Raw genomic sequence first — 144179 nt, forward strand, 5'->3', positions numbered from 1 at the left:
GCTGTGTGGGGCACATGCAGTATATAGGGGGCTGTGTGGGGCTCACGCTGTATATGGGAAGGTTGTGTGGGGTTCATGCAGTATATGGGAAGGCCGTGTGGGGCTCACGCTGTATATAGGGAGGCTGTGTGGGGCTCACGCTGTATATGGGGAGGCTGTGTGGGGCTTGTGCAGTATATAAGGGGAGGCTGTGTGGGGCTCACGCTGTATATGGGGAGGCTGTGTGGGGCTTATGCAGTATATATGGGGAGGCTGTGTGGGTCTCATGCAGTGTATATTTAGGGAGTCTATGTGTGGCTCATGCAGTATATAGTGAGGCTGTGTGGGGCTCATGCAGTGTGTATAGGGAGGCTGTGTGGGGCTCATGCAGTATATATTTAGGGAGGCTATGTGGGGCTCATGCAGTATATGTAGGGAGGCTGTGTGGGGCTCATGCAGTGTATATAGGGAGGCTGTGTGGGGCTCATGCGGTATATATGGAGGCTGTGTGGGGCTCATGCAGTATATATAGGGAGGCTGTGTGGGGCTCATGTAGTATATATAGGGAGGCTGTGTGGGGCTCATGCAGTATATATATAGGGAGGCTGTGTGGGACTCATGCAGTGTATATAGCGAGGCTGTGTGGGGCTCATGCAGTGTATATAGGGAGGCTGTGTGGGGCTCATGCAGTGTATATAGGGAGGCTGTGTGGGGCTCATGCAGTATATAGGGAGGCTGTGTGGGGCTCATGCAGCATATATAGGGAGGTTGTGTGGGGCTCATATAGTATATAAGGGGCTCATACGATATACAGGAGGGGCTGTTTTGCTCAATATTGCAAGTAATAATATAATTATCAATAATATAATTATATTATATTGATATTAATATTGAGTAGAATTAATTTTGGCCTGTTGGTTCGGCCCTCGACAACAGTTAGGCCGGTTTCACATTAGCGTTTTGAGGAGCTGCGGAGGGCTGCGGACTTCCTCCGTGAAGCCCCGCCCTCAGCCGCACCTCCGCCGCATGCTCCGTCTACTTCTGCATGCGGCCTGCGTACCTATTTTTAACATTAACATTTTGACGATGCAGCGACCAGCGTAGGACACAGCTGGTAGCAATTTCTTTTTTTCGCCGCATCGTCAAAACGACGCATGCGGAAGCATCTGCATACAGCCGCACGACCTGCGTACCTAATATTAAAGATAGGTGCGCAGGTCGCATGCAGAAGTAGGCGGAGCTAGCGGCGGAGATGCGGTCGAGGGCGGGGCTTCACGGAGGAAGTCCGCAGCCCTCCGCAGCTCCTCAAAACGCTAGTGTGAAACTAGCCGTACTGTCTCTCATGTGGCCCCTCAGGAAAATTAATTGCCCACCCCTGTTCTAGAGGGTTGTTTTGCCATTTAGAGAGCACACAGTACCACAAAGTAGGTGTAGTAATAGGGACACATACGGCAGCAGCGGCTCAATATTGCGGTATCAGCAAGTTAAGAAGTTTGTGCAGGTTGGGGATAGATGAGGATAGTGCTGAAAATATGAGAAGTGAAATGTGTCTTTGTTGTATTCTCTGCAGACAGGTCTTGGCTGGAGAAGTTGTCATGTCGGTCTGGGCCAGATGGAAAAGACATAAAAAATGAACGATTCCATCAGAAAGAACGTCAGCTGGAAGTCACCATCTATATCTGTACTGTAATCTCTTACATGTTCTGCATGACTGGTATCTAGCATTGTATGTCACTGTATGGCGATATTATCAGTCTTGGTCTTTGTATAGAGATTTTTGTTTAGTCTTATTTGTTTATTCTCTAGTTTGTTTAGTTTAGTTTGTTTTGCTCTGTCATCTTGTGAGCTTCCCCTACATGCACTATTAGGCTGTGTCACCATAGTTGTAATCAGGGTTACCTGGTTAGGGGATCATTCAGAAGTTACCCACCCCCGAAACCCCCCCCGATCCAAAATCCTGGCTACGCAAGTGGAAACCGTGACTTGGTTAAAAGAAGTGACATGCTCATTTTTCAGATGGCGAAACATTAGAGTGACTGCAGACTTGAATCCCAAGGCTCAACAACCCCTAAGATTTTGAAAGATACCTGTAGGGAAAAAAAGAAAGTGCATATTACTTCTTTGGAGCTAATAAATAATAATAATCTTTATTTTTATATGACACTAACATATTCCGCAGCGCTTTACAGTTTGCACACATTATCAATGCTGTCCCCGATGGGGTTCACAATCTAAATTAGCTACTCCTAATGTAATCCGATCTCAACCAGGCACTGTTCAATCAGAAAAAAATGCTCTTTCAAAATGCTTCAGGTAATGGAAAACTCTTCCAAAAACTTCTCATGGAAGAAGCATTTCCTGAAGTGGTTTGATTCCAAAATGTTTTGTCAGTGTATAGCAACTCACTTGGGAAAATAGGTAAAACACTAAAAACTCAAAGTTCAAAACACTGTTACCCTTTTGCTCCTCAGGTAAACCCTAGCTGATCTTTCACTGTCTGGCTTAAACTACAGCAAACTCAATGTTTTTTTACCACCTTTACAAAAATCATTGTGCACATACCCTTGGAGATTGTTCACGCAGAGCTTTTTTTATGAGTTTTCAGAGCAGAAACTCTCCAATCAAAACCTATGTTTTTTGAAGCGTTTCTGCTCCAAAAGCTCAGCAAAAGACATCAGTGTGAACAAGCAAAGAAAAAAACTAATCCTTGATCCCTGCTTCATCGGTGCACTTCTCCAATCTGAATAGCATGTGAATTAAGGCTCCATCATTCAATTCGACTATATATGCATCTTAGGGATGCAAATACTTTTGTAATACAGATATTGATAGCGGTACATCAATGGCTACACTTCTTCCCAATTGCCGATTGGAAAGCATTGAACACCTTGAGCCTTTTTTCAGTTGAGGATCAGAAGTGTCTTTTCTCGATCTGCTGTAAATGTGTTGTACAGGCCTATAGAAATGGTAAAAAGTATTTACTATCTGAATGGCCTCTATCCCGTTCCCTAAACACCACTGCATGTACATACATCAATTTCTTGAATACGAGCTCCCCCTTGTGTTCAATAAGAAAACTACACATTGTACCGAGTTGGATAGTTCGGTGTTACAAAAATGGCAGCAATCCAGGAAAGTTATAACTCTAACAAATGTCTAAGTTAGAGGTTTACGTGTAATAAAAAAGATTTTCCTATGATGGGATCCACGGTTTCCTGTGAGAAGTAGATGAACACACAGCCAGTATTCCTCTTGTTATAAAGATGGATTTCTTTTAAAATGTCACAATATATGTGTCTCAAAAGGTGAATGTATCAGCCTATCAGTTATTGGTGAGACAAAGATGCCACATGTTTGGGATAAACCAGCAGTATTTGTTGTTGGAATACTCCTTTGAATAACTGCATATACAGACAGGCTCGGACTGGCCCACGGGGAAACAGAGGAAACACCCGGTGGGCCCCTGTGCATGTAGCTAAAAGTGGGCCCCAGAGTTACTGGTCCCAGTCCAATACTGTATGCAAGGTAGCCAGAGACATAGGGTAAATATTCACTTTGCTTCTCTGGCATTGTATCTAAGTATTTTGATTAAAGCCGCCATAGGTCACCAGACCTAAACACAACAGCCAGATATGTGAAATCGGCCTAAAATACAAAGCCGAAGACCCTTTAATTCTTGGTTATACAGTCCACGAACAAGAGAACTAAAGGAAAAACTGCTTCACTATACCACTACTTATACAGAAAATATTTTTAAATTTATTTCAATAATTTCCATACCCTAAAAAAATTATTGATCCATAGCTATATTTGGTATTAATTGCCAAGCAAAGACCTTCCAAAAACAAAATATCATAACGTAACACTTAATTTATATTTTTATTTACGGTATATCACACCACATTGTGTCTCCCATAAGGTCATAAAAGATTTTGGGGGCATTTCAATATTTAACCACTTTATCCACCCCCTCCCCCCAAGCTTGTTTTCAACTTCATGACCAGCCCAATTTTTACAATTCTGACCAGTGTCACTTTATGAGGTTATAACTCTGGAACACTTCAACAGATCCCAGTGATTCTGAGATTGTTTTTTTTTCATGATATATTGTATTTCACGATAGTGTTAAAATGTCTTCAATATAACTTGTGTTTATTTGGGAAAAAAAATCAGAAATTTGGTGAAAATGTGGAAAATTTTGCAATTTTCAAACTTTGAATTTTTTATGCCCTTAAATCAGAGATATATCACACAAAATAGTTAATAAATAGTTTTCCACATGTCCCATACATGTCTATTTTCCATCACCATAAGTTTTTAAACATATTTTTTTTTGTTAGGAAGCTACCAGCGATTTCTCATTTTTCCAACAAAATGTATAAAACAAATTTTTTTAAGGACCACAACACATTTGAAGTGACTTTGAATGGCCTATATGACAGAAAATACACAAATGTGACACCATCCTAAAAACTGCACCCCTCCGGGTGCTCAAAACCACATTCAAGAAGTTTATTAACTCTTCAAGTGCTTCAAAGGAACTGAAGCATTGCGTAAGGAAAAATTAACAATGAACTTTTTTCCACAAAAATTTTACTATCGATTTTTTTTATTTTCAAAAGGGTAAAAAAACTTGTGCAATTTTTCCTGAGTACGCCGATGCACCATTTGATGCAAGTGGCATTTGGAGAGCCACTGATGTGCCTAAACCGTGGAAACCCCCCACAAGTGACACCATTTTGGAAACTAGACCCTCAAAAGAACTTACGGTACCTAGATGTGTGGTGGGCACCTTGAATCCCTAGAATCTTTTGTGCTGTTCCTCCTGAGTAGGCTTACACCCCATATGTGGAGGAAAACTACTGTGCGCACGGCAGGGCTGAAGGGAAGGAGTGCCGTTTTGGAATGCAGACTTTTATGGAACGGTCTGCGGGCGCATGTCACATTTGGAGATCCCCTGATGGGCCAAAACAATGGAAATCACCGACAAGTGACCGCAATTTGGAAACTAGACCCCCACAAGGAAGTTATCTAGATATGTGGTGATCATCTTGATCCCCCAAGTGCTTCACAAAAAATTATAACGTTGAGTTGTGATGATAAAAAAAAAATCATTTTTTTCCCCAAAAATGTTAATTTTAGCCCCATTTTTTTAATTTTCACAAGGGTAACAGGAGATAATGGACCCCAAAATTTGTTGTGCAATTTCTCTTGAGTACGCGGATACATCATATGTGGAAGAAAACTACTGTTTGGGTGCATGGCAGGGCTCAAAAGGGAGTGACGTTTTGAGATGCAGATTTCGATGGAATGGTCTGCGGGTGTCATGCCGCGATTGGAGAGCCCCTGATGTGTCTAAACAGTGGAAACCCCCCACAAGTGACCCTGTCATGGAATTGATCTAGTGTTTTCCTGGTATGTGAATTTTATAATGTAGCGGCATACGTATATTATGTAGTGTACATCAGGATGGCATATGTGAGTTGTGGCTGGGGCCTGCTCCTTCCTGACGGCCAAATATTAGGACCTTAATCACTACCTCCTGGAACTGAAGGTACGTAACAATCTGGCCTGCACATCGTTATGGCTCAAAAGCATTGTAAATTGCCATCTATACTGTTCTTGCACCACAGCTTGGCTTTTCTCATGGCACTGTATGGCTGGAGGACTTGAGCAGAGAGATCAACTCCTCCCATCTTTTGTTGTACCCCCATACACAGTTTGAGTTGTGGACTAGTGTAGCGGTATCTCGAACAGTGGTGGGGGTGCTGCCATCACTATGTTTGGTGGCCAAGAAAAGGATATCCCTCTGGTCTTTGTACTTGATCCCCAGCATGTTGTCGCTATGTTGGGCTCTGTTCTCACCCTTTCTGAGCAGCTTCCCAATTACCATCTTAGAGAGTCCTCTCTGATTTTTGTGGACAGCATCTCGCACAGAGAGGGACTTGAAGAGTGGGATGTTGGTATAAAAGTTATTTATGTAGATTTGATAACCTTCATCCAGCAGTCAGTGCACCACATCACACACAATTTTCCCATTCACTCCCAGGACAGGAGGGCGTTCAGCGAGTTGATGAAAAAGTTGAATCCGGGTGCCCTTCTCTTAATAAACCTGTCGGTGTACTCTGAAGTACTCTTGCTCAGCTTGTAGAGTTTAATTTAGTACCTGGCCTTCTTACCGGGCATTTATTGATGGAATTTGAGCCTCCCCTTGAAATGTATTAGGGAATCATCGACGCAGATGTCCACTTGGGGAACGTAGACCTTAGCTAACTTGTTGAGGAAGTGATCAATGACCGACCAAACTTTGAAAAGACGGGACTGCTCTCTTTATGCCTGGCAGCTGGAATGAGGTAGTGCAGAGCGGTCGCTAAGAGTTCAGATCATGTCTCTGCACTCTCATTGGTGTGAAGTCATCGTCATTCACACCAATCAGAGCTGGCCCTGGTGATGCAATTTTTGCTAGGCCTTAGACTATGATCAGTGCTCTTACTAATCATAGGCTGGACATCAGTGTTTCAAGCTAGTTCATTGCCTGAAATACTGTGATTGGCTGTTTAATTCTGAACAGCCAATCACAGTGATCTTAGTTGCGGTGGAGCCAGCGTCACCACCCCCGAGACAACGACTCCAGGTGCTGTGCTGTCAGAAACAGCAGGCACCTTAATGCGATTTCCACGACTGATGCACTTTAGCCATGACGTACCCAGTACGTACAAGGTCGCTAAGTACCTACCAACCATGACATACTGGGTACGTCCAAGTTCAGGAAGAGGTTGAATACCTTTCTGCATTGCTGATTTCTTCTGTAACTTTTGCTGTCTTCAGCCTCTAATAGCGGAAAGTGGTGCTCAGCCCACTGCTGTTAACTCTTTAAATGCAGCTGTCAATCACCGACAACTGCATTTTAAAGGGAAAATGTAAGCAGGTTTTTACTATGTAATCTGAAGACAGCAAGGAACATAGGCTGAAACACTGAATTTAACAATGTGCCAGTTTTTTGGCTGTGTGCTGTTTACTTATGAGGGTTTAATCACCTGCTTTGAATTATCACTGTCAGACTAGGTGCCCTGGTCCCACTCCACCCTCTCCTGTGATAAGCAGCTCAGTGTATATAGACAATGTACACCGAGACCCTGGTGGGGGCTGGGTTAGCTTTATGAGTTCCGCTACATACTACATCTAATAACTCTGTGTCAGAACTGCTGCACCCAGTAAACTAAGTGATACATCATTGGAATCAGGTTCACTTGCCCTATATTATGCTGCTCTCAGACTAAATTGCCAAAACCTGCTGACATATTCCTTTCACAGTATGAAGTCTGAGGGCCATGCCTTGGCATGTCTTCCCAAGTCACAGCTATGTCCTGATCACAGCAGCTATTCAGCATTAGATCATAAAGTTAGGGTGGACAGTAGGGCAGCCTCTTCTTAAATTCAGCACCCCTGCAATCTTCAATATTAGATGAGACGGACTGAGTAGACAACAGTGTTAGCAGCCTCTTACCTCAGGACCGCTGGTATCTGCAGTACTAGATTAGAAAGACAGGGGGACAGCAGTGTGAGCAGCCTCTTATCTCAGCACCCTATTATCTATAATATTACAAGTAGATCAGATACACAGGGGGACAGCAGTGTGAAAAAATACTATCAGATAATTGGGATTAGTATCAACACAAAAACTAACCAAAAAACTAATACCATAAAAATACAAAGTTTATTAATCAAATTATTGCCAAAAAACAACATAGACAAAAAAGGCTTTAAAAGCATACACAACACCCAACAACTTAAATAGAATGTGGGTCTATCAAACCTAGCCAGACATTTAAATGCAGGAGGGTGGGGGCATAAAGAGATACTATCACCCTACTTCTCCCTTCTTTTACCCTGCCTATCTGCAGAGGTTCGCACCATCTTGGATGCAAAATGGCGCCCCCGCTCCTCGACGGCTGGCCCTACCAACCCTAGGAGTCCCTTGCTACAGAGTCTTATCCTTAATACTAAGAATATAGTCCAAAACATCCAATGGCTATATACCAAGACCCTAAGGCTATGTGTACACGTTCAGGTTTTTTCGTGTTTTTTTCATGCTAAAAACGCTATAAAAGCTCATTAAAAACGCATACATTATGCATTCTATCATTTAGAATGCATTCTGCATGTTTTGTGCACATGGATGCGTTTTTTTCAGCGCAAAAAACACATCGCGGTAAAAAAATGAGCATGTACATTATTTTTGCGGATTTTTTGCATTTTTCCCGCAATTCTATGCATTTGGGAAAAAACGCACAAAAAACGCGTCAAAAACGCGTCAAAAAATGCAAGAAAAAACGCATGCGGATTTCTGGCAGAAATGTTGTGAATTCTGTGGTCAAGCTCCCTCCTGTGGTCATGAGTGGTACTTCGGCTGGTTCTGTCTATGAGCTTCCTCTGGTGGATGTGAGTGGGGCTGCGGCTTCTGAGTTTCCTTCCTCAGGTGACGAGGTTAAGTCGTTAGGTGCTGCTCTATTTAACTCCACCTAGTTCTTTGTTCCTGGCCTCCAGTCAATGTTCCAGTATTGGTCTTGCTTTCTCCTGGATCGTTCTTGTGGCCTGTCTGCCCTGCATAAGCTAAGTTTTGCTTGTGTTACTTTTGTTTGCTATATTTTCTGTCCAGCTTGCTATATTGGTTTTTCTTGCTTGCTGGAAGCTCTGAGACGCAGAGGGAGCACCTCCGTACCGTTAGTCGGTGCGGAGGGTCTTTTTGCCCCTCTGCGTGGTTGTTTGTAGGTTTTTGTGTTGACCGCAAAGCTATCTTTCCTATCCTCGGTCTATTCAGTAAGTCGAGCCTCACTTTGCTAAAATCTATTTCATCTCTGTGTTTGTATTTTCATCTTTACTCACAGTCATTATATGTGGGGGGCTGCCTTTTCCTTTGGGGAATTTCTCTGAGGCAAGGTAGGCTTATTTTTCTATCTTCAGGGCTAGCTAGTTTCTCAGGCTGTGCCGAGTTGCATAGGGAGCGTTAGGCGCAATCCACGGCTACCTCTAGTGTGGTATGATAGGATTAGGATTGCGGTCAGCAGAGTTCCCACGTCTCAGAGCTCGTCCTATGTTAGTAACTATCAGGTCACTTTGTGTGCTCTTAACCACTAGGTCCATTGTGGTTCTGAATCACCTGTTCATAACAGTACTGGAGGCCCAAAGTACTAATGCTTCTCAATAGAGGGAAAAGAGAAGTTCTGAGACCATTTTTTTCTCTGTACTGTGTTTTGCCTTTCTTTTCCCCTAGACATTTGGGTGGTTCAGGACACAGGTGTAGTGATGGACATTAAAGATCTGTCTTCTTGTGTGGATCATCTCACTGCAAGAGTACAAAATATTCAAGACTTTGTGGTTCAGAATTCTATGTTAGAGCCAAGAATTCCTATTCCTGATTTGTTTTCTGGAGATAGAGCTAAGTTTATGAGTTTTAAGAATAATTGTAAACTGTTTCTGGCTTTGAAACCCCGCTCCTCTGGTGACCCAGTTCAACAAGTTAAGATCATTATTTCTTTATTACGTGGTGACCCTCAAGACTGGGCATTTTCCCTTGCGCCAGGAGATCCTGCATTATGTAATATTGATGCGTTTTTTCTAGTGCTCGGATTGCTGTATGATGAACCTAATTCAGTGGATCAGGCAGAGAAAAATTTGCTGGCTCTGTCTCAGGGTCAGGATGAGGTAGAGATATATTGCCAGAAGTTTAGGAAGTGGTCTGTGCTCACTCAATGGAATGAATGTGCGCTGGCAGCAATTTTCAGAAAAGGTCTCTCTGAAGCCCTTAAGGATGTCATGGTGGGATTTCCTATGCCTGCTGGTCTGAATGAGTCTATGTCTTTGGCCATTCAGATTGGTCGACGCTTGCATGAGCGTAAAACTGTGCACCATTTGGCGGTATTATCTGAGCATGGACCTGAGCCTATGCAGTGCGATAGGATGTTGACCAGAGCTGAACGGCAAGAACACAGACGTCAAAATGGGCTGTGTTTTTACTGTGGTGATTCCACTCATGCTATCTCCGATTGTCCTAAGCGCACTAAGCGGTTCGCTAGGTCTGCCACCATTGCTACGGTACAGTCGAAATTTCTTTTGTCCGTTACTTTGATCTGCTCTTTGTCATCCTATTCTGTCATGGCATTTGTGGATTCAGGCGCTGCTCTGAATTTGATGGACTTGGAGTATGCTAGGCGCTGTGGGTTTTTCTTGGAGCCCTTGCAGTATCCTATTCCATTGAGAGGAATTGATGCTACGCCTTTGGAAAAGAATAAGCCTCAGTACTGGACCCAGCTGACCATGTGCATGGCTCCTGCGCATCAGGAGGATATTCGCTTTTTGGTGTTGCATAATCTGCATGATGTGGTCGTGTTGGGGTTGCCATGGCTACAAGTCCATAACCCAGTATTGGATTGGAAATCAATGTCTGTGTCCAGCTGGGGTTGTCAGGGGGTACATGGTGATGTTCCTTTTCTGTCTATTTCATCATCCACCCCTTCTGAGGTCCCAGAGTTCTTGTCGGATTACCGGGATGTATTTGATGAGCCCAAGTCCAGAGCCCTACCTCCGCATAGGGATTGTGATTGTGCTATCGATTTGATTCCTGGTAGTAAATTTCCTAAAGGTCGACTGTTTAATTTGTCTGTGCCTGAACACGCCGCTATGCGGAGTTACGTAAAGGAATCCTTGGAGAAGGGTCATATTCGCCCGTTATCGTCGCCATTGGGAGCAGGGTTCTTTTTTGTGGCCAAGAAGGATGGTTCGCTGAGACCTTGTATTGATTACCGCCTTCTAAATAAAATCACGGTCAAATTTCAGTACCCCTTGCCGCTGCTGTCTGATTTGTTTGCTCGGATTTAGGGGGCTAGTTGGTTCACCAAGATAGATCTTCGTGGTGCATATAATCTTGTGCGTATTAAACAGGGCGATGAATGGAAAACAGCATTTAATACGCCCGAGGGCCATTTTGAGTACCTGGTTATGCCATTCAGGCTTTCTAATGCTCCATCAGTGTTTCAGTCCTTTATGCATGACATCTTCCGAGAGTACCTGGATAAATTCCTGATTGTATACTTGGATGATATTTTGGTCTTCTCGGATGATTGGGAGTCTCACGTGAAGCAGGTCAGAATGGTGTTCCAGGTTCTGCGTGCGAATTCTTTGTTTGTGAAGGGGTCAAAGTGTCTCTTTGGTGTTCAGAAGGTTTCATTTTTGGGGTTCATTTTTTCCCCTTCTACTATCGAGATGGACCCTGTTAAAGTTCAGGCCATTTATGATTGACTCAGCCGACATCTCTGAAGAGTCTGCAAAAGTTCCTGGGCTTTGCTAATTTTTATCATCGCTTCATCAATAATTTTTCTAGTATTGCTAAACCGTTGACTGAGTTAACCAAGAAGGGTGCTGATGTGGTCAATTGGTCTTCTGCTGCTGTGGAAGCTTTTCAAGAGTTGAAGCGTCGTTTTTCTTCTGCCCCTGTGTTGTGCCAACCAGATGTTTCGCTCCCGTTCCAGGTCGAGGTTGATGCTTCTGAGATTGGAGCAGGGGCTGTTTTGTCGCAAAGAAGTTCTGATGGCTTGGTGATGAAACCATGCGCCTTCTTTTCCAGGAAGTTTTCGCCTGCTGAGCGTAATTATGATGTTGGCAATCGAGAGTTGCTGGCCATGAAGTGGGCATTCGAGGAGTGGCGTCATTGGCTTGAAGGAGCTAAGCATCACGTGGTGGTCTTGACTGATCACAAGAACTTGACTTATCTCGAGTCTGCCAAATGGTTGAATCCTGGACAGGCTCGTTGGTCGCTGTTTTTCTCCCGTTTTGACTTTGTGGTTTCGTACCTTCCGGGCTCTAAAAATGTGAAGGCAGATGCCCTGTCTAGGAGTTTTGTGCCTGACTCTCCGGGTTTGTCTGAGCCGGCGGGTATTCTCAAAGAGGGGGTAATTTTGTCTGCCATCTCCCCTGATTTGCGGCGGGTGCTGCAAAAATTTCAGGCTAATAGACCTGACCGTTGCCCAGCGGAGAAACTGTTTGTCCCTGATAAATGGACGAGTAGAGTTATCTCTGAGGTTCATTGTTCGGTGTTGGCTGGTCATCCTGGAATCTTTGGTACCAGAGATTTGGTGGCTAGATCCTTTTGGTGGCCGTCTCTGTCGCGGGATGTGCGTTCGTTTGTGCAGTCCTGTGGGATTTGTGCTCGGGCTAAGCCCTGCTGTTCTCGTGCCAGTGGGTTGCTTTTGCCCTTGCCAGTCCCGAAGAGGCCCTGGACACATATCTCTATGGATTTTATTTCGGATCTCCCCGTCTCTCAAAAAATGTCGGTCATTTGGGTTGTTTGTGATCGCTTCTCTCGGATGGTCCATTTGGTACCCTTCTCTAAATTGCCTTCCTCCTCTGATTTGGTGCCATTGTTCTTCCAGCATGTGGTCCGTTTACATGGCATTCCGGAGAACATCGTTTCTGACAGAGGTTCCCAGTTTGTCTCGAGGTTTTGGCGAGCCTTTTGTGCTAGGATGGGCATTGATTTGTCTTTTTCCTCGGCTTTCCATCCTCAGACAAATGGCCTGACTGAACGAACCAATCAGACCTTGGAAACATATCTGAGATGTTTTGTTTCTGCCGATCAGGATGATTGGGTGTCCTTTTTGCCTTTGGCTGAGTTCGCCCTTAATAATCGGGCCAGCTTGGCTACTTTGGTTTCGTCGTTTTTCTGCAATTCTGGTTTCCATCCTCGTTTCTCTTCAGGGCAGGTTGAGTCTTCTGACTGTCCTGGTGTGGATACTGTGGTGGATAGGTTGCAGCAGATTTGGACTCATGTGGTGGACAATTTGACATTGTCTCAGGAGAAGGCTCAACGTTTCGCTAACCGCTGGCGCTGTGTGGGTCCCCGACTTCGTGTTGGGGATTTGGTTTGGTTGTCATCTCGTTATATTCCTATGAAAGTTTCCTCTCCTAAGTTTAAGCCTTGTTTCATTGGTCCGTATAGGATTTCTGAGGTTCTTAATCCTGTGTCTTTTCGTTTGACCCTTCCAGCTTCTTTTTCCATCCATAACGTATTCCATAGGTCATTGTTGCGGAGATACGTGGCACCTGTGGTTCCATCCGTTGATCCTCCTGCCCCGGTTTTGGTTGAGGGGGAGTTGGAGTATATAGTGGAGAAGATTTTGGATTCTCGTATTTCGAGACGGAAACTCCAGTACCTGGTTAAATGGAAGGGTTATGGTCAGGAAGATAATTCCTGGGTCTTTGCCTCTGATGTTCATGCTGCCGATCTGGTTCGTGCCTTTTATTTGGCTCATCCTGGTCGGCCTGGGAGCTCTGGTGAGGGTTCGGTGACCCCTCCTCAAGGGGGGGGTACTGTTGTGAATTCTGTGGTCAAGCTCCCTCCTGTGGTCATGAGTGGTACTTCGGCTGGTTCTGTCTATGAGCTTCCTCTGGTGGATGTGAGTGGGGCTGCGGCTTCTGAGTTTCCTTCCTCAGGTGACGAGGTTAAGTCATTAGGTGCTGCTCTATTTAACTCCACCTAGTTCTTTGTTCCTGGCCTCCAGTCAATGTTCCAGTATTGGTCTTGCTTTCTCCTGGATCGTTCTTGTGGCCTGTCTGCCCTGCATAAGCTAAGTTTTGCTTGTGTTACTTTTGTTTGCTATATTTTCTGTCCAGCTTGCTATATTGGTTTTTCTTGCTTGCTGGAAGCTCTGAGACGCAGAGGGAGCACCTCCGTACCGTTAGTCGGTGCGGAGGGTCTTTTTGCCCCTCTGCGTGTTTGTTTGTAGGTTTTTGTGTTGACCGCAAAGCTATCTTTCCTATCCTCGGTCTATTCAGTAAGTCGGGCCTCACTTTGCTAAAATCTATTTCATCTCTGTGTTTGTATTTTCATCTTTACTCACAGTCATTATATGTGGGGGGCTGCCTTTTCCTTTGGGGAATTTCTCTGAGGCAAGGTAGGCTTATTTTTCTATCTTCAGGGCTAGCTAGTTTCTCAGGCTGTGCCGAGTTGCATAGGGAGCGTTAGGCGCAATCCACGGCTACCTCTAGTGTGGTATGATAGGATTAGGGATTGCGGTCAGCAGAGTTCCCACGTCTCAGAGCTCGTCCTATGTTAGTAACTATCAGGTCACTTTGTGTGCTCTTAACCACTAGGTCCGTTGTGGTTCTGAATCACCTGTTCATAACACAGAAATGACCGGTTTTTGTCAGGAAAATTTCTGCAAGAAATCCTGACGTGTGCACATACCCTTAGAAAACGTAAACGTACCAACACAGGTCAATGCTAGGTACAAATCACCAATGTATTAACAATCTTTTCTTTTATGGTCTGACAGTACTATCGTGTGATTCTACTCTAATGCTTGTTACACCCTAATTAGTCATTAGAGACATCCCTGCCTACCAGCGGAGGTTGGCACCCTCTTGAACGATATATGGCGCCCCTGCTCCTCGGCGGCTCACCCTGGTGGCCCTAATAAATACCTTAGGTACACAGGGACACTGCACGGGGAGGTGCCTATGGGACTACCACTAGTGAAAGGTTATTACGGGCCCCCAGTATCAGTCAGACTATAACAAAAAATAAAGAAAGAAAGAGAGGGTAGTGCAGTACGATCAAAAACACTTGATAGAAGTCCTGGGATCATCCAATAGAGGTTATTTCTCCGACCCCAAACAAGTACATGCCATATAGTTATTGCAACATACCCTTCATTCAGTGTATCTCAATATTACTTATTGCACTATGCCCAAACCAAAGTTACAAATCCACATATGGTGAAAAAATCAAATAGACACTGGTACACTTATCTGTGTTCATATCCTGATACCAGTAGTCTCGCCTCAACGCGTTTTCCTCCCATGATATAGTTCCTCAGGAGGCATATGGGAAATTCTGTGTGTGTGAATCACATCAGAGATGTATGCAGCGCCTGGTTGCAGGTGTAGGGATTACGCAGGCCAAAATGCCTTTAAATACCTGCAGTGTTCATCATACAATTCAAGGGCCAAAGTGGTACTTATGTTTACTCACTATTCGCTTGTCCTCATTCCCGGACAGCCTCTGAAAATCTGGGGGAAGGTGCCAATTCACCATTTAGTAGGAGCCTTTTGGCGTTTCGGAAGGGAAACGCGTCGAGGCGAGACTACTGGTATCAGGATATGAACACAGATAAGTGTACCAGTGTCTATTTGATTTTTTCACCATATGTGGATTTGTAACTTTGGTTTGGGCATAGTGCAATAAGAAATATTAAGATGCACTGAATGAAGGGTATGTTGCAATAACTATATATATGGCATGTACTTGTTTGGGGGTCGGAGAAAAAACCTCTATTGGATGATCCCAGGAATTCTATCAAGTGTTTTTTGATCGTACTGCACTGCCCTCTCTTTCTTTTTATTTTTTGTTATAGTCTGACTGATACTGGGGGTCCGTAATAACCTTTCACTAGTGGTAGTCCCATAGGCACCTCCCCGTGCAGTGTACCTGTGTACCTACGGGATTTATTAGGGCCACCAGGGTAAGCCGCCGAGGATCAGGGGCGCCATATTTAGTTCAAGAGGGTGCCAACCTCCGCTGGTAGGCAGGGATGTCTCTTAGGGACTAATTAGAGTGTAACAAGCATTAGAGTAGGATCGCACGATAGTACTGTCAGACCATAAAAGATTGTTAACACATTGGTGATTGGTACCTAGCATTGACCTGTGTTGGTACGTTTATGTTTTCTTAGGGTCTTGGTATATAGCCATTGCATGTTTTGGACTATGTTCTTAGTATTAAGGATAAGACTCTGTAGCAAGGGACTCCTAGGGTTGGCAGGGCCAGCCGTCAAGGAGCGGGGGCGCCATTTTGTGTCCAAGAGGGTGCCAACCTCCGCAGATAGGCAGAGTAAAAGAAGGGAGAAGTAGGGCGATAGTATCTCTTTATGCCCCCACCCTCCTACATTTAAATGTCTGGCTAGGTTTGATAGACCCACATTCTATTTAAGTTGTTGGGTGTTGTGTATGCTTTTAAAGCCTTTTTTGTCTATGTTGTTTTTTTGCAATAATTTGATTAAACTTTGTATTTTTATGGTATTAGTTTTTTGGTTAGTTTTTGTTTTGGACAGCAGTGTGAGCAGCCTCTTATCTCAGCACCCTATTATCTATAATATTACAAGTAGATCAGATATACAGGGGGACAGCAGTGTGAGCAGCCTCTTATCTCAGCACCTTATTATCTCCAGTATTAGATCAGATATACAGGTTGGATAGCTGTGTGAGCAGCCCCTTCTTACATCTTCTGTTATCTTCAATATTATAACAGAATATCAGAGATTGAGCTTCTACAGTACATGATCACAGGCACCTGTCCTATTAACATTCTAGGAAAGGTTTCTGTCAGTGTAAAAAGACAGCAAACATTTTAAATCTATGACTATTACCTCTCTAAAAAAAACTATTGTGATTTTTTAAGTGAAAGCATATAGGAATCTATTTATGGTGACATTTTCTCTTTCTCGGAGTACGCCTTTAAATTCAGCCCAATCCAGCACTCTTGTACAGATGCTTTTCACAAAATTAGACTATCATCAAAAAGTTAATTTATTACAGTTCTTCAATATAAAAAATGAAACTCATATATTCTATAGAGTCATTACAAGCAGAGTGATCTAATTCAAGTGTTTATTTCTGTTTATGTTGATGATTATGGCTGACAGCCAATGAAAACCAAAAGGCATTATCTCAGTAAATTAGAATAATTAACAAAAAACAACTGCAAAGGCTTCCTAAGCGCTTAAAAGCAAAACGTCCCTTAGTCTGTTTCAGTAGGCTCCACAATCATGGGGAAGACTGCTGATTTGACAGATGTCCAGAAGGCAGTCACTGACACACTCCACAAAAAGGGTAAGCCACAAAGAGTCAATGCTAAAGGGGCTGCCTGTTCACAGAGTGCTGTATCTAAGCAGTGTGGTAGAAAAAGGTGAACAAGCAACCAGTATAACTGCAGCCTTGAAAGGATTGTTAACAAAAGACTATTCAAAAATTTGGGGGAGATTCACAAGGAGTGGACTGCTGCTGGAGTCATTGCTTCAAGAACCACCACACACAGATGTATCCAGGACATGGGCTACAAGTGTCGCATTCCTTGTGTCAAACCACTCATGACCAATAGAAAATGCCAGAAGCGTCTTACCTGGGCCAAGGAGAAAAAGAACTGGACTGTTGCTCAGTGGTCAAATGTGTTGTTTTTAGATTAAAGTACATTTTGCATTTCATTTGGAAATCAAGGTCCCAGAGTCTGGAGGAAGAGTGGAGAGGCACACAGTCCAAGCTGCTTGAGGTCTAGTGTGAAGTTTCCACGATCAGTGACGGTTTGGGGATGCATGTCATCTGCTGGTGTAGGTCCACTGTTTTTTTATCGAGACCAAAGTCAGCGCAGCCATCTACCAGGAAATTTTAGAGCACTTAATGCTTCCTTCTGCTGACAAGTTTGTTGGAGATGGAAATTTCATTCTCCAGCAGGATTTGGCACCTGTCCCCACTACCAAAAGTACCAATACCTGGTTTAAAAACAACAGTATCACTGTGCTTGATTGGGCAGCAAACTCGTCTGACCTTAACCCGATAGAGTCAAGAGGAAGATGAGAGACACCAGACCCAACAATGAAGACGAGCTGAAGGCTGCTATCAAAGCAACCTGGGCTTCCACCTCAGCAGTGCCACAGGCTGACCGCCTCCATGCCACACCGCATTAATGCAGGAATTGATGCAAAAGGAGCCCCGAACAAGTATTTAGTGCATTTACTAACATACATTTCAGTAGGCCAACATTTCGGATGTTAAAATAATTTTTAAAGTTGGTGTTATAAAGTATTCTAATTTACTGAGATAATGACTTTTGGGTTTTCATTGGCTGCAAGTCATAATCATCAACATTAACAGAAATAAACACTTGAAGTAGATGACTCTGTTTGTAATGACTATATAATATACGAGTTCCACTTTTTGTATAGAAGAACTGAAATAAATTAACTTTTTGATGACATTCTAATTCTGCGAGAAGCATTTGTACGAGTGACAGCTGAGGTTGACAGTTATCTTGTCCCCATTGCTGTGTTAGTCCTCCTCTATGACATCTTTATGCCCATGCAGGAGAAACAGATATTCATTGTTCTGATGCAAATATCTTTTTTTTTTAATGGGCAGCACGGTGGCTCAGTGGTTAGCACTGTTGTTTTGCGCACTGGGGTATTGGGTTTAAATCCCAACAAGGACAACATCTACAAGGAGTTTGTATGTTCTCCCAGTTTGTGTGAGTTTCCTTCAGATTCTCCGGTTTCCACCCATACTCACATACTGATATGGAATCTAGGTTGTGTGAGTCCCAGTGATGATAATGTTTGTTAACCGCTGCTGAATAGGATAGCGCTATATAAGCAATGCATAATAAATGTTTTTTATTTTTGTTTGAGAGCTTGAGACAGAGGGATTTGAAGGCCACTGTAGAGCCAAACTGTACTGTCATTTTGAACTTGCACTGAGGGTTGGGAAATAAAGCAATTTATACAATTCCTGCAATACAAAAAGCATTGCTCCCCTTCCCTGAGTTACAGCAACAAGTCCTCTCCCTTTCGTTTCCTCAGTGAAGCCAACAGTGGGGTCTCTCCAGACCCCTCAAGGCCAATTACGGTATATGCTTATTCACATATGTGTGCACCCTCTGCTGGCCAGTAGTTACATGCAGCTGATAAAACCTACATTAATCTCTGCAGTCATGACTCATGATGCGAAAGCGTAGCCTCTCCTCTCAGCAAAAGTGGGTAGTAACAGGACCCAGCAGCGGGTGAAAACACAGATTCTCAGCTTCCTGTATTGACCTATAGTTTGGTCCATTATAAATTAGTCATAAATCAGGATATAGGAAACTTGGTAAGATGTATTATTTGGGGAAGTGGCATCTTCCTCACCTTCCAGATGCCTACAGGCTATGTGAAAATGGCTCTAAAACCATTCAGGTAAGAAGTGATCCAGAAATATTTAATGCCAAGGACATAGCCAAATACTGTTCTGAGAGATCAGGAAATCCTGTCCATGACACGAAATATATAGTGCTCTATTATGGCTGTTTGCATCAGCCTGAATTTTTAGAAACTTCTTTGGCCTCAAGCCTGTCAGATTCAGTGACGAGCAAGCGTGCTCGCCACTCCAGTGAGCATTGAGGTGCTCTGGTACACATAGAGTATTGCATGTGCTTGAGCGACATTCTCGAGCCCCCGACCCGCATGTTTCCAGGCGTTGCGGGAACTAGAGCATGGCACTTGAGCACCCGCAATAGTTGATGCGTACCCAAGCCCCGCGATGTTCACTGGAGTGGCGAGTATGCTTGCTCGTCACTAGTTAGTGCAAATTGAAGACGAGGAGGAGGGGGATGCAGCTGAAGTTTCCTCACTCTGTTCAGTGGAACAGCTTAGGGAAGCAGGTGTGAGACCGCTCACAGCACATAACAGGAAGAACCTGCCCAAGTGAATTCTTGACAATATACTCGTTTACAGAAGCCAAAGAGATAAAATATAGCCTAGCCTACAAATGTGGGGTCATTTCTTTTCTAACACAACTTTATTGTCTATGGTGGGATGGAAACATTTTTTTTTTGTATTTGTATAGCTAAGTTTTAAACTGGTGAGGACATTGAAATACATATTTTATTTTAACCCCTTTACAGATCTAGTAGGTGGAGTTAAAACACCAGATGTGGTAATATACCATAGTAAATGCCTAATATGAGAATCGTAGAGCTCCCATGGGGCCATTTATCAGCAGACTACATACGGATTTCAGGAAACATGTGTAGACTATCTCCTGCCTAACTGATGGGGAAATCTCTAGAGAGATGAGCTTCCATTTTATCATTTTATGGAGCAGTAACAATACTCTATGATCATTATGTCAACAAGATTATCATAAATCAATAGTATTTGCAAAAAAAGGAAGATATATATATATATATATAAAGCTGAATGTGTGTATGTATGTCCGGGATTGGCATCTGCACCGTCGCAGCTACAGCCACAAAATTTTGCACAGTCACACGTCTGGACCCCGAGAGCGTCATAGGCTATATTGTGAGGCGAAATTTTAACCCCGCACATTCCAATTCACCAAACAATTTTGCCCCTATCTACATAATGGGGAAAAAAGTGAAAGGAAAAGCGTTGGAAGCGTCACAGCTACAGCAACAAAATTTTGCAGTCACACGCCTGGACCCTGAGAGCGTCATAGGCTATGTTGTGAGGTGAAATTTTAACCCCGTGCTTTCCAATTCACCAAACAATTTTTCCCCTATCTACATAATGGGGAAAAGTGAAAGGAAAAGTGTTGGAGGCAAATTGACAGCTGCCAGATGTGAACAAGGGGACTTAAAGAATGAGAGCGATGGCACCAAAGAGTATATACCGTACAGTTGCTAAGGTGGGGCCCCGACATGGGATACTCACCACACATGGGGATATGAACACACACACAAAATGCGCCACACACTACCACGTGCTTGAACACATATACCACCCTCAGCACACATTTCACCACACATACACCAACCTCGCCACATAAAAGTCGAAACACAAAAGTCGCCACTCAAAACTCACCACGCGCAAAACTCGCCACATGCAAAAACTAGGCTCACGCAAAACTCGCCACAAGTGCAAAACTCACCTCATGGAAAACTCGCCACACGCAAAACTTGCACACGGGGAAAAATTGCCACATGCACAAAATTTGCAACACATGCAAAAGTTGCCTCACACAAAACTTGCACATACTCAAAAGGCACCAGACATAAAACTCACCACGCGCAAAACTCGCCATGCGCAAAACTTGCTGCACACAACTTGCTACACTAACCTGTCACATGCAACTCGACACAAAAAGTTGCTACACGCATGTTGCCACACAAAACTCATCTCACAAAAGTCGCTACATGCATGTCGCCACACACAACTCAACACACCCAACTTGACAGACGAAACTCGCCCTAAAACACACACAAGTCTGGTATTAGCCTTCAAAAATAAAAATCTGATTAATAAGCAGACAAAGTACAAGAGCAACAAATGTACCATATAGGAAATACAGCAGCTGTCAGTCACATGACCTGTCTATTATGTGTATGTGTGAGCTAATATATACTGCCAGGGGGAGGGCTTCCTGTTGGCTGGGGATTTATCAGGCTGCCAATTTATCTAACAAATACTGAGGTAAAAATACTGAGCAAATAACGTGTTAACGAGGTCTATACATACTATATACAGGAGGAGATGACATACAGGTATATACTATATACAGGAGGATATGACACACAGGTATATACTATATACAAAAGCAGATTACCTACAGGTATATACTATATACAGGAGGAGATGACATACAGGTATATGCTATATATAGAAGATGACATACAGGTATATACTATACTCCACACAGATATATACTATATACAGGGGAGATGACACACAGGCATATACTATATACAGGAGGAGATGACACACAGGTATATACTATATATAGGAGGAGATGACACACAGGTATATACTATATATAGGAGGAGATGACATACAGGTATATACTATATATAGGAGGAGATGACATACAGGTATATACTATATATAGGAGGAGCTGACATACAGGTATATATATATACAGGGGAGTTGACACACAGCAGGTATATACTATATACAGGGGAGATGACATACAGGTATATACTATATACAGGAGATGACATACAGGTGTATACTATATATAAGGGAGATGACAAACATGTATATACTGAGGTGAAAATGAGAGGTGTGAGGTGAAAATGAAAAGGTGTGAGTGCAAAATGAGAGGAGTGAGGGAAAATAGTGGAGTGATCGGAAAATGACAGATGTGAGGTCGAAATGACAAGTGTCAGGCGGGAATGAGAGGAGTGAGGGAGAAAATGAGTGGAGTGAGGGAGAAAATGAGAGATGTGAGGGGGGAAAATGAGAGATGTGATGGGGAAAATGAGAGATATGAGGGGGAAAATGAAAGATGTGATTGGGAAAATGAGAGGCGTGATGGGAAAATAAGAGATATGAGGTGCTATAACTAACCACAGATATTTACTATGCCCAGGCAACGCCGGGCTCTTCAGCTAGTATATATATATATATTTTATATAAAGCTGAATGTGTGTATGTATGTATGTATGTATGTCCGGGATTGGCATCTGCACCGTCGCAGCTACAGCCACAAAATTTTGCACAGTCACACGTCTGGACCCCGAGAGCGTCATAGGCTATGTTGTGAGGCAAAATTTTAACCCCGCGCGTTCCAATTCACCAAACAATTTTGCCCCTATCTACATAATGGGGAAAAAAGTGAAAGGAAAAGTGTTGGAGGCGTCGAAGCTACAGCCACAAAATTTTGCACAGTCACACGTCTGGACCCCGAGAGCGTCATAGGCTATGTTGTGAGGCGAAATTTTAACCCCACGCGTTCCAATTCACCAAACAATTTTGCCCCTATCTACATAATGGGGAAAAAAGTGAAAGGAAAAGTGTTGGAGGCGTCGAAGCTACAGCCACAAAATTTTGCACAGTCACACGTCTGGACCCCGAGAGCGTCATAGGCTATGTTGTGAGGCGAAATTTTAACCCCGCGCGTTCCAATTCACCAAACAATTTTGCCCCTATCTACATAATGGGAAAAAATGAAAGGAAAAGTGTAGGAGGCAAATTGACAGCTGCCAGATGTGAACAAGGGGGACGTAAAGAGTGAGAGCGATGGCGCCAAAGAGTATATACCATACAGTTGCTAAGGTGGGGCCCCGACATGGGATACTCACCACACACGGGGATATGAACACACACAAAATGCGCCGCACACTACCACGTGCTTGAACACATATCACCCTCAGCACACATTTCACCACACATACGCCAACCTCGCCACATAAAAGTCGAAACACAAAAGTCGCCGCTCAAAACTCGCCACGCGCAGAACTCGCCACATGCAAAAACTAGGCTCTTGCAAAACTCGCCACAAGTGCAAAACTCACCTCATGGAAAACTCGCCACACGCAAAACTTCCACACGCGGAAAAATTGCTGCACACAAGTTGCTACACTAACCTGTCACATGCAACTCGACACACAATAAGTTTTTACACGCATGTTGCCACACAAAACTCATCTCACAAAAGTCGCTACATGCATGTCAACACACACAACTTGACAAACGAAACTCGCCCTAAAACACACACAAGTCTGGTCTTATCCTTCAAAAATAAAAATCTGATTAATAAGCAGACAAACTACAACAAATGTCCCATATAGGAAATACGGCAGCTGTCAGTCACAGGACCTGTCTATTATGTGTATGTGTGAGCTAATATATACTGCCAGGGGGAGGGCTTCCTGTTGGCTGGGGATTTATCAGGCTGCCAATTGAGCTTACAAATACTGAGGTAAAAATACTGAGCAAATAACGTGTGAACGAGGTCTAATACAGGAGGAGATGACACACAGGTATATACTATATACAGAGGAGATGACACACAGATATATACTATATACAGGAGAGATGACACACAGGTATATACTATATAGAGGAGGAGATGACATACAGGAACATATATATACAGGAGGAGATGACATACAGGTATATACTATATACAGGAGGAGATGACACACAGGTATATACTATATACAGGAGCAGATGACCTACAGGTATATACTATATACAGGAGGAGATGACATACAGGTATATGCTATATATAGAAGATGACATGCAGGTATATACTATATACAGGAGGAGATGACACACAGATATATACTATATACAGGTGAGATGACACACATGTATATACTATATACAGGAGGAGATGACATACAGGTATATACTATATATAGAAGGAGATGACATTCAGGTATATACTATATACAGGAGATGACATACAGATGTATACTATATATAAGGGAGATGGCAAACATGTATATACTGAGGTGATGAGGTGAAAATGAGAGGTGTGAGGTGAAAATGAAAAGGTGTGAGTGCAAAATGAGAGGAGTGAGGAAAAATAGTGGAGTGATCAGAAAATGACAGATGTGAGGTTGAAATGTCAAGTGTTAGGGGGGAAAATGAGTGTGAAAGTGAGGGAGAAAATGAGAGATGTGAGGGAGAAAATGAAAGATGTGATTGGGAAAATGAGAGGCGTGATGGGAAAATAAGAGAAGTGAGGTGCTATAACTAACCACAGATATTTACTATGCCCAGGCAACGCCGGGATCTTCAGCTAGTATATATATATATATATATATATATATACACACACAGTATGTATGTATATATATATATATATATATATATATATATATATATATATATATATATATATATATATATATATATATACATATACACACACACACACAAAATGCTTCTTACTCCACTCAATCACCTCTCTCTCATGCAGAAGTGATCATTCACCTTTCTCCAATTATCAGCCACGTCTTAGCATCCCAACTCCTCACCTGCTCAGCTGGTGATTTACCTTAAAATATTACTAAAACATATTGAGTGTCAATTTAGCTTATTTAATGGATGGGCTATACGCTGCCTGTTTAAGTCTATGAAGGAGGGAGGTAGGACAGAATTTGGGGAGTTGGATGGAAACAGTCAAAATACAAAGATTATTGTACTGCAGAAGGCTCCAGTAAATGTTATATATCTCATCTAGTGCAGGGTTCACATCTACACCGCTTAGTATGATATACCACTAAAGAATGTCCTCCAAGCTGCTGCTTGTTTTGAAGGAGTAGAACAGAGACATGGAGAAGAGGAGATCCTGATGCCCTATTTGTTGTGTGTATGGTAAATGATAGCGGTTAGTCTCCACACTAAGATCAAGAAAAACTGAATTAAAGTTAAAGCCCTCAGGAAGGAAAATTGGTGAAAAGTGCCATATACAAGTCATATAAGGGCCATACATATCGCTAAACGTATCTGCACATGGCATCTTCATGTTAGAACCCACCTGAAAAAAAAAACCCCACGTCAGGCTTCGAAAGCTGGGAAGTGACTAAAAAGAGTAGTATCCAGTCCAGTCCATTTTTTAGGTGTCTTCCATTTGAAAGCCACTTTCTGATTTTAGATATACAATTAAACCTAATGTACACAGAAAGGGATAGACATCGAGAAAACAACCAAAGATGACATTTTCCTGGAGTGTCTTTCTGACAAAACTCAGCATGTATGTCAGAGTCTATAATACGCTATGTGCACATACCCCAACGCCTCATGTACATTCAGCAGCTTATTTGTAAAAGTCCCAGAAAAAAAAAAAAAAAGATTCGCTTTAATGGGATTTTCCAGGACTATTTTATTTTTTACTAAAAACTAACAGGCAGTGGCGTAACTAGAGTCTGATGGACCCCGATGCAATATTTGGAGTGGGCACCCTGCCACCCTGAATAAATTATATATATGCACCCTCCATCCTGGTATATATATTGCCCATTCTGCTATAGGACCCTTATCCGGAGCCCCATCCTGGTATATATTTTTTTCCCCGTTATGCCGCTGTTCTGTAATGTATAAAAGAAAACAAACCATTATACTCAACAGGGGTTTACATAGAAGTCATAAGGAACTATATAAGAAGAATAATGTACCCGCATAGTCCTCCATATAATATAATGCACCCCCTTAGTCCTCTGTATAATATACCGCACAGTTCATAGTCATCGATTGTAGTATAATGAAATGCACCTCCATAGACATCCATAAAGTATAATGCACAGCCCATAGTCCTCGATAAAGTATAATGCACCCCATAGTACTTCATAGTAGTATAGTCCTCCTAGAAAGTATTATGCACCCACATAGTCATCCTATAAAGTATAATGCACCCTGATAGTCCTCCATGGTTGTATAATGCCCCATCATGTGCACACTGACATCAGCTGCTGACCTTTGATTGGTTGGCAGCATGTATTGTGGCGTGCGCACCCGCGGACACACATACATTTGAAGCTTTTGCTGGTGTCGGCGTGCCTCTGCCCTGCCGAGCCCGGTCGCAGCTGCGACCACTACGACCGTGGTGGTTACGCTCCTGCTAACAGGCATGTAGTTGCTAACAAAGGCAACTACCTGCCTCTTCTACTCGACGTCAGCTCTGAGAAGTCAAAGACCATTCCTGTCGGTGATTCACCAACAGAACAGCTCTTCTTCTTCCAGGTTGCTCGGTCAATGGGGCGTGACTGCCAATGTCATACTGATTGAGAGCAGAGTCCTTGCAGTTAGGCAATGGAGAGCCGGATGTCAATCAGTAGGACGTTGACAGTCACGCCCCGTCAACAGAGCAGAGCGGAAGAGAAGTCACTGCTCTGTTGGCGTGACGTCAGCAGAGGCTGGTGAATTTCCAGCAGGACCGGTCTGTAACCACTCTGTGCAAGTAGAGATCGGTGCTGCACACAACAGGCAGGTACAGTAGGTAGAAACTACCTGCCTGTTAGTTCTTAGGCCTATAGTAAAAAAAAATAAAAAATTATATAGTCCTGGATAACTCCTTTATGAGCTGTAGATCACTTGAAAACATTACCCCCATGTTAATTGTTGCCATCTATATGTTTATATGACCCCTTCATAGGTTTGTGTGCCAGAGCTGGAGACATACTCACAAAGTGCAGCCTACCAGTACATTAATTTTAAATATAATATTTTATTGCTTAGATTGTTTCATAAAGAACAGCATTTTATTCCGAATTTGGATGTATTGTACAGCTGAATAATAAGGAGGAAAACAAGTACCAAAACAAAAAGGATTCTCTGTTCATGTGGCATAGACCAGTCTTGTACACAATGCATAGCAGCAGTTGAAGTTCCCTTTAGAAAAATACGAAATTTGACATTGTCACCATAGCTTCCCCTTACAATGGTATGTCATTGCTAATGTTGTTCATACAGTCAGAGGACAGGAAGAAAAATCATTGGGATACTGGAATTGTGACTGTTCTGTAGCCCCCCGCTATAACATGATCAATATCGACGTGATGGGGCTTCTATTGCATTCACAGTCAAGTGCTTATTGTAGTGATTTCATGACCTCGGCTTTAAATATGTGGCGCACTTAATCTGATAAGTGGAAATGGTGAAAATTAATAAAATAATTCATAGAAATCAATCTGCAAAGCCCTGAGAGAAAATAAAGAAAAAAAATAGCTGAACATGCAAACTAAATATCTACGATTCACCCAGAGTTCAATCATGGCATATACTTCACAGTTTAATATCCAAGACACAATAGTTTGGGAACAACTCATATTAAATTTATGATATATTTGTATTTAGAACAAAACATATGATAAAGACCTTATCTATCAGGGTATACATACATTAAATAAAGCTTTCATTCCGGTTTCATTATTGCTAACAGACGTCCCGCTGTTCTGATGGGCCGATCAGATTTTTGATACATCACTTTACAGTAAAACGTGTAACATCAATGGTCTGGAGACGTACAACTTAAAAGAAAATGACTAAAATATACACTTGTCCTTTAATTGATTCTGATTAATAAGAACACTTGGTAAAAAATAAGTAGGAATCATTGGTTGTGATTTACCATTCTCCAGAGATAGTCACGAGTGTCTATAGATCTGCTCATCTCATACAGAAATATATTAGTTTCCACAGAACATATATTGTTTTTTCGCTTTTAGAAAGGCATCGATTTAGCTGCTGCTCTGTAATATTGGTCATTTAGTTGATTGTCAGGCATTGCACAGATACTGTGACAGTGTATTACTGAACGATCCCTCTCGGACTTGACCTCCATTTAGACTCCCGATTTAGGAGGAGTTCGAATAAGACTCTTCTCCAACAGCCCCGCCACATTTTCAATAGCTGCAGGGTCTAGACTAAATGCTGAAAAATCAGAACTTGTGAAATGTTGAGGTTATAATCTCAAATACTGCTTTGTGGAAATGCAGAAGCAATACCCCCAGCAATCAACCGATGTGCTAGCGGCCAGAAGAGGACCTTCGTAATACCAGTCTCCATGACACAAAGAGCCTGGGCCACTGATAAATCAAAAAGTAACTGATATATGTGTATAATCGGTGTAAAGGGAGGCATATAGTCTTCAATAACAAAAACATTGTGAACATATTTTCACGTCCTAGAGGTCACGAAACCCGAGGGGGCAAATTGCACAGTTACAGTAGGGTGTATATATATAACAAACTGCTCATTCGTATTTGTATCTAAGTGTGTAGACATATATGCAACATATACACACACACATACCCAACAAGCACACTAGATATATATATATACGCACAGACATACACCATTCCTGAACAGGCTCATCTTCAAGCGCCATAGTACAAATTCTAATCTAGCTCCTCCTTTTCTCCAGTAGTACAATCCTGCCTAAAACAAATGATGAAAACCCGAAAGGTAAGGCCTCTTATATTGGAAGACAGAACTCTTTTTACTTCTTTTCACAGTCCACTTCTGTCCTCCTCCAACCTCAATGGCAGGACAAGAAAGTCTCCATTTGCCTTATTGTGCACAAACCTCTGTTTTCACTGAGAACAGGGTTGGAATGGTGCAATGCGAGAGAACTGTTGAAGGCTAGGATCCAAAATAATAAAAAAAAAGTTTATATTTTTACATATTTATTAATACCAGGACTCAAAAGTTACTTGGTAGTATTTGAAAAAAAAAAAAAAAAAAAAAGAGGCAAATATTGCCCATACGGTTCTGCAAAATGCAGAGACTAGTAAGCTGTTGAATTCAAGCAAACAGAATTGAGACATCGGTGGGCAGATAGTTCCATCGGTGGTGATGTTTCTGCTGAATCCTCTGTGTGTGTTTCTCTGAGGTAGAACAACTACTCAATAAGAACACCATACAGATATGTTATGTGCAGGATTGAATTGCGAAGTTCAGAACTGCCTTTTCTTTTTTTTTTCCTGGCTTATAACGACTGCCATACGCTTTGTAAAGAAATTCATCCAGCACTTGTACAATGCACAAAAGTCCACAGCAAATTAAAAGCTCAGAAATGTTGAAGATCAGGGGGTCTGGTAGAAAACCTTTCCTGCATGTCCACTGACTTTCTTCCAGTTATTGGCTGCAGTAACTTATTGTTTTCTCCACAACCTGAAAAGTCCACTTCTGGAAAGACAGTGATTGATGAACACACAAACAATAGTTAATGCATCAATGGGAAATGTCCTCTTTGAAAATCCATCAAAGTTATTTCCTCTTTTACGTACAAAACTGAATATTGAAAAAGTGTAATACCAAAACACATAATAAAGTAGTAAGGCACTCAATATCCATATAAAGTTTATCTAAACAAAGGTTATGGCACGTGGTATGGCCTGCCATAATCTGCTGTAGAAAATGCATCTGAAAAGGTCAAGTGTAAGTATGGTTCTTTCTTTGCAAAACAGGAAGGGCTCCTCCCAATATTGGCTCATTTAGGCCCTGCAATAGACTGAGATCCCTCTGAGGTTATAGGATTCATGGTAGCCTTTTCCGGCTTCTTATTACTACCCTCTACATTTTTCAGGTCTGGATCGTGTTGACCTTCTTTCAGGGCGTCTCTTACTGATGCAGCTTTATTGCTTTGAGATGATTCCTCAGCATCCACATTGGAAAACGCGCTTTTTTTGCTCCTAGTCGCAGCCTGGCTGTTAGGTGTTGGTGTATCGCATTCATTTTCAGATATGTGGTGAGTACTGCTCTGCATGGACTCAGCATCACTTTCATCATCACCTCTAAGCAGCCGTTCCTCCTTGTCGCTTTCTTTCTCCTGGCTTTTATTATCTCTTATTTTCTGGTGGATTCGCTGATGACGAACCAGACTGTGCTTCAGAGTAAATGTGCGCTCACATGTCTGGCATTTGTAAGGTCGCTCACCTACAAAATAAATAAATGAAAAGAATCTATTAGCACAGAGTTTGCAAATCAAGTATCTACTTTACCCTGACTGAATATATTGTATATAGGAAATGACAAGGATTTTCTAGTATACCCTGTACTCGTGAATGGATACCAAAAACAGAAAGCCACTAAAGCCCACCATACAATTGTATGGCAATTGGCCTAATGAAGCTTCAGCTGATCGTTCGGTTGCCCACCATCTCAGCCAATTCTCTCATGCACAGGAGCACTCGTTCAGCTGATCACTCCTGTTCTATGTATGAGAAAGCCATCCTCTGACACGTCGGCTGGTGGCTTATCTCCAGGAGAACAATGCAATTGGCAGTTCAAAATGAAACACGAGTGATAGACATCTTCCCCAACCACCAGTCGGCCGGAGCCCCCATTCACATTAGACTGTTGGCCGAACTGGAAGATTTCAAAGAGTTTGGCCAACATTAGTCTAATGTGTATGGGGGCCTTAAAAGGGTTTTCCCCACGAAGTTCATTTTAATGTATATATATATCTGGAATAAAAATAATTTCCACAATTGGATCTGTTAAAAACATGTTCTCAGCCATTACACATTAGGGACACATTTATAAGATTATCTCAGCATAGGAACGTGTTCTTAACACATCCAATTGTGAAACATATTTTTATTCGAAGATCTATTAATTAAAATGTACTTTGTTCATGTGAAAACCTCTTTAAGTCTTAACCTGGGTGTTTAGATACAGGGCTTGAACAGTAGACTGAATCTTTGTGAAGTTGAAGCCACACTTACCTGTGTGAGATCTCATATGTCTTGTGAGATCCTGAAGGGACCAGAAACGTTTACTACAGACTGTGCAGATCTTTTTCCGTTTGTCTGCCTTTGTCCCCTTTGTCTCTGGCTTGGTGTCCTTGTCTTCATCACTTTTATCCAATAACTTCTCCATTTTCTCCTCAAAGTTCTCCTCATTCTCCACTAGCTTCTGTCCCAAGGGTTCGGCTACCATAGTATATTTAGAGATTTTTAAGTCAACAGGGAGCTCTTCATCTGGACTTCCTTGATCATCAGCAGTAACATGAGTGGAATTGCAGACAGGGGTCAATACCTCATTGGATTCATTTTCAACATTTTTCTCTTGTCCCTTGCTTACACACGAGTGTGCCCTTTTATGTCTGCCAAGAGTAGCAGCAAATTTAAAGTTTTTGCCACAAACATCACAAGAGTTGTTGGTTGCGTGCTCGCCAGTTGACAGCTTGAACTCAATTAGCTTACTTGCAAAATTAAGGTCAAGGCTTTTGTTGCTCACAGCATCATCCTCTAACTGCTGCTCTCCATCCTCCTTGGACTCCTCTTGGTCTACAGTCATATTCTCAGTCTGCTGGTCCTTGGATACCTGTTCAGTGTCTGTTATTGGAGCCTGCTCCGCTTTATCTCTTTCCCCAGAAGTCAGGTCTAGAACATCAACTTCTGCTGCCGACAAATCCGCATCAGACTGACTGTCTATAAAGACACATTAACAATAGCTTAGTAAATTGCCCATCACCGACCACCTCTCAATAAGGCACTACACTGCTATTTTGGCTGCAACATGTGAACAAGATAAATCTATGTTGCTCAACGTAATGCAGGTGAATGGAGTCACATTACGATACTGCAACAAACAAAAAAAAAAGGAATAGCTCTGTCTCTTTGCTTGTCGCAGTTGCATTACCTTGTCGGTTGCAATGCAACCCCATTCATCGGCATCAGACTGCGATGTAGAAGCGACAGAGCGATTTTTAGAGGGTTGCGGTCAAAATTGCCATGTAGCCCCTGCCTAAAACAGAAATAATCTATGAAGCAAAGGATCTTACACCCCTAAATATTCCCTTTCCATCCATAAGTCATTGTATAGCCAAGAACAAATTAAAAACTATGTAACATGAGAAAATAATCTAAATAAAAAAAAAATTTTGTATTATACCTAACTTGGGCACTGCACACATTCAGTGACGCACTCAAAACTCTGCCTTCTGATGTTACTACTGCACACGTGGAACATGCAAGATTAATTCCTATATTATACTGTAGTCTTATGCTTGGCAGATAGAGGTTCTATACTTCACAATGGAGTAGTGTACAGTGTCGATCTCTCGCCATGCCAGGTTTTATACAAACACTGAGTTGGGCAAAGTCAGCACTAACATAGACATACAAATTAAAGTCATCACAACCCATCATTTTCAATGGGGCTGGGACCATCTAATGTGCATGGAGGTCCGTCGAATCTTCCCCAACAGATGACGTCGGGTTGATAAGGATCGGGTCGTTGGAAGTTAAATGCCAGCTTCTTCTGTTCTCTGAGAAGTTGCCAGCAGAGATGTCTGAACACTTTCTTACTACCCTCTCCACTCAAAGCACATGAACGCACGGCTGAGACGGGCATTCATATGTTCAGGGCTGTAGGGTTGGATAGCTATTGGCCCAGAGCTATCTAATGTGTATGGCCACCGTAGGTCTGCTAGTAATATACAGATGTGACACTGGCACGTATGTAGACAATGACCCATAGCTATTTAATTAGAAAAGGAAGAAGCTAAAATGTGCTACCTGTGCTATCATGAGATCCAACATCACTTTCTTTAGACTGGCCCAGGAGACCGTTTCTTCTTAAGGAGAGGTTGGCAACTCCATGTTTGCGTAAAAGATGGCGCTCACAGTTCGATTTAGTAGAAAAGAAGGCATCGCACTGTGCACATGGGTAGGGCTTCTGACCTGAAGCAGGAAAAAAAATTACATTTATCCCACTTGCTATAAAAGGTACACAAATGCTACATATTAGGGCATTGTAAAGAGAGAATGTATGGAAATAAGTGATGGAAATAGGGCAGCATGGGCTAATATTGGGTATAAGCACAGGGCACGGGAGTCAGAAGTGATGTGGGTTGAAGCAATAGAGGGGGGGAGGGCATAAATATCCTTTAGAACAAGAGAACCTCTCTAGGCCGGATACAAAAGCTGCATTATGAGCACCCACTCTGCTTTAATCTGCTTCAAGTTGTTTGTTTTGCTGCTAATTAACGGCTAAATCTGCATTAGGAGATTGCATGGACCAATCCTTACTACCAGGCCGTCATGTGACCACACTATGCCTAATTACATGAATATCCATGCCATTCCACGGTCATTTGCGAGGAAGGAAAGCTTTGTATCAAGTGACAATGACCGCAGTCAGCAGATTTCGGCCTCTTAAGCACAAACATACAAGACAATTAGGATGAGTTCACATTCGACAGATTTGTTGCAGAAATGTGTCATTCATCTGAATGGGGCCTGCAGAGATCCATGTGCCTGCCACCAACACAACCCTACGCAGAATGGAATGGATTTTCAGACATTTTTGCAACAAATCTGTGTGAATCGATCCGAATGCTGCATGGTATTATTTGGGGACACATCGTGCTGAACTAGACAGCAGATCCAACAAGCTGCTCCTAATTTCACAAGCACTTCATCGGGAGAAAAATATTATGGCCCTGAAGAAATAAATTCGAGGGTATTGCTAAATTCCTTGAATAGTCAGGCGTCTGCCCTACATGATAGCACAAGGGGATGGTCAAGGGTTGTGGAATGCGTTGCCCACCGCAATATGGAACCAGTTTTCCCGAGACGCAAGCTACGTGTAGGGTACACCCGATATTGCGTTTTTTAGTGGAAATCGTCTGTAACTAATCTGCTTGTATTACATGTGTATTTATAAGGAGATTTTCCATGGATTACACCCTATGCATTGCAGAGGGTTAAATCAGTGGATAAAGTTTTAATTTATGCTGCGGGTTTCCAATCGGTTTCACAGGTCAATTTATGCGAGTATGTCAGGCAGCGTATTTATGCAGGTCTTGGAGGAGATTTTATGAATACACCCCAAGAATCCATACGAGAAGCCGGTAGCATAAAATCTACCTGTGAATATACCCAGAAACGGCAACAAACATTTAGTATGTTGTGTAGCATCTTGTGATGTGATCCTCATTCCAAGGTAAACGGTTTATTGGATCCATCTAAATCTAACACATGCATACAGGATGAAGGTCATCTATACCTTTTAGGGTTCACTCACATGAGCCATGATTCTCATTGTTAGAGAACAGGGCTGATTATGCTAATGACACACCGTACAAACTGAGTTTGATCCAAGTGTCATTTTACTGCGTTCAGATTCTCTGTCACGAGAGAAATCGTATCACAGGTATGGAGAAGATGGAGAACTTAATTTCTCCATCGTCTGTATCCCAATGAAGCAGACTGCACTCGGATAACATACAAGCACAGTCAGAAGCTTTACACACACACACACACACACACACTTCAATGGGCATATGTGATCTGATTTGTGCAGCCACTCGCAGCATGCCGAATCGGCAATAGAAAGAAAAAAGAATGCAGATCTGCACTGCTCCGTAGTATAAGATTGGTCAGAGTGCTATCCGATAAAACATGAGATAGCACTGGGCCGAGTTATACGCTCATGTGAGTGAGCCCTTAAAGTGAGATACGTGTCAAAAGATAGCAGCAAGCTAAAAGTTAAAAAATTAAAAACTCGTACATAAAAGCTCTACGATCAGTCACCTTAGCAAAGGGTTATACAGCATATACTACATTTTAAATATTTTTTTAGGGGATTTCTTCTTGGATGACCTAGTTTTGTTGGAAGAGATTTCACAAATTGAGCAGATGAGGTGGTTCCCACACTGCTAGGATCCACAGTGATGATCATCTATAATCTCTAGCAAGAGTTCTAGTTCCCAATAGCGCCTCACAAGTCAAGCATTACATACAGTGGGGCAAAAAAGTATTTAGTCAGTCAGCAATAGTGCAAGTTTCACCACTTAAAAAGATGAGAGGCGTCTGTAATTTACATCATAGGTAGACCTCAACTATGGGAGACAAACTGAGAAAAAAAAATCCAGAAAATCACATTGTCTGTTTTTTTAACATTTTATTTGCATATTATGGTGGAAAATAAGTATTTGGTCAGAAACAAAATTTCATCTCAATACTTTGTAATATATCCTTTGTTGGCAATGACAGAGGTCAAACGTTTTCTGTAAGTCTTCACAAGGTTGCCACACACTGTTGTTGGTATGTTGGCCCATTCCTCCATGCAGATCTCCTCTAGAGCAGTGATGTTTTTGGCTTTTCGCTTGGCAACACGGACTTTCAACTCCCTCCAAAGGTTTTCTATAGGGTTGAGATCTGGAGACTGGCTAGGCCACTCCAGGACCTTGAAATGCTTCTTACGAAGCCACTCCTTCATTGCCCTGGTGGTGTGCTTTGGATCATTGTCATGTTGAAAGACCCAGCCACGTTTCATCTTCAATGCCCTTGCTGATGGAAGGAGGTTTGCACTCAAAATCTCACGATACATGGCCCCATTCATTCTTTCATGTACCCGGATCAGTCGTCCTGGCCCCTTTGCAGAGAATCAGCCCCAAAGCATGATGTTTCCACCACCATGCTTTACAGTAGGTATGGTGTTTGATGGATGCAACTCAGTATTCTTTTTCCTCCAAACACGACAAGTTGTGTTTCTACCAAACAGTTCCAGTTTGGTTTCATCAGACCATAGGACATTCTCCCAAAACTCCTCTGGATCATCCAAATGCTCTCTAGCAAACTTCAGACGGGCCCGGACATGTACTGGCTTAAGCAGTGGGACACGTCTGGCACTGCAGGATCTGAGTCCATGGTGGCGTAGTGTGTTACTTATGGTAGGCCTTGTTACATTGGTCCCAGCTCTCTGCAGTTCATTCACTAGGTCCCCCCGCGTGGTTCTGGGATTTTTGCTCACCGTTCTTGTGATCATTCTGACCCCACGGGGTGGGATTTTGCGTGGAGCCCCAGATCGAGGGAGATTATCAGTGGTCTTGTATGTCTTCCATTTTCTAATTATTGCTCCCACTGTTGATTTCTTCACTCCAAGCTGGTTGGCTATTGCAGATTCAGTCTTCCCAGCCTGGTGCAGGGCTACAATTTTGTTTCTGGTGTCCTTTGACAGCTCTTTGGTCTTCACCATAGTGGAGTTTGGAGTCAGACTGTTTGAGGGTGTGCACAGGTGTCTTTTTATACTGACAACAAGTTTAATCAGGTGCCATTACTACAGGTAATGAGTGGAGGAAAGAGGAGACTCTTAAAGAAGAAGTTACAGGTCTGTGAGAGCCAGAAATCTTGATTGTTTGTTTCTGACCAAATACTTATTTTCCACCATAATATGCAAAAAAAATTATAAAAAAACAGACAATGTGATTTTCTGGATTTTTTTTTCTCAGTTTGTCTCCCATAGTTGAGGTCTACCTACGATGTAAATTACAGACGCCTCTCATCTTTTTAAGTGGTGGAACTTGCACTATTGCTGACTGACTAAATACTTTTTTGCCCCACTGTAGCTCCCAAGAAAACAAATCAATGGTCTGTAAATGTAATGCATAGAAATAATAGGTGTTCCAGAGCAGGAGACATTTATTGTAGCTGCTTTCCAGAAAAATTAGGAACAAAGGACCATCCCCACACCACGAAAAAGGTCCTTTCGACCAACTGGGCGTATACCACAGAACGTCTTTGTAGAAGTTTACTTTTCCTCCTCTGATGCTGGCCAATCAAAACATGGCCATGCCCACAAAGAATTTCTGCGGTATATGCCCAGTTGGTTAGAGGGAAAATTTGCATGTTTATTATTACCGTTGTTATAACTTTGGAATGAAGAGGCACATAAAAAAAAGATCCAAAATCAATGGCACCAATGAAAAAAAAAAATCCAGTGAAAGGTGGTCTTTAAATTGTACAATGCAATTCTATATAAAGACCTGAGGCCATTTAGTGACCATCAAGCCAAAACATTACTATCTGAAGGGTTCGACTGGATGGGTAAACTTATTTCGACAGATGTGGGTCACTCATTTAGGACTCTATTCTAGATGGAGCAGATAGCAGCTGCAGTGTGTCATTGTGGAGGGCCCAGCACATCCAGACATTACAGAGTCAGACCATTGATTTCAATGTGCATTGTATAATGCATCATTTTTTCCCCATAGGTGTCAGGCCAGGGAATCGCAACACCTATGTTAGGTTCCCCCAAAAGATCATAGCAGCTGGACTATCTATGATCACCTTATTGTCAGGAGATCCTTCTAGCATAAAGGCATTGTTCAAAGTGTACATTTACATGGTTATACCTGCAGTTCTGTTTAAAAGATGGAAACTATATGTAAACTCCCTATTTACATGAATGCAGCTTTGAAAGCACAATGGAGGATATACAATCATATTTAGCTGAAAACTTTATAGAGGTTAACATCTCTTTTACCAACTGAAGTACTAGAAAAGCTTGAAAACAGATCTAGACTATCTTACCTGTGTGAGTCAACATGTGTCTCTGTAAGGAGCTAGCCCAGGGAAAAACACGGGGACAGTAAGGACAGGTAATCTTCTGCAAGGAATTGGAGTAAGAATTTCTTTTCGCCTTTTTATCTTCACCACTATCTCGCTCATCTTCACTAGTACCATTTTTGTCTATAGCATCTTTAAGGTGTTCGGTGGACTGCAGATAAGGACTGAACTTGTTAGTGTCCGTTGTGGCCAACATCTTCTCGACACTTGCAAATTCACCGCTTGATTCAAGGTCTACACCAATTGCTATCTTAGGTTTATTTTTAGTTCCCTTCTTTCTGCCCCTTTTCTTTGCTCCAGTAATTAAAGTAGTTGGACTGGAGAGGTCTGATGGACTTGTCGAGCTTGAAACATTCTTTGATGAATCACTGGGAAGAACAGGTTCCTTGTTTTGGATGGTCATCTTGGATTTGGAAGCGCCAGATTTTTCAGTGGTTGAAGGACTGTTGGCAGGAGCAACTTGAGAACTTATTGTTGTTATATCAGTTTTGAGCATGGAGGAAGCAGATGATACTGAAGAAATGATCTGTGCAATGGAAGCCAGAGGTGGCAATTCTTTAGTGACTGTAGGCTTTGGCAAAAGTGGAGGTGGCTTAGGCCTCAGAGGGCGAAGTATAGTTGCATTTCCAAGAACAGCAGGAGAAATGATTGGAACAGTCAAGTGTATGGGGTTTTTCACTTGTTTGGAATGTGTGATAGCTGCAGCTTTTTCTAGTAGCTCGTTGGCACTTAGGGGAAGTGGGTATGGCTGACAACTAAACAGTTGACCAACATGGCCACTTATTTGCTCTTGAGTGTTTGGTTGAATAAGTGGGTTTTCTTTGTCCTGCTTAACAGGTTTAGGTATAGAGAGATCAATGGGTTCCATGGAGGAATCATAAGAGGCAGGAGAGTTGTAGAGAGGTTCCTCCTTCACTGGAAACATACTTGGGTTTTTGTTCTTTTGGGAAAAGTCTAAGGGTTCATCAAGGTCCACAGGAAAGCTGGTAGCAGGTTCAAGTTTTAGAAAAGAAGAAACACTTGCGTGAAGAAAGCCATTTTGTGGTTCCAGGTAAGATGTGGTAGGCTTGCGCTCGAGATAAGAACTATCCTCCAAAGGTGGAGTGTCTGTTCTATTTTGCCCTGGGCTACAAGAACCACACAATATGTGGTTCTCTATTTCTTTTTCTTGAATATGCTGGTGTTGTTTGAGTATGTGGTGAATGCAGTTTCTTTTTGCAGAGAAAGCATTGCCACACTCTCTGCATTCAAAAAGTTTCTTTTTCTGAAAGTTGCTGTGACTCCTCATGTGTATATGAAGAGCACGATAACTCTTTAAGTCTTCCCCGCAGCATTTACAAACTGTATCAGGTGAACAGAGAGCATCAACCATTTCAGATGTATTTGTAGATACATAGTCAATGTTCTTTTCTATATCCTTCCTGGTGACCTTTAAGTGCTTCTTACGTAGGTGTCTCTCACAGTTAGCTTTAACAGTGAAAGGGTACTGGCATATTTTGCATATGTAAGGTCTTTCACCACTGTGTGTTCGCAGGTGACGTATTAGTGCCGCCTTGTCAGCCGCAATATAATCACATATGTTACACTGGTAAGGTGATATTCCCAAATGGGTGCGTATGTGGGCCCGTAATACACCGGAGAATGTAAACACCTGATCACAGAAGCGGCAAGGATAAAATACTTTTTTAGCTTGGGTTGTTTTTTTGCCGTTTGATCCAGAAATAATTGATTTCAAATCCCCTTCAGCTACCTCTTGTTTGATCTTTGCCTCCAGGTCTAGCGGCATGAAGGCTTCTATAATACTGTCCTGTTCTAGCTGTGTCTTCAGATCTCGTGGTTTCAGTAATTCTGAGTTTGGTAGATGAGAGTTTTGAGTAGAGGAGCTATAGTTGGCTCCAGGCCTGGATTGTAAATATATGGCGCTTGTGGCAGATTCCACGCTGTTCTTTATCATCCTCAAAGGTGGAGGAGGAAGGCTAGGGCTGATGCAGCCTGGAGATGCCTGCTGATTCGTAACAAGTGATGGAGGTGTAGAGGCAGCAACAACTGTACGAGGAGTCACTGGTGGCTTTGGCTTCAATAGCGGCATATGTTTAATCATGGCAGGAGACGTTTTAGACAATGGCGGAAGACTAATCTGAGATGGTGCTGAAGAAGCCATCTTTAATATCTGCTGAATATCAGCCAACTCTCCAGAGAAAGGTTTTACCACAATGCTGTTGTCTGGTTGAATAGTAAAGCCTTTTTGGAAAGGCTGCAATGAAAGCAATTTCATGTTTTCTTTTACGGAGGGTAGAACTGAGAATGGACCACCAACAGGGGGCGCTTCTAAAGGGGACAACTTCAGCATGGTTGTGCTGCAACCAAGCTCATGAGGTAGGTTGCTCTTCATAGCCTCTATGTGTAAGGCCTGGAGACCTTCTGATGAATTGTTCTCCTGACTGAGAGGCTTGATGTCTTTGGTGTACTGTAGACCCAAGGCTGCCATAAAAGCTTTCTGTTCTTGTTCCTCCTCAACCAATTCTGCAGTTTTGTACAGATTGTTAACCTGACCGTCCTTATGGGTTTCCATATGCAGTTTGAGTGCCGATGGCATTGGGAAGGCTTTGTTGCAGATTTCACATACAAAGCTATGCAATTCACTGATGCATCTTCTTAGGTTGATTTCACACCAAGCCTAATCGGGAGCAAGGAACAGAATATTGTATGTGTAAATCAGTACAGCATTATAGTATTAGACAAAACCTTTAAAATGTACTGACCAATCATTAATCTGCAGCTAAATGAAAAAAAAAATACATGAAATAAAATCCAATTCAAGCTCCTACCAATGTGGTTACGGTATGTATTAATTACTCTGATGTAAAAGTATCTAGTGAGAGGTCATGGCTTCTTAATATGCATAAAAATGACTATTCTGGATGTGGATGGGTTAACATCTATCTGGGTCTAAGGGCAGACCACTATTTTTTTTCCTCCACATGCCATTTAAAGCCTTGTGAACTGGGGATTAGAATGATAAGCCCTTTACTGCTATAGAAACCCAAAGAGCATTGCATGTCTCGCTGTGATACTCTACATCCAGCCTATTGCACAAAACAAACAGCTGACCATCTTCCTTTTGTACCTCTTTCTTAAATAGCAGCTTAGTGCAAGATGCCCTGAAAGACTGCCCCGCCATACCCCCGCCATCCAAGAGATTACGTTTTGTCATAATGTTCTAGCAATTAATTACCTCGGAATCTGGCTAGAACAATTATATCCAAAGAAAGCTGGATACAATGTAGCAACACCTTCAGAATGCCTACAATTTGTTGCTATACATTACGGTAGATATATCTATTGTATATAATCATTTGGATTACATTTATAATTAATACATTTATTTCTCATTAGATACATTTTATTGACTACAAATCTTGAATTATGAGTATCAAGAGACATCTGTGGAATGTAGAATTTCTCGCGTTAAAGAGAATCTGTAACCAGGTTCTTGCTATTTAATCTGAAAGGAGCATGATGTAGAGGCAGAGACCCTGATTCCAGTGATATGTCTTCTACTGAGCTGCTTGTTATCGTTTCAATAAAATCAGTGTTTTATCAGCAGGGTATTATCACTAGATGACTAGTAGTCTCCTGCTATGTAGTCCTCCTGCTCTGTGTAGTCCATTGATTAGCAGTTTTCTGCCTATGCACAGTGTATGCAGAAAGCTGTTAATCAGTGATGTGGGTGGGTTTACACAGAGCTCAATGCAGCAGAGAAAACAGTGATTTTATCAAACCCGCAGCACGTTGCCCAGTAAGTAACACATTGCTGCAATCACAGTCTCAGCCACCACATCATGCTGCTCTCAGAATACACAGCAAAAACCTGGTGACAGATTCCCTTTAATAAAGTGATTTCTAGTTTATTAATAGATGGCTGTTAGGTGTGGTGCCAAAAAGCCATCATGAATTGGCCACGGAAATTTAACACAACACTTGGCCATTTATTTCAATCTCTGCCCATGATAAATGAAGGTCTAACTAAACTAAAGGCCCCCATACACATGTAATAAAAGTCGGCCAAACTCTCAGATTTCAATGGAATCCTCCAACCATCTAATGTGTATGGTAGCCAACTGACTGTCCCTTGTAATATTACGTTGAGGGACATGAGGATCTGGAAAGTTGGAATTCAACAATTTTATTCGTGGGAAGATAAGCCGCCGCCAGAAGATTCTGGCAGAAGCTCTCTCATCAGGAACACCGCAATGCTCGGCCTAGCGAGCCAGAAGACAGCCACTGGCCCAAGATTACGGATACGCCTCATCCAGCCTACTGCACACACATTAGCCCATCAACTTGCTTTTGTATTTCTTTGTTAAAAAGCAGCGTTGTGCAAGATGCCCTGAAAAGACTGCTCTTCCATACCCCTGCCATCCAAGATGCTAGTTCGGCCGGCAGCTATCTAATATGTTTGGCCAGATTAAGAGCCCTCATATTTCGAGGGCATGTAATGGCACTTCCCTTAGCCTTTTTTAGGTCACAGATAATAAAATCTATAGTCTTTTAGGGTTTGTCCAATGAAAACAAGTTCTTGCCTATCCAACAGGTGATTGGTGGGTGTCCAACCACTGGAAACCGCACCATATCGGCAGACTGGGGAATTTTTATTCCAAATGGAGAACTTTTATCCCAGTTACAAAGGAGTGGCAGGTCAGACTCCCAACCAATGCTCTATTCATTCTCTATGGGGCTGCCGAAGAAAGCAGTCCCATAGGGAATGAATGGAGGAGAAGTCAAGCATGCACACTGCCGCCCCATTTAAATGGGGTTAAAAGCGGCCCGTTCTGCCAATCAGTGCAGGTCTCAGTAGACACACTGACTGATCTACCAGTTATCATCTACCATAGGGAAAGGTAATAACTTCATTTTCAGTGGACAACCCTATAAAGCTGTATTTTCTGTAGCTAGCACAACATGTGATTCTATAGTACTAATAGGCATTCCTTACCTGAGAAATGATAGGGAACTTCTTGCAAGAGAAGTCCGTAAAGCCCAAATCGTTAAATCCAGCCGGGATAGCAGGGTTGTTTTGAATGAATGGCTTTCCAGACTGGTCTAGGGGGAGCAGCTTGTGGATTACAGAATTGTGTCTTAGCAGACCACGGAGGGTACGAAATGAAATGCAGCAAGTGTCACACCTGGGGAAAAAAAAAAATAGAAAGCTTAGGAAAGATGAACGTTATTCAGACCGAAATCCGCACAAGATGAGATCACACTTGACCTGAAATCCACAGGCTATCGTTGCTGTGCAGTTGGAAAACAAATTTATTTGATTTTTTACTTTTATGACTAATTTGTCTTTTCTCTGACCCCAATATCTTCTATATAACTTCTTCAGCTACAGGCAAACAAGTGTATAACCTATGTGACATGTAATGTGTTTATGCAATGCCTGAAATCTGCTTACAATATACAGATAAATTGTAATGGGCGTAAATAGCATAGAAATAACTAAATGTATCTGTAAGGTTTAAAATATCTCAACTAGCCGAGAGGATGGAGGTGTCAAAAACAGAAAGGACTTGATCACCAAGCTTGGTACTTCTAATTTTGCATTACCTCTTTTCTGTCATCACTTGCCCCATCCCCCTTGACCAAGAGCAGCATAATTGTTGGCGTTCCCTTTCTCACAAGGGTGCCACAAAAGGAAAACAAATCCCTGCCATACCTAGATGGTTGTAATAAAACCCCCTTGGCCCAGCACTTAGCACCTGTTGATGGGTCTTCAAACTCTGAAAGGCAAACTGGAAGCCAGCATGAAAACTAGTTAAGAGTTGCCCCGACCATAGAGATGCTTAGCTGGAAGGAAGCCATTCACCACTGGCCTCCTGTATATTGCCTTTAAGCTGCTCCTCAAGGACAAGACAGGTCATTGCAAATCCATTTTGCGTCCTACAGACCATCAGGACTTCAGCATCTTAGACCTACCAGCCCTTCTAGTCCAAGATCACAAGTGAAGTTCAGCACATCGATATCATTTATACATTCTGACATTTTTTCCCTACAGTTTTGTCTTCTTGCTCCTTCAGTATAAATATATACCGTAATTTCATAGCTATAGTTTTGCTACATCCACAAATTAGGAAACAGTAGCCATTAGGACTCCAACATCTGAGCACCTAGGGTTTGTTTCTCTGCCTTTTAGCTTTGTAAATCTACAAACAGAAACTTAAAATATACTTTATACGCAATGAGCTTTTATAAAGTTATAAAAAATAAAAATAAATACGGTAGTAGGGCGCACCAAAAAAATGGTAAACCGTTCAAGTATATCAGTCTCAGATCTAACAGGTGCTAGACGCGAGGCCTACAATCGCATTTCTTGTGCCATACATCAATTAATCCAACTGCCTTGTACTCGAATAGTGATGAGTGAGCTAACTCCAATAAGGTGTTATTCGAGCATGCTCGGGTGTTATCTGAGTATATTGGGTGTGCTCCCACTATGAGTCCCCCTGGCTCCATGTTTTGTGGCTGTTAGACAGCAGAAACACCTGCAGGTATTCCCTAACAAACACTTGTTGCATCTGTCTAACAGCCGTGGATCATGCAGCCGCAGGGACTCGACAATATTATTTGAGCACGGCCAAGATACTCGGATGTTATCCAAGCACATATGCTCATCACTATTCTCTAATGATAGAAAAAAAAGGAATAATAAAAAATGCCAGGCTCCAGTTTGCCGTTCTAGCCTTGCGTCGCCCCTACATTGGCGGCATGCCAGGGCACAACACAGGTAAGCATAGGCAGGTGCTGTCATTGTTTAGCATTTAGGGTACAGCGCATGGTGGGCCCTGGTGTGTGTGTACTCGTATAATGTACCGCTTTATCCAGTGAGAAACATCTGCGTTCTGTTGTGGATGTACTAGTCAATTAATGATCTAATTAGCTTTATAGCACAGACATCTGGTCCCCAGGCTCCTCAGTTTAGCACCTATTTAGCTCTTTCGTGCGACAATGCCAATGCCCCTAAGACCAAGATGTTATTTCATTAGTAATATGTTCACCTCTAAACCTACAGGAAGGTAAATTCTCTAAAGTAATGGAGGATGCATCTTTAGTACCCAGCAATGCACAGAAGGCTGAGCCAGTTCCAGTCTCACCCGAGTATCCTATTTTTTTTTCTTCCCCCTCACAAGCTGAAATGGGAGACATCTCCCCTGTCTCTGTGAACTGACATCAAACAGCTGCACTGGCTTCAGCTGCTGGAAGCAACACTCTCACAACGGACACTGCCGGCTCGCTGAATGAGCAATGGAGGCTGAAAGGCTGGACACATCGCCCGAAATGCCCTCTTCACATCCCGACAAAGCGCTTCCTAAACACGCAAAAGAACAACCCTATGCATTTCTGGTACAAATCACTGTGTGTGCATATGTTAAAGCACCACGCCAGCGTTTTTTTATTTTCCTGCTGGAGTGGTGCTTCGAATCTAAAGTCCCCGCACTTAGTCTGATACTCACCTGCTGCTGTCTTCCCCTTCTACCGCTGCCACTCCAGTCTGTCTTCAGCAGTTTGTGACCTGCTGGATCCCTACTGGATGTCACATGCTGGAGGTCACAACTCAGTGTAAGTCTATGAGAACCCCGTTGGCTTTCACAGACTGGCACGGAGAGCTTGTGATGTAACTTCTGACCTGTGGTTAGGCAGAAGCTGTGGTCACAAGATGGGGTCGCAGGACCAGAGCAGCGGCAAAATAAAAAGGTGAAAACACAGGCGAGCGAGTATAAGACTATGGTCAAGGACTTTACATTATGAGCTTCACTCCCAGTGCTGAAAGAAGAAAAAAAAAACGCTGGAGTGGCGCTTTCAGTCTTAACTGATTAAGGGTTCCAAAGGTGCCAAGTGGTTAAAAGAAGTGAGCCGACCATTATTCAGACGTTTTCTGCTCTGAAGATGATTAATACTTTATAATAATAGTCAATAGGATGCCTGGATGAGTACCCGGGCGTCTTTTTGAGCGTTTCGGCAGAGTTTTTGTTTGAAGAACCAAAAAAAAAAAAAAAGTCTGGTAGACTCCAGTAAAAAAAAGATGCTCCCATAACACTGATGAAATGTTTTAAAAAAAGAAGAAAACCAGCTGAAAAACATCAAAAAAGACCCAAAAGAAACCCTACTAAAACAGACACATCAACAATTTGACTGAAAAAGACACTTGTGTGCACATACCCAAAGGCTGTGTGCACACGTTCAGGATTTTGTCAAGTTTGTTTTGCGTTTTTTCGCTATAAAAACTCTTAAAAAACGCATACATATGCATCCCATCATTTATAATGCATTCCGCAATTTTTGTGCATATGTTGCGCTTTTTTACGCGAAAAGAAATGCATCCCGGTAAAAAACGCAGCATGTTCATTCATTTTGAGGATTTCCCACTATATTACTGCATTGGGAACCTCCGGAAAAAACCCCACAAAAAACGCAGGTGGATTTCTTGCAGAAAATGTCTGGTTTTGTTCAGGAAATTTCTGCAAGGAATCCTGACGTGTGCACATAGCCTTAAAGTAGCTAGAATCACCCTAACCACCACCACCAACCACAGTAACTAAAAAAAAAGTGAAAAAAAAAAAGGAAAAAAAAACAAAAACAAACATAGTAGGTGCAAAACAGTTTCTAATCATCTTCTTCCATTGATCTATTAATTGCAAGACGCCCATCTTCATACAACATGAAATAGACCTGCTTTTCAGCATGGAAACAATGGACAGCAGGAGGTATGAGGAACTTCACGTGAAAGCCTCTTCTGTCATTTTCCAGTGTAAAATTACACATGCACGCAGCCGTCCGTCATCCAAACATGCATGCACACACACCTCCTACTCTAAGGTCTGAAACCATATCATTAGGGCTTCCTATTTTAAGGCTGCTGGTTATAGATTGGGCAGGTTGCCACTTACATTCCAGGCGCAGTGTAGCTGTTTTGGTCTGACCCTTACATAGGGATCTCACAAGGCCCCACTACACGCCACAGGATCTAAGCGTGCACACAGTAGGATAGAAACCAAGCTATACACCTAAATCTCCAAAAACAACATACTTATAGCATTCTAAAATAAGAAGACGGATGAGGAATTATTGGGCATCGTCAATTACTACTCTGTAAAAGAAATGACTAACGCTATCAGATGACATTAACCCATCATTACATTGTGTGACTGGCAGGAATGAGGATCTGCACTGCCCGCTATTATCACATTACAATTACAGACTATGTAGAACTGTAATAAAGATGCATAATAAATCAGAGCTCATGTAAAAGAGAAGTACGCACCCCGGAACATACAAGAGCAGACAAATCTATGTATCTAAACTAACTCATTTTCATGTTCCGTGGCACATCATTTACCAGTGAGAAAATCTTTATTCACTAGACGAAAATGTATTAATGACTATCCGCCAGGCTACTGGCAGAAAAAAAGAAAAAAAAAAAAAGTTATGGCACACACCAGATTTTCGCAAGAATTTGTGATTTTTTTCTGGTTTTCCACTGCTTTGGCCAGTTTTTTTTTTTTTTTCTTCAAAAACTGGACAGAGCTCCTGCTGCCCAACAACTTTACTACAGAAAATGGCAGAAAATGTAGAGCGAAAATACTCCCTATTATAGCAGCCGTAGATGTTACTTTCTGGTGCGCAATAATAAGTGAAGTTAGCTAGGAAAAAAAAGTGTGCAGAAAATGTAACTGGCATTTTATAAAAGTTATTATTACAGGTGCAGCAGCAGTGTGTTGCTGATCATCGAGGTCAGGGTCCCGAGACCCCCACCGATCAGTGAAAACACTGCCGGAAGTCCTTAGCTCCGGCATGAGCTGTGCGCAAGGTGCGATGTAAGGGCTCAATAGTAAGTAGTGATGCGCGAACATGCTTGGATAAGGAGTAAGGGCTCAACAGTAAGTAGTGATGCGCGAACATACTTGGATAAGGTGTAAGGGCTCAATAGTAAGTAGTGATGCGCGAACATGCTCGGATAAGGAGTAAGGCCTCAATAGTAAGTAGTGATGAGCGAACATACTTGGATAAGGAGTAAGGGCTCAATAGTAAGTAGTGATGAATGAACATGCTCGGATAAGGAGTAAGGGCTTAATAGTAAGTAGTGATGAGCGAACATGCTCGGATAAGGAGTAAGGGCTTAATAGTAAGTAGTGATGCGCGAACATGCTCGGATAAGGAGTAAGGCCTCAATAGTAAGTAGTGATGAGCGAACATACTTGGATAAGGAGTAAGGGCTCAATAGTAAGTAGTGATGAATGAACATGCTCGGATAAGGAGTAAGGGCTCAATAGTAAGTAGTGATGAGCGAACATGCTCGGATAAGGAGTAAGGGCTCAATAGTAAGTAGTGATGAGCGAACATGCTCGGATAAGGAGTAAGGGCTCAACAGTAAGTAGTGATGAGCGAACATACTTGGATAAGGAGTAAGGGCTCAATAGTAAGTAGTGATGAGCGAACATGCTCGGATAAGGTGTAAGGGCACAATAGTAAGTAGTGATGAGCGAACATGCTCGGATAAGGTGTAAGGGCACAATAGTAAATAGTGATGAGCGAACATGCTCGGATAAGGTGTAAGGGCTCAATAGTAAGTAGTGATGAGCGAACATGCTCGGATAAGGAGTAAGGGCTCAATAGTAAGAAGTGATGAGCGAACATGCTCGGATAAGGAGTAAGGGCTTAATAGTAAGTAGTGATGAGCGAACATGCTCAGATAAGGAGTAAGGGCTCAATAGTAAGTAGTGATGAGCGAACATGCTCGGATAAGGAGTAAGGACACAACAGTAAGTAGTGATGCGCGAACATGCTCGGATAAGGTGTAAGAGCTCAACAGTAAGTAGTGATGCGCGAACATGCTCGGATAAGGAGTAAGGGCTCAATAGTAAGTAGTGATGCGCGAACATGCTCGGATAAGGTGTAAGGGCTCAATAGTAAGTAGTGATGAGCGAGCATGCTCGGATAAGGAGTAAGGACACAACAGTAAGTAGTGATGCGCGAACATGCTCGGATAAGGAGTAAGGACACAACAGTAAGTAGTGATGCGCGAACATGCTCGGATAAGGAGTAAGGGCTCAATAGTAAGTAGTGATGCGCGAACATGCTCGGATAAGGTGTAAGGGCTCAATAGTAAGTAGTGATGCGCGAACATGCTCGGATAAGGTGTAAGGGCTCAATAGTAAGTAGTGATGCGCGAACATGCTCGGATAAGGAGTAAGGGCTCAATAGTAAGTAGTGATGAGCGAACATGCTCGGATAAGGTGTAAGGGCTCAATAGTAAAAGTGTACGGGTCTCTACATTCACTCTCGCAGAGCGGTGTACAGACCGGTAGGAGCACTTTCTGCATCAAAGTGGTGTTTTGAGCAATCGATGGGGGTTTCCCAATTAAAAGAACTATGCACTGCCTATAGTACATAAAAATTGTTATAAAATGATAGTTACCCATTAACACCACAAGGTCAGTGTAAGGCCAGGTTCACACTGCGTTTTAGCGGTCTGTTAGATGGACTGCGTTACACCGCGGCATAACGCAGTCCCTTAACGCCACCATTAAGCCATATGGTGGACGCATCACTAGCGCACGCCCACAATGGGCGTCCGCTAGCCATGTTCCGTCATTGCGTGACGGACCCTGAAACGAGGGCTGCAGCGTTTCCGGGTCTGTCACTGCTAGCGCAGATAGAGCATCTGCTATTAGCGCATGTGTTGAGCAGGCTGCTGTTAACGCAATGTGAACCTAGCCTTAATGGTATTGAACTTTTTTATTTTAACTCAAGTGTTCGTCCTGCTACCCCTGCTTTCCAGAAGGAATCCTCACCATTTTGATTTCCTTGCCCATAACAAGTTTTTTTTTATATATATTTGTTTTTTTTAATTTTTTTCTGAATTCCACTATAGATGCTTTCAACACTTGATGGCACGACAATCGGCAATAAACCCAAAGAAGAATCAGCTTCCTTACTTCAGAGAGGCTTCTGGATGAGACTCCATGTGAGTATACAGGCTAGACTTGCAAGTAAATTCTTTGAAGCACAGAGGGCAGGGAACGACATCCTCGGCCTTTTTCACTTGTTCCACTTGCTGAATTTCTTCAACCACCTTAAGAAATATAAGAGAGGTTATAAGAAGGGGGCTTACCAAGGAAGTAATGAAAATTTACACACTTTATCATTGAAGAGTATAGAGCACTTCGAGAAATGCACGCACAGTCCTCATGGAGCCCAAGTGTCTGAATACCAAGAGATCAACGTTATCCTTGCCCAGTCTGGGTGCACATGTGCCCACAAACAGAAAGGACAGTCATTGGCAAACCTGATATATGCCCAAAAAACGTTCATTATGTGCTTGTTGCCTTGGTGTCAGTAATTGACAGGATATTAATACGGGAGCAGAACCCTTCACTTGATTTTTTACATTTACACTGAGAACCGCCTCCAATTGCCACCTCTCCACCGATAGTGAAAGTTTCATTTTTATTTTTTTTTGTTCCGTGCTCCTCCGTTCCAACCCTCGGAAATAAAGATGCCAATTTAACCTTCCGCCAACGGGGCGTAAATCACAGAACTTTTCTTTGGACCTTTGCTTTTTCTCCTCTGTCACTGGTCAATCAAAACATGTCCACGCCCACGAGGAAGTTCTGTGGTATACGCCCAGTTGGTTGATGGGAACATTTTCTTCTTTATTACAGGGAAAATAACTACAATGGAGGGAGCACAGAAGAGAAAAGGCAACTGTTCCAGAATCAGTAGAACAGCAGCAATTGGTGGAGGTACTCTTAAAATAAAAAATTCCCATTAAAGGTTATTAAAATTAGTATCCGGCTAGAATTTATGATAAGGAGAGGGGGTTGTGAGACACCAGTACTGATAATCCCATGTGTTTAGGTGTTCAAAGTTAAGCAGAACAGGTAAGTCTCTGTTCACATCATGTCTTGGTCTTCAGTCAGATGTATACAGTAGGAGTATTGTGTAATGTGTATCTCATATGGAAGAATTAGGCATCTGCAAATATAAAAAGCTTTTCTCACCGGCTGTACTGATCACAAAGTAGGGCGACGTACAGCAGGATGCAGGTAAACCACCAGCTGGAGCACAGACAGCTGTACACAAAAACTTACCATTGCTTTCTTAGCTGGAGAGGTCTCTTCTTTCTCGATTTCCTCTTCAGGGTTCGATTTCCTTTTAGATGTCAACCTCCTACGTTTTTGAGGGGAAGGGGGGCTTGTAGAAAGCGCACTATTTGGGTCTTTCTCATGGATCTTCATGTGTCTAAAATATAATTGGAAAGTAAACTACAGTAAATCTGTCCACGTTCTTCATTAGTTGGAACCGATTAAAGAGGTCGTCCACTACCCATCAGATCAGTGGGGGCCTGATGACTGGACCCCCACCAATCAGACGCAGCTAGATGAAAAGCAATGTACGGAACAATAAAAGCAGAATAGAAGATATCAAGACAAATGAGGAACTTAAAGACAAATCTTTCTACTTGGCACCCCATTTATTGCATCACCGGACCTTTAACATCGAGTTGTAGTAAATGTAATGGCCTAGTGACAAGCAAACGTATCAGATCAATGTCACGTTTGTGGGGGTCTCACTGGTGCAGTGTGTCTATTCAGTTTCGTTCTGCAGAGTATGAGACAGCAACAGGCTCACCTAGCGGTCTAATGGCGGTCACAGCAGTCAGGCCCATTACCAACTCAACATTGGCGGTGTAAATATACAATAGCCATAGCTATTAAGATTGGTTGTGAGATTAGCCCAGAATATTAAAAAATGGCTGGCCTCTTTCAATAATTGTACAATAGGCTACAGGTTGTGTGTGGCATAGAGGTGAGTGGCGCAAGGGTGTAATTCCACACTCAACCTGCAAACAGTGGTGGCGCGGTTTTAGTTATAAAGCAGTCATATTCTTCTATTAATACACGACCCTTTAAGAAACCATTTCCAGATGTCAAGTATTGTATTCAATAAGCCTTGACAGAGGTTGTCCACTTTTCGGGGATTTTTCTCTTTTTTTCTTTACTTAAATACATGTACATAGAGGCTAAAAATCACTTTTGCTATTGGATATCGGTAACAATGTTGCAGTTAGTCTTCTGTAGCCTCTGTGTTGCACTGTCTATTGCTGGCTGCAGAATGAATTTACTGAGAGACCATCAGTAAGCCCTTTCTCGAGTTCCAATGGGAGGCATTGTAGGTCTTTTGTCTTTCTGAGCTCTTCTCATCTCATGTATAAGTCCACATATCACATTAATGTAGAATGTGCAAAGAAAAAAAGAACCTGTAAAAGCCAAATGATGCTACGTTTTTTAAATTTATTTTTTAACAAAACTGAACTGCAAATAAACATTTTTAGCCCCAAATGCATGCATTCTGTTACGCACGTGGTTGGTGGATCCTCTGTGCCACGGGGCCGGGCTTGCCTAGGAGGGGGTAGCTGAGTGGCTACATGGTGATGGTGGATTCAGGCTACGCAGACATGGACAGGACTGACTCCATTCAGACTACTAGGTTCTGGATCCACGGGCAGAATGTTTACAGAAACAGTCTCACAAAGGGCTGATTTGGAGACTGATAGGACAGTCTGGATATACAGGATACTCGGATAGGCATATGTTCAGACACACAGGTCCTGGATACGGATTTAGGTACTGGCCCCACACTGACCAGTGGATGAGGTTCAGGGACTGGCTACACAAGGACCAGAGACTATGGGCTCAGGACTGGCCACACAAGGACCAGAGACTACGGGCTCAGGATTGGCCACACAAGGACCAGAGATTATGGGCTCAGGACTGGCCACACAAGGACCAGAGACTACAGGCTCAGGACTGGCCACACAAGGACCAGAGACTACAGGCTCAGGACTGGCCACACAAGGACCAGAGACTACAGGCTCAGGACTGGCCACACAAGGACCAGACACTACGGGCTCAAGACTGGCCACACAAGACCAGAGACTACAGGCTGAGGACTAGCCACACAGAGACTACGGGCTCAGGACTGGCCACACAAGGACCAGACACTACGGGCTCAGGACTGGCCACAAAAGTACCAGAGACTACAGGCTCAGGACTGGCCACACAAGGACCAGAGACTATGGGCTCAGGACTGGCCACACAAGGACCAGAGACTACAGGCTCAGGACTGGCCACACAAGGACCAGACACTACGGGCTCAGGACTGGCCACACAAGGACCAGACACTACGGGCTCAGGACTGGCCACACAAGGACCAGACACTACGGGCTCAGGAATGGCCACACAAGGACCAGACACTACGGGCTCAGGACTGGACACACAAGGACCAGACACTACGGGCTCAGGACTGGCCACACAAGGACCAGACACTACGGGCTCAGGACTGGCCACACAAGGACCAGAGATTATGGGCTCAGGACACTAACCACACAAGGACAATGGGCCAAAGGTAGACGACCCCTTTACCTTATAGGATAACCCTATAAACCAATATTGAACAGTGCAAGTGATTGGATGAGGACGTCTTGTATCATGTATTGCATTATGGAAAGCAACTCTATTAATGATGAGACAAAACAGTTAAATCACAGACTAATTTCATCCCCAAAAAACCCGAACAAGTTTCCAGAGGAAGAAAAGGAAGTCTGCAGGCAGTGTGCCTGGTGAACAGAAAGCAGACATTGCAAGGCAGTTATCTCCCAAGTCAGTCTCCTTATTTGGCAGTCTCTGGTGCTCAGCTCTGCGCTCGCCAAATCCCAGGCGGCCTACACGCGACTCCGTCATGAGAATGAAGGCAACTAGGCCACAATGCTCAGGGGAAAAGTGTAGCCATGCTCATTGGGCAAGTCACTAGCCCGGCTCGTAGTCACACTTCACAATACACTGAAGAGAAGCCGGCAGCCGTGCAGTGTGATACTGGGGCCACGGAAGAGGATTCCACGTCTGTAGAACAAGCACGTACAATAAGGGGCAAATCAGGCGGCAGAGTATCAGGTCAGGATGATGCCAGAACAGACTGTACAATGGAGAAATCCAGCACCCAAAAAACAGATAAACAATCGTACCAGTCTAAAATGTTTAACAGGGTCCCCCACTACTGTCTTGAAAAGTTGTCCCAAAAAGTTCTTCAGTTGTTCATCTTTGGGGACTTTTTTCTTTTCAACTTAAATGTATGTATTTGGGGCCCAAAAAATTATTTTTGCAATTGGGTTTCATTAAAAATGTTGCCCCTACAATTTTGTTACTCTTTTGCTTCATCATTTTGTGTATGTGTTGATTAAAATGATGGTCTGTCTTATGTATGGTGGGATTACATTATATCCAGGGATGAAAAATGGGTTTTGGGGGGAGGGGGGTCTTGTGGTTGTATTTGTTGTATTGTTAAAAACAAAACCTTAATGAAAAGTTATCGGATTTAAAAAAAAAAAAGAAGAAATATTGCCCCATTTGGCCTTTATAGGCTCTTTAGTTTCCCCTGAACATTTAACTTGGATGTAGTTTTTCAGAAAATCTATCTAATGGGTACTTCCGTCTGTTTGTCTGTCTGTCTTTCTGTCTGTAACGGAAATCCCGCGTCGCAGGCAGGCGACCAATCAGCGACGGGCACAGTCTGGCCGTGAATTCGCCCCTTCCTACTCTCCGTCAGTGCCCCCTCCATACTCCCCTCCAGTCAGCGCTCACACAGGATTAATGGCTGCGTTACTCCGCGTTATGCCGCGGTGTAACGCAGTCCGTTAATGCTGCTATTAACCATGTGTGACTAACTTTTAACTATTGATGCTGCCCATGCAGCATCAATAGTAAAAAGATCTAATGCTAAAAAAAAATAAAATAAAATAAAAATCATTATATTCTTACCTTCTGGCGCCTTTCCCGCTCCTCGAGACGCTCCGCTCCATGCATTGCGGTCTCGCAAGATGATAACGTAGCGGTCTTGTGCGACCACTACGTCATCATCTCGCGAGACCGCAATGTATTCTTGGGACTGGAGCATCGCTAAACGCCTGGCCTGGATCCTGGGGCCACCGGAAGGTGAGTATATAACTATTTTTTTTTTTTTTTTAACAGGGATATGGTGCCCATATTGATATATACTACGTGGGCTGTGTTACATACTGCATGGGCTGTGTTATACACTGCGTGGGCTGTGTTATATACTACGGCTCTGTGGTATATACTACATGGGCTGTGCTATATATTACGTGGCTGGGCAATATACTACATGGCTGTGTTATATACTGCGTGAGCTGTGCTATATACTATGTGGGCTGTGCTATATACTACGTAGCTGTGCAATATACGTAGCTGGGCAATATACTACGTGGCTGTGCTATATACTACGCGGCTGTGCTATATACTATGTGGGCTGTGTTATATACTACGTGGGCTGTGTTGTACACTACGTGGGCTGTGTTATACACTACGTGGGCTGTGTTGTACACTACGTGGGCTGTGTTGTACACTACGTGGGCTGTGTTGTACACTACGTGGGCTGTGTTGTACACTACGTGGGCTGTGTTGTACACTACGTGGGCTGTGTTGTACACTACGTGGGCTGTGTTATACACTACGTGGGCTGTGTTATACACTACGTGACATGTGCTATATACTACGTGGCCTGTGCTATATGCTACGTGGGCTGTGTAATATGCTACGTGGGCTGTGTAATATGCTATGTGGGCTGTGTAATATGCTACGTGGGCTGTATTATATGCTACTTGGCTGTGCTATATTTCTCTGCTGTATCTGTGCATCATGAATCGTGGTATGTGTTAAAGAGGGGGGGCCCACTGAGACTTTCGCCCGGGCCCTCAAAAACCTGGAGCAGGCCATGGCTTCACTGATTGATTGTTCGTGGCCGGCAGGGTGTGACCAGTGACAGGCGCAGTTTGGCCGCGAATTGGCGCATAATTTGAACCATGCTTCACTAATTGGTCGCGCCCGGCCGGCCGAATCCTGTGTATAAATTGCATTATTCTGAAAACTTCATAAATAAACTACATACATATTCTAGAAAACCCGATGCGTTCGAATGGGGCCACCATCTAGTGACAGATAAAAATTAAACTCCTTATCAGTCAGAATGAGCTCACTGATAGATTCTCACTTAACTCATTCTGCATCCAGCAAGACAGTGCAACACAGAGGAAATGACAGACAAAATCTTATTAAAAAACAATTACAAAAATTATTTTAGCCCCAAAATCAATTACCGTAATTCAAGAAAGAAAAGAAAAAAAGGTGGTTGTACTGCTTTACAGGTGGAAGCGGTCCAGCCGATGGGCCCCTGTGAGGCTGCACAGGTTGCACCAATGGTATGTGGGCCCCTGGATGAATATTATTTCATTACAGGAAATATGACTTATCTGGCTAATAAAGGACACAAAAGTAACATTCACTAGAGCGGATCATGCAGAAAAGATGTGATGGGGGCTATGAGTGTTTTCTGGCCTGTGTGGAGGATTTATCACAAAGGAATGGGGATGATTACAACACTGAGTGCCCGCTCGCTCAGTGCCAGAGTCATGGACAGCTGCTTGTACCAAGAGCTGCGTTCTCCAAACAGCTGCTGATGTAAGGAGAAGGTGAGGGGGTAAAGAGTGAGCCGTCAGCCATGCTTAGCACCCTAGCGTGCGGATGTGTCTGACTGCTAACTCTAGGCAATCTCCATACATTTAATTAAATTGTGTGTGAGCAGAACGAACGGTGGCGGGAACAGTGTGTGATTCTAGGAATCTGAAAATGGGCGAAGAATTGCGAGTTCTGTCATGATCCTCCCCTGGGCTAACACAGTATTACAAAACTCTGGTGAGTGATCCACCTCTGACAGGCCCATAGTGTCAGGCATCTGAGAGATTTCACTCCGCAAGCAGAAACAGTGTGGGGTACAAGGAGAGGCAGCCGAACAGCAGGGCATGAGAGTGCAGGCACCAACACCAACGTGGCCAGACAACCCGTGGTCTCCTGCTCATCATCTCCATCGTCGTGCCACCGACATTGGCAGATCTGGTACAATCTGCTACTTGGTGCGCTGATTTCTTCCACAAACAGCGCCACGCCTGGCAGTAGGTTGTGTCAGGTATCGCATGTTAGCTTTATTAAAGTGAAAGGAGCTGTGCCGCAATACAGCTCACGTGTGGCACCATTTTTGGAAGTAAGCGGCCATGTTTTTCTAATCACATAGGATGATGCTCACATCCATAGAGCAAAGAACATTTTTGTTGGAGAGACAGTGAGGGGGAGTGAAATAAGATACGGCTCTGTTTGCTAGTCCCGGCCTGCTCTGTAGAACAAGTCAGGCAAGTTTTCACTCACTTTTTTCCTGTTTGTTGTGTGAGCTGAGGTGAAGTCCCAGGCAATACCTTGCCATTGTGAAGAGATGCATGACAACCTGGATGATGAGAACATTAATTCTGATCCCATCTAAGCCTCAGGTTCACTTTCTATTCTGTTAACACGTCGGCTGCTGGCTACCAATCACTACATCAGGGTGAAGCTTGTCCTCTACTACAGCCTCTACTGATCTAAAGCAGGGGCACACACGGCTAGCCCTGTAATGGAGGCCCAAAGCACATTCCTTCCAAGATTTCCCCTTGGGTACACTGTATTCTACACCAAAGCTGTGGTCATGCCCCAGTGACGCACAGTGGTCTGAACTTGTCCTAAAGGACAGGATAGGCCATCAATATTAGACCCAGCTGTTTTAAGGGACCTCACGATAAGCCATCAACAATAAGTCAGTGGTGGCCCAACCTCATGCATCCCGGACGATTGGCAATTTGCCCTTTACACCGCTCGGTGCTACACAATTCCAAACATTTACTAGCAGCTGTGTTTGGAAATCCATCTGCAATGCCAGGTATAGCCATTAGTAGGCATATAGCATTGTGCATGGTAAACAATACCGGGGATGTGGCACTGCGGTGTGCTACGTGGCCCCCTTAAACAGCTACTTGGTAGGCAGTCGGGCTCCAAATGGTCTAATATTAGCATCTGCCAATATATATTTATTTTTTTGCCTTTCTCTGGAGCAACATGTTAGGTTATAGGTTGAATTTGATGAACATTTGTCTACTTAAAAACTATATAAATACTAAGAAATGCTGTCAATTAAAACAACAAGGAAACCCCTTTAAGGTCTCACTCTATTAAAAATTAAGCCTCCAAAAGCATGAATAATGACAGAATAATGACATTTCCTGCAATTCTATACATATGAGCGCTTGGCTTCCTACAGATGGCATATATCAGATAGAATATTGATCATGTAACTATAGTACAAAAATCACAAGCCAAAAATATTATGCACCCACACTGTCCTGTCTGTATCCTCTCTTTTGCTTCCTCCTCTGCCCAGGAGATGTGGTATGATCAGACCATGTTCCTGCATGGTCAGACACAGCCATTACACAGTACACAGCAGGGACACATTTATAAGATTATCTCAGGAACATTTTATTTAACACATCTAATTGTGGAATTATTTCTATTCCAAGATCCGTTGATAAAAATTGTACTTTACTCATGGGACAACATCCTTAAACTGGCCAAACACATACAAATTTACGGCTGGTCACTTATTTGGACATTTGCGATCTCTTACTGTAACTCCTTCATACAAATGAACATTCGGCTCAGCCAAGCATTTGTGTGTTTTTCATAGAAAAGAGCGGAAAAAGCCTTTACCAAACAGTTCCGATTACAGTTTACCTATTGAAGAACAGAAGGGTTGAACATCACGAGTCGATAGTCTGTGTAAGGTGGAGGTGGTCTTCTGACTCCTTTTGGCTAGTATATCTGACTTTAATCTAATGTGTATGGGGGAATTAAGAGTTACATTGATGGACCGTGGAACATTATGTCACATTACTGATACAGCCTATAAGTAGCCTCTGATTGGCTGAAGCCTTCAACATTTTGTCAGAGGGCATGTTTGCTCTGGCAGAAGATTGATGGGCTGCAGTCAATCAGCAACCACTGATTGGCTGCAGTGGTCAACGTGACCCAATGTCATATGGCCCACCAGGAATAGCAGTGCTGAGATCCCTGGAACAGCACCACTGTGAGAGGCAGGTATAGATTGTTTTTATGTTCTGTGGGGCCCCTAAGTGAATGAGCAGGGCTTGTCTAGAAGTGGACAACTCCTTTATGGCAGGTAAAGTTTAAGGATTCTAAAAACTTGTCTGGATTGAATTCTCCTAAACCTCCGCCTCTTGCCTCATTTGCAGCGGTGCAGCTAGGCCTCTGTTCAAAGGATTTTGTACTTTTTGGCACCTAGATAATAGGAATGCTAGCACACCTTCCTGATCCTTGCTCATTTTCACCGCTGTACAGCCAATTACAAAGCAGTCAATGATACTTGTGATCTTGGCCAGATCAGAGGATTACACGCCAGAACAGCACCAGAATTTCCCAGGAGCTATTTCAAGGCGGAAATAAATACACATCTCATATGTCCAAAGCCTGCCGCTCTATCACTGCACATCTCACTCACCTGTGCATGTTCCCATTGGTGGTGAAGGACTGCCCGCACATGGAGCACTTGTAAGGCCTCTCTCCAGAGTGGACAAGCATGTGGCGGTCTAGAGAGCTGGCAGAGCTCAGAGACTTCCCACAGATGCTACAACTGTGGTCTGTCCCCCCGGTGTCAATATTGTGCTGTGGGGGCAAAAAAAAAAAATGAAAAAGGTTAGATGAAATCTTAATTATTTTACATTACATGATAAATTTTTTGGTCTGATAGTCAGACTGGTCCTCAAATCTTACCTTCTTGTAGAGGGTTAGGAAGCCGCCATATTCTAACATAGATCACTCTCCATTTACTCACTAATAACCTATATAGTGTACTGAAAAGCTGATATATTTCAGAATGCCCGGCACTTTATGACAGCTTCAGTGCCCATACAGGTCAGCCCCATCGTAATCTATCAATGGGTTCGACAGTTTAATGTGTTTGGGTACACTGGCTAATTGATTGCTGAGGGAGATGTCGATTGGTCATGTCCAATTTCGGACTGTCATTTGCTTTATTCTCCGAGAAATAAGCCGCCAGCAAAGATGCCTTCTCGAAGAAAATAAAGGAATCCCCTATAAGCACTAATACTGTGGATGGGTGAGACAGCAGAGATGTCTTCTAGTAGAGAACATAAGAGCACTTCAAGCACTACTGTGGATGGGTGAGACAGCAGAGATGTCTTCTCGTAGAGAACATAGGAGCACTAGGAGCACTACAAGCACTACTGTGGATGGGTGAGACAGCAGAGATGTCTTCTCGTAGAGAACATAGGAGCACTACAAGCACTACTGTGGATGGGTGAGACAGCAGAGAAGTCTTCTCGTAGAGAACATAGGAGCACTACAAGCACTACTGTGGATGGGTGAGACAGCAGAGATGTCTTCTCGTAGAGAACATAGGAGCACTACAAGCACTACTGTGGATGGGTGAGACAGCAGAGATGTCTTCTCGTAGAGAAAATAGGAGCACTAGGAGCACTACAAGCACTACTGTGGATGGGTGAAACAGCAGAGATGTCTTCTCGTAGAGAACATAGGAGCACTTCAAGCACTACTGTGGATGGGTAAGACAGCAGAGATGTCTTCTCGTAGAGAACATAGGAGCACTACAAGCACTACTGTGGATGGGTGAGACAGCAGAGATGTCTTCTCGTAGAGAACATAGGAGCACTTCAAGCACTACTGTGGATGGGTGAGACAGCTTAGATGTCTTCTAGTAGAGAACGTAGGAGCACTACCGTGGATGGGTGAGACAGCAGAGATATCTTCTCACAGAACACAGGAGCACTACAAGCACTACCATGGATGGTTGAGACAGCAGAGATATCTTCTCATAGAGAACATAGGAGCACTACAAGCACTACTGTGGATGGGTGAGACAGCAGGGATGTCTTCTCGTAGAGAACATAGGAGCACTAGGAGCACTACAAGCACTACTGTGGATGGGTGAGACAGCAGAGATGTCTTCTCGTAGAGAACATAGGAGCACTTCAAGCACTACTGTGGATGGGTGAGACAGCTTAGATGTCTTCTAGTAGAGAACGTAGGAGCACTACCGTGGATGGGTGAGACAGCAGAGATATCTTCTCACAGAACACAGGAGCACTACAAGCACTACCATGGATGGTTGAGACAGCAGAGATATCTTCTCATAGAGAACATAGGAGCACTACAAGCACTACTGTGGATGGGTGAGACAGCAGGGATGTCTTCTCGTAGAGAACATAGGAGCACTAGGAGCACTACAAGCACTACTGTGGATGGGTGAGACAGCAGAGATGTCTTCTCGTAGAGAACATAGGAGCACTACAAGCACTACTGTGGATGGGTGAGGCAGCAGAGAAGTCTTCTCGTAGAGAACATAGGAGCACTACAAGCACTACTGTGGATGGGTGAGACAGCAGAGAGGTCTTCTCGTAGAGAACATAGGAGCACTACAAGCACTACTGTGGATGGGTGAGACAGCAGAGATGTCTTCTCGTAGAGAAAATAGGAGCACTAGGAGCACTACAAGCACTACTGTGGATGGGTGAGACAGCAGAGATGTCTTCTCGTAGAGAACATAGGAGCACTTCAAGCACTACTGTGGATGGGTAAGACAGCAGAGATGTCTTCTCATAAAGAACATAGGAGCACTACAAGCACTACTGTGGATGGGTGAGACAGCAGAGGTGTCTTCTCGTAGAGAACATAGGAGCACTTCAAGCACTACTGTGGATGTTTGAGACAGCAGAGATGTCTTCTCGTAGAGAACATAGGAGCACTACAAGCACTACTGTGGATGGGTGAGACAGCAGGGATGTCTTCTCGTAGAGAACATAGGAGCACTTCAAGCACTACTGTGGATGTTTGAGACAGCAGAGATGTCTTCTCGTAGAGAACGTAGGAGCACTACCGTGGATGGGTGAGACAGCAGAGAGGTCATCTCGTAGAGAACATAGGAGCACTACAAGCACTACTGTGGATGGGTGAGACAGCAGAGAGGTCATCTCGTAGAGAACATAGGAGCACTACAAGCACTACTGTGGATGGGTGAGACAGCAGAGAGGTCTTCTCGTAGAGAACATAGGAGCACTACAAGCACTACCGTGGATGGGTGGGACAGCAGAGAGGTCTTCTCGTAGAGAACATAGGAGCACTACAAGCACTACCATGGATGGGTGAGACAGCAGAGATATCTTCTCGTAGAGAACATAGGAGCACTACAAGCACTACTGTGGATGGGTGAGACAGCAGAGAGGTCTTCTCGTAGAGACCATAGGAGCACTACAAGCACTACTGTGGATGTGTGAGACAGCAGAGAGGTCTTCTCGTAGAGACCATAGGAGCACTACAAACACTACTGTGGATGGGTGAGACAGCAGAGATGACTGTCCACGACAAGAGATGAACAAACATAGTCGGCTCCCTCCTTATCCGAATAGCTGGATCGGTAACCCGGATACTTGGAGTCCCCAGATAATCAGCTTTTCGGCGCCGCAGCTGCATATGTCGCGGCTGTGTGACAGGCACAACACATGCATGTAGAGCCTGTTTGTTGGGCTGCAGTGATACCCAGGGGGAAATACGAATATTTTCCCATCAAGGTTCTGAAAAAACCTGGTGGTCCTTATAAACAAAGTTTATGGGGCAACAACAAAAAATGGCATATCTTCCATTGGGATGGCAAATGATGATGTTTTACACCACCAAGTAGAATCAGGAGTAATAAAAGTTTCCCCCGATAACAAGAATTGGAAATGCTAAGCTACATCATGATAATTCCAGCTATTCTATTAAAAATACAAAATCAGCCTAGAATTTATATACGGTATATTTATTTTAGATAACATTAGCTTTTTTTTCATATGGTAAGCCAAATGTATATTACCTGACGGATGTGCATAGTAAGCTGGTGCTGGGAATTGCAGACCTTTTCACATAAGGGGCATATATAGGAGGACTTTTCCTCTTTTGATTCCTGTTAAATAAAATAGTTAACATTTTATCCATAAATGTCTTGAACAGAAAAAAAATGTAAAAAAATGTTTCCCTTAGTTAACGACAGCAAATAAAAGCAGAACAAGTAAGTTTCAATAAAGGAAATGTGTCATCAGGCATTAAACTGCATTTTATGGTTAAATGTATTTTTTTTAAAATGTTGGTAATGTATAGTGATGAGCGAATATACTCGTTACTCGAGATTTTCCGAGCACGCTCGGGGGTCCTCCGAGTATTTTTTTAGTGCTTGGAGATTTAGTTTTTATTGCCGCAGCTGAATGATTTACATCATTAGCCAGCATAAGTACATGTGGGGGCTGCCTGGTTGCTAGGGAATCCCCACATGTACTTATGCTGGCTAAGAGATTTAAATCATTCAGCTGCAGCAATAAAAACTAAATCTCCGAGCACTAAAAAAATACTCGGAGGACCCCTGAGCATGCTCGGGAAATCTCGAGTAACGAGTATATTCGCTCATCATCACTAGTAATGTATTAAAAAAAAAAATCTAACTGTTGCATTTTTCACACTGGCCACTGGGGCTATTCTAGACTCATAGTATCAAATTAATCAATGTCTAGGAACCTTTCTTGTAGAGTAAAAGTGTTTTAATGCGGATTTATTTATTTGCGCATTATTTGTTATTTAATTTGCGCTATTTTAAACTTTACTTGGTTTTGTCTATTTTTAACAAACGGACGTGGTTTCCCTTTTCCAAATGTTTTAGCCTAATTACATAACTTGTACTATTTCAAAATGTTGCTAAATTTTATGCCATTTTACTCCAGTACCATACAATATCTGTCTAATTTTATTTCTGCACAGTCGGAGACCAAAGTGCAGCATTTTAGAGGATCATGCAATGTTTTGCTCTAAACAAATGATGAGAGCATCTTTCATTTTGAATTCATCAACACGCGTGTGCAATTTTAAAGAATCTGGCACAAAATGAATGGCAATGAAGACAAAAATAAAAAAAGTCATGTAAAATGAGGAATTGGGGCCATATTTCTTGTTCTTTCAGGAAATTTACATGAACATTAGCAGCAACGGACTGACTTTGGTTTTGAAGCATCTAATGAGCATGTGCAAAGGTCATTGTGAATGGAGGGGGAGGATCAACTACAGTGTAATCAGCTGTATAGAGGTGTTACTTATTATTGTAATCCTGCCTGTGATAGGAAACTGCTGCAAATTCTTTAATAAAAATAAAATAAATCAAGAAGTCTAGAAGAGTCTACAATAGCCCCACTGGACAGTGTGAAAACTGCAAAATTACATTTTTTTTTACATACATATTGTGACATGAAGAAAACAAAAATACAATTGCTATTTTTTTTTAACAATATTGTCTGATTACAGCTCCCATTCAGCGCTTATACATTGTCAATATGGAAGTGGGGGGTTCTCCGTCACCATAGCACAATGTGAATGTGTGATGACATTTTTAATTGTGCCCACAAAGCGGACACGGGATGGAGCACACTTTCTGAACTTTCAAAGACCGCTACGAAAGTGAAATAAACTATAAAATTGAAAAAAAAAAATCTGTCTCTACACGATTGTTTTATGCGCTGGACTCAAAGGAAAAAAAAAACAGTTTTATATCAATTTTCTGAATTTATTTCTGTTACTTTATATATTTTATGGAGTTTTTTTCCCTTCACATCAGCAGATCAACAAACTTGAGAGTAATTGCTGGTTCACCTTGAAGTGAAGAATGACACATAATCCAGGCGGCCACAGCAAATGTCTGTTTGCTCAAGAGTTTATCATTAACGGAGGTCCAAACTTTCCTAATACCGCCACAGCGAAACGTGATGGAAGATGCTGAACGGATTGCAACAGTTTCCGCCATGTTAAAGCAGGCAGACAGGTACAATAATAGTCAGCTCTTATTAGAGGGGGAGTGAGAGAGGCACGATGCGGATCGCCATCACTAACCTGAGGTCTTCCCAAAGCGTTATCAAAGGAGGAGCTAGAGCAGAAGACCACACACTGCACTAAGGCAAGGAGGTGTATGGCGCCCTGGAAATTTCATTTATCTCAAATGATACCACAAATTACCACATACAGCTAGAACACCCAAAAAAGGTCTTCTGGAAGTGGAGATATGGGGAGCTGGTTAGAGGTTCTACCTCAAGAGAGCAGCTCTAGATGTCCAAGTGCTCATCTGTGGAGTAACTGTTGTCGTCATCAGTCATTATGACACTAGTCTGTCTGGGAAAGACGATCCCTGATGACAAGTTTTTCCTCCAGGTTAAAGGCTTTGTATGAAGAACCTTATCATGGCCCTTGTAGAAGGGACATGAAAATCTCTTCTCATCCTTACCTGGTTTCTCCTTCCGATCCGGTTTGGAGGTGGACATTTTCCTGGTGATTTAGTGTTCTGCAGGTTCACACCGTTTTCAGCAATATTTGTTGTGCTCATCACGGCTGACATCATTGCATTGACAGAAGACAAGTCGTTCGCCTCTGAACCATTGAAAAGGTTGCCTGGTTTCATCTGATCATTTGCGCTGGTTGTTTCCTTTGCTATAAAAACAGACCAGCACGTAGATATTAACAGCTGCTACAAGGCACCAAAAATAATGAGCATTTACTGGGGTCCCATGCCTTCAAGGCCAATTAACTATTTTACTGAGAAATGAATGCTTCATCTATTCTACCAATAAATGCAAATGTAACAAATTTCATAAAATTCATTGATTTTCCATTGGCTAAGCTTTACGTAAAACTTCTGTGAAGATGCAGTACAAATGACAATAAGGCCCATGAAAACTTGTCTTACCTCCATTTTCCTTGGCCATGTGCTCAGTAGTGGTTTGAATGTTTGGCCTAATACTTTTATCCGTCATAATGGTGGCAGAGACGCTGAACGCTGATTCCGCAGCAACTCTCTCTAGAACTGCAAATTAAAGAGCATGTCTGAATTAAAGGGAATTGGTCGGAGCAGATGTAGTCTGGTCTGTCAGCAGGATGTTACAAAGCAGTTTAATATATAGTTTTGTGGGAAATGATTCCGTAATCCATTTAAAAACCCTTAGGAGTCCGGTAGGCGGTCCTAATCAGTCACCTACCGCCATCTTATCATGCACTGTCAGAGGAAATGTAGTTAGATATCGATAACGTGGTTGTCCCTTCTGCTACCCAGCCTCCCTGCTTGCGATGCGCTCCTGCCCAAGAGGCAGTTCTGAATGGCACAGATTTTTGTCTTTGCAACATAGGAAGCACAGAATCAGCTGGTATCGGGAGTCCATAGTGAACCGGACATGGCAGAGCAGCGCTAACAAGCTCTATTTGACAGTTTAGAAGCACTGCTCTCCTTACCTAAGAGTCGGACCACTGAGGATAAGACAACGACCAGTAAACAATAAAATAAAAAAAAATAAAAAAGAAAAATTGCAACATTCTTGAGAAATGAGAGAATTTTTGATAACCAGGCAATTAGAAAGTTGCTTGTTTTTATCCTACCTATTAAACATGAGACAACCCCTTCAGAAATATGGCAATCTGTTCTGCGCCTCCTTCACATCAAGAACTGGCTTCCTTTAAGGGAGACAGTGCAGGATCGGCACACATCATTTGAATGGCTAAGGCTGCTTTCACATTTGCGTCTGTGTACCTGCATACGTCCTGTGTACATATCTTTTACATGGTGTACGCAGAGACATGTGTTTGCACGCGTTCGCCTGCGGATGTGTACGCATGCGTCGTTTTGCGGTGTGCAGCTGTTTGCGGCGAATGCAACGTGCTGCAATTTTGGAAGCCTCAAAAATTTCTCAAATATGCGCAGGCATGTGGATGAGTGCGTAAAAAACCAACATTACTGTCTATGGGAACGCATGTCCTTGCGTACGCATGCGTTCGATACACTTGCGTACTTCGGACTGCGCATGTACAGGAACTGATTCAGACACGCCCTCCTGGAAATATCGAAGGCATGCGCATAAAAAGCGCAAACGCAGGCAAAAAAAGCATACAAACGCAGCGTTTTTTTGCAGTCTTGAGTAAGCTGATGTGGATAAAAAATGCTGCGTAAGCATGCGTTTGCATATGCGGATGATACCCTGCGGACTCAAACGCTAATGTAAACCTAGCCTTATATAAACATTCGGTTGCATGAAGCCGAGGGAAAAAAATAACAGTGTACGAAATCACCTAAAGAAATGAAATCGGACATAAAGCAGGTAAAAGTGGGATGATTTTACAGAACCGCGTACAGATACATTTACTTATATAAAATAACAATGCATCCGAGCAACCCATACAGCTACTATTGAAGTTACAGACACTGCAGCTCCAATACAGGTTTCTTCCCATTCAGCAAAGACAGGAAGACATTTGCTTGATGTATTTCCTTAACGAGAACAGAATGTGACTGTAGGCTGCATCCACATAATGGTCCGCAGCCGGTCTTCACACTACCCCCTCGTTGGGCTAGATTTAGCTTTTTATTGATCCTCGGCACTACAGCTTAAATAACTTTTACAATGCAGAAGTAGTCAGGTAGGAGTTGGGTCTGGTGTCACAATGTGGCTAGCCGAAACTCTAGTCTAAAGGTCCAGTAATGGAGAAGTCGTTTATATCATTACTTCTGACAGTATGGTGTGTTGGCAAATGTCTAATTAGTTCTTGAAAGCCCAGATATATATATAAGTATACATATCAAGGGCGGTGGGGTACAGCCACACTCCGACATGATCATCCATCTGTTACTGCAGCTTCAGAAACACAAGATCAGGAGAGCAGAGGATGCAGGGAGGGTCACAAATGTTGGGAGGAGTGCGAAGGGAAGCAGCGCCTGACTAACTGCAGCCATGACTCTGAGTCATGTCGATGAAACCATAGCATGAACGCTAAATTATATAGAGCCTATGGAGTAACAAACACCCCCCCATACTGATGTGTGCAACTTCTGAGCCATCCCACAAGAACAGATGGGAAAAAGGTCCCAAGCTGGAGAAGGACAGGAAGGGGGGGGGAATCAGGAAGTGCAGCGCCAGGAATGTGAATGTAAGCCAGAGTAAACCCTTTACTGCCAATGCTGCCTGATGCTCCAGCCAACAATGTGTTAACGTTCTGGGCAAATTGTGACATGTAAGTCAAGCAAGTCAGTGAAGCAGTACAAGGATTAAACATCCTGGTTTTCCATGCATAAGGGTGCCAATTAAGCCAGCAGTGATGACACCGGCCCTTTTGTTTCCCTACTCGGAGTCATTTCTTTAACAGCTGACAAAGGTGCCTTTCTACTTAAATCCATAGTCTAGTTCAGATCTGTTACCCCACGGTTAACTATCCACGTGCTGCAGAGTTCATGGAAGGTGGAGCGTCAAGATCTGGACATGATGGTCAAAAGGATGCGCTGACATGTGCAGCCTGCGTCATGCTAGCCGATACTAACTACATCTATTATTGATAGATTTTACTCACTGGTTACAGCTATTGTGAAATGGGCAGAAAAAAAAAAAACCTGGAACACGCGGTTCTCATCTTTATACTGTAACACACAATGGCAGAAGGACAGAAAGTCACCCATACACTACAGATTAAAAGAAAGCCATCATCAGAAAATCACCTATTGTTTAAATGTGGTTTTTATGTTAAAATGTTTTTTTTTTTTTTTCTCATATCACAATCTGTATTAAAAATAAAACAGAAATTTTGCCATTTTCCTACTGGCCACATGGGCTTTTCCTAGGCCTCAATGAACAGGCTGTGACCCTATTTTTTTATTAAAGCATCCACAGACATGTGCAAAAGCCATTTTAAAGGGAGAAGGGGCAGAATCCAGCGTGAAATCACTTATTGTAAAGATGTATCTGTGTCATCAGCTGTGTAGAGATGTCAAGGCAATCCTGACATTTCTGATAAGGAGTCTGCTGAAAATTCTTCCTGAAAGTACAGAAAGTACAAGTCTAAAAAAGCCTGTGTGGCCAGAGTGAAAATGGCAAGATTACTAATTTGGATTTTAAATAAACATTGTGGTATGTAAACAACAACAACAACAAAAAAACAACAATGTTTTTAATACATGTAACACAAAACCCTAATTTAAACAATGGGTCATTTCTTGAGGATAGCTTAGGCTACTTTCACACTAGCGTTAAATGCAATCCATCACAATGCGTCGTTTTGCAGAAAAAAAACACATCCTGCAAAAGTGCAGGATGCGTTTTTTTCCCCATAGACTTGTATTGACGACGCATTGCGACGGATTGCCACATGTCGCATCCGTTGTGCGACGGATGCGTTGTGTTTTGGCGGACCGTCGGCACAAAAAAACACTACATGTAACGTTTTTTGCTGCCGACGGACCGCTTTTTCCGACCGCACATGCGCGGCCGGAACTCCTCCCCCACCTCCCCACACCTCACAATGGGGCAGCAGATGCGATGAAAATCTGCATCCGCTGCACCCGTTGTGCGGCGCTTACAACGCTAGCGTCGGTAACCTCGGCCCGACGCACTGCGACGGGCCGAGCCCGACCCTAGTGTGAAAGAAGCCTTACCTTTAATGTCAGCCAAACTCACCAATTTCCATGACAATCATCTGTTAGGGGCAGGGTTGCCAACTTGATTTTTCTGAACAGTTTACCAAAAAATTACAGACAAGTAATATTTTTATGGACACATTAGAAAACCATAATAAGTCATTATGATTATAAGTGATCCATGTCTACAGCCCATAATTCAGATAGGAAGACATTGGCTGCATTCATTGTAAACTGTAAAAAAATGAATTACAGTCAAAATTATCTGTATTGTTTTTTCAGCTGGGAAAATTAAAAAAAATCACGGACGCCTTAAAAGACAGGCTAAAAAGTACCGTATTTTTACAGACTGTCCTGGAATTTCTGGACAGTTGGCCATCCTGGTATGGAATTATTTGAACTTTCTTTCCCAACAGATAATTTCAGGGGTCGAAAGAAATAGCTGCCGCCTGAGGTGTGGGAAACAACTTTCTTACTCTCTCCCCATTGAAAACAAATACACGCTTGACTATGAAAAGCATACATGTAAGGTCAGCAAAGATAGCGTTCGGCAGAATGGGCACCTTATCATTGGCTAGAAAGAAGCCCAAGTAAGCTAGCCCAATTTTTTTACTAATAGTATAGCAACACTGCTTACTATGGATAGAGTAAAGACTAAAGCTTAGGAGAATAAAAAGGTTCATTCTGTAACACTACTTTGTCGCAGTCACCCACTTACATCCACTACTCACATCCTCTCCATAGCTGATGCTACAATCAGGTAAGACACACACATGTATGCTAGTATAGGCAATACTTCGGAGAACTAATCACTTTCCAAGAGGTTATCACCAGCCATGACAAAATAATTGTAACAAATCAAATTTCATTTTTTCATCTCTATGGCTAGTTTCACACTAGCGTTCCCCTGATGTGCGGCGGGCTGCGGACTTCCTCCGTGAAGCCCCGCCCTCGGCCGCACCTCCGCTGCTAGCTCCGCCTACATCTGCATGCGGCCTGCGTACCTATATTTAACATTAGGTACGCAGGTCGTGCGGCTGTATGCGGATGGTGCCGCATGCGTCGTTTTGACGATGCGGCGACCAGCGGAGACGCAGCCATGTAGCATTTTTTTTTCCGCATCGTCGAAACGACGCATGCGGCACCATCCGCATACAACCACGCGACCTGTGTAGCTAATGTTAAATATAGGTACGCAGGCCGCATGCAGATGTAGGCGGAGCTAGCAGTGGAGGTGCGGCTGAGGGCGGGGCTTCACGGAGGAAGTCCGCAGCCTGCCGCACATCAGGGGAACGCTAGTGTGAAACTAGCCTAACAGAAGAGATTAGGTTATTACTGTGCTCCTCTCATTGCATGACACTAGTGATGATATTGGACATACAATACATAAGGCTCAGCAAATTGTCACCAATTATTCTCGTCAGCAGAGGCCATCACTACGTGTGTCATTGACCAAGTATGCAGAGGTGCTCCAACCAGTTGCATCAAATAATAGATCCCATTCTTTCCAGGTGACAGGTTATAGAATGCGAGAGGAGAGATTTTGCCGAATGACAGAAGTACAGTAGTTATAAATGAGAAGATGACATAATGGATCAAGGAAGCTCTACAAGACGTATATTTTCAACTGACCTTCAACAACCAGGCTGCTCCCTGGCTGCTGGAAAGGCTGGAACTGGCAGGGCCCAGTTGAAAAACTAGCTGGCAACATCCCTTCAATCCCTCCTCCAGCTGGGCACCAATACACTGTAGCCTGCGGAAGACAAAACATTTATTTAGCATGTGTGTTTTGTGGCAAGGCAAAATAATCACATCATACAAGAAAGTTGGAACATTGGTGTAGAATGTTGTTCTAGTAGAGAATAGTGATGGGTGAACATGCTCGTGTGCTAACCGAGTGACTTCGGCATGCTCAAACAATATGTTCGAGACCCCGCAGCTGCATCTCTCGCGGTTGTTCGACAGCCGCAAAACATTTAGGGACTGCTTGTTTGTTAGGCAATCCCTTCATGTGTTGCGTCTGTCGAATAACCATGAGATATAAAGCTGCGGGGTCTCGAACATATTATCCGAGCATGCCGGAGACACTTGGTTAGCACGCAAGCATGCGCGATCACACCTTAGCCGAGCACGTTTGCTCATCGCTAGTAGAGAACAATAATGGCTACTGTCATGATGGTCTTCATTTATTACCAATGTTCTTCAAAATGGTGATGAACTGGAAATGTACACTGTGCTGCAATAATATTCTTACATATCTTGTCTTACAGCATAAATGTGGCATGGAAGAATTGATACCCCTCTATACAGGGCCCTTAAAAGGGGATGTATTTATCTTCTGCAGGAATACACTGTTTCCCACGACTCCTGCTTCCTGGTCAGTGGTGTGCTCCTGCTCAATTGATATTCTTGACCAGGGGCATCATCGTGACACGGACCCATACAATGCGATCTCCATGCATTGGAGGATCGAACTGGCACAGACGCTGGCTGGATCAGGATCTAACAGATCTGGACAATGCTTACAAGTTCTATAAGAAAGAGTTTGTAAGTGCTGCACATGTTCGATCACTGATGGTAGACTAGCAGTGGCCAGTTCCCTAGGTAATGAGTACATGATAAAATGAATAGTGGAGACCATTTGAAACAGTTTAAATCAAGCATAAGATTGATCAAAGGGTCTTCAGATAATGTCCATAGGATGTAGCCTACTTAGCACAGCCGATCAACAGAAGTGTAGTTTAGATGATGTAGAATTCCCCAATTTTAAGGCCCTGATGGCCTTATGGCACAAATAACCCACATTTTATACAGATGCCACTTTCCCACAAGAACATTGCTTGTTGTTGGTGTCACTGGGTTACCGCGACAGTGTGGAACCAGAAAACCGCAGTGTCTCATTGCTTCTACTCCGGAGCTGAGAAGAAGCACTTCTCCTTGATTTTAAATGTATTTTTTCCTTTTGCAGAACAGGTTAATTGGCCATGTTGGGTTTGAAATCCCTGTGCTCACAGCTGTGCTCGGTTAGCCACTCCTTTTCCCTTTATAATCTGGGCGCTGATACTAATCCTTGTCAGAGCTAGCATTTGCTGCATGGCTAAGGGAGAAGAAGAGTTTGTGTGAGAAGGAGAGTTGAAGGAGTTATCTGTGCCTGTTGCTTGGTTTATATGTGTGGCAATTCCTTATAATACTCTATTTTTGTTTATTCCCCTACCTTCACACCCCAGTGCATTCCTCTGTTATACGCGAGTGATTATTTTGTATGCCTGGAGTTTTCGGTTAACCCTTGTCTGCGTTGTCTTGTTTGTCTGGTAGCTGTACTATGGTGCACAGTAGCGCCCCATCTTCCCTGGGTGATGGAGAACAGACGGAGGGCTAACTCAGGAGATAAGGCAAGGGCGACGGCCCGGGCATCTTCGCCATCTGAAGTATCCCGGGGAGCAGGGCGAGCTAGGGCGCCCCCTAGTGTTAGGGACAGGGAAGGAGCCCCTGGTCCCAGGTCACCAGACAGCTGTCTCGTGACAGTACGTGTGCACAAGCACAACACTTCTACAAGACTGTACACGGATGTATTTTGCACATAATTTATTTTCTCCACACCAGAATTGTGACAGAGACAGATAAATGCTGCACTTCTGGTTTGTCATGTGAGCGCCTGAGGATGCTAGAACACATTCCTTGTCAAAGTTCACAATATAAAGAGGAAGCCAGAATAGATGATGACCAAAAAAAAAAAACACTCTTCATTATTTTTACTCAGATTAGTTGCTAGTATCAAATTAAATGCAGTCAATCCCATACATGTCATTTAACCTGTAGCAATGCTTTTCATGAAAATGTGTAACGAGAAAATGACCCATTGTTTGAACAGGCCCTTTCACTGAAATTACTTTACACAGACTATCTCATCCAATTGCTGCTGCTGCTCCAATGGTTCTGGACCAATTTCCGCTTTTTTTTTTTTTTTTTTTTGACCCACTCTAATCTAAAGTTACCTCCCCTCCCAGGAATAAATATGCAAATTATACCGCACAACTTCTATCTAGGCGCTTGCTTTTTCTCTTATGACACTGACCAATCAAAACATGGGCGAGTCAGAGGGGAAAAGGAAACACCGGCATAGAAGGTCATAGCTTAAGCCTGGTTCAGAATGTTCTCTTTGTAGTCACCACCTTCCTTCTTGTTACTGTGCACAGGGCTGGAGAGTCGGCGCACAGATGAGTAGCAAGCAGGGCTCGAGAGGCAGTGAGCAGGAGGACAGCAGAGCTGGAAAGCTGGCATGCAGGAGAGCAGCAGGGCTGGACAGCCGGCATGCATTAGAGTAACAGGGCTGGAGAGGCGGTGCTCAGGAGAGCAGCAGAACTGGAGAGCAGGCACGCAAGAGAGCAGCAGATCTGGAGAGGCGGTGAGCAAGAGAGATGCCGGGCTATTAAGCTGGGATATAGAAGAGCAGCAGCGCTGGATAGCCAACATGCAGAAGAGCAGCAGGGTTGGAGAGGCAGTCAGCAAGAGAGCAGCAGGGTTGGAGAGCCGGTGCGCAGAAGAGCTTGCGCGCAGGTTAGCAGTAGTGCTGGAGAACTAGTATACAGGAGAGCAGCAGGGCTGGAGAACAATAGCAGGAAGATATGTGGCAACTGCGGAGTGCACAGTAGACAAATCTCCTATCCGAAAAGCACAGTGAGCCAGGCTGCAGCCGTGATCTCTGTGGGCGTTTCATTCTTTCCCTCTCTATGACGTGGCTGTGTTTTGATTGGTCAAAGTGACATAGGATAAAAAGCAAATGCCCACAGAGAAGTTCTGTGGTATATGTGCAGTTGATTGAAGGTAAAATGTGCATCTTTATTACCTGGTAGACTTAAATCTAGATGTAAAAAAAAAAAAAAGAAATCATGACATTTTGCAGTTTTCACACAGTGCATAGAAGCTGACATTTCTGACCTTTCGATAGTCATCTCATTATTATCACATGCAGGGTTACAATGAAAATTGACACACAGTGCAGGAAAACAATATATATGATTCACCATTGGCCATAATCATGCAAGTTAAAAAAAAAAAAAATAATAATTTGCTAACCATGGGAAATTTAGTGATCACTCAAAATATGAGCGCTGGGAGCCCCAGTGATCCAGAGAATGGGGCTCAGTAACATTGAGACAGAGGCTCCACAGCCCTGTCCTGAACACAGCAGAGGTGCACATGCGCAGTCTCAAATCCATTCATTACCAGTGGGACTACTGAGGACAGTGCTTGGCCATGTCATGCAGTCTCCCAGATAATGTACAGAGCAGAACGAGTGTGCGCACATCTGCTCCATTCAGGATGGGGCTGCAATTCCATTCTCAGGAATTTGAGGTTCCAGCTCTTGGACCCCCAGCGATCAGTAAGTTATCCCCTACACTACTATAGGGGATAACTAGATTTGGGAATAACCCTTTAAGCAACAGTTTGTAATCCAGATGTGTAAAAGCAAAATGACATGCATTCTGATCAAGGAACCTCCAGGGCGAAAGGCAACATGCGATACAACCTGCATGGTCTTGAATGCTCATGTGAAAATACACACCTTGAATTACTACCTTAATGTGCATAGAATCGTTACCATAATGGCATTATTCAACGGCTGTAATACAGAACCATCCAACTATATGTAATATATATTTGATTTCATGTTACTTTACTAAAAAGTCAAAAAGGTGGCCATGGCAAAAAATTGGAGTAAGACATAGGAGTCCTGAGTATTTTTTTTTTCAATGATACAGATATTTACAAATACTTGATGAGAAATGACTTCACACAAAGTTAGGATGGAGCACAGGGCTGGATGCACTTTGCCTTGTATTCTCCGCAGTAAGGGCTAATGATTATACGCGGATGAAGCAATAGCCGGTGGAAACCTAGCGCAGATCTGCCTCTGCTGATGCTTTCTTTTCGTTGCCTTGTAAACCAGAACCCAACCCTTCTCTTCTCACTAGAGATAAGAGCCCATCCTAGTGCGGGAGGTGCATTCTTGTGACAAGGGTAGAGCATTACCCACTATTGATTATTATATAGCACCAAAGCTGCAATCATTTCTAGAAAACAAAACCTCAGTGGTACCGCTTATGGATTTCACCTCCCTTCCCAGCTCCGAAAATCAATTAATTCTGCCTATTAAATCGGTGTAAAAGGGCAAAAAAAGCTGAAGGTACAAAAGTAAACAAAAAGAGAAAGAACAAGCAATGAAGGAAGAACTCCGGCATGAGAACAGTCCCTATGCTACACTTCAATGGACTGTGTTCCTAGAACTAGGTTCCTTGATAGAAGTGCCTTCCTCAGAGCTGTTCTCTTATGGAATGTGTGAAAACCAGTGCACTCTGGGGAGATTAACACCCTGCTCACCAGCCAATCCCAAACCTCCATTCATTTACAAAGATCTCTTTGGCCTATAATCTGACAGAATGTAGCACATAATTACAGTCACGCTAATAGGAATAAGAAATAAACTTCAACGTTGCTCCATCCGAACAATAAAAGTAGTAATTATGGCCAGTCTACCGCAAACAGATAACTGGATGTTCTACAACAATGGACCTTGACTACAAAGTAATATTTAGATTTACAATACATGACATTTATTTTATACGTTTTCCAAAACGCAGAACCCTACTAATCATCACACCACCCCGTAAACATGTATATACCAAGGGGACGTCATGACATTTTATACTGTGCTTTATAGGTTTTAGTAAATCCATGTATTCCCCATGAAAGAACTTTTTTGGGGACATCTCAAAACCTTACGATGTACAACTACTCCATCCCCTCACCCTAGAAATTTTACATTTATGTACATAAATCACTGGGTGTTTCCTGACAAACAAGAGAAAGAGAGAGCAAAAGAAATAAAAAGAGAGAAAGAGAGATGAGAGAAAGAGAGAGAGAAAGAGATAGAGAGAAAGACGAGAGAGAGAGAGAAAGAGATAGAGAGAAAGATGAGAGAGAGAGAGAGAGAGAGAAAGAGATAGAGAGAAAGAGAGAGAGATAGAGAGAGAGAAAGAGAGAAAGAGAGAAAGATGAGAGAAAGAGAAAGATGAGAGAAAGAGAGAGAAAGATGCGAGAAAGAGAAAGAGATGCGAGAAAGAGAGAGATAGAGATGAGAGAAAGAGATGAGAGAAAGAGATGAGAGAAAGAGATGAGAGAAAGAGATGAGAGAAAGAGATGAGAGAAAGAGATGAGAGAAAGAGATGAGAGAAAGAGATGAGAGAAAGATGAGAGAGAAAGATGCGAGAAAGAGAAAGAGATGCGAGAAAGAGAGAGAAAGAGATGAGAGAAAGAGATGAGAGAAAGAGATGAGAGAAAGAGATGAGAGAAAGAGATGAGAGAAAGAGATGAGAGAAAGAGATGAGAGAAAGAGATGAGAGAAAGAGATGAGAGAAAGAGATGAGAGAAAGAGATGAGAGAAAGATGAGAGAGAAAGATGCGAGAAAGAGAAAGAGATGCGAGAAAGAGAGAGAAAGAGATGAGAGAAAGAGATGAGAGAAAGAGATGAGAGAAAGATGAGAGAAAGAGATGAGAGAAAGAGATGAGAGAAAGAGATGAGAGAAAGATGAGAGAAAGAGATGAGAGAAAGATGAGAGAGAAAGATGAGAGAGAAAGAGAGAAAGAGAGAGAGAAAGAAAGAGAGAGAAAGAAAGAAAGAGAGAAAAAAAAAGAAAAAAGTGAGCGAAAAAGAGAAAAAGTGAAAAAGAGAAAAAGAAGAAAAAGAGTAAACCTCCAAATCGCGTTAGCAAATCCCAATCACCCCAAGTTAATCACTGTAGTAAATTCCGCTGACAGAAGCTGGTCCTGGACTGTTATTATGACCGGTGAGCATGTGCAGTAGGTGGCTCTGCTGCTGTGACCTATAGATAACCTTCGCTATGTACTCTTGCCACCTCCAGGTCACAGCGGCAGAGCCACCTACTGCACATGCTCACAAAGCACCTGCCGTAAAAACATCCTAGGACCAATTTCGCTAATCACAGGGTAATTATGCAGTGCGGCCTAAGGACACACCCCTAGAGATTACCATAAGCCACACCTCCTTGTAAAAGTTTACTAATATTATCAATATATAAAAAGCCATATCTCTGGAACCGTATGGAGGGTTTATATGAAACAAAAATCGGAAAACTCATGAGAGCTGCAGGAATGAAAAGCAAAAAAAAAAAAAAAAAACTGCTCAATTTTGACCTGGCGACAGTTTTTTTTTAACCCTCTAGGTGGGGTTTAGAAAAAGATGGGGCTGAATGATATTGAAAAGAGCGTCCCAAAAATTCAGTTTTGTACATTGATGGATATAAAATGAAGTGACGGTAAGATGTCCGTAAGATTGTCGTCTTATGCTGAGGAGGAGCAGGACAGCCCTCTGCTGCCTGGCTGTTTAGGAGATGGATTTCCTGCTGCTGCTGTGAACCATGCTGCTGCTCTTGGCTGGAGAGCCCTGTTCAGCTGCTTTATATATCACTCCGCAGAGCTTTGGATCACTGCCCAAGGGAAGAAGATCTTCCCAGAAGCCTTTTCAGCAGCCTGATGCTTATGGACACAACTATCCAGAAATGGGGGCTACACGTATTGGAAAGAAGCACAGTTCACAAGCCAATAAACCCACTGTATCAACACAGCGCCAAAGCTGCGGCCTGCAGAGCGCTGGCTGTTATGGAAGAACCTGGTTAATAAACTGAAAATCCCTTCTACTGGGAGAGGACAGGTAACAAAGGCATTGCTGCATTGTGTTGTACAGCAGAGGCAACAATGGATCCTTGTGTAACACTATACCCATAAACAAACCTTGCAGCAGCATCAGGAAGCATCAAGACAACAGCTTCCTGGACAGCACAAAGTGCCTGAAACTGTACCATTCACACCTACCACTGATAAACTGTCTGCATCCTTCCCTCCCCCAATGCAAAGCACTTTGCTGTGTGCACACAGAGGTGACTGCAGCTGTTTAGTATCAGACATTGGATCCTTCTCCTCCATCCTCTGTAACCTGCCCGGATCTGATATTCAGAAGCTTTTTTTAAATGATCACCAAAAAAGCAAAAACAGCTGAGCATGCATGATCATGGGGGTCGTGGCAGATAACCGACTTGTCAACAAGCACACCCTTAAGGGCCCCCAAAAAACAAATATACAGCTGTGAGCCTTAGGTCTCCTGACTCCTCTATACACAAGAGGAGCCGAGACTCCTCGGCCAGAACCAATGAATCTGAAGTCTTAAAATTGGACATGCCCGTTCGGCCAATGTTGGTCTATGTGTATGGGTGTGTTTAGTGTATGTTCACACAGTTGTTTTGTTTTGGGGTTTTTTCACATGGATTTTTCTGGCTGAAGATTCATAAGAGCAAATTTTTTTGGTGCAGATTTCAATCTGAATTTTGTATATAGGACATTTTCCGACTTCCTATCGTTCAATGATCACAACTGGAGCAACTCAAGAATGGACTTTTACACACACAAAAGTGGAAGACAGCACCATTTGATCCACAGGCACCCTTTCCCTGTGATATTAATAGGAAACAAACTATTTGAAGTGTTTTTAAGTGGATTTTGTGTAAGACATAAAAGGTCAATGGGCTGAACTAAAAAAAAGTGCATGATTTGCGTTTGCAGAGTTCACATGCATCGGTTCAATTTTTTTTCTCCCACTGCATGTAAATTAAATTAGCTAGAAACTGAACAAATACAGATTAAATAAAAACAGACAACTCCATAACTAAAGCCAATACAATACAGAAAAACTAATGTGGGAACATGGAGAAAAAAAACAAACGTATTGTGCATCCATACCCACTTTTATAAGAGATGATGCTTGAACCCCAAAACAAAAATGTTCATTTTATATGTAACTTTTTTTGCAAACTCTAGAAACATCATAAATACAAAAATTTACAAACCAAGACAGATTCAACCACCTCCTGTACCAGTTGTGACTTGAATTGTTCAAGATTATTGTACCTGTTTTTATTATGTATACCCCTCTTCACATGTAAAGCGCCATGGAATAAATGGCGCTATAATAATAAATAATAATAATAACACTACATGGACCAATGGAACTTTAGGGTTAATACAACATCACAGATGCTTATCGTGTATAGTAGGACCATGGAATGTAGACAATTCCTCCTCGATGAGGCATCCCTGTCATGTACAGACACATTCCCTCTACATTAGCGATCACCTAAAAGTTATATTCTGGATTTTTTGCTCTGTAATTATGAAGAGACTTAAATGAAGGATGGCACCAGAAACATGTAGAATTGGTTTAGGTCAAGTAAAAGATACCCAGTACATACTAGATCCTACTCTCAATATGATTACTGGTCCTGACCCAAGTGATGGTTTTACTGCATTTTGGAAAACAATACTCAACACCTTGTCATACTCATCTATTGTCTGCCATTCACTACCTTTACCCATTTGCTGCCTCTTATATGTATATGAACACTTGGTACTGCATTGTATGGAAGGCTTGTGCAACAATTGAACAGGAGTTGATCATTTGCAAAGTAATGGCATGTTCACATGGGGTGGATACACTGCAGATTTTCCCAGCAGTGTTACTGTATAGGCAAACTGGATGAGGTTTGTTGTAGCAAACAGGCAATCCCTGCATGTGTTGTGGCTGTCGATCAGTCGTGAGACATGCAGGCGCGGGGACATGGACAGATTATTCGACATTCAGTTAGCACCCGAACATGCGCGGAAAATTATGATTAAGGGTGCATAGTCACCTGAAACGCGCTGATGTCGCATATCATGTAACGGTCTACGCTGATGTTGTTTTATCCTCTGCTGAGCACCTCTTGGTGAATAAGGCCTCTTTCACACTTCACTCTTTTGGCGTCAGTCTGAAACCGCCATTTTCCTCAAATAGCGGATCCGCCATTTTTTGGGGGCGGATCCGCTATTTTCCCATAGACATACATTAGTGACGGATTGTGGCGGATGGTCGTCCGTTCCATCCGCCATGTGACGGATCCGTCGAGATTTGGCGGACGTCATCTAGACATTGACGGACATTATAACGTTTTTTGTCTATGCCGAAATGGCAGTTCGCGACGGATCCGTCACGTCCGCCATTCCATAGAATGGCCGCCTATGGACGACGGATCCGTCGCGACCGTCATTTCGGCGGATCCGTCGCCCCAATCTGCTTTTCCAATTGCGCATGCTCCAAAAAGTAGATACTTTTCCCCGACAACCCCCAAGTAACGGATCCGTCAAAAAAAGGGATCAGTTAGAACCGTTTTCTCAACAATTGTGACGGATCCGTCACTATGTCGGAGCAGACTGACGCCAAACAGCTGAAGTGTGAAAGAAGCAGTTTGTTCAAAAGTCCGTTGAGCTGGATTTCTCTTATTTTGATGCATGGATAACACCTTATCCCAGCACGTTCGCTCATTACTTATGTACACTGCATGATAACAATATTCCCAGGAACGCTCGTTTCACAATAATCGTGCAGTGTAAACAGGCTGGCGATCAACTGACAAACGAGCAAAACGCTCATTCATTGGTGAAATGACCTTTTGTGTTGCCCAAAAGATCATCGTTCTTGACAGCACATAATCCTGGGAAACATCACCTGCACTGTTGAGAACAATGGCAGCGCATGAACACCGAGCGATCTTTTACCGATTGTTCATCGCGAGGTCTGACAGTGTAAACAGGTTGCAGGTCGGCGGTTGCTCAATGTTGCACACCGTATAGTGTAAATCTAACTGCATTGTAACATTTCTGAAAATAGTGTCAGGAAAGTCGTAAGCGAAGAAGACTTTCCAATGTGTCAAGGAAACTTGCATGTCTCTATAAATAAGAAAACAAGCACTCATTTACTGTACGGCTACATATGGAGACAATCAGAAGGGTCGAGAATTGTCCGAGGACTGAGTCTTTGGAAGAATACAAGAAGTCAATATTTACAAATAAGAGACATCATCTAACTTTTCACTGTAGGGTTTTCGGGTGGGGGTTGCAGGTTCACGTTACATATTGTGTATTTCATGGCCAGTAGGCAATGCCATCTAGTCTATGACGCTGGATATTCAGCTCAGTATGTGCATAGTACAAAGAGTGCACAGTGTGCAGGCCGACTGCAGTGTTTTACAGTACAGGGTCCCAAGACAAGGATAGCATTTGTCTGCCTGAGAGCGCCATTCTGCTAGTAATGACTTACAGCTGGAGCACGCTGTCCGCTCGCATCATCTGCCTCTCAAAGCCTTTATTAAATCTGGGCTGTTTTCACTATCCTTAAATTCCCTCAGTTGCTTGGCTGGACCAGGAGTGCTAGAAGTCATGGGAATATCTGTGGCAATGGGCTTTGTGTCCATCTCATTAGGGATTTCCATACACTAAAATACACACGGCTTAAACATCTTATCGATCATACGAGTAGCTCCAAGGATTTTAGAGCCTGAGGGCATGCTAATTTTTTTTCTTACACATTTCAACCATGTGAAAACAGCTTTCGAAAACTCCCTTTAATGAGAAATTCACACATATGGCAGACAAGTCATCTATTGTGGAGATAGCCACGTGCAGTTATTATGGTGGCCACTAAATGGGTCTCATCCGCATGTGAAATCATAGTAGTTTAAAGGGGTATTGCATTTCCAAGATTCTATCCTAATATGTAGTAGGTGTAAGCGGGGGGTAGGTAACATATCGAATCAGAAGAACTATACTAAATTTCTAATTGGAGGCAATTGGTAATAAATTATTATTATTACTACACCTACTACATTTTGGGAAACTCTCACACCTTTTTTTCCCCTACTGATTAATTTAAAGCTTTAGGCTTTTTTCATAGCATTTTTAGTGTGTGGAGTTTTTGTCACATTTAAATCATGCATTTACCTGGCAATTCTATAGAAAAACGTATTGGAAAGATGTTTAAAAAAAAAACAACACCATACTCAACATGAGGCATATTGGGGGAAAAACAAAAAGCACACCAATGACTCTAAATGCCACTAAAACACACACCACAAATCAAATACATTTTAACAGACTTTCAAAGTATTTAAAAAGAAAAAAAAAAAGACACCGTTAGGTTCACAACAATGCAAAACGTTTGTCACTCTATGCTGTGCAGACATTTTATGGTCAAGTGGCTTTTTTTGTCTAAATAAAGTGAACTACGGTAATTAAGAAAGTCTGTAAAAAAAAGTTAATAACTGTAGCGTTGATTGATATCTATTGATATATGGTTTTCCCCAACTATCCCATTATCTTGAAGAGCAGATAACACAACTAGACTAAAATAGAAATGAAAAAAAGTCAAGCGAAAAAACAAAGCAGGCTCCAAAAGCATCATTCATCTGCATAAAAGTAGGACACAGTACCAGCATCATGTGCTTTTCCAAGATTTGGAAGTCACATGAGATTTGTAACAGGAGAATGGCAGAGAAGGAGAACAAGCTCAGATGCAATGTTGGCCGTCTCATTTTTAGAGAAGTGCAGGGGTAGACTTCAGAGTCACATCGCTGGCCATGTGCTTGGGCAGGTGGGGCCATGCAGCATGGAGATGGCTGGATGTCACACACAAACTGGTCAGCCAAGGAATGCTTCTGTCACAGGATAGGACCGCTCTCAGCAGCACATTCTCGCCAGCAGCAGATGCACTATATATGGCATGTTTACGGCAATAGCAAAATGACACATTAGCCCTCCTGTTCATATTATATGGGAACTTGGAGAAGTTCTAAGGCAGCAGCGGTGCAGAACACAGTCCGAACGGCACTGCCCCAATATCCATGCACTAAGGCTCAAGATTTACAATGCATTCTATAAATTGAAAAAAAATATTTACAACATTTTTTTCACAAAACCAAGAGATTATGAATAATTTTTATTTTTGTAGCATCAACATATTCCGCAGCACTTTACAATTTTAGGCTGCCATCACACTAGCAGTATTTGGTCAGTATTTTACATCAGTATTTGTAAGCCAAAACCAGGAGTGGAACAAATAGAGGAAAAGTATAATAGAAACATATGCACCACTTCTGGATTTATCACCCACTCCTGGTTTTGGCTTACAAATACTGATGTAAAATACTGACCAAATACTGATAGTGTGACGGCAGCCTTAGATTGTATTTATCTGCCCACTACATCAGTTGCTACTTATACCATAGGGCGGGCTGATAAAAAAAAAGTATGTTTATATAGGGTTGTACACTAACTTTTAGAAATAGGTATAAGAAAAGCAGACAAAAAAAAACTATCTATATCATAAATCTGCTAGGACTTTAGACCGGGGAGCTGCCTAGCAATAAAGGGTTAAGGGTACCGCCTTTCTGTTTCTTCCGTGCTGCAGAATGATGGGCATAGACATGTGCACGTTCTGTGTCTTAAGACCTAAACAGCAGAGTCTTTCTTTGCCAGCTGCTGATCCTGATGAAGAACCTTGCCGTTTATTCTCCCGCCTCTACCCCTTTAAATCATCTAAACATCATTTAAATAAAGAAAAGAAAAAAAAAACTGTACCTCTTTTTTCATTGCAAGGCTGGATTATGGAGAGGTTGTAAAGAAATAGAAAAGAAAAATAATCAGATGATACAGAGCAGCAAACAGATTCAGAAAATCTTGCTAGACCTGTTAGGCGGCATTGTGTGCCCGCTTATACCGCAGTGCTGCGTGTTGCTATGGCCCTTTCTTCTAGCACACCTGTATGCTACTACTAAGCACAGGGCGGCTGCAAGATTATGATGGGAGACAGCACCGCACAGTTTTTTCCATTTAGGTATCGGAATGTTAAAATCTGGCCAAAAATGATCGACCATTAATTGGACTTTTGCGGATTGTATGTAACTTTCACGCTTACAAGCTCATGCAGCCACAGTCGTCTGGCAATAGTCCGTTTCCCTTGCCTTAAAAATAGCAACTGTTGGCCATCTAAGTGTACAGTTTGTTACTGCAGCTGAAACAATAGCACAATGCTCGCCTCGCTTCCTGACACCCCTTAACTGGATCAGGCACAGCACGGAAAAAAAAAAAAAAAAGTGTTAAACTGTGCAGCATTTCACTACTGACCAATCGCGATATTAGGGCTCCCTAATAGTCTTATTTACACCGACAGGCGGCAATAAATGACCACCAGACTGTGCTGATTAGTTGTCGTTCAGCAGCCTGTTTAAGCTTCAGATGCACAGTGAGTGATCAGGAATAGATCACTCAGTATGCATAGGCTGCCATTGTTCTCGGCAGCACAAGTCCTGTTTACACAGGATGTGCTGCCGAGAAAGATCACTTCACCAAACAAAAACATTTTGCTTGTTCTTCGGGTGATAGGCAGCCTGTTTAGACTGCAAGATTATCAGGAAACAAAACCTTATTCACTACAACACATTCACACAATTCCAGGCTCGGGCTAAACTGCCCGATTATTGGGAAAAATCATTCTAAGATATGTGTGTTTTTTGATTATTGGCCAGCAAAGGTTGCTGATCACCCAAGGATGGAGCATAATGTTCGCTTGCCAGGTGAAATGATCTTTTGGTTGGCCTAAAGGATCATGGTTCTCAGCAGCATATTGTCCATTGTAAACAAGTGCTGCCGAGAACAATCGCTGCCTATGTCAGTATTAGATGGTACAGTGTGCATACTAAATGCAATGTTGCGGCTATTAAAACACAGCCAATTGGCAAAGATGTACAAATCGGCGGGTAGCATGATTTAAACTGACCTTAAGGCCATTAACAATTTAAAAAATGTTGGCATGAAAAAATAAAACTTCCAATGTGAATATCGGGATCCATTATTAATGGATGCCATACTGATTGCATCTCTGGTATCTGGTTTTGTTTTAGGCGAGTCCGATCCCCAAAGTGGATCATCGTGCAGATTTTGAATTTCTACAAGAAGAACATCGGTCCACACGCAGAAACGTTTATTTGAACCACCCCATTTACTAGCATTGGTACGTGCGATGTACATGTGCACACAGACCGCAAAATATGGACTGAAAATATGGTTGTCTAAACAAGCCCTCCAATAAACAGAAAAAAAAAATTAAATTGACAAAGTAATGGGTGGGAATAAAGATTTAAGGTTTCCTTTATGATTATTTTACAAAATGTTGTGGCTTTTGTGCATTGTTTCCTATATAGAAAAGGACAAAACAACCTATGCCTGAAACTACTCTTAGGCCACGTTCACACACTGAGTATTTGGTCAGTATTTTACCTCAGTATTTGTAAGCCAAAACCAGGAGTGGAACAATCAGATGAAAGTATAATAGAAACATGTGCACCACTTCAGTATTTATCGCCCACTTCTGGTTTTGGCTTACAGATACTGAGGTAACATACTGAGCAAATACTGAGTGTGTGACCGTGGCCTTATAGTGATGGCGTTACTTTGGTGTCATGTCATCTGGACTCCCAGAGCCGTCAGTGCCCCTAGCACGTGAGAACCTACCCCAGACACTTCTAGGGTCTCCAGAACAGGGCAATCTGCACAATTCATTTATGCTGCTGGTTTTATTTTACATCAGTGGAAACAGCAGCCCTTTACAAGATCAAAATAATCAGATAGTAATCTTGCTTGTACCTCATCCGCGGAAGGGGTATAACACTTTGCAAGGCACTGTGCCATGACTTTTTCGTGTAGTATTTCGGAGAGTCCAGAAGCAATTCGCCCCTAGAAGGTAGCACTGGAAAGCCAGCATTCCACAGCTAAGGTATTTGCAAGGAGGCCACAAATGAGTGGAGATGGCCTGCAGACCTGAAATGCAAGTGCCTAGCAACAGAAGAACCTACTGAAACATGCACAGCGCTCGCAGGATGCTGGCGAGAGAGACCCCGATGGGTCGACGTTCCTCAGTCTCCAAATCATTCAACTTTATAACACATTCAGCTTTTAGCTTTTATTAGACCAGATGAAGGAGGAGAAAGGGAAAAATAAGACGCAAGACCATGATTTCAAGGTAAAGCAGTAAAATATAAAACACAGATGCTGGGTAGTTTGTCATCATCATTGATAGATGTCAGTAGGCCAGCTAGAGAAAGAATGACAGAATATAGTGTGGGATGTTGGGCAGGCTACATGTAACAGTTGTGCACTCACTAACAAATGCTCCATTCATGAAGCAAAGAACTCTGGAGGATTCTAATTCTACAGTAAAATGGAGGGTTACCGTCTCCTCTCCCTCCCACACAGCTGGGCGAGATATGGTACGGAGGGCCACATGCTCATCCCCATCATTAGTGGTCAATAGCTGCAACCTGGATAAATCAGTTTTTAGATTGCAAGCTACTGATATAGTAGAGCGCCAGTAGATAACCCAAACGCCTCAAAATACCTGCTACTGCATAAAGTCATAAGTGGCTCTTTAGTCACCTCATCCCTAGAGCTTATACTCCAAAATTACTCGTCAAGGACAAAATTCGAATGTTAGAGTTGAATTTTTTAATTTTTCACAAAAACACTGCGATATTCCTTTTAGGGCTGGTGCAGATCGCCATCATCTGAGAGAATCGGACACTCTAAATCTAACTCTGATCAGAGTGTCAGCATAGTGTGATCTGATTTTCTCGGATGAGGAGAAGAAAAAAAAAAATCTCCATCTCCTCCATCCTGTGATTACGCGGAAATTGGACTGCACTCAGATGTCATCAGAGTGCAGTCCGATGTTTTCCACGCACTCATCGACTTGAACGGCTGAAAGCAATCCGAATATGGAGTCGGGCATGGAGCATTTTTTTTCCTTGGACCGGCTCTGTCCGAGGAAATAATTGGAAATGAGCATGGCCCCATAGACTAACATTGGTCTGGGTGTGACCTGATGCTTTGTCAGACAGCATACACACTTGTCTGCACCAGCCCTTGTACTGTAACATATTAATCCCACTATCTATGGCCACAACACATGGGCCCATTTTTTTTTCTTAATTCCCAGTTGTTTTTTTTGCCTTTTTCCTGAAAACCTAAAACTACTTGAAAACAAATAAATTAATTCTTCTGAAACATTTCACAAATCTAACTTTCATATAATGTCCCTATAAAAAACCGTAACATCTACAGTCCCATACTTGCCACATGTGGACAGCTCTCACTACTACTAAATGTAATTACACATAATCTAGGCGAATTGTCCTTTGGTAACATCAACGACGCATACACGAAAGATAAAGTTATCTTCACCCTCTAATTGTAGACTAGTCCCTGATACGCTAGTTAGTCTGGTTAAATATTTGCCCGATTATCAAGAGCGGTATATATACACCTATACTTCTCCGAGCTGGCGTGGATCTATTCATCTATTGCGGAAATACAGAATGTAAAGCATCTAGTTTGTTCGGTTCTTCAAAGATAACTTGGGGTGAAAAAGAACTTTTAGGAGGCTGTGTGCATCTATGTAGACTAGCTATTGCAAAATGTCTCTGCTAATCTCCCTCTCCCTTCTGTGCTACAAATCTCCAGGCAAGAGGATGCAGGCCAAAGTACAAGGCAAGAACATTGGCCAACTGTTGCTGCAGCGCCTCTCCTCCTCCCATCAGTGTGTGGCTCCTTCCCTCCAATGCTCACCCCGCCAGCAGGTTCCCCGCCTGCTCATTCCCCATGACTGACAGTGGTGCTCTGGTAAGCAGAAGGTGAAATCCATCAGAGAAGAGAGAAAACTGCCTGGAGTGTCACCATGTACCAGTAACCCTGCACAATTCACAAGTGGCTTTATCTCCACCATCTTGTAATGTAAAACTGATACAACTAAAAACTAACCACAGTAAAAAACAAAACAAACAAAAGCAAACAAACAAATACTGAAGACCGAACGCCTCCTGAAAGGATAATATATTTCGCTACAAGACAATCTAACATCTTTGGTGAAATGTTCCTCCTCCAAATCAGAGGCAGACAAAATGCAGCAGACCGCACGATTGGGGAGAATAAATTGAAGAAAAAGAGCTCTCATCCTTTTGACCTTGGACTCATTTGCTTCATCTGAGTCTTTGGGTACATTCTCTTTGCTAACCACTCAGCACACTGCGAGCTCTGATAATAATGGTTAATGTTTACTGAAACCTGCGCATGAACTGTACTAAACCTGATAGCAGAACTTTGCCTTCTCAGCCCTCCAAGCATCCATGCTGCACCACTTTTTATATTCAACTTTTTATTAAGTTTTTAACGTTTAACAGGGTACAAAGTAAAAAAAAAAAAAAAAAAGTACAAAATTACAAAAAAAGTGGTGAAGTAGCAGTTCAAGAAAAAAAAAAAAGAAAAAAAATGAATAAAAGCAGAAACTTGTAAAAAAAAAAAAAAAAATTACCATATGTCATGGAACATAAACTTTGGGTATTATGAGTTACGCTATGTTCACATGTCCAGCAATCTGTTGGCAAAAAAAAAATTGTGCAGACAGCTTTTTAGTCTGTTTTTCAAAAACTGATCTCTGCTGGATCCATTTTTTTTTTTTTTTTTAACAATGAAGTCTATGAATGTGTTAATTAGCCATCCGTTGTTCTCTTATTTCTAAACGGATCCATTTTTGTGCTTGCTGGATCCGCTAGAAATGGAAGACAACGGATGGTTAATTAACAGATCCATTGTCCATAGACTTCAGGAGATCCGTTTTTGAAAAACAGACGTTTGGAAAAACACCATCTATTTGCAAAAGTTGTAAAAGATGATGTAGGACTTTTTTTTTTGCATAGGATTTTTTATTTTATTTATTTTATGAATGTTAGATGTGCCAACAGCGCCTGGCTCCTTACATACAACTGGGTGGGCCAGTTTTAGCAATTCATGTACATATTCGCCCTACCCCAAGGCAAAGATATTAATGCCCTGGTTGTTACGTCTCGAGACAGTTTATGCTAACACTATGAAGGTGATAAAAAAAAATACCCTGTCCCACCATGAAGATGGACACCATGTGTATCAGGAGTACATTCAAATTAGAGATGCTTTATTTTTGCATCCATTGACTTTGTGAACAAAGCACCCATTTTGGCATACAAGCAAATTTATTTTGCCAAAACGCAGTTTGTAACACAAAAAGCTAGTTCAAACGTTGTCAGTAAACTTTTGGTAGGTCTGAACAAGCCCTTGTTCGCCCTCTTGACATTTTTTATCCCCAGCAAGAAAGGAGAACAACTTTAAAAAAAAAAAAAAAGTGTTCCATTTAGTTGTACCTTCCCCCAGCAGAAGGATGCTCTCAGGTGTACAAAGGTAACTTACATTGTGTACTGTCACAGCAGCGATAGAACCGCAATCTCCCTGGAAACATGCTGCACCCTATGTTTGATGAACAAACAATGGTACCTTTTAAGCCAGGACCAAACTGGCCGAGCAAGGGGCGGCCAAACAGTCAAAGAACGTTCAGAGCCAAAGTGATAACATGCATGAATTCATTTCCGGAACACATTTGGTAATACCGCCACATACATGTGTAGCATTAGCTCCATGCACATGATCTTACCAGGGTCTCCACCAAACTATCTTATTACGATGACTGTCGGCACAGTGCCTAGCCAGCTCTACAATGGGCACCCCGCCTCATCAATTCTGCATTAACGCTGTCATACACTCCTAACCAGCTCCAGCAAGCAGTAAAATAAGGTGCGTCTCTGTATCCCTTCATCCAGGAAGAAGTGCAGGCAATCATCCACACACCACCACAAAGTTACCTGGCCCTGGGGAGTGGCAGGACCTATTGTGACTTGAAGGAATCTCGGCAGTGGTTACATGCTCAAACATGGCCTAGCGAGAGAAACACCGAGACGGTGCAACAGAACAGGATCTTTACTTTAGAGGTACCTTGCTGCTACCCTTTCCTGGTCCACACTAAACAAATTTCTATATTTCGCCAACGTAAAGCAGAAGAAACATTCCAGTTACCACAATAAATCGTGGTCTAGCCGCCAGTAAACCAAGAAGAGGATGGCAGCTGCAGTAAGGGTAGCACCTCTTCAGAAAGCACCACCAAGTCTCACTAGTCAAGTCATGTTTGACAGCTATGCCGGATACAGTTACATTGGACCTGCTGTCCAAAAACAAACGCAGATGAAAAATTAAGCAGCTATCGATGGCCACTACTGTGGACATCTGCACCCGTTCTTTTACAGGAGACCCTTTCAAAAGCCTCGGAAAAACAGAAAGTGAAATATCAGGGTTTCCAAAATGCAGTAAAATGTCTACTAAATGATGGAAGGGTTAAAACGAGGAGAAAAAGACAAGAAAAACAAACATAATATGGAAAGGTGTCTCAGGCACAAGGCTTGAAAGGAGCAACAGTTGGTGCCCAGAGCATTTATCCCCCTCCCCCTGCTCTCCATCTCCTCCACACCCTTCCTACAACTATCACAAATCCTCAGGCCTCACGACTGCCAGCTGACAGAACTGTTTAGTCAGCAGTGAGAGGTGTAGATACACAGAGGAGTCCAGCACCGCTGTCCGCAAAGTGCTCCCCGCTTCAACGTAGGAACTGGAGTTTACACCAAATACATCTTCGGTATCACACGTGTGAACAGTATAGGAATATGCGCACAAAGGGGGGTCTAAAGAAAACCATAGGGTACAAATATGTTGGTACACACATGGACAACAAACTGATGGTAAAAAAAGGACACACAGATGACACACTGATGGTAAAATAAGGACTCACGGATGACACACTGATGGTAAAAAAAAAAAAAAGGACAGACGGATGACACGCTGATGGTAAAAAAAGGACATGTGGAAGACACGCTGATGGTAAAATAAGGACATGCGGAAGACACACGCTGATGGTAAAATAAGGACACATGGATGACAAACTGATGGTAAAAAAATAAAAAAAGGACACATGGATGAAACGCTGATGGTAAAAAAGACACACAGATGATACACTGATGGTAAAAAAAAAAAAAGGACAGACGGATGATACACTGATGGTAAAAAAAGGACAGAGAGATGACACGCTGATGGTAAAAAAAGACAGATGACACACTGGTATAAACAGACACATGGACGACAGGCTGATGATAAAAAAATGACACACGGATGACACGTTGATGGTAAAAAGAGGACACGGATGACACGCTGATGGTAAAAAAAAGGACACGGATGACACGCGGATGGTAAAAAAAAGGACAGAGATGACACGCTGATGGTAAAAAAAGACAGATGACACACTGGTAAAAACAGACACGGATGACACGCTGATGGTAAAAAAAGGACTCATGGATGACACGTTGATGGTAAAAAGAGGACACGGATGACACATTGATGGTAAAAAGAGGACACGGATGACACGCTGATGGTAAAAAAAAGGACGCGGATGACACGCGGATGGTAAAAAAAGGACAGAGATGACACGCTGATGGTAAAAAAAAAGGACTCACGGATGACACGCTGATGGTAAAAAAAAAAAAAAGACAGATGACACACTGGTAAAACAGACACACGGCTGACACACAGATGGTAAAAAGGACACACTGGTGACACACTGATGGTAAAAAAAGGACACACGGATGACAGGCTGATGGTAAAAAAAAAGGACACACGGATGACACACTGATGGTAAACAAAAGGACACGCGGGTAAAACTAGTACCATTTTTTCACGTACATGTTTAAACACGGGTTTCTGAATAAGCCCTTAACCAGTAAAACACTGGGAGCCCTCGGAAGACGCACATATGAGATGATTGTGCTGTACTTTATTTTTTCATCATGGACCCATTAATTTAAATAGTTGAGTTTCATCTGTGACTAGGATGAAAAAGGACAAGTCTCCAATGATATAATTTTGTGGACACGTGAACAGCCCCCAAAGCTATAATGAGTATGTGAAAAAAGGATGGCTCAATGAGGCACAAGGGTTTCAACACAATATCTTTTTTTAAACAGTTCTGCTCTGAAATGCACCAGCAAAAACAGCAAACTAAATGCTAAAAACAATGAACACGTGTATTTCTATATAGAAACAAATTGCTGTTCATATATTCAGGCTTTTGAGTTTTTTAAGGTCTCCAATGATGCCAAGCGGTTGAATAAAGTCACCCGATGTTCAAAACCAACCAAAAAAACACCCAGGAAACAAAGCCTGAGGGTGTTCGCCAGCCTGGAAAGACGTTATGAGCACACATACCCTAACAGTCTAGTATTTTTTTTTTCTTTTTAGGAAATGTAGAAATTTAGGGGCAATATATCAAAAAGTGATGCAAAAGTGGAATAGACCATGACCATCAATCAGAGGTCACCTCATTTTTCAGTGACTGAATCACGCACCTTTTGGTAGCTATGGGCAACTACTCCAATTTTCCCTTTCACTTGTTTTAATACACCTCCCCACTGTGTATCCAACATCTAAATGCTGTTTGCAAGATGTATCAAAAATTGACCCCAAAAAAAGTGTAGATGTCCATTGCAAGCAACTAGATTGCAGCTTTCAATCTTGAAATGGCCTTTTATAAAGTAAGCATACTGGTTGCTAAGGGCAACTGTGCCAGCTTTCCTTTGCCCTAGCTTTAATAACTCTCTCCCAAGTAACATAACATTTGCTTGAATTGTTTCTAGAAACCCTTGGAATACTTCCCATGTCCCCATATATCGGGATCAATTGGTCCATTGTTGTAATTATCTGCAGTGAAGTTTCTACGATAGTGATGTAGTGGCTGCCGCCTGTATACAGCTTGGGTTAGACGCCACACCCAAAGCCACCACTGCACCCGAGATACCCCACCCCCAACCACTGTGGTATCAGGAAACGCTATGCACCAGTTATGGGGGGTTTCTCAGGGTGTCCAGATGTCATCTGTAAGTGTCCTTTGAAAGAAAAGGGGAATGTAATGTGACTAGGGATGAGCAGACCTGTGAAAGGTTCAAGTTCTGGTACCTGAACTGAACTTTGGGCAGAACTTTAGTCTAAACTTCGGTTCGGGTACCAGAACCCCATAGTAAATCAATGGTGACCCAAACTTTGGAGCTGGAAAATCTCTCTCTCCTCCACGAACTGTAAAACGGACTACCAGGAGAAGTCCTGTACGGAGGTCAGCGATGGACACCTAGGTACGAATCCCAAACTTTACAATACCTTCTTCAGTTTGTTGGATGATTATGTTAGCTCTAATCGACGACCATGACACTGGTGCATTTTAGTATCCTTTTAAAAGGCGTCAATCTCGGCCTTCTTTCAGTGCAAAAAAATGGTGGAAAAACCACTAACAATCGTCTTATATGGGTCAATGGGAAGGCAAATTAAAAAAATAAGTAAAATAATAAGATGCCCCCCAAAAAACACTAAAAAGCAAAAAAACATTCAATAACCACTCAGGAAACAACAACAACAACAACAAACTAAGGACACCTCAGATTTACAAAACGCCAGAGAGTATCAGCTTTTTCGGTTTAAAGAATGGACATCTTTGATCACTGTAAAAAGTCATAGAGTGAACACTTCCTAATAAATCCTATGTCACGTCGGGTTTGCCAGAAAATAATGGACGGAAAGACGCAGTGATGATTGACCAAGTCTAAATTGCGTAGGCTGAAAATAATAAGCTGAAATAGATACAGCCTGTTAATAAGTAGCAAAAACACACAAGATTCTTTTCACACCCATTTCCAACTGTCTTTAGGATGCAAAGCCGCGCATGTTCAATTAACTCCTGAGAGACTGAAGAATCCCACGCGGTGTCCTAGCAGCAAACATTTTAATGGAAATCATATTGCCATGGCCCATGTTGTTTGCCCCCTCCCTCCGGCTCTGTGATGAGCTCCACTGAAGCAACTTCCCCCATCTTGTGATGAGCGGCCTGCATGTCTCACTTCCCCAGGCACTGATGCCTGTCTAGGTGCTCAGCCTCCTGCTAACCCCTTCAGGATCAGGGGCACCATGCACCCATTAGTGCTGGATTATCATTGGCTCATCACATTTCTTTATTTCTGACTTGGGCCGGTATTAATAGAGTGTGAAGACTAATGCACAACTTCAGAGAGGAGTTTGTGCAGCTTTACAAGCTGGTCGTGTTTTGGTCTTTTGTGCACGTTTGCATCTAAACTGGGGCTGCCGGACACCCCTAGTGCCATGCTTCTGGTGTCTGTGGGGGAATAATACAAGTGTGCCTGACGGAGGCGGACAACTGTGCCCATGTAAATAATCATCTGGTTTCTCTGTAATATTCGGGTTCACTGTATCCATCTCACCTTACTACAATAAAGAACATAACAAAGGATGTTGACGTCTCCAAGTACTATCCCTATCCTTCGGGGTAACCTTTGTTCTTGCTTTCACAGGTTACTGCACCCTGCCCTTGAAATCTACCATAAAAGAACCCAACATAAAATTCTCAACTCCTATGCCTTCCACTATATTACTGCCATGTGATCAAGCAAGTCTCACTGCGGAGATGATTCCTGGTGCCCTCTACCCCACAGATTTCCCTCCCTTGCATTCTTCACATTACACTAAATGGCCTAGTTTCCATCTAAAGGAGGCTGAGGCATACAATCCACATCCTATACAAAACACATCAATAACCTAGATGAGAAAGGATGCTTGGCAATGGCATCCCGCAACACAAACCCCACGTTAGATAGCTCACCAAGTTGCCACATACTACCACGATATGCCACCCTATGGGTAGTACCACACGAGGAACAGTCGTACATATAGGAATGCTACTTTCTAAATGACATTTCTGAACCTTGAATAACATTGGTATTGACAATTAGAAGAAATTAGATATTTCAAGGTTATTTAGCAGGGATGAAAAAAACGTGGTCAGATAAGGCGTTGTCCGAGCATGCTCGTGCGCTAACCGAGTGACTTTGGTGTGCTCGAAAAATATATTTAAGCCCAGCACTGTTATTTAGTATCAGAAGGCTTTGGAAGGGGCACAGAGTAGGTCAGCAGTGCTATCGCTGTGACGGAATATTAAGAGGTCCTTTGCTCCAAGCTACGCCCCGGAGGCAGTAAATACTTGTATGTTGTAACACTGGAAAGTATAGAAAAATCAGCAAATACACAACACAGCAGAGCGCAGGGAAGCGCAGCACAGTCCTACTCCCATCCCACTGAGTGTGAAGCAGCTAACTATTGATGGGAAAACAGAACTAAATGGGGGCTGTGTTTTAGGTGAAAACAAGTGGTCTGCTTACAATAAATAATCAAAAAAATAAAGCGTGCATGCAATCAGTGCTGCCAAACAAATGGAGGCCCCATATATGCAAATGCAGATCTAGCAACATTTAATAAAGGATGCCTCATCCTAAACAGCACACAGGTACCCAATAAATACTGCACAGGCCAGCACAAATATACATCGCATGAGATCTACAAATAGGTTACAGCACATAATACATTAAAGGTGCGTGAAAGTGAATAACAACATTGGGCAATTAAGAAAAATACATTGAATTGCAAGTCTAAGGTGTTAAAGGGGTTTTAAAGTACAAATCTGCAGTTTATCTAGACTAAAGGCCCCGTCACACATAGCGAGATAGCTAGCGAGATCGCTGCTGAGTCACAAGTTTTGTGACGCAACAGCGATCTCAGTAGCGATCTCGCTATGTGTGACACGTAGCAGCGATCAGGCCCCTGCTGTGAGATCGCTGCTCGTGTCGGAATGGCCTGGGCCATTTTTTGATCGTTGAGGTCCCGCTGACATCGCTGAATCGGCGTGTGTGACGCCAATTCAGCGATGTCTTCGCTGGTAACCAGGGTAAACATCGGGTTACTAAGCGCAGGGCCGCGCTTAGTAACCCGATGTTTACCCTGGTTACCATCGTTAAAGTAAAAAAAACAAACGCTACATACTTACCTACCGCTGTCTGTCCCCGGCGCTCTGCTTCTCTGGTCTGGCTGTGAGCGGCGGGCAGCCGGAAAGCAGAGCGGTGACGTCACCGCTCTGCTTTCCGGCCGCTGTGCTCACAGCCAGAGCAGAGAAGCCCAGCGCCGGGGACAGATAGCGGTAGGTAAGTATGTAGCGTTTGTTTTTTTTTACTTTAACGATGGTAACCAGGGTAAACATCGGGTTACTAAGCGCGGCCCTGCGCTTAGTAACCCGATGTTTATCCTGGTTACCGGGGACCTCGGGATCGTTGGTCGCTGGAGAGCTGTCTGTGTGACAGCTCTCCAGCGACGCTGCAGCGATCCGGATCGTTGTCGGTATCGCTGCAGCGTCGCTAAAGTGTGACGGTACCTTTAGGCTGCCGTCACACTAGCAGTATTTGGTCAGTATTTTACATCAGTATCTGTAAGCCAAAACCAGGAGTGGGTGATAAATGCAGAAGTGGTGCATATGTTTCTATTATACTTTTCCTCTAATTGTTCCATTCCTGGTTTTGGTTTACAAATACTGATGTAAAATACTGACCAAATACTGATAGTGTGACGGCAGCCTTAGACTTAAAGGCCCCTTCACATTAAGCGACGCTGCAGCGATACCGACAACGATCCGGATCGCTGCAGCGTCGCTGTTTGGTCGCTGGAGAGCTGTCACACAGACCGCTCTCCAGCGACCAACGATGCCGGTAACCAGGGTAAACATCGGGTAACTAAGCGCAGGGCCGCGCTTAGTAACCCGATGTTTACCCTGGTTACCATCCTAAAAGTAAAAAAAAACAAACACTACATACTTACCTACAGCCGTCTGTCCTCCAGCGCTGTGCTCTGCTCTCCTCCTGTACTGTCTGTGAGCACAGCGGCCGGAAAGCAGAGCGGTGACGTCACCGCTCTGCTTTCCGGCTGACCGACGCTCACACAGACAGTACAGGAGGAGAGCAGAGCACAGCGCTGGAGGACAGACGGCTGTAGGTAAGTATGTAGTGTTTGTTTTTTTTTACTTTTAGGATGGTAACCAGGGTAAACATCGGGTTACTAAGCGCGGCCCTGCGCTTAGTTACCCGATGTTTACCCTGGTTACCAGTGAAGACATCGCTGGATCGGTGTCACACACGCCGATCCAGCGATGTCTCCAGGGAGTCCAGCGACGAAATAAAGTTCTGGACTTTGTTCAGCGACCAACGATCTCCCAGCAGGGGCCTGATCGTTGGTCGCTGTCACACATAACGATTTCATTAACGATATCGTTGCTACGTCACAAAAAGCAACGATATCGTTAACAATATTGTTATGTGTGAAGGTACCTTTATGATTCCTCACATTGCGCACTCTGCGCGCTGGTGCCGGCAGCGAGCGGTCATGTGACTAAGTATGCAGTTTGCATTCTCACAGCCACATTCCGACTAAACTGTATCCGACCTTGCTCAATACACTTGCATACAGCCTAATTGGCACATGACTGCATATATGCAAATCACCCCCCCCCCCCGCCTTTCCCGGCGTCAGAAAATCCTCACAGCTTGCAGTGTGCGGATTGTGAGGATTCACTAGTCTGCAGTTACACAGTAACTGCAGACTTGCAGTTTAAGACCGGACAACTCCTTTAAAGGGGCTGTATCAAGTTTGGAAGTTACCTCCTATGATAAATTCCGGATCCTTTGGTGCCGGACTGCTGGGACCCCCATCAATCCCAAGAATAAGGGCTCTGAAGGTGCAGGGTGTCAACATAGTTAATCACATAATTCCAATGCTACCTTAACCATCACATTTCAGTGCACCCTTACACTAGAGTAGGGCAAATCCCAAGAGCTAGACCGCTCCTGAAGATTTAAGGCTCATTCAGACGTCACTTTCTAATGTTTTTCACATATAGCACTCGTATTTGTGATAGTTCACGTTTGATTTTTTTTTCTGCACAAAAACATGGAGAATTGTTCATTAGTGATCAGCTTCTCTGACCATAATTGCCAATGAAAATCTATGGGTGAAAAAAAAAAAAAAAAAAAAAAATCAAACAGCACTCGGATGCCATCAGTGTAGTCTGATTTTCACAGAAGATTTAGAAAAAAAAAAAATGTAAAATTCAGATATAGTTTTTTCTCATACAAGAAAAATCGCTGATGTCTGAATAAAGCCCATACTGTTGAAGCGCAACTTTGGGTCATTTCCTAAGGAAGTCTTTATGGTCTTGGTAGCAAAAGATCTAAACTGGCTTCGTAGGCTACTTTCACACTAGCGTTGTTTGCTGTACGTCGCAATGCGTCGTTTTGGAGAAAAAAACGCATCCTGCAAATGTGCTTGCAGGATGCGTTTTTTTCTCCATAGACTTGCATTAGCGACGCAATGCGACGTATGGCCACACGTCGCATCCGTTCTGCAATGGATGCATCGTGTTTTGGCGGACCGTCGGCGCAAAAAACGTTGCATGTAACTTTTTTTGTGCGTCGTGTCCGCCATTTCCGACAGCGCATACACGGCAGGAACTCCGCCCCCTCCTCCCCAGACTATACAATGGGGCAGCGGATGCGTTGTAAAACTGCATCCGCTGCCCCCGTTGTTCATTTTTTTTTAAGTTTGCGTCGGTACGTCGGGCCGACGCTAGTATGAAAGTAAACTTAAAGCGGTTGTACCAAGTCTGGTAGTTATCCTCTCTCTATAGTGTACAACTCTGATCCATGAGAAAGTCATCGTCTGACAGGTCGGCCATTAGCTTATCTCCTGGAGAAACATGTTATCAGCAGTCCAAAATCAACCAGCACCCTAATACACATTAAGGCCGGCGTCACACTACCGTGTTTTACGGACGTAAGAGAGGTGCTGAAAATACGGATTGCATACGGTACAATGCTTATCTATGCCCCAGCTCCTATCAGCCGTATTTTACTGATCCGTATTATACGGTCTTCTACGGCCGTAGAAAATCGCAGCGTGCTGCGTTTGTCACCGTATTGCGCAAAAAATACGCCAATGAAAGTCTATGGGGGCCAGAAAAATACGGATTACACACGGACCAGCAGTGTGACTTGCGAGAAATACGCAGTGGTGTTAGAGAGAAAAGCCGGCAATTCAGTGCGGTGTACAGTAAAATCACACTGACAGCTTACAATAGAATAGGTAGAATAAATGTGTACACATAGAATAGGTATATATATATATATATATATATATATATATATATATATCTCATTGAGACACATATGTATATATATATTAATATTTCATCCAGCTAGATAGCTTAAAAGCCGGTAATTCAATTGCCGTGATGCGCCCTCTGCTGGTTGTCCTCATATGAACTCGAGCCTGGGAACTTTTCAGATTCTTTTCCTACGCTCGAGGGCCATCCAGCAGAGGGCGCATCACCGCGAATGAAGGTAACTACAGGTCATTGACCTACTTTACATTCATTAGCTGGGGTTTTACAGGCAGGAGCACAGCTGCATTATAGCAGAGCTCCTGCCTGTAAAAAAAAATTAACCCCTTCAGATGGATTTACATCGTGGGACGTGACAGATCATCGAAAGGTATGAGATATTGTTGTTTTTTTATTTTTCCTTTGTTACAGAGCGAGGGTCTTCAGGTGGATTACCAGGATAATAAAATATTCCAACAACCTGTGTTTTTATTTCATTAAAAGACTTTGTAATAATGTGTTTGTGTTTTTTTTAACCATATCAGACTATTGGATTAATAATGGATAGGTGTCATAATTGACGCTTCTCCATTATTAATCTGGCTTAATGTCACCTTACAATAGCAAGGCGACATTAACCCTTCATTACCCCATATCCCACTGCTACAAGGGAATGGGAAGAGAGTGGCCAAGTGCCAGAATAGGTGCATCTTCCAGATGTGCCTTTTCTGGGGTGGCTGGGGGCAGATGTTTTTAGCCAGGGGGGGGCCAATAACCATGGACCCTCTCCAGGCTATTAATATCTGCCCTCAGTCACTGGCTTTACTACTCTGGTGGCCATTTAACCCTTTAATTTAATTTAATAGCTAGAGCGCCCAAATTTTGCACATACACACTACTAACATTAGTAGTGTGGAATATGCAAAAAAAATGGGGATATGACATGGTTTACTGTATGTAAACCATGTCTCATATCATGTCGGGGTTTAGGAAGGAGATAGCAAAAGCCGGCAATTGAATTACCGGCTTTTAAGCTATCTAGCGCTGGATGAAATATTAATATATATACATATATGTGTCTCACTGACTATTATATATATATATTGTTATGATTTTTGGAGAACATGGATCCATTGTATGTGCGTATGTCGGTTTTGCAAGCCTGCGAGGAAATCACGCAGTACGGATGCCATACGGATTACATATGGAGGATGCCATACGCAAAATACGCTGACACACCCTGCCTACGGAGGAGATACGGACCACTATTTTGGGGACTTTTCTGCGTATTACGGCCGTAAATTACGGACCGTATTTTTATACGCTGAGTGTGACGCCGGCCTAAGACAGTCAACTAAACCTATTGATATTGGTGGGTTTAGCCGACAGTAGTCTAATGTGTGTGGAGGACATTAGACAATATGTATTGAGGACCTCAACTCTCCTCCGACACATCAGGTGAGATATAAACCAAACAAGAAAAGATATGCACACAATAGGGATCAACCTCAAAAAAATATACAAAGTTTATTATTTTCAATACAAAAACACTATATTAAGGTTTGCTCCCTCACCGAGTACTCTGTACTATTGTAGTCGCCGCATTTCTATGGGTGAGTTCTATTGATAATGTTGAATAGGTATAAGGAGAGACTGTGTGCACTTTCCCGCAGTCTCAGTGCTTTAGTAGACCTCTACGCATGCGCATATCCTCATCTTTATAGAGTGGTAATTGTAACACTAAAAACTATTGGGCTGATATTATATGTTCCTCTGTGTTTTTTTTATTTTTATTTACTTATTTATTTTTATTTTTTTTAGGGACCCTCTCTATGTGATGGCTTGTTCCCTTGCCACCACACTTCTATAGGTGATTTTCATTACCAAGAGTAATAGGAAGAGGCTGTATACATTGTTATGCGGTCCCAGTGCCTCAGTAAATATTTGCGCATGCGCATATCATCATACTGCATTGTTTCTCCATTCTCAATATGTCCACACTTACAGCCGCCGCATCTGCGCAAATTATTGTCACAGCGCAGGTGCGAGCCTGTGAACTCGCTGATCCGGAAGTAGTCCACTGTGTCACATACACCAGGGGTGTCAAACTGCATTCCTCGAGGGCTGCAAACAGGTCATGTTTTCAGGATTTCCTTGCATTGCAAAGGTGATAATTTAATCACCCTGCAGAGAATGATTCCAGCACCTTGTGCAATGCTAAGGAGATCTTGAAAACACGCATGGTTTGAGGCCCTCGAGGAATGCAGTTTGACACCCCTGACATACACCATGGAAGCTGGGTGCTGCTGCATGCCTGCAGGTGAGGATTGCTTGATTTGATTGTGTATGTGTATATAAAGCAGGGCGGGATGGTGCTGTTTGTATTTCCCCATATGAAGACGCTCTGAGAGCGTCGATACGCATAGGGCTTTGTTTTCTTTTCCCCCCCATGGTCAGCACTCTATTTTTGGTCGTTGTATCTTCATCTGACCATCTACGTGTATTAGGTGTCCGGACTATCAGGTTTGATAAGTGACCTCAGGTTTTCTTGGGATGTCTTTTTCCATTTTATGGACCTGACTCCTGTGCAGCATGTCTGGTAAATATGTTTATGTTAATGCCCCTATATTTAGGATATGAGTATTTCATCAGAGGGTTATTTTATATAACTGGCAGCAGACAGGCAGGGGGTTTGAGCGTTCCTTCTTATATACCTTAGTCTGGGCAGATTGTCTATTGTAAAGTGCTTTGTCAGTACACTCTTTACTTACCTGGGGGGGGAATGTGTGATTTTAAATGTTTTTAACAAGTATGTCTTGCCTTGCTGTGTTTTTGTATTGAAAATAATAAACTCTGTATATTTTTTGAGGTTGACCCCAATTGTGAGCATATCTTTTATATATATACACACATACTTGGTTGATCCCTAAATACTGTGTGGTGCCCGCTACCCTTTCTTTTTGAGATACGGTATGTCAGGTGAGATAACATATCTGATCTTGGACTGCCGACTCTTTTCCTCTAGTAGATATCCATCCTCTTTTATAGAACACAGGATCGCTCGTCCGGCTGAGCTCTCGTGTATAGGGCAGTCGGTAGGGAGGGGGATAGCTACTGGCTGAATGGTTGGCAGAACAATTGTTTGTCTGACAGTCACTTAAAGCTTAGGGTACCGTCACACAGTGGCACTTTTGTACAACGGTACGATTCGTGACGTTCCAGCGATAGCCATACGATATCGCGGTGTCTGACACGCAGCAGCGATCAGGGATCCTGCTGAGAATCGTACGTCGTAGCAGATCGTTTGGAACTTTCTTTCGTCGCTGGATCTCCCGCTGTCATCGCTAGATCGGTGTGTGTGACACCGATCTAGCAATGCGTTCGCTTGTAACCAGGGTAAACATTGGGTTACTAAGCGCAGGACTGCGCTTAGTAACCCGATGTTTACCCTGGATACCAGCGTAAAAAAAACCAAACAGTACATACTTACATTCCGTCAGGTCCCTTGCCGTCTGCTTCCCGCACTCACTGACTGCCGGCCGTAAAGTGAAAGCAGAGCACAGCGGTGACGTCACCGCTGTGCTTTCACTTTACGGCCGGCAGTCAGTGAGTGCGGGAAGCAGACGGCAAGAGACAGACACCGGAATGTAAGTATGTACTGTTTGTTTGTTTTTTTACGCTGGTAACCAGGGTAAACATCGGGTTACTAAGCGCGGTCCTGCGCTTAGTAACCCGATGTTTACCCTGGTTACCCGGGGACCTCGGCATCGTTGGTCGCTGGAGAGCTGTCTGTGTGACAGCTCTCCAGCGACCACACTACGACTTACCAACGATCACGGCCAGGTCGTATCGCTGGTCGTGATCGTAGGTAAATCGTATAGTGTGACGGTGCCCTTAGGTGGTACCTAACACCATCACCAGGTGACTTATTTTTTGTAAGCTTTTAGAATTTGCACTTTTATCACAAGTCTTTCTCAAAGTTGGCTACAATTGAAGATCAGTAGTGCCAAAGGTGGCATTGCCTATTGTTCATTCAGTTATGTTGGCCAAGTCTTGTTAATCAGTCTCTGAGTTGTCTGACTTGGATTACTAGCATCACCACAGCACACTGGTTCCATCAGTTTACCACAATAAAGATGCTAATCAACCAAGATCTATTGTTTGGATGTCTTTGAAATGCTGATTATCCGCATGAACATTATCTTATCACTGTTTTTTTCATGTTTGGAGAGAGCAGAAATTGAAGGTAGAGAGGGAGGGTAAAGAAGAAAACTATAGCCCTTGTAATACCTGGTTTTCCATCGGTGAATGCCAGTTCTCTGTCCCAGCCACCACAGGGGTCACTCTAGGTTTCTGCAATTCATTAGTATCTATTAGCTGCATCAAACTACTTGATGTTGTCCACATCATTTATACAATATATATTGCCATATAATCTCAGTCCCACTTATATTCCCATCTCTAGAGTAAATACACATCCAGATAATGTAGGGATAGAATAAGATATTCCACCCATCACATAACAAAAATAAAAATTAAAAATAAATAATATGTTCTGGGTCAGAATAATTTATAATTAAGATTCTCCTTGCAGATGTTAGAAAGTGTCTATTTCTAATACATCAGAAAACACCAAAATATCTCAGCTTTTCCCACAAATATCCTAAAGAAATACTTTCCACGCTGACCAACAATTACAGGCAGATCTCACTCAGACACACACTACTTGGAACACACAACATCCTCCCTTCCCAGGATCAGATGATGAAATGATGAACCAACACCCATCAGAATCCTTGTTTTTAAGTTCTCGAACAAAACCTGGGCGCATTACAGAGTTGGACGGCATGCCACCTGGTTGAGTTTCAGGAGCCGCACATGAGAAAGTGTGTGTTCTGGCGATGATTCAGTTTTGAAATCTGGCACTGATGTATAAGTTACCTTTCCAGCATCTTGTTACCATCCTGTGAAGGGATTTATCTGATTTGCTCCTGGAGGGGCCTGGACTAGGCTGCAAAGAGTAGGAGTGAAAGCGCTAACAAAAATAACACCCCCTACACCTTTTACTGGCAGTACCTTAACCCCCTCTAAGCCAGAAGCCAAAGAAAGGTACCACAACCTTTTAATCAAGTATCCCAAGACTGATTGACGTCTTTTGAAACTGACCAAAAAAAACGTCAATTTCAACAGACGCCACTAAAGAAAGATAATAGATTAGTGATGAGTGAACATGCTTGGATAAAGTATTATCGGAGCATACTCGGGCACAAACCGAGTGTCTTCGAATAAGTCCCCGCGGGTGTTCATCAGCCTCAACACATGCCGGGATTGTAGAACAAACAAGCTAAAAACTAAGTCATATCATAAACTATTATGAATATTATAAACAAAGACATGTAAAGATGGACTGGTTATAAAAAGTAAAAGAACCATATGCAAAAGACATAAACAGAGGGATCGAGTTATCAAACGTTCTGAAGGAAAAGTCCTCCTAGAGGGAAATGAGTTCCCAAACAGGAAGCAAGACATGCGGTCCAGGCCATTAGCTACTAGCCAACATCCTCTTCAAGAAAATGTAACTTGTGTGGAAGCAAGATGGGACTGCTCAAAAGAAAAATAAAAGAAGGTCTCAAAGGTTAATGTTCTAGTTAAATATTTGAGAAGAGAAATTAGCAGTATCATCCTTACGGTGAATCAGGAGCGGAGAACACAAAAGTACAGGCACCTGGACCAGGAGAACAACAGGACTACAGATGCTCAGCCAGCCACAGGCTAATAACCAGCTAAGCAGATAAGGCTCCAGATAAGAGACTAGCACTAGTGGGAGGGTGATTTTTGTTTCTTATTCCAGGCCAAGCCCTAAACAAGCAGAGTCAGGGAAAGCCTAGCTTAGGGGAGACTGTGGTCAAGTAAATATCTTTAGTCAGCCATCAGCAGGAGATGCTATCAAGGGTCCTTCATTAGCGGGATAACTGGAGCCAGTTACGCCACAAACTCAGATGTTAGAATTTGAAATATGGGATCAACAAAGAAAATGACCAACAAAATAACCAAATATGCATTAAGGTATAGATAACGATGGAGATTGTTCTAAACTGACCAGAAAGAACGATTCTCAGCTGAATTTATGATAAAACAAAATGTATATTGACACTGTATTAAAAGTTTTGAGCACAACATTGAACCCAATAGTGAAAAATGTCTCACCGAGGAGCATTTATAGGCCAAACCTATTAACTTTTTATATACACTATCCATAATATTCCCAAACTTATTAAAAAGCTTGCCCAGTGATAACTTATTGATTGGTGTGGGTCGCTGCGGTGGAATCCCCACCAAACGGCAGAATGAGACCTTTTTATCCCAGTTAATGAAGTAGCAATGAGTATGCTCAACTGCTGACCCATTCATTCTCTCAGGGATTGCGCATTGCTGCTTCATTCTACTGGGGATATATACATGCATCATTCTGCCGATCAGTGTGGGTTCCAGCGGTCGGACCCCTATCAAATCATTAAGTTTACACTTTTACAATTCTACACAAGCAGATTCCATGAAAAAAAAGGATTGGGCATGTTAGATGTAAAGAGGAATTATTCCTATAAATTGCAGGGAAATTAGCCACTGCCAGAGGCATATGTCATCAGCTTTCTCCTGTCTACCTTCTGAAATAAACATCTATGTTTATGGGGAAAACTATGGAGTGAGCTTTTGTGGAATTAAAGAGGACCCGTCACATATACATATATATCATTTAAACTAAATACTCAAATTGTCATTGTTGCACTGATTCTGTAATGATTTTACTATTATTACTGCATTATTACTCTGTGGCCCTCTATTCCAAAGTTACGCCCCTCACTAATAAAGATGCAAATTTTCCCTTTAGCCAATTGGGTGTATAGCGTAGAATAACCAAATACCCACAGAGACGTTCTTGGATATACACCCAAGTAGCTGAAGGGAAAAAGTCGTAGTTACTCACCGATAACGGTGTTTCTCGGAGCCCATGACAGCACTACGGAGAGAGGGGATCCGCCCTTCAGGGACAGGAAACCTACAGATAAAAGGGCGGTACCTCTCCCTCGCATCAGTTGGTTTACAGAGCATCGGAGGACCTCCAGGTTAGTTTACAACAGAGAAAAAATCATATTACAACATTTCTTAAAAGAGGAACCCCGTGCCTATACTCAAACTATATACAGTATATAAATTATATGTAATTAAAGGTGCTCACCGCACACGTGATGGGAGGGAATAAGCGAGTGCTGTCATGGGCTCCGAGAAACACCGTTATCGGTGAGTAACTACGACTTTCTCGGTCTCCCATGACAGCACTACGGAGAGAATTGCAGAGACTAAGCTTAGGGAGGGACCACCGCCTCGAGAACCCTTCGTCCGAAGGTTAAGTCAGACACAGAGGCTAGATTTAATCTATAGTGTCTAAAAAAGGTCGATGGTGATGACCAGGTGGCCGCTTTACAGATTTGCTCTATTGATACCTCTGACCTCTCAGCCCATGAGGTAGCTACTGCTCTTGTGGAATGTGCTCTTATACCATCTGGGATCTCATTCCCCGAGGATGAATATGCCAGGACTATCGCCTCCTTTATCCACCTCGCCAAAGTACCCTTGGATGCCCGGAATCCTTTTCTGGGACCCTGAAAACAGACAAACAGAGAGCCTTCCTTCCTATACTCTCTCGTGGAATCTAAATATTGGATTAGGCACCTTCTGACGTCTAGATTATGGAAGTTCTGCTCTTTCTCATTTTTTGGGTTTGGACAAAAGGATGGCAGGGAGACTTCTTGTGACCTATGGAATTTTGATGCCACTTTTGGCAAATAGGCCGGGTCGGGTCTAAGAGTGACTCTATCATCTAATATTTTGGTGAAGGGTGGATTAGAGGATAAGGCTTGAATGTCACTTATTCTGCGTGCGGATGTTAACGCTACCAAGAGAATGGTTTTAAGTGATAGAGTTTTAATGGAAATCATCTCTATGGGTTCGAATGGAGGACCCGTTAACGCCGAGAGGACTAAATTTAAGTCCCATGAGGGCACTTTCTGAGCGACTAATGGCTTTGATCTTGTCACCGCCTTAACAAATCTAATTATCCATGGGTTGGCCGCAATATTATGGTTATAGAGTGCTCCTAAAGCTGCTATTTGTACTTTAAGAGTACTAACCGACAACCCCTGTTCCAGACCTTTTTGTAGGAACTCCAGTATTTTAGGAATTGAGGGCCCATCTTGGACTTTTACTTTGGAGACGGACAGAAATTTTTTCCATGTTTTCCCATATATTCTAGTAGTGATGGGTTTTCTACTTTTTAATAACGTGGTAACTAAATTATCCGAGAAACCTCTTTCTTTTAATAGTCTCCGTTCAAAAACCAGGCTGTCAAATGTAAGTTCGATTCCTGTGGGTGGAAGATCGGCCCTTGATGTAGAAGGTCTGGTATATTCGGCAGGACCCATGGGTCCGAGACCGAAAGCATCCTCAGCCAGGAGAACCACGTCCTTTTTGGCCACAACGGGGCTATGAGGATCATTTTCGTTTTGTCCTCTCTGACTTTCCGAATGACTGCCGGGATCAGAATAGTTGGAGGAAAGGCATACGTTAATTTTTGGGTCCACGGAATCATAAAGGCATCTAGAGCCTGTGGATTCCCTACCGGGTTCAGTGAGCAGAATTTGTTCACTTTTTTGTTTTTGTGATTGGCGAATAGATCTATTGTCGGTGCTCCCCACATTTTTGTGATCTGATCGTAGATGGATTGGTTTAGAGACCATTCGCCTTGTTTTAACTGAGACCGACTCAGGTAATCTGCTCTCTCGTTGTTTGAACCCTGAATGTGTAGCGCAGAGAGGGATAGTAGATTTTCTTCCGCTAGGTTGAAAATTTTGGCTGAAGAACTCATGAGTGCCCGAGACCTTGTTCCTCCCTGGTGGTTTATATACGCTACAGTCACTTTGTTGTCCGAAAAGATTCGGACATGATGTCCCCGAATATGGGTCAGAAAAGAAAGAAGAGCTTGAAGTACTGCCCAAAGTTCTTTTTGGTTTGAGGATGCTGATAGTTCCTGGACTGACCAGGTTCCCTGAGCAACTCTGTCCCCCATGTGAGCCCCCCACCCTGTGGGACTCGCATCGGTTGTTATCACCCGGGATATTTGTGTCACCCAAGGAACTCCCTTTGATAAGTTTTGGGTTTCCCCCCACCAACGAAGGGAATGAATAACTGAGGAATTCAGGGTGATTTGACCTTCCAAGTTGTCCTTTAGTATTGACTGCCATTCGAGTACGTGCCACTGAAGTTCTCTTGTGTGGAACTGTGCGAAGGATATCGCTGGTAGGCATGAGGACAGAGAGCCTAGTAGCGACATTGCTCTCCTTAGAGTCATGGAAGGATGGTGAAAAGTTCGCGTTATCATAGCTAATATGCTGTCTTTTTTGGGGTTTGGAAGCCGACATTCTTGGACTCGGGAGTCTAATGTCAGACCTAGGAACTCCTGTACTTGACAGGGTTCCAACTTTGATTTTTTTAAGTTTATGAGCCACCCCAAGTCCGTCAAGATAGTCATTACCCGGTCCCTCTGTTCTTTGCAACTTTGGGCCGAGTTGCTTACGATGAGAAAGTCGTCTAGGTAAGGGACTATTAATATATTTTGTTCCCTTATGTGGGCCATCATTTCCGCTATTACCTTCGTGAATATTCGAGGGGCTATAGAGATTCCGAACGGAAGAGCTCTGTACTGAAAAAATCTTAATTGACCTTTTATGGAAACTGCCAATCTCAGGAATTTTTGAGACTGATTGTGGATGGGCACATGATAATATGCATCGGTTAGGTCTATCACGACCATGTAGCAATTCGGAAACAGGATTTTTATGGTGGACTTTATTGTTTCCATTTTGAATTTGTAATTTTTTACGTATTTGTTCAGGTTTTTTAGATTTATAATGGTCCGAAAGGACCCGTCGGGTTTTGGTACTAAAAAAAGAGGGGAGAAAAACCCTTCTCCTACTTCCTGAGGAGGGATTTCTTGAATTACAGATTTTTGCAGTAGGGAAATGATTTCTTTCTCTAAAGCTGCTTGTTCTGCCACGGAAGATCTTATTTTCGTTTCTATGTACTTCAGGGGAGGAAAAGAAATAAAATCTATTTTTAGACCGTACTGTATGATGTTTAGAATCCAGGTGTTGTTGGATATTTTCTCCCAAGCGGGAAGGAAAGATGTGAGTCTTCCCCCTACCGTAGGCACAATGTCATTTGGCGGGTTTTTTGTCACGAGAGGTGTTGCCAAAGAGGTAACCTCTATCCCTTCTCCTGCCTTCTTCCCATTTATTCTGCTCCATGGGGGGTCTGCGGTGGAAAAATCTCCGATTCCGAAAGGACTGCCTGAATGGGGCTGGGCCCAAATTTGGAAACCCTTTCTTTTTGTCTCCTGCTTTTTGGAGAATGTCATCCAGGGTCTCTCCAAACAGAAAATTTCCTTCACACGGAATAGAACATAGCTTAAGCTTTGTCTGGAGATCCCCAGGCCAGCTTTTGAGCCATAAGGTTCTTCTGGCTGCATTGGAGAGAGCAGCGGCCTTAGATGTTAACCGTACAGAGTCTGCCGAGGAGTCCGCCAGGAATGCTGCTGCTGCTCTGATTGCAGGGATAGAATCCAGTAATTTATTCCTGGGTAGCCCGTCTCTAATTTGACTCTCTAATTGATCGATCCATACCATCAGAGATCTGGAGGTGCAGGTAGCCGCAACAGTAGGCCTCAAGCTACCCCCAGCCGACTCCCATGCCCCTTTAAGAAATGTGTCTGCTTTTTTTATCTAAAGGGTCTCTGAGGGTACCCATGTCCTCGAACGGGAGCGCAAATTTTTTCGAGGCTTTTGCCACCGCTACATCCAACTTTGGTGCCTTATCCCAGGAAGTGGATGCGTCATCTTCGAAGGGATACTTTCTTTTAAGCGAGGGTACTGAAGAGTTTCTCCTATCAGGTTTTTCCCATTCTTTTTTAATTAGGGATTGGACATTGGGATTTAAAGGAAAGGTTTTCCATTTTTTTTGTCCCAAGCCACCAAACATAACATCTTGGGCTGTTTTGTCAGGTTTAGGCTCCTCCACCCCCATAGTAGCCCTAACAGCTCTTACTAAGGCATCCACTTCCTCGAGAGGAAAACAATATCGGCCTGAATCTTCCTCGGAGGAGGATAGGGAGGAGTCAGAGTCGTCCGAATCTGCGTCATCAGATGAGGATCGGACAGAGTGGGATTGTACTGTTTCCTTTACTTTATCTTTTCCTTTTTTGGAGGAAGATACAGCATTCTGAACCTCAGATCTAATAATATTTTTTAGCTCTGATGCAAAGTCGGGAGTCTCCTCACATAGCACACGCTGGATACAGGATTTACATAGCTTTTTGTCCCAGGCTACTGGTAAAGCTTTGTCACAGATGGGGCAGGATTTGTTTTTCCTTTTCTCCAGCTTCTTCTTTCCCTATTAAAGGGAACCTGTCACCTGAATTTGGCAGGACCAGTTTTGGGTCATATGGGCGGAGTTTTCGGGTGTTTGATTCACCCTTTCCTTACCTGCTGGCTGCATGCTGGCCACAATATTGGATTGAAGTTCATTCTCTGTCCTCCATAGTACACGTCTGCACAAGGTAAGATTACTTTGCGCAGGTGTGTACCACGGAGGACAGAGAATGAACTTCAATCCAATATTGCGGCCAGCATGCAGCCAGCAGGAAGGAAAGGGTGAATCAAACACCCGAAAACTCCGCCCATATGACCCAAAACCAGTCCCGCCAAATTCAGGTGACAGAGTCCCTTTAAGGGAGAAGAGGGAGCCCTATTATAATATATACATTCACGAAGATCACTCACCATTCGGACGTGCAGGCAGGTACCGGTTCTGGAGGGGGCCCTGGGTCTGGAATGGAAGGTTCCCGAGGAGGTGAACTAGTCTTCGCAGCAGACCTGCTGCGCTGTGTAGAACGGCTGCTAGACCCACTCCTAGCGCTCTTAGGGTCTGTCTTCTTGTGGTGCTGCTGCCTAGGCTGCAGCTCCTGTGGATCGCTGTCCTCCATGATTTACAGGGAGATGGTGCGACAACTGTGTGTGCACCATCTCCCTATTTGTATTTGGCGCCACCTCCGGCGTTCCCCCGCACTTCCGGTCCTGCGTCACGTCCAGGGAGAAGAGAAGCTACCGCGCATGCGCGCGGCGATGACCCGGAAGTCCTGCCGCATTTCCGGAGCGGCGGCCATCTTAGTACACCCGGAGCGTGCGCTTGTCGGCACAGAAGCTCCGGGTGATCCAGCGCCCCTTCCTCTCTCAGAGTCGGCGGCGTTCTCCCTCCGCTCACCCTGAAGAACCCCTCGGTTCCAGCGGTGGCGGCTTCGGGAGCCGGACAAGCCGCGGCAGGAGCCTCCTCGCTGCCGGTACTCGACCGCCCGGTCCCGGTCCATCGGTCTTCATACAGGTACCACCGGAAAGAGGTTCCCTGTTCAGGGACAGGAAACCAACTGATGCGAGGGAGAGGTACCGCCCTTTTATCTGTAGGTTTCCTGTCCCTGAAGGGCGGATCCCCTCTCTCCGTAGTGCTGTCATGGGAGACCGAGAAATTTATAGCTTTATTACCGGGGAAGGGGAATAACTTACTTTAAATTAAAGAATTCAGTGACCGATCTTCTGTATTTAACTAACAGCTATTCTTATGGGAACCTCCTCACATGAAGAAACGTTATTAACCTGCAGATATGCGGTTCATCTGCAGGTTAATACCATTCTGAACCTGCCCAGAGCCAGCACTTGGAACACCGCTGCTGGGAGGAAATCAACTTTATTCCTCCTTGTAGTGTTCGGGTTTCAGTCACCGGCACAAGGCGATTCAGTCACCGCTCTGTGTATAGAGAGCGGTAGCTGTAACTGTGCCCCCGGCACGGACTGACAGCAGCTCAGCATAAGAGCCTGCTGTCAGTCAGTGCCAGGATTTCAGTTACAGCCGCCGCTCTTTAAACACAGAATGGTGACTGAACCCACACCGGGAGGAAAAAAGTTAATTTTCTCCTGGCAGTGGTGCTCTAAGTGCCAGCGCCAGGCAGGTTCGCTTTAATACTACCATCAAAAAACTTTTCTTACTATCCTAATGTAGGTTAAATAGTAGTGATGAGCGAATATAATCGTTACTTGAGATTTTCCGAGCACGCTCGGGTGTCCTCCGAGTATTTTTTAGTGCTCGGAGATTTAGTTTTTATTGCTGCAGCTGAATGATTTACATCTGTTAGCAGCATAAGTACATGTGGGGGTTGCCTGGTTGCTAGGGAATCCCCACATGTACTTATGCTGCTAACAGATGTAAATCATTCGGCTGCGGCAAGAAAAACTAAATCTCCGAGCACTAAAAAATACTCGGAGGACCCCCGAGCGTGCTCGAGAAATCTCGAGTAACGAGTATATTCGCTCATCACTATTAAATAGACCTGTGCAGACAAAATCCACGTCTTGTAATACTCTAGTCCTATAGATTTTAGATATTCAGTAAGGAAATCTATATAGAGACCTTACCAATGTGCTAATCAGAAAAATGATATATAGCTATAACTATAAATATAACTTTTGGGATTAAAAGATTAAATAAATCCAGTGTTTTTCTAATCTATACGAATACTGAACTACAAGCCAATAGAACTACTAGGAGTTGTGATTTTCCAATAATACTAGTTTCCTTCTTATTAAACATGTCATTTTTTAGACATTTGTACGTGCCCTTTTATATCTTACATCCCCAAAAATTTTTTGCAACATGCATTTTGTTTGCTGGCTTAAAGTCCGTCCCTGCTCATAGCACCTGTAGTAGGAGCATCTCAGGCATAAACTTACGGTAATTTACTTAACAAAAGAGGCTCCTAATTCATTGCATCATTAGCCTTGGCAACGAGCGGAGCAGGTAAATCCACCAGGCGCTCTGTTTCAGCTGCTCTGTTTGCTATGGAAACCAAAAGGTTCCTAAACGTTACCATGTGGTTAACAGCAGCTTGGAGAGGATGCTGCCTAGTGCCCTGTCTACAGCTAATCTTGCAAGATGGTTTCAGACAGGGTGGACATCTGTTCCTGACGCAGATCCAGTAAGTTGTCTCCATCTTAAAATGTGAGATGAGCATCACCTTGTTCACAAGCAGACACCCGTTCAATCATCATGCCCTTACCCTGATGGTGTGAGGTTTTATTCTATGTGTATACAATGTTTCAACATATACTTAACATCTACTTTCAATGAATTCAATAGACTTTTCAAAAAGCGCAAACAAAAGCAGCAGGAAAAGTAAAAAGACGTTCGCCTCTTCAAAACTTGATCTCATATGCCAAAGAGTAACACTGCCTGTGGGGGGCTTGAATAGATCGACTCCACCCCTATCAGCTGCAAGGCCATGATAGTCTGCAGGTGAGTCCTGGAAATACCTGGTTGCAGAAATGGACTGAGGCTTTTGGGCTCTCACAGCTTCTCTTGTTTGAATCACACTGAGCAAACAGTCTCCACCCGTAACCCACTGCTTTTGTCTGAAGCACCTTTTCACTGAAATCTACCTTTGTTTAATGCAGAATTGCTAACAGGCTCCAGTGAAAACAATCTACTCTGGAATGTTTCTAAACTGCCAATGAAAATACGTTTTCTTATGGATTGTAAGCTCACAAAGCAAAATCCGCCTTCTCCATACGTGATCCTTGCTAAACGGAGTCAGAGCACATCTTAAAGCCTAATAATGGGTACGTGCACACGTTGCGCATTTGCTAGGGATTTTGATGTGGAATGTTCTGCAACTGTCCCAGCCACGTGAACCATCCCTGATCAAATGATGAATGACTCTCAGTCGTGAAAAAATTCTGCAACAAAATCTGCGGCGTGAGAATTCGCCCTAATGGAGATATAGCAATAGGTACGAGAAACAGGTCCATGAGGCAACGCAACTGAAAATTGCCATTACCAAAACTGTGGAGCTCTCCAGAATTGTCAGTTGTTAATCCCCAATTACATCACATCTGCTGCTGCCCCCCTTCCATCCCTTATCCCTCCACATCAGATTATTAGCGTTGATAAAGCCATAACCAATTAGCCTGAATCTTAAGAAGCCAAGTTTACCTCCTCGTCGCCTTAGGTTCATCCCAGGTTATTAATGGAATAGATTATAACAAATATATATTTGCTCTAATTGGTGCCAACACATTGACAATTATCGACACAATAGATAATCATACTGTTAGGAATATGATGCATAGAGTCATATTTATAGGAAAGGAAGCATGCAGAGGTCACCTTCATGTAACCTTTAAGAACTGTTATCCAGAACAGGACATCTTACACTTCATCCTACATGAATGAAGTTTCACAAGTAAATGTGGCAATCAATCATTCTCAGAAATCATCATTTTCCCTATATTGCTACAAAATAAAAGCAATCATCATTTTCCCTTGAAACTAGGATGCTTAGCCCAACTTCCTATGTCCATGAAAATGTAATGTGCTACTCCCAACGGTGGCGCATATGGATTTGTGGACCCACTGTGCCACAGGGCCAGGCCTGCCTGGGAAGGGATGCAGCTAAGAAGATACCGGGTGTTCACTGGAGATCCTCATGGAGGACATAGACTGGGCTGCAGGTAGCCCTCTGTTCCACTCCTAGGCAGATTCCGGTACTGCAGCTGCTGACCCCAGAGGTCAGGTTCGCTGACACTGATTAGGGTTATTGACTGGCCACACAAGGACCAGAGAACAATGCTCGGTCACTGGCCATACTGGGACCAGGGGACTTTGGGAACAGGACACTGGCTGCACCAGGACCAAGGGACTTCGGATTCAGGACTGGCCGCAACAGGAACAGGGGACAATATTCAGACCCTGGCCGCACCAGGACCAGGGATTTGGGTTCAGGACACTCGCCGTATTGGGACCAGGGGGCCTCACAACTGCTCTGGTAGAACAACCAACTACCTAATGGCTAAACTCGTTGCTTGGCAACTCTCTAAGGGAGAGGGAGTCTTTATACAGGATGACTACAAGCATTTGGCTGGGAGCCATCTTGCAGGTGTACTAATTATTCTAAAGTCCTCTCAGCAATAAGCGGAGGGCATTTACTATATGAGCACGCTGCCCCTTTAAGAGCAGGGGAGCGCTGTTGGGAACTGTGGTGTGCACACCAAGAGGAGGCAGATGCACGCTGGGGAACCATGCTGTGGGGTCAGGGCGGTGAGTAAGCCGACATCCCTGCATGAAGGAAGAAGGGAACACCATGCAGGGGCGCTGGCCACTGTGCTACATAATGAATACGAGCTGTATAACCTATTGGGTTACATATACTGTATATTGTAATGGAACTTTGTAACAAGCTCTTCATTAAAGACCATCAGATGTACTGACGCGACATTCAGTATGGACCTCACTATTCCAGAATGTGTTCTATATTTGCACTTATTCCATTTTCCAACATCTTTCCCAGTCGAACAGGACAAAAAAAAAACTGTTCCAAAACGTCTGTAACAGAACAGAAACTAAAATGATCTAAGATGAGGTTACAGAAGACATTTCATGAAAACTATTCACCACTCACCTCCAAGGTACATCCTTTACCTGCTTGCAGATAACAGGATAAGGGAAATGTCCCACCCTTAACAACATGTTAGAACAATGATTCATTTGACTTTTTTGTCTCTAGACTGCCAGGTAATAAACCTGGTGGGCAAAGTCTTCATTTCAGCAATCTGCAAGTACAGAATGTGTGATGGTGCTTAACTCCCGCAATGCTGGTTTAGGTCTCCCATACAAGGACCATGTAGACCATACAAGTACCACCACTGGAAGCTAACATCTGAGATGATTAGTCCATGTCCACTGAATTAGCATCCTAACAGAAAACTTGGCCTTGTCCACCATCACAGCATCTTTAAGCCACTACTGCAATGCCTAAATCTTGTTAAAACACACATGATTATGGAAATGTTACTGAGAGTCCTCAGGAGAGGACATGGGTGATGAAAAGCGGTGATCACAAGAGAGATATTTCTCTAGGTTCCTATCAGCAATGCCATTGAATGGCTGCTTCCAGGGGAGAATAGATAGCTCTTCACTGTACAGTAAATGAAGATAAGATAGACTTTGTTCTTATTTTACTTGATCAGCTATTGTGATGCTACTAGAGTAAAACCTAATAAATGCACAATTACTATGTATGGTACTAGGATGTCTGGTGCCCCACATACATTTTCACCACCACCCATACCATATGTCAGCACATCATTCTATAAAACCAGTATGGTTATTCACCTATGGACACAAGTCAATTCATATTTAACAAACTAAAGACTTTTGCAACAAAAAAAAAATGCATCTTGGCTTTTCCAAAGATACGAGGGTTAATTTTAGCTCCCTTCTGTTTAGCTGCTTAGCAACACTTATCCTATGACCTTCAGAGCACCACCTTCTTTTAAAAGGGATAATGAATACCAACATCTAAAAGTACTTTAACTTGCCTTTTTTTAAAGTTCCTTTTTTTCCAGGATCTGAACCCTTAATTTTGCTTGGATGTGGCCAATTCATGATAAAAATAAAAAATCAGCAAAGTTAAGTGAGAAGTTTATGGACCTGACCTGAGTAGGGCTACACTGACATATTGGACTCCTAGTCACTACTAGTTGACTTCTTTCAGTAAAATTGTCACAATTGTGCAGAACTGAGTCAGTGCAGAAAGTACAACACATGCAGGTTAATCTGAGAACATGGAAGCATCCTCTACACGCCCAGAATGCCTTCAACAAATGAAAAAACAACAAACAAAAAAAGAAACGTATTCACTGCAGGGAAACAGTTTAGAAACTCAAAAGAAATCCATAGCCGAACAGGCACCAGCTAAGACAATGGGACGGGCCAAGACTTATTTTACATATGTAGGCAGCCTTGGACTATCATGTAAATAGTTGTAGAAAACCATCTTGTGAGTTTTATTAGGAACTAGAACAAGGGAAGCTTCTCCTTACCCTGGATCCATTTACCAAAAGCAGATGCAACAGGTACTAGCTAAACACATGCAGCAAATGGGATCTGGCAAACGAAGGGTTACATGCAAACTGCAGACCATCTGACTGTAACTTGCACACACACATGCAAAGATAGTAGGTTGCACAACTACAATGTAATCCAGACTGATGAGATGAGTGCAACTCAAGCACAAAAATCTACAAGGGAGGAGTATCTGCCCCCTGCAAGGGATGTTAGCAAGGTGAGTAGTCCTGGAGACATGATGGATGTGCTTCTCTTCACTGACAGCAAACGACTAACTTAGTCGTGGCACATACTATTCCACCAGAGACATTGTACATGTCTGTGGATATGAACACTTTGTGCAACTGAGGGCATTTATAAAATGGCTCTAGACAAAAAAAAGTGTAAAACTGGATAGACCAGGTGGAAGTTTACTGCTACCAAACAAAAAAAAAAAAGAGATTGGCACAAAGACTTTAGTAGACAGACCTGGCCTGCGTGTACGGGATGGAGCGGACCCGGCCTACGTGTAGGGGATGGAGCGGACCCGGCCTACGTGTAGGGGATGGAGCGGACCCGGCCTACGCGTAGGGGATGGAGCGGACCCGGCCTACGCGTAGGGGATGGAGCGGACCAGGCCTGCGCGTACGGGATGGGCAGACCTGGCCTGCGCGTACGGGATGGAGCGGACCTGGCCTGCGCGTAGGGGATGGAGTGGACCCGACCAACGTGTAGGGCAGGGCTCCCCAACCTGTAGCTCGGGAGCCACATGTGGCTTGCGGCCCCATGAATTGTGGCTCGGGGCTGTCTGCCAGCTTGATGCATTAGGTCCAGGTCTAGCAAACAGGTATGAAGACCACATCTCAAAATGGTGAATTCTGTGAGTAGCACCGCACAGAATTGCAGATATGGATGTACATTTACTGGTCTTAGGGGTTTAGAGATGTTTTAGGTATGGTACGCTGGAGGTTTGTACAACCTGTTAGAGGAGGTGCTCAAAGCTGGATGTCACAGTGTGTTGGTAGAATACTGAATGGGGGTATTGTGGGAACCCCTGGATCTCAGTGTACTGCTCTGGAGTGATTTCTGTGGAAAATCTTTGGTTATCATTATGCCTGTAATGGGGGCTTTGGTTGACACTACTTTGAAGGGGGTGGGAGCTGGATGTGGCTCGCCACCCTCTCTCTAAGCTGAATGTGGCTCTCAAGGTCAGAAAGGTTGGGGACCACTGGTGTAGGGGATGGAGCGGACCCGTCCTGCGTGTAGGGGATGGAGCGGACCCGGCCTGCGCGTACGGGATGGAGCGGACCCGGCCTGCGCGTACGGGATGGAGCGGACCCGGCCTACGCGTAGGTGTAGGGGATGAACCGGACACAGTCTGTGTGGAGGGGATGGATACATTTGGTGCTGGATGTTTACAACTTTTATAACATACAAAAATCTATAAACACCCAACAAACTCACAAACAAAGTTACACACGATGTGTGATGCTAAATCCTTACATGCCACACACAAAGACGGAGGAAGAAGAGCCTGGCATGAGCCAGGCCAGCCATCCAGGGGTTAATCCGAGTGAGGAGAGTGAGTACCCTCCATCAGATACACTGCCCTCCCCTAAGTTAGTGCCGGCTATGTATGTTGGTGCTGCTGTGCTGGCTCTTAAGCCGTGTAGAATTTCGTAATGGAATGTGAACTGCTCATCCGGATCTGGGCTCCTTCTATCTCCTAACCAGTAAGGAGCAGGGGAGGACAGATCTGCTGAGACAGGAGAAACGCTGCTCTCCTCCTCCTCCTCTAACTCATCAAGGATGCCGAACTGTGGGGCAGAGAGTGCGCAGGCATCGCTGTCTGGCACCATACCCACAGTGTGCACCCAGTATACACAGTGTGCACCCAGTCCACCCAGTACACACACGCACAGTGTGACACCATCTCAAGGACGTTCGCTGGCAGTGCACGAGGAGGAAGAGGAAACACAAGAACCTCTGACAACTTTTACACTTATTAGCACATTGTAGAACCAGTTTGCGCCTTGCCGTAAGCTCCCGGGCGTCCATCCCCATCATCTCCGGAGAGGGCCCGGCCCGGGGATAACACCCCGCCGCCTCTTAGCAACCGTACGGTCGCAGTCTCCTCAGAGCCTCGGCGGGGACGCACGAGCCCAAACTAAAACTTTACTAACTTTCCTAAAACTTGTCCGCACCTTTCCCGGCTGGCTGAGCTCGGGGCAGGGATGAGTGGCGCAGCGAGGAGCATCCAGTGATGGCTGCTGGAGGAGGAGTATGGAGGTGAGAAAGTTAACAGGAGACGTCTTCTATATGGCAGCACCACATCCCCCCAGCTGTACTTTGATGCCAGGCTCCTTCCTGTACTCTCATGATGACGATCACCGCTACGTGTGATTCCTCCCCGATCCACACTCCATGCCCAGCACACGGAACAGATGCTATGTAACACTGGGGGCCATTACTACAGGAGGCTATGCCATGGCTGGAAAGTTAGTCAAGGCCACCGAGCTGCCCCCTCCTCTCACACAGGCAGGCGAAAGATACATGGAGGATGCAGCAAACACACACAAGGACAGGGAGGGGAGAGACAGACTTCCCCATCTCTGCCCAGTCTCCAAGATGCCAGCACAACTTTCGGAAAACTTTCTCAGGACTCACCTCACCAGGGCTGTCTTCATCTCATACGCTGGATGCCATGGGGGTCACTCACAAGATACAAAATAATTAAAAAAGGAAGGAGAAAGACAAGTTGTCTGGTGCTGGGAAAGTTTGGTAGTCCTTGCTAGGAGAAGCCCCAGAGCAGAGCACCATCCAGGACCTAGTTAAAAATAAACTTTGCTCTAGGAGGAGATGATCTGGCCGGATTCCTGAGCTCAGCCAGTTTAATATGGATGAGCATCAGGTCCTGCAGGCAAAATGCTGCTCTTGGTGCTGCTGCTGTTGCTGCTCAAAGCTGGTTGGTAGAAAGACTTTAACAAGGAAGGGGAAGGAGAGTCAGAAGGGCGGAGAGACAGAGGAGAGAGGAGGAGATGGGGGAGGGGAGGGGAAAAAAGCAACATCATCTCCTCGAACATTGGGTCACACAACTTCTAAAAAGTTTTTTTTTTCTTTTAACTTTGCCCTTGTTCGTTAGATCCTGATATGGGGCATTAATAAGATGCCCATCGTCTTACCTGTGGATTGCTAAGCTGGGTACATTGGCATCCATGATAGAAACACATAGGTAGAAGACAGTCCCTGGCAGGACATGGATATGTGAGCAGCTGTCATTGATCCTTTCTGTGTAAAATGTCACCACTACAAAGGTCATATTGGACTGACACAAAGCCAGTGACACGGGACGATGCCCACGGTGCTGCTGTCACTCAGCTGCCAGCTATGGAGGTGCCCCGGGCAGGTGAGGTACAGGAGGGCGGAGAGCCTGCAGCACCGCGGGAGGGGACAGAATACTGGGTGGATGTGCAAAGTTCACAGCAGGGCTCATGTTATCTCTCCTTCCTCCACACTTGCTCCTCCACAGCAGCCAGTGGCTAATAGAGCAGCAGCTGACCTCTATGAAGGATGGTGGAGGGAGGAACCTGGGGAGGCAGGTAGAGCAGGTTAGCAGCTCCCTGCTTCCCCCCACAGGAGCCCTCACACCCTCCCTCCCTGATAAAGAAGCCATCACGTGTTCCATCTCCTGGGGACATGTTACTGAGCTGCCTGCTTCTCCCAGCTCACTGTTGCTACAAAGTAGCATCCTGGCCCAGCTCCTGCTGGAGATGCCTGGGACAGGCCCCTTCTGAAGTTTCCATAAGTATTTCTAGTGCTCCTTCCAAGAGATGGAGCACACCTGCCTCACTGCAGGGGCACAAATTGCTCCCAGGTGCCTCATTACACGGTACAGAAGGTTATCCCATAAGTTTACACTGCATGGCACACTTTCACTGACTGAGCATCCAGCACAGGAGACCACAGCCAAGCCGTGAAGGGTTAATTAGATTAATGCAAATAAAGGAGGGAGCCTGTCTGGCAGCCTGAGGAGGAGCAGCCCAGGTTCTACCTGACCCTGGATTACCTGGAACATCTAGTAATGGACACCAAATCCTCTGTTCACACAGTGCGGCTGGCTGCCTGGTCACTGCATGTAGATTTAGATGTGAAACTCAATTTAAAAAGTGATGATATGTGAGAACATGTCCATTACACCTATAAGGACACGTTCAGTATTCGGTCAGTATTTTACCTCAGTATCTGTAAGCAAATACCAGGAGTGGGTGATAAATACAGAAGCGGTGACGTGTTTCTATTATACTTTTCCTCGGATTGTTCCTCTCCTGGTTTTGGCTTATAAATACTGAGGTAAAGCATATTTAGAATTGAGAGTCCTCAGTGGTTGATACCTTTTAATGGCTAACTGAAAAGATGGTAACAAATTGCAAGCTTTCGAGAGAAATGCTGAGGTAAAAAACTCATCAAATACTGAATGTGTATGTGCACATGTTGAGTAAGTGGTGTGTTTTTTACCTCAGAATTTGTAGGCCTAAGACTTCTCTTTGTTGTTTTTTTTCTGGCTTTTAAAAGACAGTATGATGTCCGTGCATTTTTACAAGCTTTTTTTTCCATTTGGTATCTCCACATGCAGATGCACATCCGACAATGTTCCCTACTGACTTAGGGCTCATTCAGACGTCCGTGCAAATAGGTCCGAGCACGGACCGCTAATGCACGGACTGGCCATGGGTCTAGCGACCTGAGCATGATGGCTTCATATATTTCTACAAGGCTGCCACGCTCTTATTGGGAGACCCGCAGCCAGTCCATGCATTGCAGTCTGTGATCGGACCGAGACCCACGGAGGTCTGCATGAGCCCTTAGGGCTAGTTGAGTGTAGAATTATCCTTGAAAAACACAAAAAACCATTATATCCAGTGTGTCAGCACAGATTAGCCCCCCCAAAAATCACTGTATGCACTACTCTGGTCTGTTTTACCCCTTCCTGACATGTTACGTACTATCCCGTCAGACGACAGGTGCCTGTCTCTCATGTGAGCCCAGGAACTGAGGTTGCATCTTTCCCTGCAGATAACAGCTGTTAGGGTATATGCACAAAATGTCATATAGATGCGGGCAGACCCACAGAGTTTTTTTCCTAAAACCTTTTTTTCCAGGTCCTGTTGGTCATTTTCCTCTTTGCCGCCGCCAACTTTTCTTCTTGAGGCTATGTGCCCACGCTGCGCATTTCTGTGCGGATTGTTCCGCTCAGTTTTTGAAAAATCCGCAAGGTAAAACGCACTGCGCTTTACCTGCGGATTACCCGCAGATTTCCTGCGTTTTTTGTGCAGATTTCACCTGCGTTTTTACACCTACGGATTCCTATTGAGGAGCAGGTGTAAAGCGCTGCAGAATCCGCACAAAGAATTGACATGCTGCGGAAAATATACCGCAGCGTTTCCGCTCGGTATTTTCCACAGCATGGGCACTGCGGATTTGGTTTTCCATAGGTTTACATGGTACTGTAAACCGCATGGAAAACTGCTTTGAATCCGCAGCGGCCAATCCGCTGCGGATCCGCAGCCAAATCCGCAACATGTGCACATACCCAAAGGCCATGTTCACATGTTCAGTATTTGGTCAGTATTTGTAAGCCAAAACCAGGCGTGGGTGAAAAATGCAGAAGTGGTGACGTGTTTCTATTAGGGTATGTGCACACGTAGAAAGATCCTCTGCGGATTTGATAAATCCGCAGTGCAAAACCGCTGCGGTTTTTCCTGCGGATCTATCGCGTTTCCTATTGTGGATTCTGCTGCGGTTTTACATCTGCAGTTTTCTATTGGAGCAGATGTAAAAATGCTGCGGATTCCGCACAAAGAATTGACATGCGTTTTTTTCCGCAGCATGTGCACTGCGGATTTCGTTTCCCATAGGTTTACATTGTACTGTAAACTCATGGGAAACTTGTACAGATCCGCAGCTGCGGATCCGCAGCGTTTTTTTCAGTGCAGAAACGCTGCAGAACCGCATGTGATTTACAGTAAAATGTAAATCAATGGGAAAATTAAAATGCTGTGCAAATGGTGCGGAAAATTCCGCACGGAATCCGCAGCGGATTAAAAAAAGGACCATGTCAATTCTTTGTGCGTTTCTGCAGCGTTTCTGCACCCATTCCATTATAGGAAAACGCAGGGGTAAAAACACATGAAATCCACACAAAATCCACAGCAAATCTGTAGGAAAAACGCACAAAATCCGCATATCCGCAAACTTCAGATTTTGACCAGCGTTTTCTGCCAAGAGATGTAGAATCCATGCGGAAAATTCCACAGTCAAATCCACAACATGTGCACGTAGCTATGGCTTTCAAACCCGGAAGCAGTTAAAAGAAGCTAAAAAAGAACATATGCACAGCAAATCGTTTTGATATCGGTGTGTATATGTTTATTCTTTTTGATATTTTTTAGTGCTTTTCGGGTATCTACCTGAAAAAGATGTGTATACACATCCTTAGGCTGCTTTCACACATCAGTTTTTTGCCATCAGTCACAATCCAGCGAATTTTGAAAAAAAACTGATCCGGCTAATGTTGCTGCCGGATCCGTTTTTTTCTCATAGACTTGTATTTGTGACGGATTGCGACAGATGGCCTCACGTTTCATTCGTCGTTCACTGGATCCGTCGAAAATTGTTTATCCGACGGGCGGAGAAAACAGACATAGTAACGTTTTTTATGTCCGTCAAAAAAACGGACAGCGACGGATCCATCGCCGTCTGTCGTTTGCTAGAATAGAAGCCTATGGTGCCAGATCCGTCAAATGATGGAATCCGGCGACGGATTCCATTTTTTCAAATTGAGCATGCTCCGATTATTTTAGGATTCAATTAGCTGAATCAGCTAGTCGGATCCAGCGAAAAAACGGATCCGACGCATCAGTTTTTCACAATCTGCGACGGATCCCATTTTTTCAACATTCGACGGATTGTGACTGATGGCAAAAAACTGATGAGTGAAAGCAGCCTTAGGGTATGCGCATATTACGTCTTTCACACACCAGCAAACCCACTGAGTTTTCCAACAGGAAGATGCTTTTGGATACAAGGACAGTTTTTTGTCTTGAAATGTCTTTTATGTGTCTTTGTTTTACGCTTTTGATAGCCGCTGTTTTTCTTTTAGCGTTTTCAGTCATCTTTGTACTGGCTTTTCCATTCTTTCTTTAGGGAAGCCAAAGGGGAAATGCTAAAAAGATGCCAAAATAGATGCCTTGATGTTCTCCGGGTTCCTTTACAGCCTTCTTATTGACTTGTATTGGAAGTACAGAGCATCTTCTAAGTGGAGGACACCAGAAAAATGGTCTGCTCAATTCTTTCAGTCACTTGGTGTGCTTTATCAGGCGGGTTTTGGAAAAAAGACGCTAGGCCTGATTCATCAAGACCAGCATTGTTCAAGCTGGTGCTGATGAGGAGATGAGATGGGTGGAGTCAGACACTCCTGACTCATGAAGAGGCATAAGCGTGTTCATGAGCCAGGAGCCCTGGACCAGTGGCATACACCTCTGTGTGTACTTTGCCACAAATCCTTCTCCAGTCCCTACTGGAGTAAGATTTGTGGAGTAGCAAACGCTGCCACTGGGTATGAATTTGAAGAGCGGCGCTCACCACACACCCCATCCCAGCTTTGCCCACTTTGTCAGAGGTGGGCAAAAATGGCGTGAGAACACCAAAAGTCATAACATTTGAGCACAGGCTAAGGTTTTTCCAAAATGATGTGATTTTTATAGCTTTTTATGCAAGAATACTGGCGTAAAAGCTTTGACCCATTGTGTGCACATACCCTTACACAACCATCATCTTCCACTAACAGCGTCAAGTGGAGCTGAGCGCTGTAACTGCTTTTCAGCCTCTGACAGCGGCATTTACAACACGCGTTCCGGGTTGCTTTGGCATCCAGGAGCCTGACATAGATAGGAGACTGTTATTTTCACTGCATATATTGCAATACTTTAAGCAATCGGACAATCGCAGATTCAGGTTCTCCAAAGGGAATACAAAATAATGAAATTAAAAAATATATATTTTTATATAAATTGGAATCACTTACCATTTCTCTCCTTTAAAAATTAATTAAAAAACTGCAAAAAAAAGGAAAAACTTCATCTACCTATCAATAGGAAGCTCCGCTCAGCTCACCACTTAAATAAATAAAAAGTTTGTAATCTCTGTATGGAGAATCATGTTTGTAGGTAATTTTAACCAAATAATGAATAAAAACAATGGCGGAATAGTCTTGTTTTAGCAATTTTATCTCACTTAAAATTTTTCTTATCATTTTCCAGTACCACCTAATGGTAAAATGAATAATGTCAATTAAAACTACAACTCGTCCTTTCAAAAAATTAATCCCTCATATGTCTATGACGATGGAAAAATGAGAAAGATATGGTTCTTGGAAGAAAGGGAGGAAAGAAATGAAAGCGCAAAAAAGGAAAATCACCATGTCAGGAAGGGGTTCAGGGCCAGAATGGTCTGTTCAGTGTAAGGGCAGTCCCACACGTCCAGATAATTCCGGTACCGGAAAAACTCGGTACCGGAATTATCCGTGTCCGTGTGCCCCTGCGTTTCTGTGGCACATCAGTGTGGCACACGTGCAGCACACGTTTGCTGCCCGTGTGCCCACTGGGTACCACACGGAGCGTGCAGGAGACAGCGCTAAAGTTTAGCGCTGTCCCCTGCATCGTGCTGAAACCGCAATTCATATCTTCTGTGCAGCAGCATTTGCTGCAGAGAAGATATGAATAATCCATTTTTTTGTGGTTTTTCGTGTATAAAATAAAGGTCCATGTCCCCACCCCCTGTGCGCCCCCCCGCTGTTCTGAAAATACTCACCCAGCTCCCTCGTTGGCTGTCGCTGCTTCCTCTCCTGGCCGCACCTTCTACTGTATGCGGTCACGTGGGGCCACTCATTTACAGTAATGAATATGCGGCTCCACCCCTATGGGATGACACCCATCCTCAATGCAAATGAAAACAGAGTCAGTCACCAATTTGCGGTAATGACTGGTATGGTCATTTGGACCCAGTCTAAGCCTACTTTCACACATCAGGTTTCTGGCGCCTTGCCAATTCCAGTGTCGCGCCGCAGAGCCGGATCCGGCGTAATTTATGAACAGGATGGAACGGATCTGGTTTTCCGCCAGTTGGCATCCGTTTTATCCTTTTTTTCATCCGTTTTTTGACAGATCCGGTTTAAAAAATGCCCCTGGGAGGCTCCAAAATGTGATTGGCCCCCTGAAAACTATATATACAGTGTTCCTACAGCCCATCAGTGACAGGTTGTTGAGGAGCAAGTGTTTGGAGAGCAAGATGGATGTCGTTATTGCGAATATTCTGAAGATCTACGTGGATTTCACTGTGGAGGCGAATTGCTTGAAAACAATTGTTCTGGAGAAGGAGCAAGAGAGACAACCCATCATGCGTTGCGCCGATGGATCCACTCCATCACTGCACAGAGAATGTCACGTGGGGTGATTTCTTCACTGTACATGGAGCTACAAGGAGACCCAGAGAAATTTTTCTCATATGTGCGGATGAAAGCGTAGAACTTTGATCTTTTGGTGGACCGAATTGGACATCTAATCCGAAGGAGTGATAGGTATTGCCGATTCTCTATTTCACCGACGGAGCGTCTGATGGTCACTCTTCGGTAAGCCATTTTTATTGTATCTCCTCATGTAAAGCACACTTTAATGTTTTTGCCAGTGTTTTTTTTTTTAGAATACTTTCTAGTGATGTTTTTTATAGTATCTCCTACTGCCTTTATAACTGTAATGTTATTGCTGTAATTTTGTAGTAATTTTTGCCTTGCTTTTATTCATAGATTTCTTGCAACTGGAGAATCAATTTCATCACTACATTTCCAGTTCAGACTGGGAATTTCCACCATCTCCGGAACTGTCAAGCACACTTGCCATGCACTGTGGGACTCTTTGCATGGTGAATTTATACCACATCCCACAATGGAGAGTTGGTTGGAAGTAGCAGAGAAATTCCAGCAAGTGTGTCAGTTTCCCAATTGCTTGGGCGCGGTGGACGGGAAACATATCCGTATTGTGAAACAGGCTGGTTCTGGCTCGGAATATTTCAACTATTAAAAATACTTCTCCATTGTGCTGATGGCCATCGCCGATGCGGAGTACAAATTTATAGCGGTGGATATTGGGGCGTATGGCCGCTCAAATAATTCCCAAGTTTTCAAACTGTCTGCAATGGGGCGTCATTTGTATGGAAACACCTTTCAATTCCCCCCCAAGACCACTGCCTCAAACATCTGGGCCACCAATGCCTTTTGTTTGTGTTGGGGATGAAGCGTTCCAACTTTCGGAACACCTACTGAAACCCTACTCCTGCATTGGATTAACGCAAACTAAAATAATTTTTAACTACTGCCTCACATGCGCACGGAGAATGGTGGAGTGCGCTTTTGGGATTTTGACCGCAAAATGGAGAGTTCTATTGATAGCTATAAACTTGAAGACTGACACTGTTGACGAGGTGGTGAAAGCTTGTGTTGAACAATTTGTCTTGGACCTTGTAACCGTATTTTTCCATATAGTACCCAAGTTGTGTACCGGTTTGTGTTTCCACCTTTAGTATTTGATGGGTGGAGAAGAGGGTTGGGTTAGTGACATGATGGGTGAAGGAAACTGGTGGTAGTGGGCAGGGAGAGAAGATGTTGGGAACTGGTATGGGGCGACATGTTCGTACTGGTCAGGTTGGTGTGACGGGGCATGGGCGGGATGCTGGTACTGGTCTGGATGGTGGTACGGGGCATGGGAAGGATGCTGGTACTGGTTAGGATGGTGGGATGGGGCACGGGCACGATGTTGGTAATGGTCAGGATGCTGGGACGGGGCACGAGCACGATGTTGGTAATGGTCAGGATGCTGGCATGAGCAGGATGCTGGTCCGGGTCAGGAGGATGGTAGTGGCTGGAGTGAGGGACAGTGGCTGGAGGGGGGGCAGGTGTGGTGGGTTGGGAGGTAACGAGCGCTAGAGCAGACTGGCATGATTCCATTACTTGCATCTGCTGATCAGGAGATAGCTTTTCCATGCGCTCGAGTACCGACCGGAATAAAGTGTGGTTCGGTGACTGACTTGCCTCTGAATGCATCCGTAGCAGAAGTGTATGCAACTCGAGAATGCCTTTATTTATCAAATTGAAACCTGCAGCCATTTGCTCGGACAAAACTTTGAGACAGTTCTGGAAGGATGCATTCAGGTGCAAGAACTCGGGCGCATAGCTCTGTACCTGACCCCTCTGCCGCTGCCGCCCCCGAAGTCACAGGTGTACTAGAGGTGGCAGCAGCAGAGGGGTGGGGTACAGGAAAAGCTATATCCTCACCAGCAGATTCATGCAATGGAGCCGGCCAGGATGCTCCAGCGCTGGTGGATGGTACAGAGGGATCAGATGTGTGGGAAGGTGCAGAGGGGCCAGGACTGTCGAAGTGTCCCTTGGTGGCGGACTCCTGAGAGATCGCCCCAGAAGGGTTCAACTCAGCTGCAGGCTCCCGAGTGCTCCCGACATTGCTGTGGAACAAAGAGAAAAAAATATAATTAATATACTGATATTGAATGGCCCTGGCTGAAACAGCAAAACAGGGATAGACATGTAAAACATTGGTTATTAAATGTGGTGGGTAATATTTACCTTCGGCTCACCATCGTTCACCTGAGGAACGGCAGGGCTTGGGCATATTTGTATCGGCTCCTGCATCCTCCAGAACCACTCGGGGCCCACATCTCTTTGTTGAACTCCTTCTTGATGCGATCCCTGATCGACTGCCACCGCTTGACAATCCTCTCACCTTTAGAAAAAAAAAAAAAGGAGAAACACAAATTGGTTAGGATACAATACTTTGAATCCATCAACATAATTGAACTGTATATACTTACGTGCTTGATTCTGAGCCCGAACATCGAGGTCCTCCCAGTTGTCTATGAACTGTTGGCAGACTTACTCCCAGAGTCGACGGGTCACTATGACATCAGCATGGTGGTGGTCACCCATGTTCCACAGCGGCTCCCTGTCTCTGATCAGATCGATGAGGTCAATATTGAGCCTGACCTCCTCACCATCCGAATCAGGAGCACGCGGTGAAGCATGTTAAAAAAGGACAAAAAAAAATAAAATTATATTCAAAACAACATAAAGAAAAAAAAATGGTGCTTACAGGATGACGGCCACCCGCACCCTCATGCCGACGACCCTGGGAGCCACTCGGAGGACCTCTGGATCGAGCACCAGAATCCGAACTCTAGAAGAAAAATAAAATAAAAATTATGTGCTTGTAGGTAGCCTTTTTATGTGTTGTGTGCATTGTAATATCTATAATTATCATTTTGTATTTGTTGTGTGATGTCTGTAATGATCTGTTTGTATGTGTTGTGTGCAGTGTTATAAATACATTAATATACAGTATAAATATACAGAGAGAGAGATAGGGCAAAAAAAAATTCAATAAAAACCAAAAATATATTTACCTCAGTGTGCTGCCGACGCTGGGGAGGGCTCCTGTTATGACACGGTAGTTTAGGAGCAACATGGAACGAGCTCTGAAGGAAGTGGTAACTGTACTGACCGCAGTCCCTAAGCTCAACACAACACTAGAAGTAGCCGTGGGATGCTCCTAACTCTCCCTAGGCACCTCGTCACCGCCTAAGAGCTAACTACCCCTAAAGATAGAAGCAGGAAAACTATCTTGCCTCAGAGAAAATCCCCAAAGGATAGATTAGCCCCCCACAAATAATGACTGTGAGTGGAGAGGGAAAAGACATACACAGAATGAAACCAGGATGAGCACAGGAGGCCAGTCTAGCTTGATAGATAGGACAGGATGGAATACTGTGCGGTCAGTATAAAACACTACAAAAATCCACGCAGAGTTTACTAAAAATCTCCACACCTGACTAAAGGTGTGGAGGGTAAATCTGCTTCCCAGAGCTTCCAGCAAGACAGAATTAATTCATACTGATAACGCTGGATAAACATAGAAAACACAGAACGGATAAGTCCATAATCTGTGAACAGAAAAGAGCAAGCAAAAACTTAGCTTTGCTGAACTGGTCAGGAATAACAGAGAAATCCAAAGAGATGTGAATCCAACCGGGAACCATTTACAAGTGGCACTGGCTGAAGGACAGAGCCAGGCATAAATAGCTGAGCAGAAAAGACGATCAGTGGAAGCAGCTGCAGACAGCTAACTCCAAGAAGCAGCCATACCACTTGAAACCACAAGAGGGAGCCCAAGAGCAGAACTCACAAAAGTGCCACTTACAACCACCGGAGAGAGCCCAAGAGCGGAATTCACAACAGGCTCCCAGAAGAAGACATGGCTGATGGCTGGCTGGCTCAGCTCGGCTCTGTGGCTGGCTGGCTCGGCTTGGCTCTCTGGCTGGCTGGCTCAGCTCTCTGGCTGGCAGGCAGGCTCTTTGCTGGCAGGGTGTTGGCTCTCTGCTGGCAGGCTAGGGTCTCTGGCTGGCTGGCTTGCTATGCTCTCTGCTCGCTGGCTGCCAGGCAGGCTCTTTGCTGGCAGGGTGTTGGCTCTCTGCTGGCAGGCTAGGCTCTGTGCTCTCGGGCTGGCAGGCAGGCTCTTTGCTGGTAGGGTGTTTGCTCTCTGCTGGCAGGGTGTTTGCTCTCTGCTGGCAGGCTAGGCTCTCTGGCTGGCTGGCTCGGCTCTCTTGGGTGGCTGGCTCTGCTCTCTGGCTGGCAGGCAGGCTCTCTGCTGGCAGGATGTTGGCCCTCTGCTGGCAGGCTAGGCTCTCTGCTCTCTGGCTGGCAGGTAGGCTCTTTGCTGGCAGGGTGTTAGCTCTCTGCTGGCAGGCTAGACTCTCTGCTCTCTGGCTGGCAGGCAGGCTCTTTGCTGGCAGGGTGTTGACAGGGTGTTGGATCTCTGGCTGACAGTATGGCTGGAAATGAGTGAGGGCCTCAATGGCATTGTTTTATATATGTGTCTTGATGGCAGGCCAATAGGTTCTGAGCATGCTCAGACTAAAAAAATAGATCAGGCTGCCGGATCCGCCTTTTTCCGGCGTCCATAGACATGCATTGTAGCGAAAAGCCGGAAGAGCCGGATCCGGCCCTTCCGACTTTTTCGCCGCAGACAAAAACGTTACTGTAGACGTTTTTCCCAGATGCAGGAATCGAAATTTTCACCGGATCCGGAAAAAAATGGAAGGAACGCTGGGCCATGCGGCGCAATCCGGCGCTAATACGTCAATGGGGAAAAACCAGTTCCGGTTTTTATTTTCGCCAGTTCCGTTTTTTCTAAAAACAGCCGTAAGGTGCCGGAATGAAAAAACCTGATGTGTGAAAGTAGCCTAAGGCCAGTTTCACATGTCCGTTTATTTCCAGTACTGAAAAAAACGGTACCGGAGATATCCGTTTCCATGTGTTGTGAATGTAATACTTGGGGCACACATGTCGTAACCGTGTGCCACATCAGTATCACACGGACGGCTGCCGGGGAAGAAGCGCTACAGTAAACTCTGTTCCCCGTTGGCAAGTGCTGAAGACGACTCTCATAATTTTTCCCCTGCTTTGCCGGCGATTGGCACGAGCAGAGGAGAATGATAAAAGTTCTAAAAAAGTCAGAACGATGGCAGCAGGTGGGGGCTTTTGGGATTCTTACTCCCATCATCCAACACCTGCTGCCACTACTAACAGTGATAGAAGGAGTGGATGATCGGGGTATTCCTCAGCCGCCACCTGCGATCTAACAAAATTTTTTCTATTTTCTGGAACCAACCAAGCAAAACTCACAGCTGGGGGCTACAACCCTCAGCTGTCAGCTTCAGCAAGGCTGGTTATCAAGAATACAGGGATCAGGCTGTTTTTTTAATTATTTAAATAAGTTCAGCCTGGCCTCCCAAAAGTCCCCACCTGCTGTCATCGTTCGGACTTTAATATAACCCGGCAGAGCAGGGGAAAATTATGAGAGCCATGTTCAGCACATGCCGCCGGGGAACAGCGCTTACTGTAGCGCTTCTTCCCCAGCGGCCAACCGTGTGGTACTGATGCGGCACACGGTTGCCACACGTGTGCCGTAAGTATAACAATCACAACACACGGACATGGATATCTCTGGTACCGTTTTTCCGGTACCGAAAATAAGCGGACACGTGAAACCGGCCTAAGGTTGTATTCATATGTACATTAGGGTTCCCAGTTTCCGTTTCTGTCAAAAAAAAAAAAAAAAAAAAAATAGCACATAGTGGGGCCCTAATTTGTCTATGATGAAAAGCCTATGGACCTCATTACAGCCAATAGGGTTTGTCAGGAACTATTGGTGTCCATCATGTGAAGATTTGGTACTTCCATCATTTTCGCTATTCTGCTTCTAGGAGAGAACAGCACAAAGGATATGATTAGCGAAGTTGTGAACATGGTGCCTGATGATGGGGGAATATAAACATAAGGATGAATGACCTCGGTGGAGATCAAAACATCCAACACCGCGGAGACACCATCACGTGTTTCTCAACGCAGTGATCCAGAACACTGCCCCCATCCCTTATGGGAAATATGCAAATGCATGTAGAAAAGCCGCGGAGACACCATCATGTGTTTCTCAACGCAAGAAATAAATAGCCAGGTCTTTCACCGGGAAGGAACAACCACGGGAAGGGCAGCATCCAAAAAGGAAAACCACCTATGCCAAAACATTGAATACAGATACCACTGATGCATATTAATGCAAACCATATACAGGGAAATACCCTATCATGGACATATACAGATACAGGGTAAACTCCACTACTAGATTAATCCTACAAGCAAACCACGGAGTATAGAGACACCCAGGAGTAAAAATTGTAACAACTTTATTCAATCTCATAATTACACAAAATTACATAAAATAACAGACTCGACATACAGCGTACACATATAGTCCATGTACGGCGGACAGGAACCGCTGCATATAACACCTTAGGTACAGACAATACATAAACCGAAAGCTACAAGGAATATGTCAGTCTTAAAACTTACTCTCTTATCTCTCATTAAAGTGCATAGTGCAGACTGCACATGCCCGGTAAGGCTACGTAAAGCTATATCAGTAGCATCCAATCAGATTCAAATAGGTAAACGGTACTATGTTTGTCTTACCCACACTACTAGGTGCCAGCGTCCGTCCGGCGGCCCCTGGCACCTAGTAGTGTGGGTAAGACAAACATAGTACCGTTTACCTATTTGAATCTGATTGGATGCTACTGATTTCGGTTTATGTATTGTCTGTACCTAAGGTGTTATATGCAGCGGTTCCTGTCCGCCGTACATGGACTATATGTGTACGCTGTATGTCGAGTCTGTTATTTTATGTAATTTTGTGTAATTATGAGATTGAATAAAGTTGTTACAATTTTTACTCCTGGGTGTCTCTATACTCCGTGCTATGCCAAAACATTGTATCCATCCACAGACAGCTGTTTCAGGGTATTTGCCCCTCATCAGTGTGGAGTAGGAAACTGGCTATTAGGAGCAGTGCCTAGTAAAAGGACTATAAACATAAGGATGAATGACCTCGGGGAGATCAAAACATCCAACACAGCGGAGACACCATCACGTGTTTCTCAACGCAGTGATCCAGAACACTGCCCCCATCCCTTATGGGAAATATGCAAATGCATGTAGAAAAGCCGCGGAGACACCATCACATGTTTCTCAATGCAAGCAATAAATAGCCAGGTCTTTCACCGGGAAGGAACAACTACGGGAAGGGCAGCATCCCAAAAGGGAAAACCACCTATGCCAAAACATGGCATCCATCCACAGACAGCTGTTTCGGGGTATTTGCCCCTCATCAGTGTGGAGTAGGAAACTGGCTATTAGGAGCAGTGCCTAGTTAAAGGACTATAAACATAAGGATGAATGACCTGGCTATTTATTGCTTGCGTTGAGAAACACGTGATGGTGTCTCCGTGGCTTTTCTACATGATGATGGGGGAAGTCAGTAGTAATATTCACCAGCTCAATCAAGTCTTTCAGCAGTACATATGTACAGAACGTCCATGTGAATTAGGCTAAGTTCAAACTGCGTTAGTGCAGTTCGTTCAACACATCCGTTAAACGGACTGCACTAACGCAAGTGCCGACGTTTGCACAGCGCTAGCGCAGATGGAGCATCTGCTAGCTCCTTCTGCGCTAGCAGTGCGCTAGCAGTGACCCGGAAACGCTGCAGCCCGCATCTCGGGTCCGTCACTCAATGACGGCACATCGCTAGTGCACGCCCATTGTGGGCGTGCGCTAGCGATGCATCCGACATTGAAAGTAATGGCGGCGTTAACGGACTACGTTACACCACGTTATGCTGCGGTGTAACGTAGTCCGTTAAACGGGTCACACGCAGTGTGAACCCAGCCTTAGTGAAGTCCATGCCGTATTGTTGAGACCATTTTAATGGAGGAAGCTGGAAGATTGGCAGGGTTTTCTTATATGTTGTAGTAAGTATTCATTTTAAAATGAACTAAAATTCTCACTTTGGCCCCCATTAACACCATACTTTTATGTCCAGGTCATTATTGTATGCGCACCGCCACCGTGCCCACATGTATAAACTTGGGGCAGATTTATTAAAACTGTAATTTTTAGACAATGTAAACTTAGACCTGACTGTACCTATTGCTATTGGATAAATTAGGTACATTGCTAAACTGTCTTGATTTAGTCACTTTGCTTTTTTGTCTTTTGTGGCTGTATTTTGCACCATGTTTTTCCAAATGGTGAATGCAGGTCATGAATTTTGTGAAAAATTTAAATTGGTCTTTATTTTTGTCTTTGTTTTTAAGTTTTGTACCTTATTAGTGCAAAAGGTCACATGTTTCCCAAAACGGGGCAAAAAATAATCAAAAACATCTGGCGTACATAAAATCAATCCAAAGGGAAAGTGGAGTATATTTGTGACAAATGTAGTGATTTTCTAAAAAGTTGCAAAGGATGAATCGGGCAAAAACAGCTAAAAACCGTACACTCCACCTACAGCAGTGAACATAAAAAATAAAAAAGAAAGAAAGCCGGTGACCACATATAAAACAGACTTAAAAAAATACAAGCAGGCTTCAGAAAATCCTCACTGCTCAGGCTGCGAGGATTCACAAGTCTGCAGTCACATAGAATGACTGCAGGCTTGTAGCTTAAGGCCAGAGAACCTCTTTAAGTTGACATTGCCTATTAGTTGGTTTAGGCTGCCGTCACACTCGCAGTATTTGGTCAGTATTTTACATCAGTATTTATAAGCCAAAACCAGGAGTGGGTGATAAATGCAGAAGTGGTGCATATGTTTCTATTATACTTTTCATCTGATTGTTCCACTCCTGGTTTTGGCTTATAAATACTGATGTAAAATACTGACCAAATACTGCTAGTGTGACAGCAGCCTTACTCTGCCCCAGAAATTTGCACCCAAATTTTAGAGCACAATGTTTGTTTTCAAGTTACATCCCTTCTCATGAAGCCATATAGCATCCCAACAAGCCACACTTTGTCAAAAAGTGACTAAAACACATAGGGGTCGATTCATTAAACTGACATTTTGCACACCAGTCTTAGTGAAGGCATTTCTGGTGTAAGAGACACACGTGACGTAAAGAATTAGGCGCATACTGGTGTGCACCTCCGTCAGAAGTGTTACTTAAGGCATTTCTGTCATAATTTTCGAGTGGCGTAGATTTTGATGAATTTAATGGGTGGAATTCTCCATGGCCCATTCACCTTGGGTGGAATTCACCAGCTAGGCCTATTTTAGCATTGTTGTCCTGGACTAACGTTAAACCTAGTGTCTCAACATTTTTGGGCAACAAAATTGCAACATTTCCAGGTGTTTTACACCAGAAAACTGGCAACAACACCTTCATAAATACAGAAGTGGCAACGTGTTTCTATTAGGCCGGCGTCACACACAGCGTAAAACAATACGGTCCGTATATTACGGCCGTAATACACTGAAAAGTCCCGAAAAAAGTGGTCCGTAGCTCCTCCGTAGGCAGGATGTGTCAGCGTTTTTTGCGCATGGCATCCTCCGTATGTAATCCGTATGGCATCCGTACTGCGTGGTTTTCTCGCAGGCTAGCAAAACCAACATACCGCTATAGAAGTGATCCATGTGTCCCAAAAAGAAAAGAAAACATATATATACTGTCTATATATATATATATATATATATATATATATATATATATATATGTCAGTAGACACATATATTAGAGAGAAAAGCCGGTAATTCAGTGCGGTGTACAGTAAAATCACACTGACAGCTTACAGTAGAATAGGTAGAATAAATGTGTACACATAGAATAGGTATATATATATATATATGTCAGTGAGACACATATATGTATATATATTAATATTTATTCCAGCGCTATACAGCTTGAAAGCCGGTAATTCAATTACCGGCTTTTTCTTTCTCCTTCCTAAAACCCGACATGATTTGAGACATGGTTTACATACAGTAAACCATGTCTTCTCTCCATTTTTTTTGCAGATTCCACACTACTAATGTCAGTAGTGTGTATCTGCAAAATTTGGCCGTTCTAGCTCTTAAAATAAAGGGTTAAATGGCGGAAAAAATTGGCGTGGGCTCCCGCGCAATTTTCTCCGCCAGAGTAGTAAAGCCAGTGACTGAGGGCAGATATTAATAGCCTGGAGAGGGTCCATGGTTATTGGCCCCCCCCTGGCTAAAAATATCTGCCCCCAGCCACCCCAGAAAAGGCACATCTGGAAGATGCGCCTATTCTGGCACTTGGCCACTCTCTTCCCATTCCCGTGTAGCGGTGGGATATGGGGTAATGAAGGGTTAATGCCACCTTGCTATTGTAAGGGGACATTAAGCCTAATTAATAATGGAGAGGCGTCAATTATGACACCTATCCATTATTAATCCAATTGTAGTGAAGGGTTAAATAAAACACAAACACATTATTTAAAATTATTTTAATGAAATAAAAAGAATGGGTGTTGCAGTATTTTATTCAACGCCCAATCCAGTCACTGAAGACCCTCGTTCTGTGAGTAAAAAAACATAATAAACCAACAATATACTTACCCTCCGCAGATCTGTAACGTCCAACGATGTAAATCCTTCTGAAGGGGTTAAAACATTTTGCAGCAAGGAGCTGTGCTAATGCAGGCTGCTCCTCGCTGCAAAACCCCAGGGAATGAGGCTAAAAATAGATCAATGATCTATATTTAGCTTCATTTGCGGTGAGGCGCCCTCTGCTGGCTGTTCATAGATCGTGGGAAATTACCTAGAAAGCTCCCTGGCTTTCTAGGTAAGCTGTTCTGCCCTGTATGCACACATGGATTTTTCCTCTCTGAACCCTGTTCACACAGGTAATATACAGATGATCAGGTTTTTAAATACATCAGATAGGGATTGCATACATTAGTTAGGACTGCTCTGATATGGGTATACCGTGAAGATTGGTAGAGCAGCTTAGTATACATTTTTTGCAAAAAACGTATCAACCAAATACCCTGTTATTTACATCTTTTACTAGCACTTGCGGATTACTGCAAACATTTTTTAAAACTGAGTGTTTTTGGTTTTACCATTCTCTTTTGTGTCTTCAGGTTTCTTGGTGGTGTGTGAACATGTTCTTACAGACTTGTTCACTGTGCAAGTAGCCCATGTGTTCCTGTTTCCATGATTGTTCTCTTGTGTCTACAAGACTGGGGAGTTCCACCACTCCTCTTGGGCTAGCTGCACAAAAGCTGTTCTGCCCTGTATGCACACATGGATTTTTCCTCTCTGAACCCTGTTCACACAGGTAATATACAGATGATCAGGTTTTTAAATACATCAGATAGGGATTGCATACATTAGTTAGGACTGCTCTGATATGGGTATACCGTGAAGATTGGTAGAGCAGCTTAGTATACATTTTTTGCAAAAAACGTATCAACCAAATACCCTGTTATTTACATCTTTTACTAGCACTTGCGGATTACTGCAAACATTTTTTAAAACTGAGTGTTTTTGGTTTTACCATTCTCTTTTGTGTCTTCAGGTTTCTTGGTGGTGTGTGAACATGTTCTTACAGACTTGTTCACTGTGCAAGTAGCCCATGTGTTCCTGTTTCCATGATTGTTCTCTTGTGTCTACAAGACTGGGGAGTTCCACCACTCCTCTTGGGCTAGCTGCACAAAAGCTGTTCTGCCCTGTATGCACACATGGATTTTTCCTCTCTGAACCCTGTTCACACAGGTAATATACAGATGATCAGGTTTTTAAATACATCAGATAGGGATTGCATACATTAGTTAGGACTGCTCTGATATGGGTATACCGTGAAGATTGGTAGAGCAGCTTAGTATACATTTTTTGCAAAAAACGTATCATCCAAATACCCTGTTATTTACATCTTTTACTAGCACTTGCGGATTACTGCAAACATTTTTTAAAACTGAGTGTTTTTGGTTTTACCATTCTCGTTTGTGTCTTCAGGTTTCTTGGTGGTGTGTGAACATGTTCTTACAGACTTGTTCACTGTGCAAGTAGCCCATGTGTTCCTGTTTCCATGATTGTTCTCTTGTGTCTACAAGACTGGGGAGTTCCACCACTCCTCTTGGGCTAGCTGCACAAAAGCTGTTCTGCCCTGTATGCACACATGGATTTTTCCTCTCTGAACCCTGTTCACACAGGTAATATACAGATGATCAGGTTTTTAAATACATCAGATAGGGATTGCATACATTAGTTAGGACTGCTCTGATATGGGTATACCGTGAAGATTGGTAGAGCAGCTTAGTATACATTTTTTGCAAAAAACGTATCAACCAAATACCCTGTTATTTACATCTTTTACTAGCACTTGCGGATTACTGCAAACATTTTTTAAAACTGAGTGTTTTTGGTTTTACCATTCTCTTTTGTGTCTTCAGGTTTCTTGGTGGTGTGTGAACATGTTCTTACAGACTTGTTCACTGTGCAAGTAGCCCATGTGTTCCTGTTTCCATGATTGTTCTCTTGTGTCTACAAGACTGGGGAGTTCCACCACTCCTCTTGGGCTAGCTGCACAAAAGCTGTTCTGCCCTGTATGCACACATGGATTTTTCCTCTCTGAACCCTGTTCACACAGGTAATATACAGATGATCAGGTTTTTAAATACATCAGATAGGGATTGCATACATTAGTTAGGACTGCTCTGATATGGGTATACCGTGAAGATTGGTAGAGCAGCTTAGTATACATTTTTTGCAAAAAACGTATCAACCAAATACCCTGTTATTTACATCTTTTACTAGCACTTGCGGATTACTGCAAACATTTTTTAAAACTGAGTGTTTTTGGTTTTACCATTCTCTTTTGTGTCTTCAGGTTTCTTGGTGGTGTGTGAACATGTTCTTACAGACTTGTTCACTGTGCAAGTAGCCCATGTGTTCCTGTTTCCATGATTGTTCTCTTGTGTCTACAAGACTGGGGAGTTCCACCACTCCTCTTGGGCTAGCTGCACAAAAGCTGTTCTGCCCTGTATGCACACATGGATTTTTCCTCTCTGAACCCTGTTCACACAGGTAATATACAGATGATCAGGTTTTTAAATACATCAGATAGGGATTGCATACATTAGTTAGGACTGCTCTGATATGGGTATACCGTGAAGATTGGTAGAGCAGCTTAGTATACATTTTTTGCAAAAAACGTATCAACCAAATACCCTGTTATTTACATCTTTTACTAGCACTTGCGGATTACTGCAAACATTTTTTAAAACTGAGTGTTTTTGGTTTTACCATTCTCTTTTGTGTCTTCAGGTTTCTTGGTGGTGTGTGAACATGTTCTTACAGACTTGTTCACTGTGCAAGTAGCCCATGTGTTCCTGTTTCTATTCTACTGTAAGCTGTCAGTGTGATTTTACTGTACACCGCACTGAATTACCGGCTTTTCTCTCTAACAGCGCTGCGTATTTCTCGCAAGTCACACTGCTTGTCCGTGTGTAATCCGTATTTTTCACGCTTCCATAGACTTTCATTGGCGTATTTCTTGCGCAGTACGGTGACAAACGCAGCATGCTGCGATTTTGTACGGCCGTAGAAAGCCGTATAATACTGATCAGTAAAATACGGCAGATAGGAGCAGGGGCATAGAGAATAATTGTGCCGTATTTTTTGCGAGTTTTACGGACGTAGATTCTGCGCTCTTACGTCCGTAAAACTCGCATGTGTGACGCCGGCCTTATACTTTTCCTCTGATTGTTCCACTCCTGGTTTTGGCTTACAGATACTGAGGTAAAAAAACTGGCTAAATACTGAATGTGTGAATGTGGCCTAGCAAAAACTCTGTGACTTTGGGCACTATAATATGTATATGTATGTATGTATATATATATATATATATATATATATATATATATATATATATATATATATATATATATATATATATATATATATATATATATATATATATATATATATATATATATATATATGGGGCGATCCAAAAGTAATGATAATCAATACTAAACACAATGAATATAGTAAAAAAAAATTTTTATTTTTTTACATAGTCTCCTATCAAGTCTATACATTTAGTCCATCTCTTTCTAAAGTTAGAATTCCCTTAGAAAAAAATTCTTGATCTTGACCCTCAAAAAAATCCCCAACAGCGGTTATCACGTCGCTATTGTCATCAAATTTCTTGCCCCGGAGGTGTTCCTTGAGTCGAGGAAAGAGAAAGAAGTCACTGGGGGCTAGATCTGGCCAATAGGGGGGGGTGTTCCACCAGTTCAAAGCCCGCTTCTTGAATGGTAGCCATGGCAACTGCAGCTTTGTGAGCCGGCGCGTTATCTTGGTGAAACAGCACTCCAGCCCGCAGTTTGCCGCGCCTTTTCTCCTTGATAGCCTCCCACAATCTTCTTATTTGTTCTGCGTAGTAGGAGCCCGTAATAGTTGCTCCCTTCTCCAAATAGTCCACCATAATAATTCCTTCATCGTCCCAAAAAACGGACGCCATAACCTTCCCTGCTGAGCTTGACACTTTGAATTTCTTCGGCGTTGGTTCGTCGGCTCGTTTCCACGTCATCGATTGTTGTTTAGTTTCGGGATCAAAGTGGTGGATCCAGGTCTCGTCCATGGTCAAAAAACGTGACAAAAAATTTTCCTTGTCTGTTTGGAACTTTTCGAGATTTGCTATTGAAATGTCAACTTGTTTCTTCTTTTGCTCGTCGGTTAACATTTTTGGCACCCAACACGCGGAGACCTTTCTCATATGCAATTCTTTTGCAAGGATTCTTTGAATACTGCCATATGAGATCCCTGGGACCTCAGCTACATGCCTGATAGTCACTCTTCGATCTGCCAATACAACTTCTTCAACTTTTTTCACGTTTTCTTCATTGAGGGACGTGGATGGGCGTCCTTGACGATGTTCATCTTCCGTCGATGTTCTTCCCAGCTTAAATTCCTTGGCCCAGCATGCAACTGTGGAATATGGAGGAGAAGAGTCCCCCAATGTTTCCACCAAGTCGCTGTGTATGTCTTTGGTAGTCATTTTTTTCAAGCAGAGGTATTTGATGACAGCTCTGAGCTCGTTTTTTTCCATTTTGATGTTCACTCCTCGGCAGTTCATATTCAAATGAATGTAGCTCCTGGGAATCGTGGTCTATTTAAGTGATTTTTTTTTCCTGGACTAGTGGGTACCTAAGAGAGAAGAAAACATTTTATTTTAATTTCTGTGTGCAATAGAAATAACCGATTATCATTACTTTTGGATCGCCCCTCGTATATATATATATATATATATATATATATATATATATATATATATATATATATATATATATAATATCTATTTAATTCAGACTATGGCTATTTGAACACGAGCATTTGCAGACGATTTTTGCACCAAAAACCTTTGTATTGGCAGGAAAAGGGCTGCATAAAACAATCATGTTTTTAACACATTTTTACAGGAGATAAAACATTCATTTGAACCCTTTGCAGATGTGAAGAAACAGCAAACAAATATGCTTTGATGGTTCAAGTCTGCAAGGAAAAATTAAGCAGCGTGTGCACGAGATTTCAGAACTCTCATTCACTTTACTGGTAAAGTGCATTGTTTTTTACTGTTGAAAAAAATGCAACAAAAATGAACATGTACAGAAACATAAGAGTATGTTCCATAGCGGATTTTTACATGAGAAATGTCCACATAAAAAAGCAGTTAAGAAAACTGTTTCTTGCTGCATTTTGTCTGTGTTCTTTTTAAGCATTTTTTATGTATGTTTTTTTTTATGCTTCATTTAATTCAGATGCATTTGATGCATTTTACTCAAGTAGAAACAACTCATGAATTGATATGTTGTTTCCTGCGTTTGATGTGAACAAACCGCATAATGTGCACTAGAGGCATATTTTCCCATTGAAATGAAAAAGAAGCTTATTCTTAGGCCCCGACTCATTAGGCTACGTTCCCACTATGAGCTTTTGGTGAATTTTTTTACGCTGCTGAATTTCTGCACCTATTATTTAAATTAGGTTACGTGCAGTTTTTCATTGCGTTTTTTTCTGTACATTTTTTTTTTTACATGTGCTTTTATCACGTGTTTGATGCAGATTTTTTGTCTCTTCTTGTTGTTTCATGCTTTAAATAAAGCTAATTTGTTTTTTTAACTTCCTGGTATTTGCATTTGACAAAACTTTATTGATATATTTAGTTGTGGATTACTTGCGGTTTTGAGACACAAGTGTGTTTTTTACCTGCGGATTTTCCGCATCTAATGCGTCTATGGGAAAAATCTGCATAAAAAACTCAGCATACCCGCCAGAGAAATAGACATGTGGTGGATTTAAAACACGCACCGCAAGTCAGTTTATGCAAAGAAAAAAAGCACAGTGGGCATGAGATGTATATAAATCCCATCCACTTTGCTAGAACTGTAATATGCTGCAGTTTTGATGCAGTGAAAATATGCAGAGTAAAAAGACACCAAAAACTCATAGTGGGCACCCAGCCTTATACTAGCATTTCAAACTCCATTTTGTTCAACTTAGCATTGCGCAAAATGTTGTGACTTTTCAAAGCTTTTATCACCAGCTTAAACACTTTGATGAATTGGGCTTAAAGAGTACTTAAAGTGTTTTTCTATGAGGATTTGGAAGTAGAATCTGCTCCAAAATCCACATAAAAAATTTGTGTGTGAGCATACCCTTATATCCGTATTCACACATTGATGTGGCCATCATTTTGCTTCAGTGTTTCGAAGCCAAAATCCGGAGTTGACACAAAGAAGTATAAATCTTTCCATCATAATTCCCCCATTTTTAAGACCCAGTGCTGTCTTAGGATACTAACCAAATCTGCAATGTGTGAATGAGATCTAAGTCATCAGAATCCATGACGGGAGAACTCGCTAATCAGGTTGCTGACAGAGAGAAGCTGAAACAGGAAACAAGCCGATATTCCTGATAATGAATCAGGAGCAATACATCTGGCATCATTGTTTAGTTTAGGCTCAAAACTAAATGAAGAAACCAACTATAGATGTTACATTTCTATGGGACATGGCACATTAATCCCAACATGCACATTTTAGCACCAGTTTAAATGTGTTCTGTCAGTATTTACCCATGAGACCTCAGAAAAGGCAGCTTGTGGAATATGAGGGACCTGTACAAACAAGGAGCTATCTGTAAAGTCAACAAACTTCACAAAATAGTTTATACACCCAACTGAAGATTATTGTTGATTTTAAAGTATGCACCTTTTTAATGTTCCTTTTTTTTATGGCTCTCTGCTCCTCTCTACTCTCAGAGTGTGGACGGTTTTATGTGTCCAACATTCACAGTCGAGTATGAACCATGATATATAGACCAGTGGAGAGAGAAGAAAGTATCTAAAGTCTTTTGAGAGAAAAGAAAACAGGCTATAGAAAAAGAAGAAAGTACATGGAAAGGAAATAAGTGCAGTTCTCTAGCTTATACATGAATTGATACATGAAAGCAATTGAAGATACACATAGATCTCACAGCCAACATGTATTACTGGGAGGGACACTCCCACAAAAAGTTGACACTCAGGCTGCAAGTTGCATATCATATTAGCCAAAAAACACCTAAACAAAGATGCCCTCTCGACCAACAGAGGGCATACCTCTAGGTCAAAGCACAGAAAACCTATAGAAATGCGTACTGGGTAGTGGAACAGTACCAGATTTAAATAAAGAAATAAAAGTAATCAATCAAGAGTTCCAAACCAGAGCAAATAGAGGTATCAAAAACAATCAGTATCAATTTATTATCAAATATACATATACCAAATACATACATGGACAAACAAAAAATGAATGAGAGATAACCGCTAAAGAAATCAGTATCGTAAGATGGAAAGAATACT

General features: G+C 43.2%; 1 protein-coding gene across 4 annotated transcripts; it reads right to left on the reverse strand.

The window, feature by feature from the left end:
* Positions 1-26674: 26674 nt before the first annotated feature.
* On the reverse strand, positions 26675-120224 carry RREB1 (ras responsive element binding protein 1). Of its 4 annotated transcripts, XM_069730700.1 has the most exons (14): positions 119472-119772; positions 103056-103118; positions 70466-70586; positions 65132-65248; positions 64673-64875; positions 62231-62320; positions 58841-59004; positions 50479-50629; positions 49324-49460; positions 42327-42516; positions 37295-40007; positions 32495-32659; positions 30698-31405; positions 26675-29906 (listed from the first exon to the last, which is right to left on the reverse strand). In XM_069730700.1, exons 2-14 carry the CDS (start codon positions 103065-103067, stop codon positions 29461-29463), a joined length of 5217 nt encoding a protein of 1738 aa, XP_069586801.1. In that variant the 5' UTR covers positions 103068-103118; positions 119472-119772; the 3' UTR covers positions 26675-29460. The 4 variants fall into 4 exon arrangements, with proteins under 4 accessions (XP_069586801.1, XP_069586800.1, XP_069586802.1 ...); XM_069730699.1 differs by lacking the exons at positions 103056-103118; positions 119472-119772 and adding an exon at positions 119987-120224; XM_069730701.1 differs by lacking the exon at positions 103056-103118 and having other exon boundaries at positions 119472-119762.
* Between the last annotated feature and the right edge of the window lie 23955 nt (positions 120225-144179).

The sequence above is a fragment of the Ranitomeya imitator genome, chromosome 6 (genome assembly GCF_032444005.1).
Source record: "Ranitomeya imitator isolate aRanImi1 chromosome 6, aRanImi1.pri, whole genome shotgun sequence".
In the NCBI taxonomy this organism is placed as follows: Eukaryota; Metazoa; Chordata; class Amphibia; order Anura; family Dendrobatidae; genus Ranitomeya; species Ranitomeya imitator.

Coding starts and splice junctions, on each gene's coding strand:
- RREB1 (XM_069730699.1), bottom strand. CDS start 120,034: ATGTGTTTCTATCATGGATGCCAATGTACCCAGCTTAGCAATCCACAG. Junction 70,587..119,986: donor CCCAGCTTAGCAATCCACAG/GTAAGACGATGG, acceptor TGTCTTCCGCAG/GCTACAGTGTATTGGTGCCC. Junction 31,406..32,494: donor TGGATCTCATGATAGCACAG/GTAGCACATTTT, acceptor GTGTCTTTATAG/ACAGTCAGTCTGATGCGGAT.